General features: G+C 47.9%; 3 protein-coding genes across 5 annotated transcripts; all 3 read right to left on the reverse strand.

Moving 5' to 3' along the window:
• Nucleotides 1-2,963: 2,963 nt before the first annotated feature.
• HSPB6 (heat shock protein family B (small) member 6) lies at nucleotides 2,964-8,897 on the reverse strand. The gene is made up of 3 exons (XM_084815471.1): nucleotides 8,629-8,897; nucleotides 5,191-5,313; nucleotides 2,964-3,565 (listed from the first exon to the last, which is right to left on the reverse strand). The coding sequence occupies exons 1-3, from the start codon at nucleotides 8,830-8,832 to the stop codon at nucleotides 3,368-3,370; spliced, it is 525 nt and encodes a 174-aa protein (XP_084671597.1). The 5' UTR covers nucleotides 8,833-8,897; the 3' UTR covers nucleotides 2,964-3,367.
• A 23,664-nt stretch (nucleotides 8,898-32,561) lies between these two features.
• On the reverse strand, nucleotides 32,562-36,180 carry PSENEN (presenilin enhancer, gamma-secretase subunit). Its single transcript, XM_084815480.1, has 3 exons — nucleotides 35,902-36,180; nucleotides 33,182-33,286; nucleotides 32,562-32,944 (listed from the first exon to the last, which is right to left on the reverse strand). Exons 1-3 carry the CDS (start codon nucleotides 35,960-35,962, stop codon nucleotides 32,805-32,807), a joined length of 306 nt encoding a protein of 101 aa, XP_084671606.1. The 5' UTR covers nucleotides 35,963-36,180; the 3' UTR covers nucleotides 32,562-32,804.
• A 4,106-nt stretch (nucleotides 36,181-40,286) lies between these two features.
• On the reverse strand, nucleotides 40,287-117,945 carry KMT2B (lysine methyltransferase 2B). 3 transcript variants are annotated; one of them, XM_084815474.1, is made up of 38 exons: nucleotides 115,464-115,534; nucleotides 104,865-113,948; nucleotides 103,598-103,673; nucleotides 98,381-100,599; nucleotides 93,594-93,707; nucleotides 92,604-92,766; nucleotides 88,811-89,069; nucleotides 84,680-84,735; nucleotides 78,329-78,574; nucleotides 76,736-76,830; nucleotides 74,803-74,898; nucleotides 73,268-73,381; nucleotides 72,500-72,646; nucleotides 69,091-69,186; nucleotides 68,875-68,992; nucleotides 68,073-68,186; nucleotides 67,517-67,701; nucleotides 65,850-65,942; nucleotides 65,671-65,760; nucleotides 65,429-65,502; nucleotides 63,840-63,964; nucleotides 62,914-63,017; nucleotides 62,263-62,400; nucleotides 60,279-60,437; nucleotides 59,935-60,055; nucleotides 58,183-58,261; nucleotides 55,106-55,266; nucleotides 53,069-53,284; nucleotides 49,579-51,115; nucleotides 46,643-46,738; nucleotides 46,453-46,559; nucleotides 45,182-45,319; nucleotides 44,662-44,736; nucleotides 44,250-44,427; nucleotides 43,879-43,986; nucleotides 42,605-42,688; nucleotides 42,083-42,212; nucleotides 40,287-41,041 (listed from the first exon to the last, which is right to left on the reverse strand). In XM_084815474.1, exons 2-38 carry the CDS (start codon nucleotides 104,904-104,906, stop codon nucleotides 40,766-40,768), a joined length of 8,229 nt encoding a protein of 2,742 aa, XP_084671600.1. In that variant the 5' UTR covers nucleotides 104,907-113,948; nucleotides 115,464-115,534; the 3' UTR covers nucleotides 40,287-40,765. The 3 variants fall into 3 exon arrangements, with proteins under 3 accessions (XP_084671600.1, XP_084671601.1, XP_084671598.1); XM_084815475.1 differs by lacking the exon at nucleotides 115,464-115,534 and having other exon boundaries at nucleotides 104,865-111,431; nucleotides 112,876-115,455; XM_084815472.1 differs by lacking the exon at nucleotides 104,865-113,948 and having other exon boundaries at nucleotides 115,464-117,945.
• Between the last annotated feature and the right edge of the window lie 7,866 nt (nucleotides 117,946-125,811).

A 125,811-nucleotide genomic window follows, 5' to 3' on the forward strand; every position in this document is an offset into this window, starting at 1 on the left:
CCAGTGGAGGCTGGTGGCTCCAATGTCAGTGGGGTGGTGATTCCACTCCGGGTTTCAGTCAGAACTTTAAAGGAGCTACCCAAGGTGCTCTGCAGCTTGGGCCACTAGCCTCCACTGGTTGCAACATATCCAGAGGCACCAGGTTGCTTACCCTTGCCGTATATCTTTCCTCTGTAGGCTGTTCATCAAATGTGTATCCGATCTTCCTCCCAAGAAGCTCTGGGGCGCTTCCATGAGCTTCTCAGTTTACCCTCTGATGTTTGGCTGACAGCCTGCAAGCTTCGTGACTGAGCAAATATTTCAGCTTGGGTTTTCCCCAGATCCAGCGCCAACACACGGTGCTGTACGCTGGCTCTTTTATGTTATTGCCTTTCTTGAGCAGAGTGGAGAGAACTGCTTTTTAGGCTGTGTCACTACTCTCTCTCTCCCCCTTGTCATAGCAGCAGTGGGACAGGATACAGAAGGAAGATCCTAGTGAAGATTATGTGTACTTCAACAGGATGGGTCACAATGACCCCATGCAGCTGGTACATCAATTATAGCCATGACTCAAAGCTGCCCTTTGCAGGCCCCCCTGGGGACAGGCTGAAAATCCAACACCTAAAACCCTTCCCTGACATGGCCTCTCATGCCAGTGGCAGCCAGGAAATGTAGGACTAGGAGCAGGGCCTTTTTTGTTACAGCCCCAAGGCTCTAGAATACCTGCACAAGTAAGGCAGTGCTCTCCTCTGTCCATTTTCATAAAAGCCTGTATTTTCAGCTGATAGGAGACAGAGGATTCTGATAAGTCAAAGACTGATTTCTGTGACTGATTTTATGCTGGTCTCATTTAAAAGAGATCTTTAGCTTCCGTAAGTTGCTCTGAGTGTTTTAGAAAAGCAGCTTGGCAGTCCGTTTAAAAATTACAACCTGTAGGTTTTATCTTGGAAGCACCTCCTTTACAGAATGCTTCTATACATGTATACTCAGAAGTAAGTTCCATCGAGTGCAATGGGGCTTGCTGTCAGAGAAGTGAGTATAAGACTGCGTTGTTACTGTATGGTGACTTAAGTCTTTAGGAAAAGTACAGGCAGCCTCCACTTTTCTGTTTGGGTGGGGGAAGTGAGTTGGTTTTCACCTTGCCTTCTGCTCCGAAGCTCATTACGTTTAAGACAGGCAAGTACTGGCAACTCAAATAATGCTTCCTTTTTATCTTCTCTTAAGCATTGTTTACTGGTACATGATCCTTTGTGTTCAACTCACTGGTGGGCTACCCCTGGCTCCTGTTAAGCACTATTCTCTTTATTCCATGCTTTGTGGTCACTGCCTTCACTGAAAATGCTGTTTTTGTTTTTTCTTTCTACAGAGCAGAACTGGGGGGGAAAATCCCCCTTAGCTTGGCTAAGCTCTAGCTGACGCCTCCTTCTTCTGCCTTCCTTAACTGGCAAACACACTCCTAACAGCAGCTTCCAGTACCATACATGGGGCTTTTTGCACCTACATCAGCATCCTCCAACTTGGTGCTCTCCAGGTATGTTGGGCCACAACTCCCAGAATCCCCCAGCCAAACTGGAGGACACCCAGTTGCAGGAGGCTGATGTACAGTATCAACCAAATATACTACACTTGATCGGCTTTAGCAAAATCCAGCTTTTTTCCAGGGGTAGGCAACCAATATCTCTTCAGATATTTTAGACTACAACTCCTGTAATCTGCAACTGTTGGCCATGCTGGCTGGGGCTCATGGGAGGTGTAGTCCAAAACATTTGGAGGGTTGCCTAATTTGATCCGCCTACACAAAGTAAGAGGCAGCACACGTTGTGGAACGGATGTAGCATGTAACTGCAAGGGCTAGCGCCAAAGGCTGTTGACGGATGGTGTGCTTGCACATGTATAGGCAAGTGGCAAACATTAAACCAAAACCCAGGGAGGATTCAAGCATTAACCCTGCAGTATTTGAATGACAGCTGGTCTAGGGACCATATGCCAACAAGTGATACAGGCGTCAAGAGGTAGTTAGACTAGACTCATGTCTGACTTTATAGAGCTCAGATGGGTGTAATTGTACCAGAGTAAGAACTGCAGCATAACACACACTCAAGTCCTAGAGAAACTGCTTTTGCTGAAGTGTGTACTTCACCCACACTTCAGTTCTAAAACAAAAACGCCTGTAACCGACGCAGTTATTCTATTACCCAAAGGTAGCGGGTTGGATCCAGATGATTAGTTGCACTTAGCAGAGGTGGTTCTACATTGGGGGCAAGTGGGGCAGTGACAACCAGGTACATGGGCAGCTGCTGAGCACCACACATGATCTTCTCTCCTCCTCTGGCAATCTCTGTAGAATACTGAACATCTGCCCGTCCTCTGCCCTACCAGCCCCAATGGCCACTTCGGTACTTGGTCATTTCTCACACCAGTCCCAACGGGACCCAAGTGCAACTAACTGAAGCCTAAATCCAACATACTGTTAGTGGAAGAAATAATGGCTGTACTAGCAAAGCTCTGCTGCCTTTCCCCATTGGGCAAGCACTAGCAGACCGCTCTGTCAGCCTAAGATCTGCAAATGGAACTTTAGTTGGATCCTCCCCTTGCGCATAGTCCGGAACTTTGATTCCACTAGCGGAACGTCTTGTGCCTTAGTGGAACGACACCACTGGATGCTACACTTACTGTGGGTCCAATCCAATAGCTGGGTGAGATGCTTATGATAAGGGATTATATCATTGCCTACTGTGCAGCCCCTCACCCAAAGCTGCTTTCTTTCTGGTTTCTCCTGCGTTTCTAGAACCTCTCTGGTGTTCAGCTAGGCAAGCTTTTCCCATTCACATTAAAAACACACAACAGAACTCATCTGGAACACAGGATGCCCAGGACACCTCCCTGCCCCACGTAACGGCCAGTGATAGGGAATCTCATGACCACCTGAAAACTTGTTAACCTGCACCCCTGTCCACTCCATGCAATCTCACCACACACACCTAAAAAGGCAGTAACTTCATGTTTATTAGCAAGTCTCCATCAGATGGCATTTCGTTTTTAAGCAGATACATGGACACCAGGTCAGTTGTAGTCATACAAAGCAAGGAGGTCAGCCTGAACAGTGGTACAGAGGAAGCCTGCAACAGAGATACTGCTAGCCAGAAGAAAAGGCCTGATCTCTCCTCCTGGAAGATCCTACTCAAGTGCGGGGAAATAGCCCCGAAAGATCACCACCCGAAGGCAACAAGGTCTCCGCTATCAGACCCCGAGCAGGAAGTGTGGTGGGGAAAGAAACGTCCCGGAAGGCTTATGAGCGAACTGCCATTGCAGCTACAAGCGAGGGGAGAGCAGGCCCAAGATGCTGGCTCCTGGCGACAGCAAAAGCGAGCCCCGGCTGCTTGCCCTATTACTTCGCTGCAACAGCAGGCTTCTCCTGGCGGCAGATGGGGATGCTACGCTCCAGCGCGGGAGCGGCTGGGCTCGTGGGGGCAGTGATGGAGAGCACCCCATCCGGAGACAGTGCCGAGGTGATTGCCGCTGGATCGATCCCCTTGGGAATCGTGTAGCGGCGGTGGAACTCCCGGGAGATGTAGCCATGCTCATCCTGCAGGAGTGGGGAGAGAGAGGCAAACACGTGAGTGGCTAGTAAGTTCAGCAATTGGGTCTTGCCAGAAATTCAGACTGTAACACAGGGGTGGGCAACTTGTAGCCCTCCAGATGTTTTGGCCTATAATGCCAATCAGGCCTAGCAAGCATAGCCAATGGTGAGGGCTGATGGGAATTGTGGCCCTCCAGATGTTTTGGACTACAATTTGACCACCCCTGCAGTAGCTCATGCCTTGTCTATGCTGATAGCCTCTCTGCAAGAGGATGCTCTCTATTTACTTTGGCACATGGGAACACAGGTGTGCATATGGGGGCGCAGGTGGCAAGGTGTTTTCCAAGAAGCTTTAGCAACAGCCATTTCTAGATTGTTACATTTCAGTGCCTGCACTTTGCACCAAAAGGACTCATGGCTTACAGCCGAGGTAAGCAGAAGGTAGATCTCCAGATGTTTTGGCCTTTAACTCCTAGAAGGTCCAGCCAGCACAGCCAATGGTCAAGAATGCCGGGAGCTGCAGTCCAGAACATCTGGAGATCTACTGTCTGTCCACTCCTGCCTTACAAAACGTTTTAAAACACCACATCAGCCTTCCCCATTCTGGTGCCTACTAGACATATTGGACTACAGTCACCAGTCAGCATGGCCATGTTGGCTATGGTTGATGGGAGTCGTAGTCCAACACAATTACAGGGATAGGCAATGTGCAGCCCTCCAGATGTTTTGGCTTACAACTCAGCCTTAGCCAACATTGTCAATGGAGAGGGGTTGTGGGCAAAACGTGTTGCCCACCCTTGCAATACACTGCACACCATGGCAAACTGTGTTCCACCCTTAACGCTAGAAGCCCTGCAGTTCAGAAGACAACGTGGTGACTTGTCACCTGATGGGAGTGTGTTGTCAGGAGCACATTAAGCTTGTATCTATTCTGGCTCATTACAAAGTGCTGATGTAAAACTAAGCATAAACCTTAAACTAAACCTAAACCCTAAACCAAATAAAGCTTAGATCCAACATGCCAAGGATGAAACTCCCTCCCTGTATGGCAGCTGTCCCCAACCTGGTGCCCACCAGGTGTTTGGGACTGCAACTCCCATCATTCTCTGACCACGCTGGCTGGGGCAGATGGGAGTTGTAATCCAAAAGGCTTAGAGGGCGCCTCATCGGGGAAGGCTGCTGTAGAGCAACCCATCGGGACAAAGAGCAGAATTTTGCAGCCAAAACCCCTGAGAACCAAAACTCAAGTTCAATCATCTTCTGTTGAGGTTGCTTTTGGTAAGTCTGCAAATAGTGCTTTAAAGCAGGGGTGGGCAGAAGGTAGCTCTCCAGATGTTTTGGATGTCAACTCTCAGCATTCCTAACCATTGTCCATGCTAGCAGGGACTGATGAGAACTGAAGTCCAAAACATCTGGACCTCTAACTTCTGCCCGCCCCTGTTTTAAGGGGCCTTATTCCTTGTCTGAGCCTTGATACGTTTCACTAAAAGGAAGTACCTCCCAAATTCAAAACAATTTACTTCCAGGTTGAGCCGAGTTAGGAATGCGGCTTTAAACTTGCCGCGTTCGTTTCTACTGCCGTGTCAGGCTTTTGGGACAGGTCATGGCACACTCTCCAGGAAGCCACCTACCGGACGCTCCTCATGCTTGGCGTGCACCTCAATGTGGTCACCCACCACCTTCACGTTCAGCTCCTCGGGTGAAAAATGCTTCACATCCAGCAAGACAGAGAACTTGTCTTTGTCCATCTTCACCTGGGAACGGGGAGGAGAAAAAGATCACAATTCAACAGCCCTTCAGCTTCGCTGAGCCTGCCTGCAGCACTGCCGTGGACACGCCCAGCACCACCTCGTCTTGTTTTAAGCACAGGGTGGGTCCACAGGCCACTAACCAGCCACCATTGGCAGCTCCAATTCTATGGAGAGGCCATCTTGTGGCTGTACTCCACGATCGCAAGAACCAAACTTCAGTCTTTTATGAACTATTGTGAACTGCCCAGAGAGCTTCAGCTATGGGGCGGTACAGAAATGAAATAAATAATAATAACAAGAGGAATAGCAGTAAATATTCTGAAGGCTGCCGGGATAGGCCTGAAAGCAACCTTAGGTCACCAGGTTTTGGACTAAGATTCCTATCATCCCCAGCCAGCGGTCACGTACGTGGAGTGTTTTGAATGCTCAGAACCCCAAGATCAGCCTTTCCCACCCTTGGGGTCCCCAGATGTTGTTGGATCGCAACCCCCATCATCTCCAGGCCAGCAAGGGCAGTGGCTGGGGATGATGGGAGTTGCAGTGCATGACCATTTGGGGACCCAAGCTTGGGAAAGGATGCAAAATCTGTCTAGGCAATGTCTGGTAGGGCCATTGCTCTATGGTAAAGAGTATGCCTGTTCTCTCCCTCCACCTACCTTTTATCCTCACAACAGCCCTGCGAGGTAGGTTAAGCTGAGAAAGTGTGACCAGCTCAAGGTTGCCTAGTCAGCTTCCATGGTCAAGTGGGGATTTGAACCCAAGCCTCTCTCATCCTAGTCTGATACTAGCTGTTTTGCCAGCCTCCCCCAACACAGTGCCCTCCAGTTGCGCTGGACTGCAACTCCTATCATTTCCAACCATTGGTTCTGCTGACTTGGGCTGATGGCAGTTGGCATCCAAAACATCTGGAGGACTACTAGGATCTCTGCTCAACGTAGGAAGTTGATTGGTCCATCTAGCCCAGTACTGTTGACACTGGCTGGCAGCAATGGCTTTCCAGGTTCCAGGCATGGGCTTTCCTGCCCTACCTGGAGATGCTGGGGATTGAACCTGGGACCTTCTGCATGCAAGGTGGGTGCTCTACCACTGAGCTACAGTCCCTCTCCTCAAGACACTGGAGAGTTGCTGCCAGTCAGAGTAGTGGACAATCCTGGGCTGTTGACTTGATAGAAAGGCAGCGGCTTCTGCTCAGGCCTCAGAAAGCAGAGGCCATCTCAGGTTGGATTTCAAAGGGTGGGGCTTCAGGGCCTTGCATCGACTCGGGGCAGGTTAAGCAAAGCAGGTCAGATGTATTTGAATCTGGGGTCATTCTATGAAGCTGATTGGTGGGGAGCTTCAGGACAAGTAACAAGGAAATACTTCTTCACACGCCACATAGTTCAACTATGGAATTCACTATGACGAGATGTAGCGATGACCACCAATCTGGATGGCTTTAAAAGGGGGATTGGACAAATTCATGCAGGAGAAGGCTAACAATGGCTACTAGTCCTGATGGCCACATGCTACCTCCAGTAACGGAGGCAGTATGCTTATGGCCACAAGTTGCTGGGGAACACGGGTGGGAGGGTGCTGTTGCACTCGTGTCCTGCTTGTGCGGTTCCTGCAGGCAGCTGGTTGGCCACTGTGTGAACAGAATGCTGGACTAGATGGACCCTTGGTCTGATCCAGCATGGCTCATCTTATGTTCTTATGCCTTAAGGCTGCAATCCTACGCACACTTACTAAGGCAGGGTTCAGCCTCCTGGTGCCATCCAGGTGTGTGGGGACTGCAACTCCCATTATCCCCACCCAGCATGGCTAGTGCTGGCAGGGGGTGATGGGAGTTGCAGTCCAACAAACCTGGAGGGGGGAAGACTGTACTAAGGAGTGAAGTCCCATTTTCAGCAGTGGGACCTGTGTGCAGCTCAATGAGTTTGAGGGTTTTCTTTCTGCTGAACCATGTCTACAGCTGTGTGATAAACCCAAATGTCACCACGCTCCAACTTGGAAATCTAAAGCAGAAAACGCTGTGGAGACAAACACACACACACACAGCGGGAGGCTATGGATAGCCACTTTGCCAATGCAAGTTACAGCTGTTCTAGAGCAGTTCTCTGATCCTACCCCAAAACCCCAAGACCACCAACCCCCCTCTTTGATAACCTCCGTCATTAGTGCAGGAACATGCCGCTTTCGTTCCCACCTAGATACTGGTACTGCTCTATATTTAGAGCCTGTGTGCTTCAACACAGAAGCACTCTCCCGTGCCAAGGGGCGTGACGAGGCACATTGGAGAAAGCACTTGCAAGACAGAGGGAGACGAAAGAATGTACCAATTAGTCATAGGGGAGTCAAGTGGCAGCACAAGAAGGCCAGACTACACAGATCTCATCCTTGGGTAAGTTGCCTGTCAAAGGGGTTTGGGCTATCAGCCGTTAATGTTAAGCAAAAACCCCGTCGTTTCCCTGATCCGAAATAAGATCAGTCGTATTATTTATGGTTTGATTTCATAGGATTTGGGAAGGGACCACAGCTCAGTAGTAAAGGACATAGTAAAGGTTTTGTGTTTTTTTTTTAAAGGATCAGGTAGGGTGATAGGAAAGAGAATAGGCAAGACGGACAGATATCCTGATCCAAAACAAGGCAGCTTCCTACGTTCCCATGATGGCACAAGTTGGTCAAAATAAGGCAGCTACAGGCAGAGATCCAAATGAGATCTTCTCTCTCCAGCAAGTGTCTGTGGGTTTAGGAGTCCTGCATGCCAGCCCCTTCCCAAAAGGACAAGGCAACCCAGCTGGCATTGTCTCCCCATAGGACCAGCTCAGACTGGCTGAAGAATGTTACCATAATAGGTAGCACAGCCTCCCACTCCCCTTGGCACCCTTTCGGACTTGAATCGCTCACCTTCACCGACTGGCACCACCACTTTCTAGCCTTTTCCAAAGGCTGGAAACACACCCGTGATGCATTAGACACCAAGGATGCCAAGGATCTTCAGCACTTTTCGGAAGTCTAATGCTAAGCTGTCCTCCCCGCAATGCCCAAAGGCCAGGGTCCCACTGCAGTGTCTGTCACGAGCACTCTGCACACGCTCAAGTCCTCCCCGCAATGCCCAAAGGCCAGGGTCCCACTGCAGTGTCTGTCACGAGCACTCTGCACACGCTCAAGTCCTCCCCACAATCCCTGACAGATGGGGCCCCGCTGCAGCGATTCAGGCACAAGCACTGTACCCATGCTCAAAGGCCGCACGTTATAGATGCGCATCCCCCCGCCCCACCCCCCACCCCATTAGAATCGGCCCTTCGACAGCCCCGGATCGGGGGCCAAGACGCCTACCTCCGACAGCCCCGTGTCTGGCATGTTCGGCATGCTCGGCATCTGCATGCTGGGCACACGCATGTAGTACGGGCAGAGCGTGGCTGACATCAAGTCGGTCTCCAGCAGCCCCTCGCCGAACCTCTGGTCGAAAAGGCGAGGAGGGAAGAGCGACGGGAAGCCCATGGGGCGGCGCAGCCAGGGGTGGTGAATTGCGATGTCCATGTCGCAGGCGAGCGAAGCGGCCGCGGAACCAGCGAGCGGAGACCAAGCACAGACGCGCCGACGCCGCGCCCGTCCCGCCGCAGCCCTTCTTATAGCCGGCGCCGGCCCGCCCCCTGGAACTCGCTAGAAGCGCTTGGAGCCGTCGGGACGGGGCCCCAGACGCCGAGAAGGGGGCGTGGGGGGGCGGGGCCGCGGCGGCTCGGGGCGGGGCTTCTCGCCCGTTTCTCTTCCCGCTCACAGACGGGGGAGGCGGGCGGCTGGACGCGAGAGGGCGGAGGCGCGGCCGAGCGTCTCTCGGGATGCGGAGGACGGGGAAGGGCCGGTGCCAGCGCCGCTGTCGTGATTCTGTTCGCAAGCGCGGGGATGGGCCGGGAAGGGAAGGATCCCGGGGTGGGATCTCTCGCGCGTGGGTTTCGGTTGTGTCGAAGAGCTGGGCGGTCTCACCCCGCGTGCCCACGTTCTTCCAGCAGGCTAAGCCCTGCATGGCGCGGATTGGATACTCGCGAGAGCAGTGTAACGTCTGAATGCGGCGCCTGTCGTTGGGGGGGGGGGAAACATCGCAAGATGACTTTTCCCCTCCCTCTAGGACGTCTGCGCTAGCTCAGCGTGCGGACGGGTTTCCACGCCTTTTTGTCAACCCGCCTCTGCAACCTTCGTGTTTCAAAACGGCCCATCGGCGTTGTCTCTCTCGCTCGCGCTGTCGCAGAACTGCAGAGTCGAAAGGGACCGTGGAGCTGACCGCACAATCCCTGTCCCGCTTGGCAGGTTCTGCTTGCCTGCCCTGCCGGTGTGCTTGAGGCAGGAGGACCCCGAACTCACTCATCGGACCGGCCCCGCAGGAGCAGGGCGCTTGGCAAAAGAGGACTCGCGCCCAGCAGTCTCGCTCTGCACTTCTGTAGGGCTGTTTGCAAAAGGCCTCGGAGGGAGCGTCATAAAGCAGGATAACAGGAACACAAGAAGGTGCCTTATAGTGGAGGCTGGTGGCTCCGCTGCCAGGGCGGCGGTGAATCCGCTCCGGGTTCCAGTCAGAACTCTAAAGGGGCCATCCAAGGTGCGAAGCACCTTGGATGGCCCCTTTAGAGTTCTGACTGGAACCCGGAGCGGATTCACCGCCGCCCTGGCAGCGGAGCCACCAGCCTCCACGGCATAGGAAGCTGCCTTATACTGAGTGAGGCCATTACTTCATCTAGCCCACTACTGTTGACGCTGACTGGCTCTCCAGGGGTGCAGGCATGCAGATTCCCCCACCCTACTTAGAGATGCCGGGGATCGAACCTGGGACCCCCTGTGCGCTGAGCATGCAGGCACTCTACCACGGAGCTATGGCCCCTCCCCAAGAACATAGGAAGTGGCCTTCTATCCAGAGATGGCTCTGCATTGGTGGCAAATGGGGCAGTGACCCCCTGCCTATCCCCCACCCACTTGCGGCAGAGATCCCCCCCCCCCACAACTAGCTACATTTGCTCCACTGCTCCCAAGGGCCGCACATGGCCTTCTCCTGTATTCCTCCAGCGATCTCAGTGGAATACTGAGCAGCTGCCTGGCTCTCAGCCCCACCAGGCACCAGCTGCCACTGCTTATACCAAGTCATACCGTTGGCTTATCTGGTTCAGTCTTGTGGAGGCCGCCTGGCAGGATCTCTCCAGGATTTCAGATGGGGTCTTCCCCAGTCCTATCTGGAGATGCCAGGGACCGTCTGCATGTAAAATGTGTGCTCTGCCACTGAGCCATGACACTTCCTCTGCTAATCCTCAATGCCAGCTGGGGAAAGAACCTGGGGGGCCCACTCCCCAAACCCAAGCGTGCTTAACCCATTGACTGAATGGGACACCGCAGGCTTTAAAGGGCTGGTCTGCATACGCTCCAACTGTAGAGGGCCTGGGGTCACCGCCTGCTCAAACTCTGTCTTTGAGGGAGAGCTCAGTAACTGAGCAAATACCACATCTTTCTAACCAAAGTTAGCTGGAAAGGGGGAAAACGCTCCAAGAGGAAATTGGATTACTTTGCTATTAAGGGTCCAATATTACCCCTGGGGAGACAGGGCCGAGGCTGGGCTGTCAAGGGGAAATTGGTGAAGCTTCCAAAGCCATTAGGAAGCACTTAGCATGCTAGAGAACTAAGGACAGGATTTGGAGAGGTGTCAAGACTGAAAGTTTACAAAGGGGCAGGTACCTGACCAAGGCTGCAATCCGAGATACATGCTTACATGGGTACAAGTTCCATTGCGCTCAATGTGGCTTACTTTGGAATAGACACCTTTAGGATTGCACTGTAAATGTATTCACGGCTGAGCAACGACATGCTTGAAACGATGCCTTCCAAACTGGAGTCTTTTTGGTCCAGGTTTTTAAAGATACAACTTGGATTCGCTACACCTTCGTTGCCCAGTTAGTCAACGTGTGGCTCACACTTGTGAAATAACATGGTCATAAAATGTGGTTGAGCTTCTGTCGCTGGGGTTTGATCAGTGATGAGTCACACATATAGGAGCCAGTTCAAAGATTCGCTGACTTGCATCCTACAGGGCTTCCTTCCTGTGAACACTTTGCAGTTTATTCTCAGTACTGAACTTTAAAAAAAAAATCCCAGAGGGGTAGCTGCAGCACAGTGCCAGCTCCATCTTTTTGAGGGTCCTTGGGCAAGACGCTCTCAGTGCCCCGCCCCTCAGTGAGTCTGCTTTCTCATCACCACTATCATCAGCTGCTCTTGCTGTCATCCTCTTTCTCATCGCTGCTACCACTTGCTTGCTTGCTTGACAGAGAGCCTGTAACAAAAAGGCGGCAGCACCCACTGCTCCTTCTTTCACACCACCACTGTATTCTGGGCCAGAGCAAGAGACAGGTGAACAAGCAGCTTGAGATGGTAAAGAGAGGAGCAAGTCTAGGGGGCTCTTCTCAGTGGGCCCTATTGGGGTGTGGAGCCTCAGGAGGTGCCCAGGCATGCCTGCCCTTGATACTGGCCCTGGGTAGCTGTGTGAGACCGTTGCAGCAAAACCAACAAAGAGTCTTGTGGCCTAACACGTTTACTATGGCATAAGCCCAGTTCATGAAAGCTTATGACAGTTGTCCACTAACCTGGTGCCCCCCAGATGTTTTTGGACTACAACTCCCATCAGCACCAGCAAGTAGGGCCAATGGTCAGGGATGATGGGAGTTGTCCAATACATCTGGAGGGCTCCAGGCTGGGGAAGGCTGGCTTATGTCATAATTGTCTTTATGGTGCCACAAGACTCTTTCTCCTCCTTTTGCAGAGGACCAGTGGAATGTCAGGTATCAAGCAGTGGGACCGGGTTTGGGACACTCAAGTTTCCAATCCCAAATCACCTGTGAAGCATAGCGGATAGCAGGCCAGCCTCCCTCACAAGGCCATTATTAGGATACTGATATTAGAATAGCAAAGCCCTTTGTATGCCAAAAAGTTATCATTGTTATTTTTAATTGTGATGTAACAAACACAGTCAAAGTTTAGCACTTTTGGTCCCATCAGTTTCAATCAGACAAACTTAAGTATATGCTTGATGTTTCTGTTGCAAACGTTATAACAAGCTACATTACCCTAAGCATAAGAACATAAGAGGAGCCCAGAGTTTAACCCATGGTTGAAACAGCAAACCCGTGACTACAAAGCTTGTGTACGGTTTTCTTCAATGAGACCAGCATTTTGCAGCAGATCTTTAAGAGCTATAAGCCCTGTGTGAGAACGGCTTGTTCAGCTGCCCTGGATAGCAGCTGCCTCTTGGGCAGTGGTGGGCAAAAGGCCAATCTGAATCTACTGGTAGATCTCTGGATAATTTGCAGCAGATCATTCCGATATCCAATTATTTAATGATACAACAGCCGCAACAAAATTACTTCACACTCCCCTAAATTATACTGTTGAAATGAAGAGAGCTTGGGGGACCCAGGAGTGGATTTGTGCATGGACGGATTGTGAACTCCACTCAGTTCTGGTACTCAAAACAAATTCCAGGGCTTAGAAAATCCTAACTATTATTGTTCTTTGATGAGCTTCCACCGAGCTTTAAAAACCTGGCTGTTCAGGTGGGCATTTGGGGTGGGTTAGGGTTTTTTTTAAGCAGTGTTGTTTTGTTCAGTTGATTATGTAAATTTGTTGTATTTCGTGTTGTTATTAGTATTGTATGCCGCCTAGAGTGGCCGGGTAGCCAGCTAGATGGGTGGCTAATCAATCAAACAAACAAATAAATAACTGTGTGCAGCTCTTGCACCAGGCTCCAGATAGTGGATCGGGGGGGGCTGTAGCTCAGTGGCAGACCACATGCTTTGCTTGCAGAAGGTGCTAAATTCAGTTCCTGGCTTCTCCTGGTAGGGCTGGAAAAATTCCTGCCCAAAACCTTGGAGAACTGCTGCCAGTCAGTGCTGCCAGTACTGGGCTAGATGGACCAAGGGTCTGACGGAGTTTAGAATAAGGCAGCTTCTTATGTTCCTAAGGTAAAAAAACAACCACCACAAAGTAGATCCAACAAGATTGAAGTCTGCCCAACTCTGCTCTAGGGCTAGGCAGGGAAGTTAACAGCCCCATGAGGTCGACAGGCTGGAAATAACTTCACAGTGACGCTCCGGTAGGAGGGCAATAGACTTGGGGAGGGTGTATTCAGACTATTCAATTTGGAAAAGGGTGTGGGCCATTACAGAATTTCTTCCCCATTACATCAAAAGGCTGGAATAATGTTCTCATCTCCATTGTGTTACAGGTGTGCTGTTGTGCCAGGTACAGGCTGAACAACTCTTCTTCCATCCCCAAAGAAAAAACAGAATTTTCCTTGATTTATTAATTTCTTGAAAGTATTTTATACTGCCCTTTAATCATATTCCCAGGGCAACTTTTTTCAAATTACAAAAAAGAAGCTAAAAGCCACAAAATCATAAAAGCAGCATCAAACAGCCATAAACAAGATTAAAACTGCATCGAAAAAGCTTGGAAAAGTAACAAAAACTTGGCCTGGCAAATGCGCCCCTCTTCCTGCCCAAGAAAACTTTTCTGAGGTTCTTTGGGGGGTGGGGGACAGTCCTCTAAATAATGGAAATTACTTTCATTTGTATTTTGTAGTTTTGCTGCTGCGAGATGCAGTGATAGCTGCGACCTCAGATGGTTTTCAAGCAGGCTCTGGCGGACAGGCCTATCTATGGGGATTAAGTATAATAACTCAGTAGGAATTTCCAGGTTCAGAAGCTGCATATCTCTAAATACCAGTTGTGCAACATGGGGAAGGAACAGCGGGGGGGGGGGGTTGTCTTCCTGACTAGCTGATGGATTTCCCCAAGAGCTCATGGCTGACCACCACTGGAAACAGGATACTGGGCTAGATCGGGGATTGGAAACCTGTGGCCGTCCAGATGTTGTTGGACTCCAGCTCCTATCAGCCTCAGCCAGCATGGCCAGTGGTTAGGGATATGGGAGTTGTAGTTCAACAACATTTAGGAGGGCGCAGGTTCCCCACCATTGGACTAGACGGACCCTTGGTAGGGTGGCTGCTTGCACATCACCAAAAAAAGAGGAAATGCATCATGAAAAAAAGGGAATATAGAGTTGCATGAAATTTGCTTATCGAGAGATATGCAAATTTTGGAAAGAATTACTAGTGTATCACAAGGCTAAAAGATACGATGCCGGAAGATGAGCCCCTCAGGTCAGCAGGTGTCCAATATGAACTTGAGCACACTCCAGGAGAAAGCAGAGGACAGGAAGGCCTGGCATGCTATGGTCCATGGGGTCACGAAGAGTTGGACACGACTTAATGACTGAACAACAACAAAGAGAAATGCAGTACATCTCACTCCAGTGGAGAAGATGGTTCCTGTGTGTCTGCCTGCTTGGTCTGCTATCTGGGTGCTTTAACGAGCAATTTCAAGGCGCTTTCCTGCTCTCCTTTTCTTAGGGTTTTCATATTTAAAGTGGATTTGAATGGGACAGCCCTTCAATTATGGGGCACCTTCAAAACAGAGAACTATCCTCTGTAGAGTAGGACACATGCCTGCACTGTTTTGACCTGGCAGGGCTTATCTCATGTTGTGTGTGGCCACCTACAGAAGGGACTGGAGATCAATTTGTTTCAATATCTACATCCCTTCCCCCCTCCACCATGCACACAAGGTAGTCGGGATGACTATGGCCGTGTTCTTCCCACTCAAGTCCCAACATTGGGGTGGGGGAGGGGGGAACGGAGGGGAGAATGTATCAAAGATAGGAACAGTCTCAACACATAGCAAGTTATACCCGAGGGGTCTAAAAATATGTCTAGTAGTAATAAAGCTGAATATCACAAAAGATGGGGATGACCTTCAACTCCCTAAAGCAGCAATGGGAATCCTCTGTCCCAGCCTGGCCTCTCTGTCTGGGCCTTCACCTCTCACCCCAGACCATACGCCCCTCACTGATGCCTTTTCCACAGCGAAACCAGAAAGTTTCAGGGAAATAAATGTGGCCCTCTGGCTGAAAAATGATCCCCACCCAAGACTGGATTAAGACATGCTGAGGCCATAAAAAATAAAAGAGAAAAAAGGTATTACATTATAATAGAAAGCTAAATCTTTATATTTGCATATATACATAGGCAAAGATGCACTGAGAAATAACCCAATTTAAAAAGATACTTCTTGGAAAAAGCTTTATTTGAATTATCAAATACCCTATGATTTCTTAATTACCATATATGAAACTGAAGTCTTTTATAGAAACACAAGAGCAACTGCAGAGATCAGAACTATTTAATGGAAGTAGCAATGTAACTTGTAATGAAAAATTAATACTGGTATTCTCAACAAAACATATACAGACTTGCAGTAATCCTAGCTCCCAAGTTCTGAGGTAAGGTCGGGCAACCTGTGGATGATGCGAGCTGTCCAGCAGTCCTGGAAAGGACATTGATCGGACTGGGTGTGGATTGGGATGGGGAGGCCAGCATTCAGAATTTGGGTGGTGGTTTTTGTATGAAAAGTTTAAGCCAAAGTGATTTCAATTATAATAAATCTTAGTTATCTCCAAAATATTTAGAGGCCCCTCATAATACGAGGCCCTAAGCTTGTTCCTAAATCCAGCACTGTCCCCACCCCTGCCCTAAAGTCTTAGCTTTCATTTAAAAAACAAAGGAAGTTTCTAGCCCCTATGGTAACAGAGCAAGATGTTTGGGAATTTGGAGTTAACAGCTCAGGATCCTGAGGGCATCTGGGTGTGGTTTCAGGAGCCAAGTTAATCCTCCCTAATGGCTTCTAGCCTCTGTTCCCACACATATAAATGTCAGCTCCACATCTCCCACACATGGCTTCCCTCTAATACTCCCAGGTCCTTTACAGGTCCATTTTTGCCAGTACACAAATGAAAGCCTTGCAAACAAGTAACATTTTCAGAATAGAGCTTCTTATAAATCCCTATTTGCTTTAAGGATATAAGTAGCAGAAACACAAACTAAATTTGCCTAACCCCATATGATGTTTTTTTTGAAAAAAAATATTGCTTAAAAAAAAATTAAATGAGAGCAGAAGCTAAGAATTAGAGCTGAACTACAACTACATCAGCCTTTACCAGCTGGGTGCTGGCTGGGGATGATGGAAGTTGTAGTCCAACACATCTGGACGACACCCAGGTTGGGAAAGGCTGAATTACATGTTGAACAAAACCATTCAGTGAGCAGTGATTCTGGGACTGTACTACTTAAAACAGTCTTTGTGTGTGGGGTACTTCATTGAACCTACCTCAAAAAATATCTGGGTAAAAAAAAAACAGCAATCAGGGAGAGCTGTTCTAGCCTAGCCCTGGGCCAATCTGCCAGTTTTCTGTTTGAATACTTCATAGAATAGTAGGGTTGGAAGGGGCCTACAAGGCCATTGAGTCCAACCCCCTGCTCAATGCAGGAATCCACCTGAGAGCATCCCTGACAGATGGCTGTCCAGCCTCATCTTGAACACCTCCAGTGTGGAAGAGCCCCCCACCTCCCTAGGTAATTGGTTCCATTGTCGTATTGCTCCAACAGTCAGGAATTTTTTCCTGATGTTCAGCCGGAATCTGGCTTCCTGTCACTTGAGCCCATGATTCCGTGTCCTGCACTCTGGGATGATTGAGAAGAGATCCTGGCCTTCCTCTCTGTGACAACCTTTCAAGGACTTGAAGAGCGCTATAATATCTCCCCTCAGTCTTCTCTTCTCAAGGCTCAACATGCCCAGTTCTTTCAGTCTCTCTTCATAGGGCTTTGTTTCCAGTCCCCTGATCATCTTTGTTGCCCTCCTCTGAACCCTCTCCACTTTGTCTGCATCCTTCTTAAAAGTGCGGTACCCAGAACTGGACACAGTACTCCAGATGAGGCCTAACCAGTGCTGAGTAGAGGGGAACTAATACTTCCCGGGATTTGGAACCTATGCTTCTATTAATGCAGCCCAAAATAGCATTAGCCTTTTTTGCAGCCACATCACATTGTTGGCTCATACTCAGCTTGTGATCGACAACAATTCCAAGATCCTTCTCGCTTGTAGTGTTGTTGAGCCATGTATCCCCCATCTTGTAACTGTGCATTTGGTTTCTTTTTCCTAGGTGCAGAACTTGGCATTTAACCCTATTCAATGTCATTCTGTTGTTTTCTGCCCAGCGCTCCAGTCTGTCCAGATCACGTTGAATTTTGTTTCTGTCTTCCAAAGTATTAGCTATCCCTCCCAATTTTGTGTCATCTGCAAATTTGATCAGCATTCCCTGCAGCTCCTCCTCCAAGTCATTAATAAAAATGTGGAAGAGCACTGGACCCAGGAATGAGCCCTGCGGTACCCCACTCGTTACCTCTCCCCAGTTTGAGAGGGTCCCATTGATGAGAACTCTTTGAGTCCGATTCTGTAGCCAACTGTGGATCCACCGGATCGTTGTTTCATCTAGCCCACTTTGAGCTAGTTTGCTCATCAGGATATCATGGGGCACTTTGTCGACAGCTTTGCTGAAGTCGAGGTATATGATGTCTACAGCATTCCCACGGTCCACAAGGGAGGTTACTTGATCAAAAAATGAGATCAGATTCGTCTGGCAGGACTTGTTTTTGACAAATCCATGTTTGGATCTAGGGTCAGGAGTGGGAATAGACTCCCAATACCCCTGAATTTCTGCTGTGTTGCTTCTATCCTCCTCCTCCTCTTCCTTTGCCAAAGAAATAGAATTCAGTGGAGGTTGGTGGCTCTGATGTCAGTAGGGTGGTGAATCCACTCCGGGTTTCAGCTAGAGCTCTAAAGGAGCTATCCAAAGTGCAAGGCATGCACTTCTTCACATGGAGGAAGTATTGAAACAGCAACATCTCTCGTTGCTGCATGAAATGGTTCAGTCCTAGAAGGATGCTCTCCTGGGCAACCTTCTCCAACCTGGTACCCCCCAGATGCTTTGACTACAACTCCCAGCATCCTTGAGCATTGGGCATGTTGGCTGGGGCTACTGGGAGTGGAAGTCCAAAATATCTTGAGGGCACCAGGTTGGGGAAGGCTGAACTAGGTCAAGGCCAGAAAGACTTCAGGCTTGGGGGAATCTACTAGTTCTTCTTCTTGTTGTTTACCAGAACTCTGAGGTCCACAAAGTGCAAAACAGTCTCTGTGGACAGTGGTGGGTGGGAGGCACAATGGATATGCAGTTGGAATTAAGGAACAGGGTGCCTCTGAGCACATGCTTGGTCCAAGAATCTGGTTTAGTTCCATAACAGAGTTAGTAGCCCTGGCACACCCAAATCCACTCTGAGTTTTAGACTACACATTCTCCATTTCAGCTGCCTAATTTAGGGCATGTGGGGGGTGCTGGTCAGGGGGGAACCTACCTTTATGTTGTTACTATTCTTAAAACACAGAGAATCAGAAATGTTGGACAATCTACTTCAAATCACCCAGAGATCCACCAGTAGATCCTGATTTACCTTCTGCCCACCTCCTGGACTAGATGAACTCCAAGGTCTCTTCTGACTCTGTGAAGGTCAGCAGCCCCCCGTTATTTATGGAAGGCCAGGGATTCTAAGGCTGACCTTATATCTCCCAACCCAATTCTGGGGCAAATAACCCTGAAATAACACTACTCATTCTAGGCAGGTTGTGGCATCCCTTGTGATAGATTACAGAGAGGTTAGCCCCTTGGAAAACATCTTCTCAGTCTGACCCTTCATTTAGAGCCATATCCATATCAATTTGATTTAGTTTCTAATTGTATCAGTGGAGGCTGGTGGCTCCGACGTCACTGGCATGGTGAATCCACTCTGGATTTCAATCAAAACCAGTCAGAGCTCTAGCTGAAACTAGAGTGGATTCACCACTCTACTGACATCAGAGCCACCAACCTCCACTTAATTCTATTTCTTTGGCAGAGAAAGAGGAGGAGGAGGAGAGAAGCAACACGGCAGAAATTCAGGGGTATTGGGAGTCTATTCCCACTCCTGACCCTAGTTTATTTTCCTTCTCCATACCTTTATAGTTCTTCCTGTTTTGAGAGTATCATTCAGCAAAATTTGCAGATGGTACAAAACTGGGGTGGTCAGTTACGCATGGCCAAAACAAGAAGAAACACATGACACACAAAAAGAGGACAAAAAGGGATTCCATGATGTGTAAAATTTGAATGTGCTAATTTATATGCATATATGCAAATTTAAATGAATTACATTTAAATGGAAATACAATACATCTCACCGTAATGGGGAAGACTGTAAGCGGGTGAGCTGTGTACCAGCTCATTCTCCTGTCCAAGTGCTAACTGTTGATGGGCAAGTTCAAGCCCCCTGCTCTCCCTTAGGGTTTTTTTTTTAATCTTTAAACCGGACTTGGACTGGACAGCCCATCAAATAGAGGACTGTCCTCTGTAAAGTAGGGCCCCCTGTTCTGCACAATCTCCCAGGATCAGTTAATTCTAAAAGCAAACAGAGAGACATTGCAGACGGATCATCTTACAACTGGGAGAGCAGGCAGTGAAGTCGCTGATTAAAAAATAAATCAGGGCTGGCATGTGCAAAGTGATGCAAACTGGAAAAAATAACCACCACTATTATTTATATCCTGCTAGTAAAGCGTCCATCATCATGATGGGTGGGCTGTGTGCCGAGGAACAGTTTGTTATTGCAGAGAGCTGGTGCTGAGGTGCGGGATGCAGTGCACCTTTATGCGAGCTGTGTGCAGAAATGAACTGACAACCCCACCCAACAGTGTCCACAGGTGGGAACATGCGCTTCGCTAAAGGACTGAATGGCATGCATTCATTTATTGGGGCCGGGGGGGGGGGGGGGGAGACTGTTAGGAAGACTGGCATGTGGAATCATAGAAGCAACTTCAGTAAGCCATAGAGACATTGAGGGTCCGACTTCACCACAACAAATATGTCTACTTTGAAGTGCCATATAATAAGGCATCATTCGCGGGAGTGCCAGGCACTGCAGCTAACAGAGCAGTGCAATCAATGTTCCCTTTGTTGAAACACGTGCAGCCACCCTCCTTCCCTAAATCTAATGAAAATGTGCAAGTGACCAGTCCTATAACTCTGGACATTGTAGCAGACTGTGCTGAGGGAGATGAGAGGGGAAGCAGGGCCATTCCACCAGCCCTGCTGAAAGACTTGATTTCTTTTCCTCTTCCCTCCCCATTCCTTTTTCCTTGTGTGTTGTGTCTTTTTAGATGGTAAGCCTGTGGACAGGGGTTGCCTTGTTTTACTGACTATGACTCAGTTTGCACATAACAGCCAACCATAGGCAATTGTTGGGTTAACTCTGGTTGTTTAACCCCTAAACAGCCGAGAGTTCCTGGGTTCGGACGTCACATTCAGACAAAACGTTAGGTCATTGACTGATAACAGAAGTGACACGCCTGTGCGAAGCACTGCACTAGCTCACTCCCCTTCGGCCATAGCAACTCCTGGGTTAAACAACCAAGGAATTGCCATTATGCAGGGCTGGCCCAAGTCAAGGTGCATAGTATCCAAAGCCAGCCACGTTATTTTGGTAGATGAGGCAGAAAAGCCCATGAGCACCTCTCCCCATCCCAGGCAACAGAAATACAAGAATGACAAAGTAAATAACAATTTGCTGTTGTTATGATACCCAAAATCTGCTGCCTGAGGCAACTGCCTCACTCTGCCTCATTGTAGGGCTGGCCCTGCCATTACATGTAAACTGGGTTTATATGTAAGTTGCTTCAGATCTCTGACAAAACTGATCTTTTGCTCTCCCAGCAGCTGCTGGGTAGAGAGAGAAAAAGGGGGTGGCAGAGAGAGACAAAGAAAGGGCGTGCCCCCCCCCACTTTTGGTTCAGCCTCTCCCTCTAGCATGCATCTCCTGACAGATTACACCTGAAGGGATGTACCCTTGAGCCAAAAAGTTTGCTGACCCCTGCCCTAGAAGAATTGGGCTTGGGGCTGGCTGCCAGCCTTAAATCTTTTATAGCTATGTGGTAGGGAGGATAGTCTAAAGAGTAGGAAATGGAACATGGAAAAGATGTCCTTTTTCATTTTCTTCATTTAAAATATCCCTGTATAATACAGGGAGGAAAGCTTTTTAACTTCACAGCAGGCATCTTCCCAACCCTAAGCCCCCTCCCTTTTCCAGGTTATTCCCAATAAGAGGTTGGCGGTTGATCAGGTCAATTTCACCTCCCTCCCACTCCCAGTTTCTTTTATTTGCTCAGCTGTTGCCTCAATATCCCCTACATCCTGGAGGCTCACAAGTTATTGTCCAAAGTTTTTATACCCTCCCACAACACCCCCCCCTTTACAATTTACAAACCTATAGGTTTCTGTGTACTAGGCGTCCTCCAAGTACGTAGATGCCACTACCTTATTTTTAGTCAGCTCTGTTCTGCTTCCAGCTGATAGGCACTCAACCATCTGAGTTTGCTACATGAGGGAGTGATGATGAAAGGGTAGGCAACATTTTTTTGGAGTCCAAGGGTGCTGCCCCTTGGGGGAAATGGTCTGGGAGGCACACGGTGGTGGTGATTGAAGCCAAAGCCGAAGCCAAAAGTGGTTGGGGTCACCCCTTTTCTCTCCCCTACCCCCTTTATCCCTTTATCCATCCATCCATCCATCCATCCATCCATCCATCCATCCATCCTCTCTCTGTCTCTCTCTCTCTCACACACAGATGTGTTCATCTATCATCTCAGGAACCCTACACATCCAGCCTTCCTGCCCACCTCTAGGTCCCCCACTCTCTAGTAACTCAATGGATGAGGAGTCAGGATGCCATTTCCAAAGAGGGGTTAGGCCAGGGATGGGATCCCCAACCTTTTGGGACAGGTGCATATTTTGAGTGCTCTCATATAATGGCTGCCATGAGGGGGAGGCAGGACTCACCCCTCTATAAAATGGCTGCCATGGTGGACATGCCCCGTGACAAAACACTTATTTCCCAGAATGCAAACTAGTGACACTAAAGGAAAAGTAACTTGCCCAAGAACCTAAGTACAAGCCCAGAGGTGGGGTCTGAACTCCAAAACCACTCTTTTGAAGCCAAATAAAGGTGGTGTTGGAGGGTAGCCCTTTGCTTTGTAGTATGCCAGCTTCCAAGTTAAAAATTAATTCAATCATCCTAAGCAATAAACTAAAATCAGAAGGGGCAAGGAGCCTGGCCGGCACCAAGAGAGGTGTTGGCAGGCACATTGGTGCCCATGGGCACCATGTTGTCCAGGGCTAGCTGATAAAATCTGGGAGACTCATGGAGCTTCAGGGAGGGAAGAACCACATAAAGCAGGAGTGTAACTATATGTGCAGCTAGAGAGTTAAGAGGTGGAGAGATCCCTGGAAAGGGCGGTCAGCAGCTAAGAGGGGATGGGATGACTCAAAGGTTTTACCCCCAGGGACAAGGGTTGCTGAAACATGTACTGGCTGCAGGATCAAGTGTCAGAGGAGAGGGAAGACAACAAGGAGCTGGTGCAGTAAGGAGATGGAATCTTCTGGGCCAGAAGGAAACTAGTTAGGGGATTGAGAGCATTGCTGGGAAAATTCAGAGCACAGACACTTGCAGCCAAATCCTATGAATACTGCGAAGTCAGTCCTGTTGGACCGTACAGGGTTTGTTCCTAATATGCATACACAGGCTTGTCGCCTTAGAATACATGTTGACGATCATTATCCCTTAATGTGGCAAAAGGCAACCTCCAAATGTTTTGGACTGCAACATGGCCAGTGGCAAGGCACTGTGGGAGTTGTAGTCCAAAACATCTGGACAGCAGCAGGTTTCTACCCCAGCCTTAATATGGTGATTGCATAAATATTAGATATTTGAGTCATCTTTACAGCAACCGTGCAGGGCAAGCCCGTATTATCTCGACATCACAAATGAGGCTGAGAGCGATGGCAGTTTGCCAAAGACCACCCAGTGAGAGCATGGCTGAGCAGCAATTGCCGGCTCATGTCCTTCTTTGCCATCTGTTCTCCATCCGCTTTACGAGGCCTGTCACGCACAGATACGTGGTAGTTCAAATGTCGACCCCCCACAATTCTTTAGACGGGGTATGCCAATTTCAATCTGTATTAGCAACTGGATCCTCAGGAAGCGGTAATTAATCCAGAATTCAAATGTGTGTTATTGTAATTGTAGTCTTAGACACTGAAGCAACAGCCCCAGCAAGCTGAAGGGAAAGACTAGAAAATTAAAAGAGGCAGGAAGGTAATACCGAGGAAGAAGGCAAAGCCCTCCCACAGGAGCCGCATAAAAATTGGAGAGGCTGTAATTTTGTGTCAGACCGGACAAGATGCCTCCAGGAGCTTTCACCTACCGTGGGTGGCATGCCAGTCTCTGCTCCTCTTTTACCAACTTTTCTTTGCCGGAGACAGGAAGAGGGTGATACGCAGTGTCCGTGGGCACCCAGTAACTACACCTGTGGTGGGTGTATTTCTGTGTCAGCTGGACTAGAGATGGTGGAACATGTTGAGTCAAAGTAAAAGAAGAATTAGAGTAGCAATGATAAGAGTTGACATTTTGGAAGAGAAGAGAAAGACGCAAGTCAAATGGCTGCAGTGCCAAATATTTGAAGACGCACCTTTTTGTATGGGGAGCCAGTGTGGTGCAGCCGTTAGAGTGCTGGACTGGGACTCGGGAGACCTGCGTTCTAGTCCCCACTTGGCTATGAAACTCACTGGATGCCTTTGGGCCAGTCACTGATTCTCGGCCTAATCTACCTCACAGGGTTGTTGTGAGGATGAAATGGAGCGGAGGAGGACCATGCAAGCCACCTTGGGTTCCTTGCAAGAGGAAAGAAGGTGGGATATAAATGTAATAATAAATAAAATATATCAGCCTGCCCATGCCTCCAGATGTTCGGCTGAGGCCTCCTACTTCAAGTGCCTTTTGTCTTCCAGAGCTTTCTCTGTGGTGCACCCCAGCTTAGGAATGCCCTCCCTAAAAAGGGCCATCTGGTGCCTAATTTGAGATCCTTTCAGTGCCAAGATGTATCTTCTTACCCAAGTATCTGAATTTGTATAACCTCATGGTCTTCCTCTGTAGCTGAAACGTTGATTGCCGTCTTTTATTATGGCTGTGGATATCAGTTTTATTGCACTGTGTTCATTTTTGAAATAAGTTATTATTTATATCGAACGGTGCCCTGGAATCTCGTGTGATGAAGTGGGGTATAGAAATATTTTCAAGCAAACTGTACAGAGTGGCACTGCTTTTACATACAATGGCTATTTAGCAGTTGCCAGCGCTAAAGATTTTTTTGTCCCAAGAGCTGACCTGTTGGGCTCTGGTGCTTCCTACCTGTCTGTTTGTCCCAGCTGACAAAAATTTACAGTCAAAAGCTGAGCAGACAAGAATGCATAAACACATGGCTACCTCACTTCTAGGCACAGCCTTGTCTATCAGAGCTTCTGTAGCATCATTTCTTAAAGTTTGCCTTCACCTAGAACAGGGGTGTTGAACCTCCAAACCACAGGCCAAGTCCAGCCCACCATAAGAACTTAAGAGCAGCCCTGCTGGATCAGACAAAGGGTCCATCTAGTCCAGCATTCTGTTCACACAGTGGCCAACCAGCTGTCGACCAGGAACTCACAAGCAGGACATGGGCACAACAGCACCCTCCCACCCATGTTCCCCAGGAACTGGTGTATGCCTCTGGTACTGGAGGTCACATATAGTCATCAAGACCAGTAGCCACTAATAGCCTTCTCCTCCAGGAATTTGTCCAACCCCCCTTTAAAGCCATTCAAATTGGTGGTCATCACTACATCTTATGGTAGCGAATTCCATAGTTTGAATTCTGTAAAAATAAAACATAATAACATAAGAAGAGCCATCCTGGATCAGACCAAGGGTCCATCTAGTCCAGCATTCTGTTCACACAGTGGCTAACCAGCTGTCGACCAGGAACCCACAAGCAGGGCATGAGCACAACAGCACCCTCCCACCCATGTTCCACAGCAACTGGTGCAGATAGGCTCACTGCCTCTGGTATTGGTAGCACCGTAGTTCTCCCAATGACCACACCCCTTTCCCCCCAGCCAAAGAAAATTTGGTGGCTTCTTGGCTTTTGCAAGGGTTTTCCCCCCATTCTAAAAGGCTGAATCACCTCTCCTAAGACTTAATTCCTGGCAGTAAGAGCTTTAAGTTAAATACGCTAGTATTTTTGGCCCCGCCCTTTTTGCCTTCAGCGAACATCCCAGAATGTGCCCCCACCCACCCAAAGAGTTTTCCCAAAATGGAATTCTGCCCTTGGGCTGAAAGATGTTCAACACCCCTGCTCTAGAAATATGGCTACTGCTCTATGGTTACTAGTGGTGGGAAAGGTAGAAGCCACGAGGAACGACCGTAGCTCAGCAGCAGAGCACCTGTTTTGCACGCAAAAAGGTCCCAGGCTCAATCTCCGAAATCTTCAGGTGGGGTTGGGAAAGACTCTCATCTGAACCCCTGGAGAGCGCCCATAGCCCGTACTGACCTAGACAGACCACGTGTCTGAATGGGGATATGGCAGTTTCCTATGTTCTTCCATCCACTCCCCTTCTGTAGTGAGCTGCAGCAATATTAAAGAAGCTCATGGCTGGGAGCAAGGCAAGCAGGTCCCCTTTTCGCACTGGAAAAAGCCAGCTCATCATATCACCATAGCAGGGGCCCTCCGCTGTACGCTACATCCTGCTGAATATGCCCCAACCCTCTTAATTGCTCTGTTGACATCACCGCTCTTTTGTTCACACTGCCTTCCCTACCCAGGCTGTGCAGGAGGGAGTGGATAAAACAGGGAGCCATTGCCTAGCAAACAACGCTTTTCCCCACCCCGTTCTGAGATGCCATCAAAGGCTGGGAACAGATTTGGCAGTAACCAGCATCCTGAACTGACATGATTTAAACTGCAAGCCGAGACAAGTGGCTCAGGGGAACATTACACTCATTGTCTGCCCCAGTGTTTGTCATATCCTCATCCTACATGCCAATCAGCTGACCGAGGTATAAAAGACATCTCTCCCAGTAGCACTGCCAGCTTTCCCCTGTTCTCTTCCTGGGCCTGCTCCTGGGCCTTTAAACAGCAGCTCAGCATGCAGATCTTAAGTCATTCTTGCCATGCCAGGAAGCCTTTATTAAGTTTAAAGTTTATATTGCATTCCAAGAGCCTGGCACAGGCTTCAGCTGCTTACTTTTCTGCAGATCAGGGGATCTCGTTAAAAAGACACAAGAAAGGACTTTTGAGCAAGGATCGCAGTGCCCCACCAAAAGAGGGCCTGGGCAGAAATTTAAAACAGCATTTGAGTATTCATTAAAGGCTACAAAAGGGAAGTTGGGACTGGGCGAAAAGTAACCCGAGGCTGCTGAATTATGTTCAAGGGAGGAGGAAGTGGGTAGCACAAGGCTTCAGAATTGTGTGTAGGCTCCAGTCTTAAGATTCCTGAAAATGCCAGCACTGGAGTAAACATGCGTAATTACGGCTTCTAGCCTTCGCTGAAATTAATAGGACTTTAAAATAGGCGGCCTATTTGCTACCAAGCCATATTCAAGATTCTCTTGTTGACATGCAAAGTCCTAAACAGGGCCAGGTTACATAAGCAGAGTTTTTGTTGTTCAGTCGTAAAGTCGTGTCCAACTCTTCGTGACCCCATGGACCATAGCACACCAGGCCTTCTTGTCCTCCGCTCTCTCCCGGAGTGTGCTCAAGTTCATATTAATTGCATCGGTGATGCTATCTAGCTATCTCATCCTCTGCTGTCCCCTTCTCCTTTTGCCTTCAATCTTTCCCAGCATCAGGGTCTTTTCCAGGGAGTTTTCTCTTCACATTAAGTGGCCAAAATATTTGAGCTTCAGCTTCAGTATCTGTCCTTCCAATGAGCAGTCAGGGTTGATTTCCTTTAGGATTGATTGACTTCTTTGCAGTCCAGGGGACTTGTAAGAGTCTTCTCCAGCACCACAGTTCGAAAGCGTCAATTCTTCGGCACTCAGCTTTCCTTATAGTCCAGCTCTCACAGCCATACGTTGCTACTGGGAAAACCATAGCTTTGTTTATACGAACCTTTGTCGGCAAGGTGATGTCTCTGCTTCTTACTATGCTGTCTAGGTTTGCCATAGCTTTCCTCCCAAGGAGCAAGCGTCTTTTAATTTCATGGCTACAGTCACCGTCTGCGGTGATCTTGGAGCCCAAGAAAATAAAATCTGTCACTGCTGCCATTTCTTCCCCTTCTATATGCCAGGAAGTGATGGGGCCAGATGCCATGATCTTCGTTTTTTTAATGTTGGAGTTTCAAACCAGCTTTTGCACTCTCCACTTTCACCCTCAACAAGAGGATCTTTAGATCCTCTTCACTTTCTGCCATTAGGGTGGTATCGTCTGTGTATCTGAGGTTGTTGATAATTCTCCCGGCAATCTTAATTCTGTCCTGTGATTCATCCAACCCAGCGTTTCTCATGATGTACTCTGCATATAAATTAAATAAGCAGGGTGACAATATGCAGGCTTGTCGTACTCCTTTCCCAATTTTGAACCAATTGGTTGTTCCATGTCTGGTTCTTACTGTTGCTTCTTGACCCTCAGACAGGTTTCTCAGGAGACAGGTAAGGTGGTCTGGTACTCCCATCTCTTTCAGAATTTGCCACAGTTTGTTGTGATCCACACAATCAAAGGCTTTAGCGTAGTCAATGAAGCAGAAATAGACGTTTTTCTGGAATTCTCTTGCTTTCTCCATGATGCAGCGAATGTTGGCAATTTGATCTCTAGTTCCTCTGCCTCTTTGAAACCCAGCTTGTACTTCTGGTAGTTCTCAGTTCACATGCTGCTGAAGCCTAGCTTGTAGGATTTTGAGCATAACCTTGCTGGCATGTGAAATGAGTGCAATTGTACGGTAGTCTGAACACCCTTTGGCATTGCCCTTCTTTGGAATTGGAATGTAAACTGACCTTTTCCAGTCTTGTGGCCACTGTTGAGTGTTCCAAATTTGTTGGCATATTGAGTGCAGCACTTTAACAGCATCATCTTTTAGGATTTTAAATAGCTCAGCTGGAATACAGTCATCTCCGCTAGCTTTGCTGTTAGTAATGCTTCCTAGGCCAACTTGACTTCACTCTCTAGGATGTCTGGCTCAAGTTCAGTGACCACACTATCATGGCTATCTGGTACATTAAGATCTTTCCTGTATAGTTCTTCTGTGTATTCTTTCCACCTCTTCTTAAAGATCTCTAGTCTTTCCCATTCTATTGTTTTCCTCGATTTCTTTGCATTGTTCATTAAAGAAGGTCTTCATGTCTCTCCTTGCTATTCTCTGGAACTCTGCATTCAATTGAATATATCTTCCCCTTTCTCCCTTGCTTTTCGCTTCCCTTCTTTCCTCAGCTACTTGTAAAGCCTCATCAGACAGCCACTTGGCTTTCTTGCATTTCTTTTTCTTTGGGATGGATTGAGTTGCTGCCTCCTGAACAATGTTACGGACCTCCGTCCATAGTTCCTCAGGCACTCTGTCTATCAGGTCTAATCCCTTACATCTATTCCTCACCTCCACTGTATATTCATAAGGGAGATGATTGAGGTCATACCTGAATAGTTTAGTGGTTTTCCCTACGTTCGTCAATTTCAGCTGAAATTTTGCAAGAAGCAGCTCATGATCTGAGCCACAGTCAGCTCCAGGTCTTGTTTTTACTGACTGTATGGAGCTTCTCCATCTTTGGCTACAAAGGACATAATCAATCTGATTTCGATATTGACCATCTGGTGATGTCCATGTGTCGAGTCGCCTCTTGTGCTGTTGGAAAAGAGTGCTTGCTATGATCAGCATGTTCTCTTGGCAAAACTCTATTAGCCTTTGTCCTGCTTCATTTTGTACACCAAGGCCATGCTTACCTGTTATCCCGGTGATTTCTTGACTTCCTACTTTAGCATTCTAATCCCCTATGATGAAGAGGACATCTTTTTTTGGTGTTAGTTCTAGAAGGTGTTGTAGGTCTTCATAGAACCGATCAACCTCAGCTTCTTTGGCATCAGTTGTTGGGGCATAGACTTGAATTACTGTGATGTTGAATGGTTTGCCTTGGATTCGTACTGAGATCATTCTATCGTTTTTGAGATTGTACCCCAGTACTGCTTTTCCCACCCTTTTGTTGACTATGAGTGCTACTTCATTTCTTCTAAGGGATTCTTGCCCACGGTAGTAGATATGATGGTCACCTGAATTAAATTCACCCATGCTTGTCTATTTTAGTTCGCTGATTCCCAAGATGTCCATGTTCAATCTTGCCATCTCATATTTGACCACCTCCAGCTTACCTTGATTCATTGATCTTACATTCCAGGTTCCTAAACAATACTGTTCTTTACAGCATCCGACTTCCTTTTCACCACCAGACACATCCACAGCTGAGTGTCCTTTCGGCTTTGGCCCAGCCGCTTCACTCTTTCTGGCGCTACTTGGAAATTCCCTCTGCTCTTCCCCAGTAGTATATTGGACACCTTCCGACCTGAGGGGCTCATCTTCTGGCGTCATCTCTTTTAGCCTTGTGATACGTTCCATGGGGTTTTCTTGGCCAGAATACTGGAGTGGGTTGCCATTTCCTTCTCCAGTGGACCACATTTTGTCAGAACTCTCTGCCATGACCTGTCCGTCTTGGGTGGCCCTGCACGGCATAGCTTATGGCTTCACTGAGTTACGCAAGCCCCTTCGCCACAACAAGGCAGTGATCCATGAAGGGGACATAAGCAGAGTGCCTTCCCCTATATCAGGGTGGGAAGCCTCAGGCCCAGGGTTCCCCAGAAAGCCCCACCCTCCCCTAGCCCCAACCCTCATTACACCCAACTACCGATCATTGGGCGGTTTCCTGGCTTTTGTACCATTTTCTCCCCATTCTAAATGGTTGAAATGCCTCTCCTAAGGGTTAGTTACTGGCAATAAGACCTTTAAGCTGAAACAGGCCCCAGCCCTTTTTGCCTGTAGCACTGGCCCCTTGCCTTTCACCCCCCCCCCCATCAACCACTGGAACGTGGCCCTTGGGCATGTCTCTGAAATTGAATTCAACCCTTGGGCTGAAAGAGATTCCCTAGTCATGTCCTATATATACACCCAGCCAGCCTTTAAGATCCTCAGGGGAGGCTTTGCTGACTGCTCCACGTCCAACAAAATTCCGCCACGTAACATCTCAATAGTGGGCCTTCTCGGTAGTGGCACCCGCCCTCGGGAACACCCTCACCCCTGCAGTTCGGGAGGCGGAAAATATGATGTGTTTTAAGCACACCTGGGAACATACTTGCTTATGCAAGCTTTCTCTGGCTTGTAACTGATCATCATTACCTTGCTCTGTTTTACTGCTTCTTTTCATTTAGCTTTGCTGTCGTTGTTATAGTTGTTTATTAACAGTGTTTTAACAGGGGTTTCAGTGTTTTAACGGGGGTTTAACGGTTTTTCTGTATGTCACTACTCAGAGATATTATATTAAGTGGTAAATAAATACACATTGTTAAGCACTCAAGCCCCATTAACTCTAGTGGGATTAAAGCACATCCGATTTTTCTCTAGAGCTAACCTGCAGAAGACAACTGCATGCAAGGGTCAGCCCCAGTATGCTACAGCAACTGAAACAAATAGACAATGCTAGGGCTTATGTGCAGTGGGAGAAAGAGGTAAGAAATGGAAGTTGACACAGGAACACAGAGAAACCACTGAATGGATTAGTGATGTTTGAATGGGTTCCCTTGAGGCAGAAAGCTCAATGGTAACTTTGCTACTGATAGTTCCCTGGGCTTTGCAGAGAATTCTGGAGCATGTTCTTCATGCAGGATGCTGCCCAGGCATGTTGAGTTTTATCAGCATCTGGACCAAACGGAGAGCATTTTCTGAACACACACACATATGTCTTATGCTACTCTAAAGATTAACAAATTATGCCAGAAGTCTGTCCCAAAGGATAAACCAGGGGTAGGCAACCTAGTGCCCTTCAGATGTTTAGGACTACAACTCCCATCAGCACTAGCTAGCATGGCCAATTATCAAGAATTATGGGAGGGCACCAGGTTGTCTACCCCTGGGCTAAGCAATGCAAGAAATAGCACTGGATATGTCACGTACAAAGTGCAAATGAATAAAAGATCCCCCTGCTGAAAAAACTCTCTCTTTGGGGGGCATTTTCTGGCTGCTGGCTTAGGTTTCTGAATACACATTAAGATGACACATCAGAAGCAGCCGTTGGAAACTGACATGCCTACCATAGCACCTCTATCTCTTTTGTGTTGGATGACAGCATGGGCTTGCCAAGGGACATGATATAAGAATATGCAAGAGAGATTTGATTGAGGTGGGGCAGGAGCTGGGCACACAGTACAGGTTACATAATTAGGGAGATCAGCACAGACATAATTTTCTTTTAAAATTGCACCCATTGGTTTTACTTAAAACCGCATGCACACGCGGCTGCCTTCTAGTGGAAAAGTGTTAGTATTGCACAGGATGCCACAGCACAAAACTGAAGTTTTTCTGGGTAGAATCACTGAGGACTAACCATTTTAGTCTGTTGCAGCCATGAAGCCAAGAGTCCTGCAAATCCACATGGTTAAGTAATTCTTTTTCTCCTCTTCCCTTTATTTACTTTTCCCCTTCAAATTCTGAATGTCTTATCTTTTTTTCACACGTTTTAAAACTTGTTTTACAATGATCTTACTTAAATCAGAATGTCTCTCTAATTCAGGGGTGGGGAACCTCTTTCAGCTGAAGGGCCAACATTTAATTCTGGAGAAGCTCTCAGGAACTACATTCCAGTGGTGGGCAGGGCCAGAACCCCTAAAAATACCAGCATATTTTTTCCTTAAAGCTCTTATGGCCAATAACTAAGTCTTAGGAGAGATATTTCAACCTTTTAGAATGGGACAAAACCCTGGAAACCTCCAAACAATTGGCAGGCAATCAGTGGTCGGGGGAAAAAGGGAAGGGGGCTACCTGAAGAACTGAGAAGGCCAGAGTGAGTCCCCAGGAGGGCCAAATTTGGCCCACAGGCTTGAGGTTCCCTACCCCCGATGTAAACTCCGCTTGTCTTGTTTTCAAGCATTATTGGCCAAGTAGTCTGAGAAAGCTAAGCATACAGGTCTCAACTAGTTTTGTCTTTCCTCCCATCTTGCCTGACATTTTGGTCCCAGGTCGGTCCCTTGGAGCCACCACTGATCCACGTTGCTGGGTGCAAACCCTGGGGGGAAAAGGTACTGCCGCCTGAGAAGCACATTCAGAGCAAGCAAGCAAGTGGCTGAAGGGTCACATGAGCCAGATGTTTGACTTGAGCAAAGGAATTTTCTCCCCCACCCCACTTTCTCCCGATACCATCACACAGTAGGCACATCAGAAGTAGATAAGCCCAGATTTATTGATCACCTTCAGGAGGGGCTGTAGTCAGGGCACAACGAATGGAGGATTCTGGGGAGCACAGGAAGGCAGCAGCCCTCACAACAGTTCACCACGGCACAGTCCCTCCCTGGTTCCATAAGTGGGGAGATCGGGAAAACAGCCAGGAGGCTGCTCAGGGAGTCCACTGGGGAGAAACTTAAAGCTCCATGCCAGTGCAATGAAGAGATGAGAGAGATCCGTCAGGGGATGCCCAGGGGGATGGTGAAGGAGAGGTAGTCACCAAGCTCGCCCCATTGTGCCCGGCGTGCCTGGAAGATGCAGATCCACGTGGTGAGCACAATCACCCAGAAGAGAAGACCCACGGCCGAACGCTGGACATCTGGGATGAGAAGAGGTCGAAACAATGGACCAGGAAACTTGCAAGAACTTGTTTCCTTCCCAGCAACGCAATGCCCTCTTTCCCCTTAGGAAATGTGTACAGTTCCCTTCCCGATGTGGCACTGCCCAAGCCAGAGACCTGTGGCCTCCCACTAGCAAACAGCCTTCCACTTGCTAGGTCTCCCTTGTCTCATCCCCCTGCCCCCCGGACGTACACACCCCACAATCAAAAACTCACAGCGCTTGATCTGAAGTTGCTCGGTGTATGCTGGTGCAAGAAAGGCCTCTCGGAAAAACCAAAAAACATTCACCAGCCAGAGGAAAGGGAGCAGAGCAAAGCCACCTGGAGAGATGGGAGAAAGAGATTACTCATTGCCCCATCAACATTTCCTTCAGGTAAGAATGTCCTGCCTTTTTTGGTATTTTAAGAGGGTCTGCAACAACAGCAAAAGTCTGCAGCACCCAAGGATCCACTTGTCCTGATTAGTTTTCCTATGAAAAAGTGTTTACCGTATAAGAGAGTAGGCAGAAGTACATTTCCAACTCTAGGTTTCCAGCCCCCAAATATTCATTCTCTCTCTCCCTCTCCCTCTCACACACACACACACGTCCTCACTGCTGTAGAAATTCACAAGTTCTATGCATTTGGGAAAAGTAGTGCTGTAAAACCACATCGATTACATTTTCATCCCGCCTGTCTAACCGAAACGTACATCACTCTGTCCTACTATGCAAATAGTGCATAGTCTTTTTTTTTTTAATCTAACGTACCTTTCAGTGCAAATTGGATCCTGAAAGCAGCTTACAACAAAATAAACATTAGCAACTCTCTCAGACACCAGGATGTGTGTGTAGCAGTTAGAGCACAGCAAGGAACCTGTGGCCCTCCAGATGTTGCTGGATTCCAATCCCATCAACCTTACCCAGTAAGGCCAAAGGTGAGGGATGATGGGAGCTGTAGTCCACCAAACATGTGGAGGGCTACAGGTTTCCCACGCCTAGATTAGTGTGTCAGATTGGGATCATGGAGACTCAGGTTCGAATCCCCACATAGTCATGAGATCATTAGGTGATCCTGGGCCAGTTACGTTTTCTCAGCCTAACTTACCTCATGGGGTTGATTTCTCCTTCAAGAAATGATGGACTAATAATTACAAATAAGATCTCTCTTTAACAATGAAAAAGAAAGAAAATAGGAAACTCCCAGCCACAGATACGGACTTTTTATTACCAGTATTATACAGAGGGTACTTTCTAAAATATAGCATGCATTGAGACATTAAGATTATCTAGCCTGAGTAGAAATGTGATAGCCTGAAACAAACAAAAAAAACCCTAGAAAAAATGGGGGGGGGGGAACAGATATTTAAAAAAGTTTTTTCCAGTCCCCCCTCCCCCCAGCCCTTTCCCCCAAGCCTTCACATCTCTAGGCCAGAACAGCCACACTTCCTAAGATATAAATACTAAGGGCACAATCCTATGCAAGTTTAGACACACAGAAGTCCTACAACTCCCAGCATTCCCCAGCTAGCATGGCTGGCTGGGGAATGCTGGGAGTTATAGGACTTTTTTCTGTCTAAACATGCATAGGATTGCACCCTAAATCTAATTATCTGTCCAAGAAGCTCAACACAGGCTCCTGTCCTGTTTACCTCCAATTCTCCCAAAATGGCTTTCCCCCTCTCAGCCTCTACCATCGAAGTTTCTTGCAGCTCCTCCACCAAGTTTGTCCCCCCTCCTCCTGATGTGCACTCAGCTGGGGATGCCCCATCAAGGGACCCTCCAAGTCATGCTCTTACTACTATAGTTTCCAATGCTAGGTTTTCACATCTTTCTCCCAATCTAGTGCCATCAACCCTAACCACACCCCTCTTCACATGATGGTTGTAAATCAGGGATGGGCAACTTGTGGCCCTCTAGATGTTTTGGCCTACAACTTTCATGATCCCTCCCCATTGGCTATGCTGGCTATGGCTGATGGGACTTGTGGGCCAAAACATCTGCAGTGCCACAAGTTGGCTGTCCCTGTAGTTCTGTTGATTGTTTAATTATTATAACGTTTATATCCCACTTTTTTTTCCTCTTCCAGGAAACCCAAGGTGACTTACATTATCCTCCTCCTCTCCATTTTCTCCTCACAACAAACCTGTGAGGTAGGTTACACTGAGAGTCAGTGACTGGCCCAAAGTCACCCAGTGAGCTTCATGGCTGAGTAGGGACTAGAAACCGGATCTCCTGAGTCTTAGTCCAACACCCTAACCACTACACCACACTGGCTCTGGTTATCTAACCCTCTAACAACCGTGGCCACCTGGGTTTGCACGACACGACAACCCACAGCAAGCCTGGCACCTGTGGGTGCCATGCAAAAATGGTGCCCATGGGTGCTCCGCACAATGCAACAGGCCTGGTGGTTAGTTAAGAGGGTTGGCCAGTCCCAGTCCAGCCCTCTAACCACTACACCACAACACCGCTGGACAAATACACTCACCATTTTGGCAGTTTTTACAATGCAATTCTGGGGTCGGCCACCTCTTGGGACCCCACCCCAGCCCAGGGAAACATGCAGGGCTGAAGGATGGGTTGGGGCCGACACATAAACACCCACATATTCCCCTCACACTCCTCTTGGTGTACAGGGGCGGGGAGGTTTAAATTGCCCCTCCCTGCCTACTGAGACGAGGGGGTGAGAATCCTGGGTTGGGGGATTTTAAAGCCCCCTCCTCCGCCCCTACCCTCTGAGTGTAGAGCCCCCTCCTCTCCCCCGAGTTTGAAGCCCCCTCCTCCCCCCCCTCCCCACCAGTTAGAGCAGACTGAAAGAGCGCATGGCTGCCCAGGGTCACGCAGCGAGCCCCGTGGCCGCGCGGGGATGCGAACGCAGGTTCCCCCAGCACAAGTCCAACGCTCTAACCACTACACGCGGCTGCCTCGCCTTGAAAAACGCCACCGACCGCTCACCCAGGTAGTACTTCCTGCAGAGGTTGAGCTTCTCCTCGTTGGAAACCCGCTCTAGGTTCATGGTGCTCGCTGCTGCCGTGCCCCAGGCCGGGGGCAGGAGGACGAGAGGAGCCTCCCGCCGACCGGCGCGCTAGGCCAGGCAAGAGAACGTGTGAACGCGGAAGGTGGCCACGCTCCGGAGTCGGGCCGTCCCCTCGCAGAAGGCAGGCGGCCCTCAGCCGCCGAGCGGAGGGGACCCGCTGAAGGTTTCCCTCACCCACAAAACACTCACCCCCCCCCACCGCTCCTGAGGCGCTACTTCCGCAACCGGAGCCCCTCCCCCGCAACCCACGGAACTGTGGGAAATGTAGTCCGCACCTCGCCCGCGGGTTGCTGGGAAACGCGGCGCTGCCCGAAGCCTGGAGACACAAAATTGCCCGAGCGAACGCTGCTGCTGCTGCAGCAAAGACAGCGAACGGCCTGGTGGCGCCTTGCAGACGAGCCCGTTTCTTTTGGCATCAAAAGCTTTCGCGGATCATGCCCGCTGCATCAGAGGCGCGCAGCGTTCACCTTACGCCGGCGGATTTACATACGCATCCCGGGGGGGGGGGGATCGTCACCTCTTGCTCGAGACAGCTGAAATGCGAATATTGCAGACGGACAGGAATACAGAAACCTCAAGACGGAACCTCTCGGCGCTATTTTGTCCCTTCCCCAGACCCCGCAGAAGGAAGCGCTGCCCATAGAAAGCAACGGTGTGTGTGTGTGTGGGGGGGGGGAGCCAGGATTTTAGAATTAACTGCGATGGGGCAGGAGCCCACCGCAAAAAGGCTGTAGCTGCAAAGGCAGGAAGGACTTCCTGCTCTCAGTTCTGATTTCGTGTCAGAAATTATTTTTTAAATTAACTTTGAAAAATCTAAAGCTTGCCAGTACCTATGCAGTTGTTGTTGTTCAGTCGTTCAGTCGTGTCCGACGCTTCGTGACCCCATGGACCGCAGCACGCCAGGCCTCCCTGTCCTGCGCTCTCTCCCGGAGCGTGCTCAAGTCCATATTCATTGCGTCGGAGATGCTATCTAGCCATCTCATCCTCCGCCGTCCCCTTCTCCTTTTGCCTTCAGTCTTTCCCAGCATCAGGGTCTTTTCCAGGGAGTTTTCCCTTCGCATTAGGCGGCCAAAATATTTGAGCTTCAGCTTCAGGATCTGTCCTTCCAATGAGCAGTCAGGGTTGATTGCCTTTAGGATGGACTGATTTGACCTCCTTGCAGTCCAGGGGACTCGTAAGAGTCTTCTCCAGCACCACAGTTCGAAAGCATCAATTCTTCGGCGCTCAGCCTTCCTTATAGTCCAGCTCTCACAGCCATACATTACTACTGGGAAAACCATAGCTTTGATTAGACGGACCTTTGTCGGCAAGGTGATGTCTCTGCTTCTTACTATGCTGTCTAGGTTTGCCATAGCTTTCCTCCCAAGGAGCAAGCGTCTTTTAATTTCATGGCTGCAGTCACCGTCTGCGGTGATCTTGGAGCCCAAGAAAGTAAAATCTGTCACTGCTTCCATTTCTTCCCCTTCTGTATGCCAGGAAGTGATGGGGCCAGATGCCATGATCTTCGTACATTATCCCCATTTTGCAGGCCGGAGGTGGGGCGGAACTGTGAGGGAGCGGCTTACGCGACAGCCCTGCGGTGTAGTCCATCGTTAAAATTGCAGGTTATTTGGCTTTCCAGCCCGAAAATCCCCATGCGAAACGCCCCTTCTCCCTCAGATTGCAGCAGACTACTTCAGTTGCCCCCCCCGAGCCCCTCCTAGCCCCAGTCCTACACTCAATTGCATGCAGAAGCCTCGAACTCTATTGACTTGCCCTCAGATGCCTTGCACTTCTAAGAGCGCAATCCTCTTGTTTAGACAGAAAAATCCCTACAATGCTCAGCATTCCCGTTTAATAGTATTTAAAAAATCGGGGGGGGGGAGAGGGACGTTTGACAATATACAAGACAGTGAGACCTGAGTTAGAAAGAACTCCTGCCTTTGCTGCTACTTTTGTTGCAGGGGGGACACACGGGCTGCTCAGTTGCAAAGACACACAAAAAGAAAAATCCTGAATTTCCCCATTGTTTACTAGGGGCAGCCGTGGCTGATGGAAACGCTCTCAGTCAACCCAGAATCCTGAGACTGTGTGAGAGTCTAACATTTAAAACTCTACACCCCGAAGCCAGCGCCCTACCACAGTGCATGCTGGGATCTATATTTCTCGTTGTGAAGAGCAAGGCGAGAGAAAAGCATGCCGGGAGTTGTAGTTGTAGCAATTTTAATGTTAAAATCTTAAGCGCCCCAACTCGTCCCGCCGAGTAGAGGCATCTGTAGTCGGCACAAGCCGCTCTTGCGTTCTGTGTCCGTTTGTAGAGGATGAAATTAAGAGATTTTGAAAAATAAAACGCTAGTCTGAACCAGTTACTTCCCACCATGTCTCTCAATGGCTTCAGAGAGACGAAATTGGGAAACCTGGATTTTCTTTGCAGCATCGATGACACCAGCAAAGCCATCACCGAATGGTGAAAACAGAGAAAACCTGTACATGGACCAGATCCTATGGTCTTTTATTAATTTCAGCCTCGTCCTACACGAAGCGTTGTTTAATTTTAGCCTGGCATCCTATTTTCAACTGGAGCAGAATGGGAGTAGGTCTATTGAGCATATGTAGAGTACATTCCTCTTCGGCCCACCACGTGTTTTTTTTTTTTATTTCAAGGAATAGTTCCTTATTTGTGACAAAATCGTTGGATTGGTTACAGTTTGTATGTTCTTGCAAGTTTAAAATCAATAAAATATCTCATTTAAAAAAGCAACCTTTAATACACTACAATGGTAGCATATACCCTGCCTTGGGAGGTGGTGACTTTTCCTTCAGTAGAGGTATTTAAGCAGATGGCTACCTGTCAGGGTTGTAGCTTCACCCTGCATTACAAGGGCTGCATTGAGCATGGGGTTGGACTAGATGATCTCTAAGGCACCTTCCAACTCTATGATTCTATGACATTCTAATAAAGGACTGTTAACATTCCAATAATCAATAATTTATTTATTTTTTTAGTCTTACAAATGTGTTCCTCATTCGGAAGCTCTTCAGGTGCTGACATATTTCCCTCCCATGAGCAGTGACAGCCTTCCCAGTCATTAGGTGTTTGCTGTGACTAGCCATCCATTCCATAACACTGCTTGTATTTTAGCAAAACTCATCTAAAATGGACACCAAAGCTCCTTGGGTGTCATCTGAGCATCACATCAGTTAGAACATAGGGTTCTTTTTATTGTAAGGGTCATCAGGCCTTCCAGTTACACCAATTCAGTATTCGGTTGGAATTTTTGACATATGCTTGAAGGGCAAAATGTTCTGTGACTAGTATTGTTCTTTATCCTGCTTTGACAGAATACCCTATGGGCCCAGTTCACACATCACACTATCCCATGATTATTTTTTTAAGTGGGTTATTGTGAATGAGCTGCAAGCGGGAGTGACTAAACAAACCACTGATCTTCTGGTTTGTTGCTGGGTTATGACTCTGGCTTGTCAGGGGAGTGACAAGTCAAGAGTTCCTGGTTCGTGTGTCAAACTAAACAAATCACAGATGGAAAGCCTCGTTCACGATGACTTATAAATTAAAAGAACTGTGGGTTATCGTGATGAGCAAACCATGTATGTGCATGAATATGGAGGGATCATAGCTCAGGGATGAAGCATATGCTTTGCCCGCTGAAGAACTAGGGCTCAATCCCTGACATCTCCAAGTAAGAGGAAGGTAGCAAGTGATGGGAAAGATCTCTGCTAGAGACCTTGAAAAGCCAGTGCAAGTCACAGGACACAATACTGGGCAGTCTATCTGGCGATAAGGCATCCTTTTATGCTCCTAATGTGAACATAAAACACGGGGTATAATATTTAGGCTAGTACGTTTGACAACTTCAAGACCAGAAAGGTATTACATGCAGTTGTTTTCAAGGAAGAGGTCTGTACCCACCTTAATAAATAGTGGGATTCACAATTTCCTGGTTTGAGAACAAACTGAGCAAGCAGTTTCTTTTAAACTTTCTATCTGCAGCCGGAAAGGGCCAGAAAGTTAAGGGAGGAACTGCAACCAATAATAAAAAAAACCACTCCCAAAAGGCACGGGCAGTATATAACAAGGCCAGAAGAATAGCTAACACCTGTGCATGTACACAATCTCATGGAAGATAATTTTTCCTTCAGTCTGAAGTTACTGCATGGAAGCCGTGTGACAGTCTCGTGTCAAAATTGCGTTTTATTTAAAATTATACCAACAAGAATCCAACCCTTTACCGTCTGAGTTGACTGAGAATCTTAAATAAAAAAGTGCATAGAAAATAAACAGGTTTAGAAATTTGTACAAATATTTACATCCTCCTGGGTTTGATGTTTTTTTTTTTTTTCCTTTAAACAGAGAATCTAAGCGGGAGGGTCATGGGAGAACACAAAATTGAAAAGTACAAAATTAAAGAAAACGCTGTTCTCACCCTACAGAGGGGGAGAGGAAAAATCAGGACTGCAAAGCAGATGGGCACAAATTAGGGGTTCAGGGGAGTCACCCTTCCCACACTTGCCCCATATCTCTGCTTGTCATAATTTCAAGCCACAGATTCAAAAATGACAGGGCCACTGCCAAGAGCTTCTCCCTCTTCCCACGCAAAATGGGCATCACTGATGTTCCTTGGAGATGAGTCAGCGCCGCACCTCAAGGAACTGAGTCAGTCCTGCAGCAACCCACTTAGAAAGGTATGGTGAGGTTAAGCTCCATCTGTGCCACTTGGCATGATACCAGGGAGGGGCTGGGATAGGGTATGGATCTGAGAAATCCAGGTTAGGGGCACGTCTTTAGTTGAGGAAACGGCGGCAGCGCTTGGCCCCACAGTTGCACGGTAGCTTGCTGCCGGCATCCTCAATGGGGAACTTGTAGTCATAGGTGAGCTCCTCGCCGCGGAAGATTCGCCGCAGGGCAAAGATAACAATGTGTTTCTGGCCCTCGACGTGGATGACACGTGAGTAGCAGTTGGGCTCACAGGAGTGGTTGATGAAGCGGGCAGCATTTCCGTGCATTGTGGCGTCCACCACATCAAAATCATCAATGCGGAACATGTAGCAGCCAATGCCCTGCAAGGATAGAAAGAAGAGTTTGAAATGTCCCAGACATTCTAGGAAATGGTTTTGAGCACTTTTACGTCTCTATGGATGTATGGAAGGAGCTCCCCACTGGTGCCAACACAAAGGCAACCTTTTCGGTGCCAGGTTAAGACTACCTTCTACCCCCAGGCAGGTCTGTTTACTGAAATGGTTTTTAGCTATTTAAGGGCACAATCCTACCTGTAAAGGCAACTGCCTATCCAATGCAGGGCAGGAGAATCACGGAGGGGATCATGCATTTGCGGCTAGACAGCTGATTTCAGCTGTCTAGCTACAGGAGGTCGGAGTGGGGAAGGAGGCTGCCGGACGACACATAGGACACATTTCCGGAACACCCCGTTTTGGCCACTCTGCACTCCTCTTGCAAGCAAGGAGGATGGGGCTGTTCCACACTGCCTTCCGAGGCAGCGCGGAAGTGAGGGGAAGGTCAGATCTTCAGGAACTGACCTCGGAGTGCGGCCTCCAAGGTCGGTTCCTGGAAAACTACATATCCTACGGCCAATTAGCTGCTGACTAGCGACCAGAGGATTGCTCCCCTCTTTTTAAAAATTCTGTATGGTTTTTTTTTTAGTTTTCTTATAATGTCGTTTTATATAATGGTTTTATAATGCTGTAGGTTGTATTTTTTTGTGAATTGCTGTGAACTGCCCATAGAGCCTTGGCTATTGGACGATACAGAAATGAAATAAATAATACGTCATCGTCTCTGGACTGTTTTACCCATGTTGCTGGCTTTTATATTTGTTTATCATGTTCTGCTGCAGTTTTTATATGACTTATGTTAATATAATTGTTTCATTTCGTATTTTATGTTTTTAATTTGTATGCTGCTCAGAGAACTTTGGTTATTGGGCAGCTATAAGATGTAATAAATAAAATAAATAAACCCAATACAATCAATAAGTAAGAGCAAAGAGTAAAATGATCTGGGGACCTCAGCTCCTCCTCCAGCAAGCTCCCATGTCACTTCCCAAAACATGACCAGGCCCCTCCTTCCTTGATTGTCAGTACCTTGCTGTCATAGTACTTTTCACGCTTGTCTGTAAGCACTGAACGGATGACGATGCCTGAGTATTCAATCACCATCTCGCCTGCATCGATATTACGCTTGCAGAACAGACCCCGGCCGTGGATGGCCGATCTGGGATGGAAAGAAATTCACGCACATCAGGGTTAATGACAGGACAAGACATGGCAGGCCAGCCATAGATGAGCCAGGGGGTGCTCCTGGTTTCTGAGATCTATCCTGGAGCCAAGTATGGAGCAGGAAGTTGCCTCTTTAGGAAGCCTTGGGTGGTGGTTCAAGGACCCACACAAAGGAGGGACTGTGGCTCAGTGGTAGAGAACCTGCTCTGCATGCAGAAGGTCCCAGGTTCAATCCCTGGCATCTCCAGGTACGCCTAGGAAAGAATCCGGCCTGAAACCCTGCAGAGCTGCTGCCAGTCAGTGTTGACAATATTGGGCTAGATGGGCCAAGGGTCTGACTCAGTATAAGGGGGCTTCCTATGTTCCTATGACTCTGGACCCCGTTACCTATAGACGCCCACAGCCTCCTTGGAGGTTTTCTTTAGGTGCCGAAACCTCATGGCCATGGGTAGCTCCAGGCTGGTGGCTCGCCTAAAGGAGAAAAATGGGCCAGGTTAGACCGAGAAACTGGTGGCACAGGGCCAGGTTCAGGATTGGCTATTTGACAGTCAAAACAAACTCAAGAGAAGTTCTGGGATATATTCCCAGCAAGAATTGCAGGGACAAAAAACACATCATTTTTAGGATGGAGCTTGACAGTTTTAAAAGTAGTAACACAGAGAAAGAACAGAGTAGCAGAGCAGTACATCACACAACATGGGATCATAGAGTAATAATTCCTTCTGAGTGAAGAATTCCAGTATATCTCGTTGGTAGCATGAATGGTCTGTGAACTGCCTTTGGCCAATGTGATTTTGGACTATTTGTTGCCTGTATGAGTGGCTCTCTGATGCACACAAGGCCTGGTTTCACTGGGATCCCCTGACAGCCAAAGACATTATGCTATGCTGTGGAAAGCAGCTTATTGCCCTTTAATAAAGACCTGGTTAGAGGGACTGATAAGAAAACTGGCTACAAGGGAAGCATTGCTTTTTAATTAAACAGAAATGAGATCTTGGCAAGGAAATATGGACTCCCTTTTTGAGTCCTTTGGAGAAAATGAATCCCTTTCCAATCCCCTTTGCCCTTAGTCCAAACTCCAGCAAGGCTATTGTACTGATGTGATACAAGAGGGTGCATGGTTATTGAGAATCATGCAAACCTAAGACCCAGGGTGCAGAACCTCTTTCAGCCTGAAGGCCAACTTCTATTTTGGAGAAACTCTCCAGAGTTGCATTCCATTCGTAGGCGGGGCCAAAGGCAAAGGGGGCTGGGCCAAAATACCAACATATTGCAGAATGACGCTCTTCCCGCCAGTAACTAAGCCTTAGAAGAGACATTTCAACCTTTTAGAATTGGGGAAAAACTGCACAAATGCTGGGAAACCACCAAATGATTGGTGGTCCGGGGAAAAGGGAAGTGGCCAGCTGAGGAACTCTGGAGAGCCGGATTTGGCCCCCAGGCCTGAAATGCTGCACCCCATCCGAAGATCCATTGCCTGAAGAGGAGAGGGTGCCACTTTTTAAACCCTGCATGGCTCATATCCCATCAACTTCAAGTTACCATGAAGCCTCCAAATCCTGGATTTTCCCAGGCTATGTATACAAAGGGACAAAGAGTCAAGATGGACAATGTGGAGACTCCAACTCCAGAACCATGAAAGCCACGAGTGCCCTTCCTACCTGGTGGATTTGAGCTGCACTTCATCCTCCTCTTCATCATAGGGGCCTCCCTCAGGAAGGACCCGATGTTGGGATGCCAGGAAGTTGAACATGTCGAAGGTGCACTTCCTGGTGAAGAAGGAGAAGGCCATCCACTTTAGAACACAACTGGATCCCTGCCCATCCCTCTTTCAAACACTCTCTGTAACCTACATAGGCTCCTGCTTTCCCATCACCTTGCTGAAGGATCCCTTTCCACTGCAATGTTACCCCAAGCCAGGATGCGTCTTAGGACTAGAACTTTCCCACACTTTAACCAAGAGACGGTGTGGCCTTCACCACCTGCCGCCCAGCCCAAGATTGAAAACAAAAAAGCAAAGCCATTCTCCCACCTGACGTAGACTTCGGCTCGGGCGCAGCCGTGAGGGTTGAGGGGCAGCTCCTCCTCCTCGCCTTCGTGCTGGTGGTATCGGAACTTGTACTTGTGGCAGGCCTTGGCGCCATACAGCTGTTCCACCAGGAAGATGACGGCATCGTGATGCATCCCCAGCATGCGCACTCCATTCATTCCTGCCAGAAAAGTAGGTGCTGAAGATTCAGCACCCAGCCAAGCTGTCCTGCTTTCATACAAGAGACTCCAGTCCCACCCCAAAGCCTGGAAACAGAATCCAGAGATCCACTGGAGCAGTTTTCTTCTCTCCGCTCTACTAGCTGTTTTCGTCTGCAACTGAGAAGCCAGTAGAGGCTGGCCTGGGGATCATCAAGTGTCCCCAGCCCCTCTGCCACCAACAGTGCTTTCATTACCTGCGAAGGACAGGTGCTTCAGCCGGGCGTTGGTGCGGGCCTCCTGAACCTTCTCAATCACTGCTTTCCAGGCACCTGGATGTGGAGAGGGAACAGGTGATTGACTCCGAAAGAGTCAGATATCCAACTCCAAACACAAAAATCATCATCACTGGGGCAAAGGGAGATCCACAGTGCTGCTGCTGCTCTCCAGAGACCCTTTCAGGGGTCCCTGAGAAAGGCATAGCTCAGCCTTCCCCAATCTGGTGCCCTCCAGATGTTTTGGACTTCCACTCCCATCAGACCCAGCCAGCATAGCCAATGGCCAGGAGTGCTGGGACTTGTAATCCCAAAATTCTGGAAGGCACCAGGCTGGGGAAGGCTAGCATAGCATGATTACAGCTGGTACCCAAGAGAGAGAAAAGAACAGTCCCCCGGTATTGATGGAGTGTGTGTCACTCCTTCCACCAGAAGCACCACAGCAGACAATTGGGAGGTGACCGGACTGAAGGAATGCCACCGACGCTCGTCTCCTCCTCACCATCGATGCTGTCAGCCTGCACGTTGAAGCCGTCCTCGCTGGTGATCTCAAAGCACAGGTGGGGCTGTGTTTTGCGGGGCATTTCATTCTCTTTGTCCTCCTGGTTCAGGTTGTCCTCGTCTGAGCTGGTGAGATCCCCTGGGGGCAAAAAGAGCAGGGGGCCCAAAGCCTTGCAATTTCTGCTGTTTGGTTACTGGCTGTGCGAAGGGGCCTGATTTCAGGAAAAAGCAGCTGAACTACCAGTGATATGGAGAGGGGGTTCACTTTGGAGAAATGGGATCGAGCCATAGATACAGGAAGCCCATGGGAGACAACCATGTTGAGGCAGGAAGAGAAATGTAAAGGGGAACGCTCGATGACCTTTTAAGAGAGTAATGCTTGTACAAAACCCATGTCCTGCCTACAACAGGGAGTTGCAAAAATCAAATATCTCAAACCAGAGCCCTTAAGCTAGGGGAAAGATACCTTCTCAGGGCCAGGCCTCACTTAAGTTTCTGGACTCTGGTATGTGTACAATACACCCACACCCACATATGTAGATGTATGCCCCGCCAAATGTTAAGGTAGTCTGTATGCAGAATTAGGCACACACATCTCTAGAAGAAATTGGAAAGGACACCCTTTTTTTAAAAAAAAAAAGGTACCCCCCCTTTTTAAAGGGAAATGTGCTTTGTTTATTTATTATATCTGTATCCTGCCCTTTCTCCAAGGAACTCCAAGCTGCCTAGTCTTAATAAATAATCAAAAGGATTTCAGTCACATGATTGGACCGGACAGATAGAACAACCATTTTGGCAGTTTTAAAGGTGCAGAGGAAGTCCTATGAAAGACCTCAGGACCAATTACTTTTAATTTATTACAGTGACATTGTCACTCTTCAGTCAAAGAGCTCAGGGCAAGATACATAGTTCTTCCCCCCTCCTCACCAATTTTATCCACACAACAACCCTGTGAAATAGATTAGGCTGAGAGAGAACGATCAACCCAAAGTCATCCAGTAAGCTTCGTGTTTCAGTGGGGATTTGAACGCAGCTCTCACTGGTCCTAGCCCAACACTGTAGCCACTACACTGCACTGGTTCTCAATTCTACACGCACACCCTTTCACCCTGGAGAGGGCAAATATGGACATTTCATCCTTACCCCAGATAGGGCAGGTATGGACATTTTATCATGGCACATATGACCCAGGAGCCGGCCCATACCCTCCCAGCTTAACACTGACCACCCTATCTCCAACACGGAGGTGGGACAGGCAGAGATTCTAGTTACCTGCATATCTGTGCCAGACCGGTTCAAGTACCGGCTCCTGGTTCTGCTCTGGGGTTCCAGGATGGGAGTGCAATGCTATCAAGGAGGGGGAGTGCTCCATCGGAGACCTGCAGAGGCACAGAAGGGGAGGGTTGAGAGCCTGCGACAGGCAAGACCTGGGCTCCCAGGCCAGCCCCAAGCTGACACTCACAGCTCATTCTCGCCGACAGCACCTGCCTCCTCTTTGAGTGCATCCAGGTCTAGGACACCCTTCGTTGTGGGAGTCTTCATCCGCACCCTCCCAATGCTGCGGGACAAAACGGCCATGTTAAGGCACATGCAGAAACACAGAGCCACTCTGGCTACGGGACACAGCTGTGGGTGACACCAGAGGATATGAGAACAAAGCTGCTTTTGCAAGGAGGGAGCCAGTACAGAAGCTCACCATACACAGCCCAGAGTAGTCATTCTTGGCCTATCGTGGTTGCAAGAGACTAAGGTTAAAGACAGTAGTTGATTCAGAGCAGTCTTCCCTTATCTGCTGCCCTCCAGATGTGTTGGATTGCAATTCCCATCATTCCCAGCTGGCACGGCCAATCGCACGACGTTGGGGAAGGCTGCACTAGTGACAAAGCTGGATTCAGGAGAACACCTAAGCTGCAAATCTGATCCTTCATGGGCATGCAACCCCATCCAGAACGGGTTGAATGTCATCACCCCTACAGCACCCCATCTTATCAGGATTGAGCTTCGGTTTATTGGTCCTCATCCAGCCCATCAATGATTCCAGCCCATCCACAGCTTCACCAGACTCAGATGACAAGGAGAAAGAGAGCCAAGCATCATTGGCATACCGATGGCATTTCACTCCAAATCCTTAATTACTTTAACCAGTGGGGGACCCCATGGTGCAAATGCCAAGGGGTCAAGAAGAAGCCTCCCAAGACAATCCTCTGGAAGTAGGAGATGAACCACCATAGCACTGTATCTCCCACTCCTAATGCACAGAGCTAGTCCAGAAGTGTAGCATGGATGGTGGTAAAAACCACGGAGAAGTCAAGGAGAGCCCCAAGGTTTACACTCCCCTACCTTTCTCCTGGCAAAGGTCAACCATCAAAGCAACCAAAGCAATTTCTGTGCCATAAGCAGGCCTGAACCCAGACTGAAATATATCTAGATTGGCAACCACCAGCTCAAGCATCAGCTTCTTGCCTAAGAAGGGGTATTAGCAACTAGACAATAGTTATCTGGGTCCAAGGAAGCCTTTTTAAGGAACAGGGATGCCACTGCCTTCTTTGAAGCCTACAGGGATTGCCAGCTCTCTTAATGAGGCGTTAATTACTTCCAGGACCCAGGCAGTCAATCCCCTTTTGCTAGATGTAATTTGCCATGACAAGGAACAAGCACACAAGAGATTGGCCAGACTGTTCCGAGTGCCTTGCCTACATCCTCAGGCTGCAACAACTGGAACTCAAGTCCTTCAAATTGGACCAAATAATGCTCTACTAACATCCTTGACACTGTTACAAATGAGGCATCAAGGTCTGAGCAAGCAAGAGCAATGCTATCCCTGAAATGTCTAGCAAACTTGTCACAACAAGCAACTCCAAGGGAAGCTGGACCTCTTCCTGTTGTAACAAGCCTCAAACCACTCCAGAAAAGCTCTGTTGGATAACTTTCCCAGGGTGTAGTGGTGGCGGAGAAGTTTTGCTTCTTCTTTAGGCTCAATAATGAACTCTTATTTGTGCTCAACCGTGTCTGCCATAAGCCTGACACCACTTGCATTCTAGCTGTCTTCTAGCTTGTTCCTTTGCTCCCAGCTCCCTGGTATACCATGGAGCAAAACGGGCTCTACATTGCAGGAGAGGATGTCTGGGAATGATTTGTGTCAACTGCCTGCTCCATCTCACCATTCTACAGAGACACTAGGGCTTCAACAGGAGCACCAGTTGTGGCAACTAAAAACTTGCCAGGAGCATGTGATTGTGACAGTAGCCAGATCACAAGACATGCCAGGATTTATCCAGCAGAGGAGTGGACTGGAAATCTGGAAGCATAGACTTCATTGGTTTGCTGCAGTCCAATGGCATATTGGCAGTGGCGGGATATGCCAGTGGACCAGAAACGAGGAGGAGCTTTTTCGAGAATGCTCCACAGAAAACATGACATGGTCTCCTGAGTGTTATGGAGGGCAGCCGTCTTAAAGTGGCTCCTACTGAGCCTGAACTGCTGATCACAAGCCCCATGAGCTGCTGCCAACCACACACTCATTGCACAACCTCTGGCTCCAAGATCTGGCCAACCCATAGCTATCCTGGTGCCCCAATCCTTCAGATAACATTTACCCAAGAGGATGCCCCATGAGGCATTACACTTTGACCAGCAAGATCCTGCCTCCAGAAGATCAGCACGGTCAGGAGCAGCAAGAGGATCTTCTTAGCGCAGTGCAAAGTTTTACTCACAGAATCGTATGGAGGGGGGCTTGTAGGCCAAGGGTGGGCAGAAGGGAGATCTCCAGTTGTTTTTAACTCCCACTCCCAGTGTTCCTGACCACTGGCAATGCTGGCAGGGGCTTCTGCGAGTTCAAGTTCCAAACATCTGGAGACTGACCTTCTGCCCACCTCTGTTGTAAGCCATCCAGTCCAAAGTCTGGCTCAATGCAAGAAATCTAGAGCGAGGTTACCCCTAACAGATGGCTGTCCAGACTCTGCTTGAAATTCTCCGGGGGGGGGGGGGGGAGTCTACCCTTCTTCCCCATCCCAAGCCCATGCAATTGGTTCCATTGTTGAACTGCTCTGACCGTTAAAAAGTCTTGGCTCCCTATACCCCATCCCACCCCCAGAGTTTCCACAGGCTCTGCCTACATTCCACAGTGTTTTTTAAAAAAAATCATACACATATGGGGAGTGGCAGCTGGGCCCTCCTCAAGCCACACACACATGTACATTCCCTCTGCTGGTCTGCCAACAGCACTGCCCAATAAGCCAATGAAGAGTTCCAATCACAGTTAGTTGGGAATTTAAACCACAAAAGAATAATTTTAGAACAATGGGGGTTTGTTTTTGTGCTTAAAAATGAGCGCCGCATTATAAACATGGGAGGAACCGGGGGTGGGGCGGAGACACGACACACACAACCTGTACCTACCCAGAGCCCACTGTACTGCCCGAAATGCAATTATTAGCCACGTGGTCAGGAGTCATTGTGGGCGAAACAGGCAACGCCTCCTCCTCAGTAACCCCGTCCAGCTTCACCTTCTTGACAGGCATGTTTCCGACGAAGGTGGAGACTCTCTTGACACGGATGGCCGGCCGGGGACCAGGCAAGGACATCAAACCAGGAATGCTGAGCACCCCAGAATTCACTGCCATGGGCTGAAGGAGGCAGGTCTGTTGGAGCCCCAACGAGGGGGTCACCAGAGCTGGGGCCCCCAACGCCAACTGCCCACTGCCCACAGTCTGAGGAGAGGCGCCCATAACGTTCATCATGGGCACCATGCTGAGCACTGGGCCCCGGATGGTCCAGGTGGGCAACGGGTTAGGACCCAAGCCCAGGGGTGCCCGCAAAATGACCGTGCCGAGGCCGGGGGCGGCAGGTGGTGGCGCCGGACTAGGTTTGGCCTTGTAGCTAGAGGCCTGCTCCCCATCTTGAGTGTTCAACCCGCCGTCCTCACCCTGTACTTTCACACACACCTGCCCCAGCTTGTTCACGAGGATAATCCTGGAGCTGGGCTTTTGGCCCTCAGGGCCCAGCACCTTCACCTCGGGGGTACCTGGCAGCTGGGCGCAACCGAGGGTTAGAGCGGGGGCCAGCTCTGGAGCAGGGCTGGGCTGCGCCGACTCCGTGCCGTTGAGGCTGGCAGAGGTAGGGGGTGCCGGGGGAAGCGGCATCTGCCCGAGGCAGGAAGGAGGCAGTGGGGCCTTGCTCTCCGGCACGTCCATGTTCTTCAGCACAAAGTCCACGATGTCAGAAGGCAAGTCCTCGGGAGCAGGAGCGGGGCCCGCCAGCTCTCGCTCTCCCCTTGGCTCAGCCTGCTTGCCCTTGGCGGAAGGGTGACCCCCTGCTGCGTCGGCCTCGCTGTCAGTGCCGTCGTCGATGCCGTCCAGCTGGTTAATGTGGGGCAGGGGAAGGTCCAGTGGGTAAGGTGGCAGGGGCGGCTCCCGCGTCACCACCGTGCGTGGGAAGCGAAAGTAGCGGCCTGCCTCCCCTTCCTCCTCGCTCTCGCCATCCCCCAGCCCGTCCAACTGGGGCAGGCCCAGGCTGGGCGAGGGGGGCCCCGTCCGTGGCATCCCCAGCTCCTCCTCCTGGAAGGGCTCATCCAGGAGGCTGTCATCGAATTCCAGGTCAGAGACGTTGAGCTCAAACGCCAGCTCTGGTGGCACCGGCGGGGGAGAGGGAGGAGGGGGTGAGGTAGCTAGGGGCTGCTGCCCTTCGGTCCCGGCTGAGGTAGAAGGATGCCTGAAGCCGCTCCCAGCCGGGGGGTTGTCTGGGAGAGGTGGCATTGCCCTGAGAGAGGTGCTGGAGGGACTAGTCCTATTAGCCGTGGTTTGGGGCAGGAGGGGGGACCGGCGGGTGCGGGGGGCACTGCTAGGCGACAGGGGGCTGAGGCGTTGAGTGCGGCGTGGAGGGGGGAAGTCTGGGTCGCCCACAGTCAAGATGTGATGGGACATGGATGATGTGCTTCCTGCAGGAAGGAGGGGGTGGGGAGAAAAAGATAATAAGAATTAGAATATGTCGGGGGGGGGGAGAGAGAGAGAGAGAGAGAGAGAGAAAGATGGAAGTAGCTACATGGGGATCCCTTCTCACCAGAAGTCTTCAATGATTTATTTATGTATTCATACATACTACTTTTATACCACTAAGGAAACAATCCTGTCAAGATGGCCCTAAGCCTCCAAACTCGGAGGCTTACAGCCATCCAGTGCAGAGCGGAGGAGTGGCAGAGGCAATCTTTACCTCCACGCTCCCCCTGCTCTACATTTCAGCTAGACAGGCTTTTTCACCCATCTAGCTGGGGCTCCGCAGAGCGGGAGGTAAGGAGGCTGGGTAGGCCTGGGGATGCAGCGTAAGCCGGCCTCCCCAGTCCCCTCCCCTCCCCACCCACAGAACCATCCCTTTTCCCTCCTCTTCAAAGTCGCCTTTGCAACCTTGGAGAGGCAGCGGGCAATGATCTCTCCACGCAGGCCGCAAGGGGGAGGTGGCAGGGCGTTCAGATTCCTGGCTCTGAGGCTGGAGCGCTGTCTCCAACCTCAGATCCAGGAATCCAAACTATTCTATGCCCCGCCCCCTGACTCTGTCTATGCTCTCTTATATATAGGATATGCTCTCTTAATATCCCAAATTTCCCTCTTAATATCCTAAATTTCTAAGTGGTTCACAATACAAGGTTATGGATGCACCACCTCCTCTATTCCATCACTGCAGTTTACAACCTTGAGCGCCAGTTTTGATAGAAAGGCAGGTACCCGTCAAATAAAAAAAACAAAATAATAAACATTGTCCGCCAAAATGTCTCACACAAAACCTGCTGCAGATGTACGTATGTTTCATTATTGATTTATAGCAGTATTTATAGGCCACCTTTTAAGATGTAGTCCTATCAAGGCAGCTCACAACAATAAATAAAAACATAAAACACAACCTAGTTCAATAAAAAGGGAATTATAAAATTCCATTATAAAACATAGGTCTGTTTAAAAGAAAACCAACAACGAAAAAAGAGCATTCTTCAGCCCAGAACCATCAGGAAGCTTTCCTAGCGGCCAGCTTCAATGTGAAGAGCGGTCACACTGAATCAGAACAAAGGCCTGTATTTAGTCCAGCATCCTGTTTCCCCATGCTGATGGGAAGCCCCACAAGCAGGGCATGAGTGCAATAGCCCCCTCCTGTGGGTGTTGCCCAGAGACCAGTATTTATGAACGGAATCCCCCTCTTCCATGAATCCATCTAATCCCCTTTGACAAGGATCTAAGATAGGGATCCATCCATTTAATTAGACTCTGTGTGGGGAAGTACTTCCCTTTTGTCTACCCTGAATTTGCTCTTAATCCAATCCATTGGCTGCGTCTGCACATAACATTAAGCCATAGCTTATGTTCATTGTGGTTTGTTGCTTTAGCCATAAACTGTCTTGCAAATGAGCAAACAAACAAATGGTGGGAAACAGGATCCTGGACTCAATAGATAATCTCTGGCATGATCCCATAGGGTTCCTCTTCCGTTCACTTCCTGCACACCACGCATAATTTTTAAAATTGTTATCATGCTCTCCCCTCACTTATTCTGTCAACTGTTCACTGCTGGGTCATAAGGAATCCCTTTTTCTGGTCAGCAGTTAAGTTTTGTTAGAGGTCGACTTTAAAAAGGCATGGGGGGCAGGGTTACATGCCAAGACTACAACCCCATTCTCCCCTCTCCCCACATCTCCTAATGTGGGGAGAGGAGAGAATGGGAAAATATCCCTTACTTCTCAGGAATATCCCTCCCTCGAGCTGTTACTTTTCCATTAACCCTCTTTTACCCCAGGAGTCGGGCAGACTTGGGGACTTGGCTTTGGCCCCGGAGCATCCTGTGGCTGACCTCCATTTCAGACTCTGTGTGCCACACACCCCGCAGGTGTCCACTTGAAGGTACTCACCAGGAGAAGGCAGTGGGCGAGATGACACCCCACTGATGGGGCGCCGGGTCGGGGAGTAGTTGGGCACTTTGATGCGAGCCCCAGAGAGAGATTTGGGCTTCGAGGCAGCCAGCTCTGGAGGTGGCAGAGGCCCTGGGTTCTGTGCAGGAGAGTGACGCTCCAGGGGCAGCAGGGGAGGGGGCGGATCCTGAAGGTGCTTATCTCCGAGGTTAGGATCTGAAAACAGCAGTTAATGCGTCAGAGACAGAACATGGCCTGCAACCCCCATCATCAAGAAAGGAGGAAATGGAGGAAGCTGCCTGATACCAGGTCAGGCCATTTGTCCTTCTAGTCCAGTGGGGGACAACTAGAGGCCCTCCAGATGTTTCGGCCTATAAAACATCAGCCCTTGCCAGTAGAGCCAATGGTGAGGGATGATGGGCATTGTAGGCCAAACATTTGGAGGTGTACAAGCTGCCCAGCCTGATCTAGTCCATTATTGCAGCCTCCCCCAACCTGGTGCCCTCCAAATGTGTTGGACTACAGCTCCCCTGCTGGCTGGGGCATCCTGGGAGCTGTAGTCCAACACATCTGGAGGGCACCAGGTTGGGGGAGGCTGCAATACTGTCGATCTCTAACTAGCACTGGCTCTCCAGGGTCTCAGACAAGGAGGTCTTTCCCCATCCATCATGACTAACACTGGATGCGCCCAATCTCAGAAGCTAAGCCAGGTCAGCCCTGGTTAGTACTTGGATGAGAGACTGCCTGGGAATCAGGCTTCCTGCACTGAGCAGGGGGTTGGACTCGATGGTCTTGTAGGCCCCTTCCAGCCCTATGATTCTATGACCACACCTGCTCCACAGCCCTTTTAATTGGGACTGAACCGAAGGTCGTCTGCACGGAAGGCACGTGCTCTACTACTGAGCTGTAGTCCCTGCCCTGAATCACAGGACAACTGTTTTAACACTAAGAGAAATTCCTAGAGGCAGCAGGACAAACAAATGTTACCCATCAACCTCATCCACAAAGCCCCCCAAATTCTCCAGCAGGCAAAGTAGAATCCCATGACATGTAAACATTACGCAAACTCAAACGAATGTACACTGGCTTCATTATGCATCACTGCTTCTGCAAGTTATGAGGAAGAGGCAAGGAGCGGAGCAGGTCACTAAAGCCCCACTCCCTGGCCACTGGAAACCCTGCTTAGCCCCTCCCACCCTACTCCGCCTTTTGAGTTTTCACCACGCATCACCCACACAATTCAAGCATGTCTTTCCAGTCATAAGGGCTAGAATTATTACGAATATTGTACCAACAACGTGTGTGGCACGTTACAGAGCATAAGAGGACAGTTCCTGCCCAGAGGATGTTACAGTATATAGAAATTCACTTCTCGGTCACGCACACACACAAAAACACACAGCTAAATTCTACTCTCAGGATTAAATTTTTTATGTGGTAACACAGTACCCTAAACTTGAGTAGGGAAAGGTGGCTGGCTGGTAATCTACTGACCAGAAAAGGATTGGAATTTGACGTGAATGGGGTATCTTATTATTAAGTCGCTGAACATGAATGGTCTAGTGAATTGTTTAACGGGAGTATAATGTTGATATTGTTGGTACCAGATAATGTTTCCTGACTTATCGGTATGTCTTGTGCTTATTTAAATTGTAGACATATTTTAAATGAACTGTAATTGAGTAAATATTGTATTATAAATATGGCAATTGCATTTGGTTTTGTTTGCATGGACCGCTTTGAGTGCAATGTGTTGTGGAAAATGCAGTATACAAATAAATGGAATGTGGCCACGATTATGAAGCAGTGGTTACTTGCCCTGGGTAAGTCGATAACTGCTAAACTGGCCTAAAAGGTTTGGTGATCTCCCTACATGGCAAGTCTACAAAACAATCCCCCACCCCCACCCCGCAATACCAGGTGACCTAGAGAATTTAGCATCCTAGTCACCTCACAGCATTTCCACACTAGATGGAGGAGGGATGAGATGACGCTATCTAAAACCAGACCTCATTAAAAGTCCCAGACCAGACTCACCTGCAGGGGCGGCAGGGCTGTGCACGATTGTGTGGTTCTCTTCCTGCACTCCCAATGCATCCGGCTCCTCTTGGCTCAGCTTTGGCCGGTACTCCAGGATGCGGCATTTATACCAGCACCACTTGCGGGCGTCCACTGTGCTCCAATAAATCCGAGAACACCTGGGGGAGTGGGGGAGACAAACAACATTGGCCTGTGAGAATATCCTCTTGGCAGTTCTGTAGTCATTTGCTCTAAGCAGCCTGAGAGCTAGGAAACATGCCCTCATCTGAGAGAGCAAATGGCTAGGCAGTAGTGCATGGAAATCAGGGGTGCAGAACCTCAGCCCTGTGGGCCAAATCCAGCCAGCCCAGGTTCCCTAAATGGTCACATGCCCTTTTCTTCTGGCCCCAACCTCTCCCTGGACAGCTGATCATTTGGTGGTTTCTCAGCTTTTGCACCTTTTTTTCACCCTTCCAAAAGGTTGAAATGCCTCTCGTAATGTTTAGTTACTGGCAGTAAAGGTGTTAAGCTAAAATACGTTGGCATTTCCTGTAGTTTTGGCCCTGCCCCATTTTACCTTTGACACCTGGAATGCAGCCAAGAGCTTCTCTGAAACGGAACTTGGCCCTTGAGCTGAAAGAGGTTCAACACCACTGTTTTAGATGGTGTGCTGCCCTGGAGCAAAGTGCCTTCCTTGCCAGCCAGTTATCATGGATGAGGCAGCATCTCCGTAACAGATACTAAGCCCTGGCTCCACTGTTTGCAAAAACGATTTGTTCGTGTTCGACACGTCTCAGTGGATAGAAAGATTCCCGCAACTTCAGAAAAGTAACTCTGATCATTTCCACCGCCTGCCTGAACACTGCTGAGCAATGGTGGACCAGCAAGGCCCACAGCTCCACAGCCAAGCCACTGGGCTACGTTTTAGTTCTCTTTGCCAGATGGAATGCATGGGGAAAATGTCAAAGAAAGCAAGCATTAGGAGAGAGGAATGAAAAGGGACACAACCAGGAAAGTATTCTGAGGTCGGGTAAAGAGCGAAGTGTCTTCACCCACCACAGTGGCTAATTACACAGCAGGGTACTGGTATAATACGAACGACTGCCAACCCTCCCGTGAATACCATGCACGCAGAAGTGGTAGTAGACATTTTGGCACCAACGCCCTGTGATAGAGACATGCCCGCACTCAGAAAGAAATGCAGGTGGCATCTGCTGAAGAACAGGTTTCCCCAGGGCAACGACAGATGCTCATATGGATCTGTTGCTTTTCAAATAGAGGAGGCTTCTTCACAGTCTGGCAAAGTTCAGCAACGTTAAAAGGGAGTGAAGGTGATAAAGAGATTTTGAGAGGGAAGAGGAAAGGAAAGAGACAGACAGGTATTTCTTGGCTCTGTGTAATCAGGTTGTCATGGGGCTTTTAAAAAAAATCTGCAGGGCGGCTGATGAAGCCAAGACCAATCCATCCTTCTGCATGGATACTGACAGCTGGGAAACATGTTAGCTCCATAGAACAGGGGTGGGGAACCTGTGACCTTTTAGATGTTGTTGGACTCCAAAAAAGTGGCAACGTCTTAATTGGTATTAAGCACTTTAAAAACATGCACTATTTCATTCACTCCTTATGCTTGCTTGGTAGGTCATGTGTCAGCCTTGCTTTTCCATACAGAGAAACAGAGGCCAAGGACTGTTTCCCACCCACACGTGACATTTTTAGGTGATTTCCCGAAGACTCATTTGCATCTAAACACATCACGCATGAATGCAATGAACGTGAATTTGCAAATAGGTATCACGCAGGAAAAAACCAAGGAGCCAGGATTGATTGCTGTTCCCTGGCGAACGTATGCTTAGTGGGGACTGTGTGAACTGCCCTAAGACAGCAGCTTGTTAAAAGGCCCCTCGGTGAATCTGAGGTTAGGATCTGACACCTGAGCCTTTTTCACATCTCTGCCCATGGAAAGGGCAGTGGGATCACCTTCCGTGTGTTGAGGATGCCTGGATTTTGACTGTGCGGAAAAGACTCAGGGTCACTCAACTTCAGCACCTAATACAACATACAATATTAGTATTTGCTTACTGAATAAAACCTGCAGCTTAGTTGGAACGTGATCTGGCTTTGCAAGATCGTAATGTAAGAAGAGCCATGCTGGATCAGACCAAAGGTCCATTTAGTCTGACGTTTTGTTCACAAAGTGGCCAACCAAGTGCCTGTTGGCCTACTTGGAAACCCCCAAGTAGGACATGGGCCCAACAGCACCCTCCCGCTCATATTCCCCACTGACTAGTATACAGCATCTCATACCTGAGGAAACATATAGACATCATGACCAGTAGTCACCTAATCTTCCATGAATTTGCCTAGTCCCCTTTTAAAGCCATCCAAATTGGTGGTCATCACCATCTTGTGATAGCGAATTCTATACTTTAACTATGCACTCTGTGAAGGACTTCCTTTAATCTGTCCTGAAGCTCCCACCAATCAGCTTCATGGGATCATCCCACTAGGTGGGATTATGATTATGTATTATGAGAGAGGGAGAAAAATATCTCCCTATCCACTTTCTCTAAACCATGTCTAATTGTGTGCACCTCTATCATGTCTCCCCTTATTTATCTTACCATGGCTCCAGAGGAAAGCTCCTCCTCATTAATCTTTGTAAACCGCCCAGACAGCTTTGGCTATTGGGTGCTACAGAAATGTAATGAAGAAGAAGAAGAAGAAGAAGAAGAAGAAGAAGCAGCAGCAGCAGCAGCAGCACCACCACCACCACCGCCACCGCCGCCACCAGCTCCACCTAGGGACTGGGTCTCACCCTTCAACTTGAACAAATCAGAGTTAAAGGAACGGTTGTAAATGCTTTCAAGGACTCCCCAAAATAGCAAAAGAATTTTGAAGTAGCCTGGTACAGAAGGAGTTAAGCAGTTCCACCCACACACTCTCTGGACATTCTTGCCAAATGCCATCCCACATGCATATACCCGCCCCCCCCAATCCTGGCTCGCCTGGTGAAAATCCCCCATGACAATACTACATGATAATTTTTGCCACAGAAATGGGCAACAGGCTACAGCATCTTTGAAGTGAGTACTCACTGGTAGCCTACAGGGAAGAGGCGTCCTTCGCACTCTGACAAATCCGTCAGCATCCCCAAACTGTCAATCTTCATAGAGCCTGAAAGTGGAAACAGAGTGAGCAGAGGTGTTCCTGCTGAGGCCAACAGGGAGGTAACTGCATCAGACGGTGTATTTGGGGTGTCATTAAAGATGGCAGAGCAGGAGAGAAACAGATGTGTTTCACCATTCCATTGGGGAGTTCTGCTGTGGAAGCCTCTGTTTCAATGGGGTTTGTCTGTGAGAATGTGCCAGTGGATGGTGTCTCATGAGTATTACTGTGTACGGTGGTGGGGAAAGAGTCATTTGGATTTTCTGCCTTGGGAAACTAAATCTCTTTGCTAGACCTGTTGGCAGCTGTTACAGAATGTTTATGAACATAGGAAGCTGCCTCACAGATTCAAACTATTGGTCCATCTACCTTAGTATTGTCTACACCAGCCTTCCCAAACCCAGTGCCCTCCCAGCATCCCCGATGCTGGCTGAGGGACGCTGGGATCTGTTGTCCAACACATCTGGAGACTCCCAGGTTGGGGAAAGCTGGTCTACCGACTGGCAGTGGCTCTCCAAGGTCTGAGGCAGGGGACTTCCTCAGCATTACCTGGAAATGCCAGGGAGTGAATGTAGGATGCCCTGCTTGCAAATCGGGGGCCCTACCACTGAGCTACAGCCCTGGCTCGAAAAAGAACATAAGAAGCTGTCTTCTGTTGGTGGAGGCTGGTGGCTCCAATGTCAGTGGGGCAGTGAATCCACTCTGGGTTTCCGTCAGAACCAGTCAGAACTCTAAAGGATCTGGACCCTTGGACAGCTCCTTTAGAGTTCTGATGGAAACTCATAGCAGATTCACCGCCCCACTGACAGCAGAGCCACCAGCCTCCACTACTTCTACTAAGTCAACTCAATTCGTCTGTCTAGCTCAGTGCTGCCTACACCGATTGGCAACAGCTCTCTAGGGTTTCTTCATCTCATCTGGGCCTGTTTAGCCTTGAGAAGAGAAGACTGAGGGGAGGTAGGATAGCGCTCTTCAAGGCTGTCTTGAAAGGCTGTCACGGAGAGGAAAACCAGGATTTCTTCTCGATCATCCCAGAACGCACAACACGGAATAACGGGCTCAAGTTACAGGAAGCCATAGTCTAGCTGAACATCAGGAAAAACTTCCTGACTGTGAGAGCAATATGACAATGGAACCAATTACCTAGGGAGGTAGTGGGTTCTCCCACACTGGAGGCATTCAAGACGAGGCTGGACAGCCATCTGTCGGGGATGCTCTCACTTGGGTTCCTGCACTGAGCAGGAGGTTGGACCCGATAGTCTTATAGGCCCCTCCCAGCCCTACTATTCTATGATTCTATTTGGAGATTCCAGGGTTTAACCCCAGGACCTTTTGCATAGAAAGCATGTGTTCTACTGCTGAGCCACAGCCATGGCCCATTCATGAGCCACGTGACTCAGGCAGTGGATTGGAAGGGATGGCAGATTCCACACACAGCCATTTGCGGGCCAAAGGGTCACCTGCCACATTTGCCTGGCTGGCTGCGGTGACGGCTGCCTGTGTGCCCATGCACAGCCGCCACCACTTGCTGCTGTGCCAGGTCCAACACTTTCTACCTCAGAGTGAAGCACTGTGGGTGAGGCGGCCACAGGGACTGTGTGCGTTGCCATCGCATTTTGGTAGCAAGCAACTGCTTTTCTCACACCACCTTGACCCCCACTGCAACCCACCCAAGCAATTACCTATCATCATGTTGACTGTGTCCGGCTCCAGGCCCACCATGAATTTCCTCTTAAAGCTGATGCCCTCAAAGTCAACATAGACGCGGCGCAAGACGTCGAAGCCATCTTCAGCGACTATCACCTAACGGGAAGGTAACAGGGCTAAGCACTTCACTCATAGCAGCCACCAGACCCTCTAGCTTTCAAAGACAAACCTCTGCGAAAGCTGTTTGCAGATCAAAACTAGAGGGGGAAGGGAGAACGAGTCATAGCTCCAGCTCCCAAGATGCCAGGCCTAATACACTGTCCCAGCCATGATCCACTCATCCCGACGTTATCATCCCCTCGTGAACACAGTCCCTTACCGTCCCATCCAGGAGGTCAACGTGCTTCTGGCAGAAGACTTTCTTGTCATCCTGGAAGGTGCAGTGGCGGAGGCGGGCACACATGAAGTGGTAGTTGCTGAGGCAGGCAGAGAGACAGCAGCCGACAGTGGCACCTGTGCGTTGACAGTGTTCGCAGCGCTAAAGAGAGCAGACGGGCATGTCAAGAGCATGACGACGATGCCACTACACCAGAATGATGAATGATTGCAGGTTACTGTACTGCAGTAAGCAAAGATGCCAATCAGAGAGCCGCAACTTCCCCGAGAAACAAATCCATTAGTCTGTACTGATTCAGTAGTTACCTAATCAAGATGAACCTTTTGTGGCATGTGATCACATGCGTGCGGACACACACACACTCACACACTGAGCTGTGTATCCCTAAAACAAGCCATGGGTTATTTATTTATTTCATTTATCCCTCCATTTTTCCTCCAAGGAACCCAAGATGGCTTTCATGGTCCTTCTCTCCATATTATCTTCACAACAACCCTGTGAGGTAGGTTAGGCTGAGAGTCAGTGACTGGCCCAAAGTCACTCAGTGAGCTTCATGGCTGAGTAGGAACTAGAACCCGGATCTCCTGAGTCCTAGTCCAACACCCTAACCACTATGCCACACTGGCTCTGGTTATCTAACCCTCTAACAACCCTGGCCGCCTGGGTTTGCACAACATGACAACCCACAGCAAGCCAGGCACCTATGGGTGCCATGCAAAAATGGTGCCCATGGTTGCTATGCACAACGCAACAGGCCTGGTGGTTAAATTAACCCATGGTGGGGTGTTGTGCGAACCAGGTCAGAGACTTCTTGTCTCTGTCAAATACTCCATTCCTTCCTTTCTTTTGCTCATTACCAAGCTCAGCCTACAAGCTGATGCAATCAGCCATGGAAAGCCGCTATGCCTACACTGTAGTCTGCTTAAATTTCTAGTTGCTGTGGGATTATGAACCTTAACAAGCATTGCTCTCAGCACAGGAAATACTCTGAATACTTTTTTCAGTGCCATCCCACAGGAAGAACGCTTTGTTCCGGTTTATTTTTTTAGAAATTCAAGCTGAGGTTCTGGATAGGAAGCTCATCCAGGGGACAGAGGCTCCAACTCCACATTTGAGACTGGACAGCTGCACAACCATGTCTGCAGGGCAACACACATGCCATGCTTCAGGTACCAGATTTTTAAATTATTATTACTTCATTATTGTGCAAGGACATTCAAGTATTGTTTAACTATATTCCCATGGTTTGGAAGCTATCCCTCGGCCAGTGGCAGTGGACTATGCAAGCTCTCATGGTGGCCAAGAGACTCAGGCTCAAGGATGGAAGGACAAAGTATCTCCCTCAGTCGTGCAGTGGTCTGAAGACCTCGCAACATGGCCTCTTTTGAGAGAATACATTACTGGCAACAGCTCTGCCTCAACAAGCATTCTGACATTTGGCCACCTCAATCTATATGACTGACTTGGAACAGAGTGTTATTGTTATCATTATTATTTTAATGTGTTTTTAAAAGTTATTTTGCAATTATTTTTATTGTATGTTATGTTCTGTCTCTGCTTTGTATTTCATACGAGTGTGAGTAGATATATTTGAAAAAATTGTAAAAGTTAAATAAAAATTGTGAAATGTAGTATGGGATTTAATAACTGGAGCAGAATTCAGCACACCCAGAACCTCAGCAATCCAAAGGGTTTGAGCCCTTACAACTGCAAAAGCTAGCTTAAAATATGGGCAGCATCTGTTGAAGCCACAGTGGAGCTCAGCAGGACCTTCCCATAGTCAGGGTGGGCTAGTTTAGTGCTCTACCACAGTGTCTTTTGGGTGCCAGGTTTTCATAATCCTGCCTCTCCACTATGTATGCTGGAAAGAAGATTTTTCAACGCAGTTACAGCAGCCAGTAGGGAGGACTTAGCCCTGCCCCCTCCCGACGTACTTGGCAGAGCTGAACAGAGAGACCCTACTCACCATTTGCCTGCCCCGGGCCACAGCAGCATGCACGTTCTTCAGGGAGCCATCGTTCTCCTCAAAGACCTCGGCTGACCAGATGGCACAGTTGACGTGCGTCCACTCATTCTGGCCGATGTACAGCAGCCTCCCTGCATCCTGGAGGGTACAGTAAAGCATTCGTGATAAGAGGGAGCGGGGGAAGGACCTACCCATCATGAGGGGATCTGCGTGGGATGCAAATGGTCACCTCCCTGAGGCTGGCCCTGTTCAAACTCTCTATTTAATTTACCTTCCTCAAGTCCAAAAGCACAAAGGTCAGAAACTTTGTAATTTCCAGCTTCCTCCCATGCCTCTCTCCCTATCCTGGAGGCCATTAAGCCAGCCTCAAGGAGGGACAGGTGAATATCCAGTGGTTAGGACACTTCCTACCCTCCATCAATGGCTACTAGTTATGGTGGCTACATGCTACCTCCATAATCAGAGGCAGCATGCCTCTGAATACTAGTTGTTGGGGGACAAGAGCAGGAGAGGCCTATTGCTCTCATGTCCTGCTTGTTAGTTTCCCAAGAGGCATCTGGTTGGCCATTGTGGGGAACAGGGTACTGGATAGGCCTTTGGGTCTGAATCCAGCAGAGCTCTTCTTATCCGAGCAGGAGGATCGACTCTTACCTTGGAGGGAGCGTCACCATACTGGAGGCATAGGGCACACTGTCTCTTGTCCTCAGGGTCAGCCAGTGGCTTCTGTGGCAAGGCATGCTCTGCGTCTTTCCCTGCTACAGGGAGAGAAAGAGAGTGGGGCACTGAATTCCAGCAGCTGGAGAGCAAGAAGCTTCCAGAAAGGACTGCGAGATCTTTCATACAGAGGGAACCCTATATGGTTCTGGCCCAGCCTATCCCCAGCGCCTTCAGCAACACCAGATAGGCCGCTTAACAAGATCAGCGTTGGATGGCCTTTTCTCTGTCCCATCAGCCAGGACAGCTAGGGTGGTGAGGAAGAGAGAGAGGGCCTTCTCTGTGGTGGCCCCCACTCTGTGGAACTCCCTCCCTAGGGAACTCCGCCATGCCCCCTCTTTAATGAGCTTCCACCATGCATTAAAAACGTGGTTGTTCAGGCAGGCATTTGGGGTGGGTTAGGGTATTTTTAGAAATATGATGTTTTTAATGAATAATTTTATTGTTTTAAACTATTTTTATTATTGTACATCGCCCAGAGTGGTTGGGTGACCAGCTAGATGGGCGATTAATAAATTTAATAAAATAAATAAATAAATAAACCAGAGAAGCAAAGAGGCGGCACAGAGCAACATGCCCCAGCTACAGAGCACCTGCTTTGCGTGCAGAAGGTGCCAGGTTCTATCCCTGGCCATCTCTAAGCAGGGCTGTTAGAGACCCTGGCATCAAACCCCAGAGAGCTACTGCTGGTGAGTATAGACAATACTGGGCTGTATAGGTCAGTGGTTGGAGCTGGTCCAAGGCAGCTTCATATCTTCAGAAATCTTACAACCATAAACCGCTGGGCCAGTAAAAAAAAGCCCGAGGGAGTTGCACAGATGCAGCTCCTGCCCACCTTGAGGCTTTTTAAAAACCAGTCTTACCCATCTTTTCAAGGCCAGAGGAAGTCAGATGACTGTTGGCAGCCGGGTTGACTTCCTCAGGCTGCCTCCACTGAGCATAGATGTGGTCGGAGGAGGGAGGCAGGACAGCATTGGGAAGCATGCCACTGTCAGCAGGAAAAAGAAGAGGCACCCATTAGAGTCTGCAGAGAGAGTGTCATTCTAAGAGCACGGCTAATTCTGCTGTCAGAAAAACACAAGGTTCTGCACTTGAAACTTTTCTTCATATCTGTGCCTTGCTGTATCATCATCATCATCATTTCTATACTGCCCCAAAGCTGAAGCTCTCTGGGCAATTCACAACAATTCAACACAGAAAAAAAACATACTACAACATTAAAACATTACACAACATAATAAAACATAGTCTAAAAATTGTTAAAGACACAAAATTTAAAAACAATTTAAATAGCTAGAAACAATTTCAATAAATCTCAGTAACAGACCTGTTCAAGACAGCTGATATACGTACCCCCATCATATGCCATTAAATGCTATCCTGCCCCCACCGCTCATATGCTATCCCACCCCAGCCCTCAAATTGGGGTTTTCGGTTGCTGTTTTTGTTGTTGGGGACTGAAAAAAGATAGGCCAAGGCAACTGGTGCAAGAAGGGCTTGAAGACAGGGAGTGAAACTAGAAAGGACCAAGCCTACCCCTCTGAAATGGATTCACTGGGCTGTAGCTCAATAGCAGAGCCCCTGCTTTGCATGCAGAAGGTCCCAGGTTCGATCCTTGGCATTTCCAAGTAGGGATGGAAATATTCCTGCCTGAAATCCTGGCGAGCCGCTGCCAATCATGGTAAATAATACTGGGCTAGACAAACCAAGGGTTCTGACTCAGTATAAGGCAGCTTCCTATGTTTCTACTGTTTTGGACTTGGCCTCTCATCTGTTGGCCTCAGTTCCCCACATCTATAAAATCGAAATAGCAACTCACTGTTAAGAGTCACTTTACAAATTTAAGAAGGGCTACAAGAATAATCGGCAGGCATGTGTTGTGCCCTTCTCTTGACACACCCAAGTCCTGCACAATTCCCTCATAGTAGCGGACATTAAAAAAAAAAACACAGCCCACGTTGCTGCTTTTCAGCATTTCTTCTCAGCCACAAAGCATAGAAAAAAGTCTTTTCTTAACCCTCACACCCCTCTGTAGAAATGCTCAGCATTCTCTGGGAAGTTCCATACTCTAAATTACAGATAAAATGTTCTAGACAATTTATGGTAAGGGGAAAAAAGTGACAAAGTCACATCTCCTATTTATTGTGTGCTATGCCTGCTCGATGCTTCAGAGAAAATTCTGCTTTTTCAGAGGCTGCCTGCAGCATAATAACATACGTAAGTTGAAAAACAGTCTTAAGTAAAAGCAATACAGCATACAGCACAACAACCCATGGACAGTAAATCGGCACTGTTGTGACTCTGTCACTTGTTTTTCTTTCTGTGATTGGAATGCCTCCTTGTTGCTGTTTTAGACAATTCATGGCACACCTGAAGCTTCAACCTCCTCCAAACTTTACTGATTTGAACAGGCACCACCAGCACCAGGGTGCCTGTGGGTAGGACCACTCACTTGGGGAGGGTGTTATTGCGAGTCCAGTGCTTTACATCCTGAGCATCAAACCAGCTGAAGAACTTTCCCATCAGCTGTAAAGACAAGAAGTGGACATTCACAAGGTTACTATGCAGGGGAGGATGTACTCTAGGCTGGGCAGAGCATGTGTGCGCACACACGTTTGTATTTCTCGGATCAGGTAAACCCAGGCCAGCATCACCCTCCCTCCCACCCACCCCAATCCAAACCCTACAGAGTACCTCGATGTAGAGTGCCTTTGCAGTAAAGCCGGTCTGCTCCTCCTCCGTTTGCCCCAACAGGACACCCACCATGTCCTCATTGAAGCTGTGCTGCAGAGAGAGAAAGCAGCTCAGCACAGGTCAGAGGCCAAGCTCCCAGGAGCCAACTCCAGCCCAGCATCCCTGGTCCCAGGACTCACCACGGATGAGTAGTGACCCTGTTCAAAGAGCTTGTTGACAGTGCGCAGGTCACAGGGCCGCAGGTGAACCTTCACGCCATCATCCGGACAACACTGGTGAGAGCAAAGGACTGAGAACAATGGGGCACTGCCATCTATTCCACAGCCTCCACCACCCCGCACCCAGGTTAGCAACGAGTCCCCTGTTGCGATAATATATTATTTTATTTATTACATTTATATCCTGTCTTTCCTCCTCCTAAGGAACCCAAGGCAGCATACATAATTCTCCTCCCCATTTTATCCTTACAACAACAATCCTGTGAGGTAGGTTAGGCTGAGAGTCAGTGACTGGCCCAAATCACCCAGTGAGCTTCATGGCTGAGTGGGCACTAGAACCCGGATCGCCCGACTTCCAGTCCAACACTCTAACCACTACACCACACTGGCTTTCCGTGACAGCTCTCTCTCTCTGGTAACTCTGACATTCCCAGAAGCCCCTTTCATGGCTAGACTTTTTTTTTTTTAATCATAGCACGCACCCTTCAGACCAAGAAGTAATAGCAAGTCATCCAGCAGTGTCCCCACCTGCCCGCAGAACAGGCAAGTAGATCAAATGAGAAACTTCCTAATGATAAGAGTGGTTTCACATTGGAACAGGCTGCCTTGGGAGCAGGGTGGGCTGTTCTTTGCAAGAGGTCTTTGAAACAGCAGCTGGATGGCCACCTAACAGGGATGCTGTAATGGCTTCTTGCACTACAGGTCCTGCACTGAGCAGGGGGTTGAACTAGACACCCCACATGGTCCCTTTCAATACAATGACCCAGTTTGAAGGAGCAAAACAAGCCCCTTTGGCTTTAATCCCCGGTGTGTGCCGGCTGCCATTTCCCTAATTACCCACTTGGCACGTGGGAGGCATGGCTTGTTTGAGGGGGAAACAACCCTCAAATAACCCTCTGCACTGGGGATTGAAACAAGCCACCGTGGCTTGTTTGATCATGTGAACTGGCCCAATGATTCAAAGGACTAAGGAAGGTGCAGGACAGCATGAGCAGGGGTGGGTGTGTGGGGAGAGATCTCAGGGCAGGGAAGACTTGGACAATAGAGCCTTGCTCCATTGGCTTCCTGCCCTATCAACATTGGGTGGGAGAAGACTGCATACAGGGACAGCATCATTTCTTTATAATGCAATGAGTAGGAAAGGATGGGTTGTACAAACACGCACAGCCTAGGGAAGGATCAGAGGCTGGCTGTTGCTAAGCTTGGGCTCATGGGGGCCCCGCCCTGAGTCTATTCCCCAGGGCCCTGGATCTATTCCCCAGAGCCCTATGGAAGGGTTTTTCTCAGCCTAGTTGCTATTCAGGGGGCAATTTTCAGGGGGGTTGCAGCTGGGGAGAGAACATCCTGCAACAGAACCCCAAGAAATCCCCCCTGCATGGCAAATCAACTTAGAAACCCATTGGTGCCAATGGGAGAGCTTTTCCCTAAGCTTAGCGTCTGCAGGACTGCATTCAGCCCAAACAGACCTACAGGGAGCCAGGTAACTGCTCTCAACCAGCTGTAGCTGGGCCAAGGGCATCTCCTTCAGTATGACTACTAGGTGTCTTTGCCAAATCAGAGAGACAGAGAGAATGAACTGAATATAACAGGACAGTCTACTACTCCTGCACATGCCCCGCAGACCATACCTGTGCACATTGCAGCAGTGGGATGGTGCACTTGGTGCTCAGCAGCCCCTGAAGCACCTGCCGCAGACCCTTGCGTAGCTCTGAGCTGAGGACCTCGCGCCACTTGGTCTTGTCACTGCCACAGCAGGGCCGGCAAGCATATACGACACTCTCAGGTAAGTTGGACAAGATCTCGTAGCCCTCATCTAGAGGAGAGAGGGTGGAGCACATCAGACACACCCAACCCTAGCCCAAAGACGATCATACTCTTCCTAGGTCGCCATGTTTGTGGCCTGCACTAGCAAGCTGGGCTTACACCACCAAGTGCAAGACCTGTCCAGGAGATTAAAAAAGGAGACAATATCACAGAGGGCAGGTAACTGAATAAAAAAGCTAAAAGCCTGCACCTCTCTACCACTTTGTCTTTTCTTAATCCTGCCACAACTCTTCCATCTGCACTATCATTTTCCCCATACAAGATAAAGCCAGCCAGATAGATTGGGGGGGTGGGGGTGGAAACGGGGGGATTCATTGTGCAGCGGCAGCTAGACCATATTGCTCTGGGCACAGAACAAACCTGAAAGTCCCTCACACTTGGCATGAACCCAGTGGTCACATTTGGCACACTGCATCATCTTGCTCTCATAGTCATTATCTTCATAGCAGTGCAAGCAGATCGGGCAGTAGTTACCTGGACGGGGAAGGGAAGAAAAGAAAAAACCAATGGAACCCCTTCTTCTGGGGGCCAGATGATATTTGATGCCTGTCATCAGAAGGGAAAAAAAGGAAGCGTATTCATTCCCCCCATTATTTATTTGCTACATTTATATCCGGCACTTTCAGTGTCTAAGCAGTATTCAGCAAACAAAAACACAATATCAATCAAATATAAAAAATGAAACAGAAGAGCAGCAAAGATCATAAAGTAAAACAGCAACCTTTGCCTCAAGTGCTTCAACGTAAAAAAAACAAACCCCACATTTCTAAAATGTTCTTTAAAAGCCTGGGAAAATAAAAATGTATTTTCCTGGCACCTAAACAACATCAGGTGCCAGGCAAGATTCCTCGGGGAGGGAATTCCTAAGGTGAGGGGCCACCATGAACAAGGTTCTCTCTCTCCAGTCACTACCCGCAGCACCTCAGAAGGCAGAGCATCTGGAGGAGAACTCAGATGATGATCACAGTGAACAGGCAGCCTGGTATGGGAGATGGCAGTCTAACAAATGTCTGGGTCCCAAGATGTGTAGGGTTTTCCCATCTAGGGACCCTCCAAAAAAGATACACTGAACCAGTTTGGCCTCTCCCCCAAGCCCAGTACCCTACCTGGCAAGTTCAAACTGAAACGCATGACATTTTTCAGATGATTCTGCTACACTCACCTTTATCATACAGCACAGAGCAGGCAGAGCACAGGCTGTAGTCACTAGACCACTCAGTGTCCCAGTTCTTCCCTGGAGCCGTCCCACAACTCTTGCAACGGATGCAGGCCGAACAGATCTGGAGAGGGAAGAAGATCAACAGCTGTAATACAGGGATGACTGAGTCTGCAGAGAAGAGTCACCCTCACTGGTCCACTGCAATCTACAGTCACTTACCCAGCCCTTCCTCTTGCGGAAGGGTTTAGTAGGGTAGTTGGGCCCAAGACAAGCCAGGTGATAGCAGTTCCTGCAGCGCTCACACTCCAACAGTTGCTGCAATAGGTGGGAGGAAGAGAAAAAAAAAACAAGCCATTATGCATAGGTTTTGGGATGGGAATTCATCACAGCTCCTCACCAACAGGTGCCACAAAGCCCTAATGAAAAATCCAGAGATGGAGTTGGGGGCGGGGAGAGAAAAACAACAACAGATAAGCACAATGTAATCACAGTGCAGAAAGCAGAATGTAGCTTTTGGCATCACATGCAGAAGCTACCGAGGAAAATCAGGTTCTCAGGATTCCTGTAAACAGAAGTGCCAAGTCTCTAGTTCTCATGAAAAAAGATGCTTCTCCTTAATATTCTATCCAAACTTCACCCCAGGCTATTCTCCATCATGCTGTGGATATTATTTTCTCTAACTACATGCACACAAACTTGGGCTCATCAGTTCTTCACTTTCCTATTCCTCGCACTACCAGGACACGGCAAAATCTTCCTTGTTCCTCTTTTAACGTCCCGTAGACTTGCCTTCTCCTTGCTATGCATATACTAAAAACTCTTGCTGAGATGCCCTCCTACACCTCTCACTCAGTCAGAACAATCTGTATTGTATTGTGCTTCTGGCATTGAAGCCTCTGACACTGGCAAAGCTGGAGTGACAGTTCAGAATGTTCTGTCGCTCAGGGAAGCAAGCAGTTTGCAGGGAGGGATAGGAAAGTGACACACAAAGGCAGGCTGAGGACAGGGAAGAGGTCTCAAGAGATAGCAAAGCAAAGGGCCAGGGAGACAAGACACAAGGAGGCAGACTGGGGTTGAATGAGGCTCACTGAAAAAGGCAGACAAGACAGGGAATCAAAGGAGAAGGGGCTATATACTGTGGGAGGGAAGGAGATAGAGGAGTGCTAGGGGGCTGGTCAAGAGTCAAGTTGGCTAAAGGAAGTGAGGTAATGTGGCCCAAAAATGGAGACCCGAGGAACAGAATTGGTGATGGAGATATGGAATTAAGAAAGGAAGAGCCAAAGAGAAAGGAGGACTGGGAGGAAACTACATGGCCTAGAGGTGGGAGGGGCTATGCACTATTGGCGGGAAGGAAGTGGGGGAGGCAAAAGAGGAAGCCAAAGTAGCATAGGATAGCTAGATCTCAACATTAGTTGTTGCTTGTACTGTTGCTAGGACAGTGGCTGTAAGACAGACCCTCTGGGACCTTCCTTGTGAACCTGTGTGGCGCTTTTTGTTAACATCTCCTCAATCTGGGCTTAGGAAGGGATGCAGCCTTCCAAGGTTTTTCAGACAGCAATAATTTTGCAAATTGGCAAGGGAGAGGTGGAGTGTCACACACTGATTTGAACTAATCTGGCATTGTCAAACTCATCCCCCTTCTTCTGCCACTACCCACCCCCTCCCCCCGAACTGTGTCTTCCCTTTTAGCATTTGTATGCCTGAGGACAGGGCACCGTGACTTTTTAGAAAAATTATTGGTGCGAGTTGCGTTGGGAGACTTGTGTTGGATAAGTGTGAAACACAAAATAAAAATAAATCATTTTTTGGCTGCAAGTTTGTGCCTTTATGAACAAGGATCCTTAGATGCTTAATGGAGGTCCCCCCTCATTTGCAGCATCTGATTTCAACCTCATTGCCCTTGCATGTAAAATTCACTAGTCCTAATGAAGCCTTCCCCCACCTGGTTCTTTCTGGATGTGTTGAACTGCAGCCCCCATCATCCCCAGCCAGCATGGCAAATGGCCATACTGACTGGAGATAATGGGAGCTGTGGTCCAATACATCTGGAGGGCACCAGGTCAGGGAAAGTGGTCTCAATGGATAACCAGTATGGTGTACTGGCTCGAACAGCTTCCTCCAATCTGGTACCCTCCAGAAGTTTGGACTACAGCTCCCATCATCACTGACCATTGTCCATGCTGGCAGGACATGATGGGAAATGCAGTCTAAAAGATCTGGAGGACACCAGATTTGAGAAGACTACAGTCTTAGACTTCAACCGGGGAGACCTGGGTTCAAATCCTCACTCAGCCACAAAGCTCACTGGGTGACCTTGGGTCAGTTACCATCTGTCAGCTTAACCTACCTCACAGGGTTGTTGTGAGGATGGGTGGTGGTGCAGAGACAGACAGACCAGGAGCTCCTTGGAGGAAGAGTGGGATAAAAATGTAATAAATAAATTAATAATAGAGCCAACTCCTGCTCTGACCTCCCTCTTTTTGCACTAACTGCTTCATCAGTGTCATTTTGGCTCATCTTGTTTTCTTCTCCTGCCTTTTCCGTTGCTTTCAGCCCTGCTGCTCCTGGTGAATGCACCTGCATGCCCCCAACTCTCAAGGCACCTACCCCTACACCTTCAAATTCCTCCTCAAGCAAAAGCTACTAGATGGCAAAGCAATTCCTGAACTAACATTCCCTGCAGCTTCTACTCCCAAGTTCATCCTCCCCACACACAGCTGCTTTTATCAAGTCATCTCTTGTGTCTCCACCTCTGCCCTACCTACTTTAAAACTGTAAATCTAATTTTTAAAACATATATTTATAAAGCATAGCTTAGAATAGGGACTAAGTTAGCCCTGTATTTAACCACTTACCTGGTCACCCTAGGTGACCAGGAATTTCATGCAGGCAAGTGAACAGACTGGTGTAAGAGAGACAGTTTGCTCCATCCATCCCTCCTCTGCCAGCCCATTGTTTCCATCCAGCTGTGAAGGAAGGAAAGTCTTTTCCTCCATGACCAGAAATGGAGCAGGCTGGCAGAGGTAAGGTGGATTGCTCTGTGCCTCCTCCTCTAGTTCATATGGTATAAGGCAATGGTTTTTACTATGCTGCAGAGGAGGTGGAGCCCCTCCTCTGCAGCAAGCATGGAAAACACAGGCTACTGGCCTCTTAGCAGGCTAGTAACTTTTGTGGGCTTATTTACAAGGCTGCACTAAGCGTAGCAGTAAATAACCAGGGCGGTGAGTGCAGAGCTCTTTGTTCCCCTTTTATTTCTGCATCAAGAAAATCAATTATGCAACCTGTAGAAAGTATGAAAACTAAACACATTTGCACATATTTGCTCATGCCTCATTACTACTGCTAGACATGAGAACAGGCAAAGAGCAATGGATGGCACGTCAGGCCCTCTCCCCACGAGAAATTCTGCTCACCCCAAGGTATCATCAAGCATGATGTTTGCAGGTGGGGGTGGTTGTTTTTTAACTGAGAACTCTGAAATACCAACACATGCAGAATTCTGCATCCTTCCTCATTTCTGTACTTGGGTGGTGCAGTCAAGGAATGCGCGCAGCCCTGGTAGCAGCAGCGGTGTAGTCCCAGTACACTCCCTGCACAGAATCCCAACACTGAGTAAACACTCCCTTGCCTTGGATGCCTTGTTTTTGCGGCCACACACATGACAGAATTTGCAGCGGCGACAACACCAGCTTTCCTCCTGCTCGGGCGGTGGCTGTTCATCCTCGTCCAGGCAGAAGACATGGAAGGGGTCACAACACACCTGGCAGAACACAAGCTGCAAAGCACACAGCAGGAAGTCATGTTAGATACACATTCTAAATGGAAGCTGGAAACCATGAACTTCGAAGCCTCCTTTTTTAAAGCCCTATGTCCCACCTGGAGGGATGTATGAGAAATGTGCTCTGACAATGTATGAATTTACCCAATTCGCACCTCTCGGACCCCCATGCAGACCTGAATGGAATTTGCAGCTAGAAATCCAGACATTTCTGAGCTTGCAACGCGCTCCGCAAAACAAAAAGCATTTAAACAACATGTGCACATTTTAAAAATGCGCAAAGGAAAAATCCATACATGTCAATGAGTGTGTGTGTCCAAAGCTGTGCACAGAAATGTGTACATTACAAAAAATGTAATTATTTTTTTAAAAAAAAATCAAGCTCATACAGAAACAGGATGGAATGAGCTTGACCTCAAAACCTGACAATCTCAGTGAGACCGAGATCGACAGATCCATCCATCCCTAGTCCTGCCCCGTTCCAGATACAACCCCCCTCCCTTGGTCTGCAACACCTCCCCATCCATTCCACATGGGTCCCCTAATCTCTCCCTCCACCCAACCCATCAGCCCAGGTGGGAGAATCCAGGTATCCTAACCCCAATTCCTCAGACACACCTGATGGAAGCCCTTGCTAGCACAGAGTAGGCACACCACCTGCGTGGTGACTGGCACCGAGGTGAGGATGCTGAGGCCACCCATCAGCCAGACGTTCTCCAGGTCACAGTCTTCCTACAAGATACCCAAGTGGGAAAAGGTTGTGGTGAAAGCCTCAGAGCCAGAGACACTGAGCCTGAAAAGGAGGGAAGGGTTCTAGCTCAGTGGAACAGAACAAATGCTTTACAACTGGAAAGGCCTAAATTCAACTGCCAGTATCTCCAGTTTAAAGGAGATCAGACAGCAGGGCTACGGCCAGTCACAGGAATCTGTGGCTACTAGGCTAGCCTCCTATGTTCCATACAGTTTAATTTTCATCCAAAGGGAGGAATGTGCACCCATCTGCCATCTCCTCTGCTCCCACCATCCCACAATATCAAACTACATTAGTATAACACAAGCGGAGAGCAAGTGAATTGCAGGAGGAGGAACATACGTGACAAAGTGACCTGGTTCTCATGACACGAGGGTGGTTATTAACCACCCCCACGAGTGTCGGTCGCATGCTGTCCAATGTATGTAATTACCCTTGCCAGCCGCACCTTGTTGTGACATTTGAACCCGGCCAGAGTGAGTGGCTGAGGTGGTTAACAAACCACCCAGCAATCCTACAATAGACAGTGGCTTATTCATTGCCCTGCAAGCGGAGAGCAGATGAATTGCAGGAGGAGGAACATACAGGACGAAGTATCTTGAGAGCCAAGCTGCAAGCTACAGGGGAAGGGAAATAACCCCAGGGTAGCTAGCCAAAGTTATTGTGAGGAAAATTTCTTCCTGAACCTCCTTTGACCCTTCCAGATCTCCCCATGCAAAAATAAAATAAAAGGGATGGCTATCACAGAGAACTTGACGGTGCACTATAAACAGACAGGGTCTCTGAATAAAGGGGCTGCACCATTACGAACAGAATTGGCAGGGTGCTTGCAAGGATATCATGGCCACTACATCTCTTTGTGCTCATTGCAACCTCCTCTCCCGCACCCTACACCTGTCCAAAGCAGCTAGAAAAGCCAATAACCTCCACCCACCCACCCCAAAATGTGCACCTCCATCTCCTTGACCAGAGTATTTCTGGCAAGACATCCAAGTTTGACAAAAGTGTGCTCTGCAAATTCCAAGGACAATTTGTATGGAGAGCTGATTAGTGAATGGGGAGTAGGATGGGGGCAGAGTTTAATCACCCAGGGGTGGGGAACGTATGGCCCTCCAGATGTTGTCAGACTCCAACTCCCATTAGCCCCAGCCAGCGCAGCCAATGGTCAGGGATGACGGGAGTTGGAGTCCGTCTAATGCATTTTGGTTAATGTGCACTCAGCTGATCAGCCTATCGTACACACCACAGATATGGGAAAAGGTGCCAATTCAGATTAAGGTGTGTGTGTGTGGGGGGGAGCTGCCCCCAAAGGGGACTGTGATCCATGAGTTGCCAAACACTTTGAGGCTTTAACGTCATTATTTCAATCAGATGTCTCTTATACAGACACTCCCTTCCTTACCTTGAAATCAACCCTGAGCCGGTGGATGCCATCCGTGGATTTCTGTTTCCCATTCCAGCCATTGGAAACGGATGGGAGCGTGCCAGTAGAGACATCCTGGAGAAAGAAAGGAAAGTTGACAGGTTAAGACTGATGGCCAATATCCTCAGACCAGGAGCACCATGGAGACACAATTTCTGGTTCATTTAAAACTCTATGTGCCAAGAGTGTATACCTCAGTCCCGGGGACCAAATTCAGCACTCCTTGGCACCCAATTTGGCCCTCCTGGGGTCTCCAGATGGCCACACACCATTAAGAACATAAGAAGAGCCATGCTGGATCAGACCACAGGTACATCTAGTCCAGCATTCTGTTCACACAGTGGCCAACCCATGGGAAACCCTCAAGCAGGCCACAACTGCAAGGCACCCCCCCCGCCCATGTTCCCCAGCAACTGGTGTACATAGGCATACTGCCTCTGATACTGGAAGTAGCTTACAGCCATCAGGGATAGTAGTCATTGATAGCCTTCTCCTCCTTTGTCTAACCCCCTTTTAATCCATCCAAATTGGTGGCCATCACTATGTCTTGTGGTAGCAAATTCCATAGTTTGACTCTGCACTGTGTGAAGAAGTCCTTCCTTTGATCTGTCCTGAATCTCCTACCAATCAGCTTCATGGGATGACCCCCCTGGGTTCTAGCATTATAAGAGAGGGAGAAATGTGTCTCCCTGTTCGCATTCTTCACACCATGCATAATTTTGTACACCTCTATCATATCTCCCCTTACTCACCATTTTTCAAAGCTAAACAATCCCAGCTGTTGTAACCTTCCCCCAGCCGCCAATCATTTGGTGTTTTCCTGGCTTCCGTGCAGTTTTTTTACTCATTCTAAAAGGTTGAAATGCCTCTCCTAAGGCCTGTATTTTTGACCTGCCCACCACTGGAATGTGGCCCCCAAGAGCTTCTCCGAAATAGAATTCAGCTCTCAGGCTGAAAGAAGTTCAGCACCTCTGCTATACACTGATAGCAAACTCATTCTCCCAGTGCCAGTCCAAAATAGCATCTCTCTCTCTCGCACACACGAGGGAGGGATCAGCAATCCTGGGGAAATCCAAAAGTTTTACAGAAATGTAAAACAAACACACACACTTTAGAGAAAACCTAAAGGGTGGGCTGGGGGGTGGGGATGACCCAAAACAGCCCAGGACTGAGCAAGCCCAATGGGCATGGAATGTTTCATGTCCACTGGGGGCTAAAGCAGAAAAATCGGGGTGGGGATGGGGGAGAGAATGGGATGGAGTCATCTGGAAGATGGTATGTCTGGCTGGCACACTGATCAGGAGCATTCCATACTGCAACATTTTGCAGCTGGTCCCACTTGTATTTATATTTTGCTTTTCCTATGATAGAAGCCGTTTACATGCAGTTTTTTAAAAACAGTAAATATGCACCCAAAAAAGGAAAAAATAACCTCATTAAAACTGAGCAACCCAACATCCTCAGAAATAAATCAGTTATGCAAGCCCTCTGAAAGACTGTAAGAGCTACTTTTGGGATTCTGCTTGGACCTTAGTGTATGGCACGGATAGGGAATGTCTGGCCCTCCCATCAGCGCTAGCCAACGTAACCAATAGCCAGGAATGATGGGAGTTGCAGCCCAACAACATCTGGAGGGCCGGACATTTGCCATTCGTGGTGTAGAACCAGCCACAGGCTTGTTCCAAAAAACAACCCCTTGGGCCTTTGCCCATCCGCAGAACGTGCTCAGTTGAGGGGTACAAGGCATGTTGGAGCCTTAACACTTAAGTCTTTGGGCTCTGTAATCCCCCATTCCAGACAGGGACAGCCCCATGTCAGGGACTCTGGGAGGGGTTACAATACTGAGTACAACTTTAAAACCCAGATAGGATGGGCCTTGCCAACTTCTACTCACCCCTTGTGGAAACCTCACCTTCTCTGGCTTCTTTCTGGCCTTCAGCTGCACCACAGGCTGGAGGGGGGTTCTGCGTGGTCGACTCTGCTCCTCCGAGTCCATAGGAAGCAGATCTGGAAACAGAGGAGGAGAGCGCAGGTCAACAAGGCATTTCCTTCCCAGTCAGTTTCTTTGATCAACGCTAAATAGGACGAAGACCTTATTTTTTACAGTTGATGTAGAGCTTCTGCTGTGTTTAAATCCTAAAGTAGCAAACCCTAAGGGTTACCCCAAATGGTATAAATTTGAAAAACGGGATGGAGAATGTATTGTGACACTGAGAGATGGGGAAAGGCGTAGAGTTCCAGCAGTAGCAGAGAGACCTGAATTGATACAAAAGGCATATCTTAGTGTGGGGCACATCTACCAGGGGCAGGGAGGACTCATTTGCAGTTACGCTGAGCAGAAAGTTTTGGTGGCCAGGCCTAATGGAAGGCCATTAAAAAGAGTGGGGGATTGATGACATCAGCCATCAGAAGTCTAGCTAAAATCTCAGATATCAACAATAAAGAATTGGAAAGAGGATTATATGCTCAGATGGCCTTCTCTCTGTCCCATCAGCCAGGACAGCTAGACTGGTGGGGATGAGGGAGAGGGCCTTTTCTGTGGTGGCCCCCACTCTGTGGAACTCCCTCCCTAGGGAACTCTGTCATGCCCCCTCTTTAATGAGCTTCTGTCGTGCATTAAAAACGTTGTTGTTCAGGCAGGCATTTGGGGTGGGTTAGGGTATTTTAGAAAATGTTTTTATTGTAGAATTTTATTGTTTTAAACTGTTATTATTGTATGTTGTACATTGCCCAGAGTGGCTGGGTGACCAGCCAGATGGGCGATTAATAAATTTAATAATAAATAAATAAAAATAAATTATTTTTCTCAAAAGCACAGCAACTCAGCTGGCCTCTACAGCATGCTTGGGAGTTAACATTTGCCTTGTTATGTGATAAAGGAAGTGCTTGAATGGGGGTGGGGAAGAATTCCTGCCAGACCTCATGCACAGGTCTCATCTAGGGCATGCCCTGGAAACATTTGTTCTTCAATGGGGTGGAGGAAGCAGGGCATACCAAGCCCACTAGGCTGCTGTAGGACAATAAAGGTCACTTCACACACAAAATAAGAATTGTATGGAAGAGTCAGTTCCATATATACCAGCCTTCCGTAACTTGGTGCCCTCCAAATGTTTTGGACTTCAGTTCCCTTCAGTCCCACCAGGACAGCTAATACGTAGGAATTCTAGGAGTTGCAGTCCAAAACATCTGGAAGGCACCAGGTCAGGAAAGGCTGATATTTATTTTTTATTGGTATTATTTTTATGCTGCTCCTCAGCCAAAAAGGCTCCCAGCGAGGCTTCTATATGATCAATTAAACAATACATATACACATTAGCGCATATACATATTAACAAGACATGCAAGCTGATCCTACGTACACACTGGCAAGCTGCAGCTGGCCACAGGTTCCCAGCTGCACAGGCATGGATGCGAATGATTTGTTGGTAGGATTGGCACACGTGGAACCCGCACGAATGCCTATGGGGCAGTCTCAGGCAAAGCAGCCCCAAACCTCGTGTCTCACCTGAGTCCCGGGAGGATTTCCGGCGATGCGTGGCTGAGCCAGACACCAGCTCTGTGTCTGAGTCGGAAGATTCGAATATGTCATAGGAGGGCCTCTGCTTGACGCAGCGCCGGGCCGACTTGCGCTGCAGCAAGGAGTCTTGCTCGGCCGTCTCCGTGGCCCCCAGCATGACCTCCCAGGGGGCTGGGAACTCCTCTTGAGAATCCTCCGAATCCCAGGGAACGATGGGCTTCACTACTGTACGGCCTGAAGACAAAGGCACGGGGTGAACAGAGTCTCACAGTTGGACTCCAACAGCGGGGGGACGCTGACCAGGAGAGACCAGTTTCTCCCACTCATCTCCAGCCCCATCACACACTCTACAAGGGTCACTGTGATTTCAAGGGGTGTGTGTGTGTGTGTGTGTGTAGTGTGAAGAGGGAGAGAAAGAATGAGAACGGTCAGTATTAAGTGCATTATCCAGGGCAGACTGATGCTATGCCAGCATGGCATAGCCTGGTTCAAGCAATGAACTAGGACTGGGGAGATGCAGGTTCAAATCCCCACTCAGTCCTGAAGCTCATGGGGTGACCATGGATCAGACACCATCTCTCAGCCTAACCTATCTCACAGGGTTGTTAGGAGGATAAAAGGGGTGGGAGGTGGGGAAGAACCATGGACGTCGCCTTGAGCTCCTTGGAGGAGGAGGCAGGATATAGATGTAATAAGAGACAAACACAGTTTGTAGCAGCTCTTACTGTACTTAGCTAGCTGGAGTTCAGAACAAGTGACCCAATTTCACCTGTGGCAAAGTCTCCATCAGCTCACTTACCTTAGACAAATCTGATCTTCAGCCCCTTGCAATAACTGCTCCATTCTTCCCCCCCATCCCTCCAGTAATCTGATGCATTCAATCTCTGGCGATCCCTGACCTAATGGCTCTGGTGGGGCCCACTCTGCCTCTCTCAATAGGCTGGCAGATCGCTCAGAGAGAATGTTCCCATCCTCCTTAACTATCTCATTTCCAATACAAAAGAGATTCGAAGAGATGGGGGAATGTTAGACCTCGGCAACTGTTCACATCACACTGACCTTGGTCCATGATAAACAAGGCTTTTGGCCAGGGAGCAAAACTGGGCTACATTAAATTCCAGACAGGCGGCTAGGCTATATTTCCTCAGATGTTAAAGTTCCCAGTTAAATGGGCGGCATTAAATGGGCAGCATCACAGCCCTAGTTTGATACAGCAAACCCGAAAGGGAGACTGCTGACAAGGAGTTTCCAGTCTCCCGACAAAGACTATTGTCCTCTTTGTCATATGCAGATGAAGTAGCCTCTAGTCCACGAAGGCTTGAAATCTCTAGCCTTTAAGGAGTCTTGGGGGAGGGGGATGTTTGCTAGGCAAGTAATCGCCTCCATGTCTTCCCTTTTGATAACTGCAGCCCTTCCCTCTATGTTGGATCTGTGTCTCATTAAAAACTCAAAGTAAGATTGGGGGGGGGGATCCCTGACTCACTTCCCATAGTAAAGCTGAAAAAGCAATGAAGAGGCAGGCAGGCAAAAACTCAAAACCTCAGAGGAAAAAGGGGGACCCAGAGTTCAAGACTGTAACTTCTAGCTATCCTCCCTTCCTATCCACCCCCATCCTCACCCCACCCCAATACACAACTGAGTAGAGAGAAGTCAGGAGTCTTGGCTCCAACTGTAGCTACTTGACCCATCTCTGCCCAGAGCAGATTCAACAAAATCTAGCCCACCTCCTTGCTTTCATGCCCCCCACCCCACACTCAGCCTCTTTCCCTGGATTATCTGCTCACATAATCAATGTTTCTTCAATCTGCAGGCAAGCAATGCCATTCTCACACACACCAGGCAGGCTCTGCTCTTGTTCAAGCCCGCTCAGGGCACAATGGCTGCCCCTGCAGAACCCAGCCCCACCCCTTCCTGATTTGTGCCCATTTCCTTCCACCCCTCCCCATCCCAAACCAGGCAGAGATCCTATCCCTTCCCCCGCTTCATTGCATCCTCAACAGAGCTACCTGTGATGTTCCACAACTCCACCCAGCAGAGGCCAGTCTCTTCCTCCTACATACTTTAAAAAACCAGCAGCCTCCATGGCCCCCAGCATCACTGCAGTTTCTCACCAAATGGGAGGCCAGAGGGGAAAGCAAAGAGGCAAGTTCCTGTTACTTCCTCCAATGACCCCTTCCCTGCAGCAATCGATGAGCTGGTTTAAGGCAAGCTCATCGATTTCTCAAGCTGTTTGAAGGATGGGATAGTGCATGGCGTTTTACCGAGGGTAAGAGAACAGGATCCCTGCCCCGAAGAGCTTTCACTCTAAAAATCAACACAGGAGAAAACAACAGAAGGAAGGAAAGGGAGGTGGGAGGCAGAGCTAAATGGAAAGACTGTGATCGTTCCAGCTAGACTTGGTTATAGGGTAAGTAATGGCTATGTTTCAGACTACAACTCTCATCAGCCCCAGCCAACATGGGCAAAGGTCAGGGTGATGGGAGTTGTAGTTTAAAATATTTGGGGGACACCCAGTTGGGAAGGCTGGAGTACAGTATAGGAAGCGAAGTGGGGGGCATGTCCACACCATAACTTGGCGCGGTTACTTTCCTCGAAAAACAACAGAATTTGGGTTTAACCCAAACCCTTATGTACAGATAGCCTAATTATGGCTATGAATCAGGAAGCTCTCAGTTCAGATCTCACCATTCTTGCTTTAGGGAAGCCACCCACTCTCAGCCCCCTCCCATCTTAACCCGAGATAATATATATAAAGCGCTTAGAACACTTGAAAGCAGTATACAAACGCTAGATAATAATAATAATATTTTAATAGTTACTTTCAGAGGATTAAAATGTGCACATGACAGGATCCTACAGAATCTGCCCTTGGAAGGGGTAGGGAAGGGTCAGAAAGAGTGCGTGGCTAAACAGAGTGGACAGAAGATCTGCACCGTTTGGAGATTTGATAGCAGTGGATTTCCTCACCAGCGTTGAAGGCTAAAAGTCAGAGCAGATCAGGTTCCATGACCCCCACTGGTGGCACAGAAGTATAAAAGCCCCAGAGGATGACAAGTGTTAGGTCTGGTTTGGTTTTAAATCCCTCCTTTGAGAAAACAAAAAGGTCAGGAATGTAGTATCACCTTTGTCTTTACCTTGGGGACCAATACAAAGCAGTGCAGAGCCCAGTGACTGAAGAAACAAATGGTGCTTAAAGAAAAATGCCCTATGGCTACAGCGTCCCTCATCTCAGCAGTGGTAGCTCACTCTTAAATCCAATTTAGTTGCCATATTCTGTAGCAGCTCTGAGCATCCTGAGGAACTGGTATTCAAGGGGGTGGGGGTAACGAACAGTAAGGAGCAGGTAGCTCCAGGTTTCAAGGCATGGCCTGAGGGGTTGAGATGCAGCAACCTTGCTGAAACTTAAGCAGGACTGCATCTGGTCCTGCAACACTCACACACACCACCATAACTTCCACAGAGGTGGGGACATAGATGAAAGGTACACTCCCCAAGAGGAACAGCTGGGTGGAACAGCCTTTTAAAATGTGACTGGCACCACACTTCATTATTCAACACAAGAGTGAATGGGACAGGTACGTTTTCCGCAGCATGCAATGAGGGGATTGCGGGAACAGTGTAACCTAGGGCAGGCTTCCCCAACCTAGTGCCCTCTAGATGTGTTGAATGGCAGCTTCCATCATCCCCCAACCAACACAGCCTGTTTAACTACAACTCCCGCCGTCAGGATGGGAGTTGTGGTCCAACACATCTGAGGGGCACCAAGTCAGGGAAGTCCGATCCAAGGAAAAACAGGCACAAATCAATCTCAGTGGAATACACATAAGAATCAATTGAAACAATGCCAGAAGTAAGTTAAGCCAGGTCACTGGACCGGTTCATGTTCACCTGAGAGCGGGTGATAGCTCAGTGGTAGAACACATGCTGTGCAGAGGTCTCTGGTTCAATCCCTGCCATCTCCAGTTAAAAGGAGCAAGTGATGGGGAAGAAGACCTCTGCCTGAGACCCTGAAGAGCTGATGCCAGTATACAAAACCAGGCTAGATAGGAAAATGGACAGACCTGGTATAAGGCGGCTTCCTTTGTTAGGTACTCAGTTGTTGATCTGCAGGAACAGCAACTGTTTATAGAAGTACAGAACGTATTAACATTCCATTACAGATTTTGGACCCTTTAAAAAAACAAAAGGATCCAAGAACTGCAAATCAGTCTTGCACTTCTGTTAACTGCCCTCAGCTCTTGGGGATAGACAGGCTACAAATCTAAACTAACCAAATGAAAAGCAACACCCATAAAGGGAGAATAAGCGCAGTGATTAAAGGTCAAGTTACTAAGAGCCCAGTTCCCACCAGAGTTGGATGCCATCTGCAATGCCTTTCCCTGAGCACAGAAGGCAGCCAAGCTGGGCAAGGAGCCCCAATCGACTGCCGTGGTCACAGAAGTGCTCACTGGCGCGCGCACATGCTCTTGACATTCTCGAGGCAAACTGCATTAGGGCACAATCCTATTCATGCTTAGACAGAAAAAAGTCCTCCGACTGCCAGCACTCCCCAACTAGCCATGCTGGGAGTTGTAGGACTTTTTTCTGTCTAAATATACATAGGACTGCACCCTTAGAATTTTACTCGAGGATCTTTTGGAACCCGCTCCATGCTCCAACAAGGATGCTGGTTCTGCTCCAGGCAACATGGGAAATGCCCCAGAGAGAGATTAACACAGGGGTGTTGAACCTCTCTCAGCCAGAAGGCTGAATCCCACTTTGAAGAAGCTGGGGGGGGGGGCTGCATTCCAGCAGTGGGTGGGGCTGAAGGCAAAGGTGGCAGACTAAAGGCAAAAGGGGCCAAAATACCAGAACATTTTAGCTTAAAGCTCTTATTTCCAGTAACTTGGCCTGCACAAAAGCTGGGAAACCACCAAATGATCTGCGGTTGACAGGGCATGACCATCTGGGGAACTTCAGAGGACCAGATTAGGAGCTCAGGAGGGCTGGGTTTGGCCCCCAGCCTAAGGTTCTGCAGCTCTAGATTTTTTAAAAATGGCTATAGCGTATGACAGTATCCAGTGGTAGCAACTGAGATTTGAGCCATCTGACATTCTGCATAACCATATTCAAGCCATAAAATACAGAATTTGGCTGCCAACACATCTTGCACATAGTTTCCTGGGGATTCTCATCTTTCACTTAAGACACCAGCATTATATGTAACAACTCGCCTACAATGACCAGGAATTCCATGCAGCTGAGTGAGCAGACTGGTAGAAGACAGACAGACCTTTCCATTCCCCATCCACCAGTTTGCTTAGTTTCCCTGCTGGCTTCCCCTCCCTCTGCAGCCAGAATGGAAACACAGGCTACCAGGCTCTTAGCGGGCTAGTAAAAAATAATAATTGCAAGCTAGTAACTTTTGTGGGCTTATTTACAAGGCTGCCATAGATGCACAAGCCATATTTCTTGCTTTCAGGATATAGTTTAAAAGTATATTGGCAATTGCTGCCTGAAAACACAAGAAAATAGGAATTTCCCACCACCACCATCACCCCCCCGAAAAAAGGCAGAGTATCCTGCGCTCAAGAGAGTGGGACCTCCTCCAGGGTAGATACTATCTCTACCCATGTACACTACATACTCCATTCTCCCCTCATCTCCCCATGACTTTCAGCTCTTCTCCCCAATCCCTGACATGAGGTTTAGATTCTGAATTCCAACTTCACAAAATAGTACTGCATAACAACATGTAACAATTTAATATGTAAATTCACACAATTTGTAAAATGTAACCGACCAATATACAATGTGAAGATTAGTAGCAGTATTAATTCCATTTGTACCCCGCTTTTCCACAAAAAGTTATGCCCAAAGCGGCTTACAGGAAGATAAACAAATAAAACCAATAATCAATAGAACAGTTGAAATGTATTAAACACACAATTTCAAGATCTACAATTAAGACAGTTAAAAACAGCAGTCTCAGACTTATACAAAACTTTAAACAACAAACTACCGAACATTAAAAGCCCATCTAAACAAATATGTTTTCAGAGCCTGCCTAAATGCAGGCAATTTGGATGTTAAGCGCCAAACGTATAATCCTTTCCAGTATAACGTAGAAATCAGTGCTTGTGATTCAAGTTTGAATATTCAGTGCAGGATTCCAGTATCCCCCGGGACTGGGCCCAACATGGCTACACAAATATATCTAACAATGCCCTTGACCAGAAGGTCATATAATATATAACGGAAAAATTGAAGACACACAAAAAAAGAGACCACACGTAATCACACAGTCAACTCACAGTAGCACATTATCAGTCCACCCATGGACAGCCACTCAACTGTTACCTTTCTTAGACAGCCGTTCCACTCGTCGAGCCTCAATCTTGTCGCACTTCCGATACCTGTCAGTTAGCCAGACATATAGTGTCAGAGCAGAGAAATGATCCAAAAACAGACTCTTCAGGCCCAGTGACTTGGGAAATAGAGGGAAATCAGACCTGTGCCCTCCAACCAACATCAGACAATGGTGTGTAGACTTTGTTACACAGACAAAACTACTCACTGGCAAAGTTGGCTAGCAAGGTGCTGAAGTACTCCTCAAAGGGGAAGAAAGGCCTATCCGGGACGAAATGGAAGGCCATTCTTTCCCCAAGAAACCTATGAGGGGGAAAGGCACACTTCATGTAAAAAAAAAAAAAAAAATTAGGAGAGAAGATATTCTCAGGCACCTGAAAAATGCTTTAATAAGCCTGATGTGTTTCAGAAACATATTTCCTTCCTTTGGGGCTGCAAATAAAATATCATTGTAAAATATTGACATTTTAAAACCATACGAAAACCTGTAAAAAATATATACAAAGTTCCAACAATTAATTTTCACAACTGCAACCAAAGTTCCTATCAGGGATAATCCATAACCATTAAAAATGTATCTATTATACATACATTCTTATTTTTGCATCCACCTACTCCTATATACCAAGAACTCACCCATATGTTCATATGGAGGTTTACCATTAGTAGAACTGCTTACAAAGTCATCAAAGTTAAATACAATCGACTCCCTTGGCTATTAAAACAAACTGCTCCATTAATGTAAAATCTTTACAGCGTCATTATCACATTCCTGTACAAAAACATTTTCACCAGTTGTTTATATCCTGTTACTTGCCCACTCACCTTTCTCCGCATACATTTTGAAATATCTTACTGATACCTGCTCTGTTTCAAACTATTTGAAAAACAGGGAAGACTCACCCTAGTATTATATTTTTTAAATTGGCCGCAGGTTTCATTCCATTTCATCGCAGGGGAGATTTCTCTTTGCTTTTTCCTCCTCTTCCCAGGAGTAGACCTACAGAATTCCCACCCACAACTTACAGCAAAGGTATATATTCCTCATCTTCAGTCAGACCCTTTCGAACAAGGCTTTCTGACTGCAGAACATCTCTCTCCTAAGAAGTTTGACATCTGGTTTGTGTAATTTTTCTATCCCTGCAAAAGATATTTCTTCAATAGAATGAGTTTGCTGTAAATAACAGTTTATTAAAAAATTTCAGGATCTTTTATTCCGTATACTGCTGAAATGCTCGCTCGTGCATGTCTTGAGTGATCTTTGGGTCTGGCCACCATATATTTTATGGTGTGGACATCTGATTTCATATTTGTTGATCAGATCCAAAGAACACTCAAGGAACCCGTGAGCGAGCCATTAGAAAGCTTTGTTCCAAGGGGTCTGAAGGAAGATCTAGAATACTTACCATTGTTTTAAGAGAATATTATGTAGGGCTACTCATAAGTAGAGGAAGAAAAAAAACAACAAAAAGAACTCTCCCTTGCAACGACATGGTATTGCCCCCATTCACCTGCAGCCAATTTAGGAGTATAGGACTAGGGTGACTCTTCCCTGTTTTTCAAATAGTTCAAACCAGAGAAGGCATCAGTAAATACACACACACACGCACGCACGCACACATAGACAGAGTATATGCAGAGAAAGACCAGTGGATGAGTAAAAAGATGTAGACGACTGGTGAAAATGTTTTTTGTGGAGCTACGCAATAACGAGGCTATACACTTTTTATGTTAACTGTCAAGTTTGCTTTAGTAGCCAAGGGAGACGATTATACTCGATTTAACTTTGATATGTTTGTAAGCAGTTTTTGTTAATGGTAAGCCTTCATATGAATGTTTGGGTGAGTTCTTTGTTTATTCTAGTAGGTGGATGCAAAAATAATGTTTTATATTTTATTTATTTAATAGTTATGGGTTATCACTGATAGGAACTTTGGATACAGTTGTGAAAATTAATTGTTCAACTTCACATTTTTACAGTGTTTATATGGTTTTAATAATGTTTAACAATGACATTTCATCTGTAGCCCTGGAGGAAGGAAATATCTTTCTGAAACGGATCAGGCTCATTTAAGCCTTTTTCAGGCGCTTGAGAGCATCTTCAATTTTTTTTTTTTTTTTGGCATTCCTTCCCCAAGACACAAGGCAACAGTCAGGAGGGGCATCCATTTCACAAGAGGCAGTGTAGTGCAGGAGTAGGCAATCTGGCTCCCTCCAAACCCTTTGGACTACAGCTCTCATCAGCCCCAGCCATCATAGCAATGGTCAGGAATTGTAAGAGTTGTAATCCAAAGCACCTGGAAGCACCAGGTTGCTTACCCTGGGACCAGAGTGTAAGACATATTACAAAAGGGGATGGGGAATTACATACACTACCCCAAGCTCCTTGGAGGAAGGGAAGGATAGTTTTTAGGGGTATTATTATTAGGAAATCCACATGTACAAGCATATGCCAGGTAAGCATTTGGAACTCCACTTCTGTTTGGAATAAAATGTTTCTAACCTCCAGTGCTATAGCAAACAGTGTCCGTGAGCTGGAAAACCAGCTTCCCTCCCACTTGCATGACAACACTGACGGCGTTCAGATGATCATAGGGGCAAAAGAACCCATTGTAAGTTCTTTCCCCGCATGTGCCAGTGGCATGACCACAATTTACATAATTACCTGCGATGCAGCACGGGTTGCCGTGTCATCCAAACCCGGTGCACAGCACGTGCAGGGTGGCTTCTTACCCATCCTACAACCCACAGCTTCCAGCAGGGTTTGGACAACACGGCAACCCACACTGCATCGCGGGGGCGGGGAAAAAACGCACAATGTGTTCTTCTAACTCTGCAATCATCTGAACTCAGCCACTGCCTCGGCCCAGAGTCTTTCTTCTGCACAGCTACTAAAGACACAGAAATCCCATCCTCCCTGGAAACCGTATACCCTTCTGATGGAGACTCTAACCAGGAAGGGGAACACAGCTCCAGAGATTCCCCACAAGAGTGCTATTCCTTGCCCTTCTACCGCTACTATTCAGTTACCTCAATTTACTTGCTGCTTCATTCTGGGATGCCCATGCATCTGGTAGCCAAAGGAGATAAAAACCACGTTGCTCCCCGTACCCACCCACCAGGACTAACTGCAAACAAGGTAAAACTACTACTGAGCTTGCTTCTTCACAAAAGATGGGCCAACGATCAATGGCTGCACCAGGACAGGGATGAGGAGCCAAGTCCCCTTTCCCTCCATATCGCTAGCATGCTCCTAACTAGTTACTAAGACCAAAAGATGCACACGAGGCCTGGAAGATAATGGGAAACGTCTGGAAACATATGGGTGAGATTCTAACTTTGAGGTGGTGGCTGGGTGGGGTTCTATGGTTCCAGTAACCAGCACTGAAGAGTGATGGTCTGACTGGTAGCTGACCCTGCCAACTGCCTGCAGTCAAATGCTGAAAGCAAAAGAGATGCTGGGGAGGGAAATACGTTGGTACACCCAAGCTGCTCTGGCTGTTGAGTGTTTATAATGTTCTTGGGCAGAACTGGAAACTTACATCGAGGAGTACATACTGATGTCTATACGAACGACCACCAAATCACATCTGGATCTCACTAAACCACTGCTCTGTTCCAACTCTAGCTGTGTTTTTACAAGGTATTTAGGCATGGCTAGTTGCACCAGAATGTGGAAGGCACTGAGCATTGGACTGTGCATCCCACTAAAAGCAAGCAGTGGTGAGACACAGAACTGGCACCTGGATGCTGAGATATATGCCTCTGGTTCCTGATCCAGCAAGGGAGAGACTGCTCAGGTGCATGGATCTTCTTAGCTGGAATGTGACGAGTGTCTACACACTTTCAGGACTACCTTCCCAGCGTTGCGGACTGGAACAGGGATGGGGAAATGTGGCCCTCCAGATGCTGTTGCACTGTAACTCCTATCAGCCCTAGCCAGCATAGCCAATGTTGAGGGGTGATGGGCATTGCAGTCCAACACCACCTGAAGAGCCACACGTTCCCCGTAAATGGACTAGAAACTTGCTTTTTAAGAAGCAACCTCTGAGACACCCAGGATGCCAAATTCTGCACCCAAAGTGACAGGACTAGAAGTGAGAACCCCTCAGACACACTCACACACAGCACTGCTTCTTGGTGTTTGGCCCGCCAAACTTTGGCTTGTCTAGGCAGTTGATGCACTCCCCGCAGTCCTGCAGCTTCAGGCAGCCCTTGCACTTCCCACAGCGTGTCATCCGGTTCTTCTTGCCGTGGTGGTGGTGGTGGTGGTGGTGGTGGGAGACATGGCGGCGCACAGGGGGTGGGGCAGCCTTGACAGCAGTATCTGCCTTCACTTGCTTCTGATGGCCGCTCTCACTCTCGGAGGCCGAGGAAGTCTCTGTGGAAGATAAAGGTCAGAAAGATGACCAGCCCGCAAACCTGAAGCCCTAATCCAGCAGCTGGGGAGCCTTTTTCATCCCAAGCGTCGAATTCCATTTCAGAGAAGCTCTCGGGGGCAATGTTCCAGTGGTGGGAGGGGCCAAAGGCAAAAGAGGTGGGGCCAAAAATACAAAATTATCTCAATATGTCATCATGTAAAGCTCTTGCTGTGAGGAACTAAGCCTTAGGAGAGGCATTTCAACCCTTTAGAATGGGAGAGAAGCTGCAAAAAAGCTGGCAAACTATCAGTGGGTGGGGAAAGGGGTGGGGGTGGGGAAAGTGGCCCTCTGAGAAATCCTGGAGGGCTGGATCAAGCTTCCAAACCTGGGGTTCCTCACCCCTGCCAAAATCTTTAGTTCTGCATGCATCTTTAAACTTCACCCCAATATTTCTATGTGCGTGAGTAAAGCTACGTTCAGTCAATGTAAAATGAATTAGTTCACATAAGGATTTAATTCACTAGTTAGGTCAGGGAAAAGCCCTATTTCAATCAACTTTTACTTCTAAAAAAAGCTTGGCTATCTGTGTCTTAGCGGTTCTCTCCCTGCCACTGGCTGACCTGCTATAATGTCATCGAAGCTTCTATCTGCTACTGGACATACACTTTTGATTAAAAATTGCAGCTATTGTGGGAGAGGCCAAAAAGCTAGTTGCTTGGAGAGAAAACTTAACAGTGGACCTGTGGATTGGGTGGGTAGCCTGCTGTTAGCACAAGGAGAACTCTGTCCAAACCACTTTAGGAGACACTGATATGGAGGATTCCCACACTTCTACTTTGGTGTTTTAGTACTAAAGCAGGAGTGCGAAGTTGCACTTCCATGAGCAGGGAAAGTGCACCATGAGGGAACTCTGTGCCAACATTCCTCCTCAGAACATCAGAACAGCCCTGCTGAATCAGACCAAGGGTCCATCTAGTCCAGCATTCTGTTCACACAGTGGCCAACCAGCTGTCCACCGGAAACTCTCAATCAGGGCATGAGTGCAACAGCACCCTCCAAGTCGATGTTCCCCAGAAACTGGTGTACATAGGCATAGTGCCTCTAATACTCTTGCTACTGTGTGAGCTGCAGCACCCCCTCTTGTTCAGACTCTCTCACACACACACACACACACACACACACACACACCCTGCTTTCCCATCTGAAGGAGAACTGCCTAAGAGTGCGGACTATGAGTTAGATATGCACCTGACTTTTTAAAACAGCCTGACTCTTTAAAAACAGGGTCTCCTCCTCTCAAGCCTAGCCAAAATGTGTTCCCCTACCCAAATATGATATTCTAGCAGCACCTTCTCAATGTTCTGTGTCAATCCAACACAAACTTTCCAGTCCTCCTTACAGCTCTCCTGTGGATCAAAGCTCATCTTCTTTGCCACATCTCCACATGGGGTGATGTCAAATATTAATGTGCACAGACTTCTGGTTGAAACCGATGTTGCTCTGGCAGCTTCCCACGGGTTCTCCCGTGGGAGCTTTCTCAAACAGCTTTTAAAAGGTTGAAAACCCTTTTCATCTCCCCCCTGGAATTAAAGTGGGGGGGGCAAGGCGGCATCTGGACAACATCTTGGAGAAAAGTACCCCCTTCGAGATAGTGGGGGGGGGCTGGATTCCAGGATTATCTCCCCAGAGCTTTACCAATGCAAAAAGCTGTGATGCGACTCCTATTTCATAGAAGAAAACAGGGCTGATGTGTTCCATAATAATATATGCTTCAAGAAATATCAACAACTCCTGTGGGATGATTTAAGAAATATTAACAACATCTGAGAACATCTGAGGACCTGTAAGATCTGTTTGAGAGAAACATGAATGCACCGAGGAGAAGAAAGGGGATGGCTTCACCGCCAGCTCCCCCCATACCTCTTGTGTCAAAAGTTTCGAAAACAGAAGATATAGGGGAATTAGTTACTCTGATAAAGACTTTATCTTTGCTATTTACGGAGCAAGCCAAAAGGTTGGATTTAATTCAAAATTCCATCACCACCTTGCAAGAAGCCGTCAATTTAATTAATGTGTCATAGCAAAAAATGGAGATGAGAATTAACTAGCTAGAAGACCGAGTAGCAGGGAATGAAACTTCGACACAAATTTGTTTTAAAAATACCTCTGACAGAATTTCTCAACTGGAGGCCTTCATGAGAAGATCCAATGTACGTATTATTGGGATTAAAAATCTGTCTAATGATGTAAAATTGCCTATTTTTGTGGATAAACTTTTGCATGAGATACTCCCTATCCCATCTGATTATTTACTTGATATTGAGCAGGCATTTCGTGTGCCAAATGCGAAAGGGACTGACTATACCATCATAGTCCAATTTGCAAAAGTCTCCACAAAGAATTATATCCTGCGTTTGGCCAGAGAGGGTGGAAGCCTTTCCTGGAAACAAGATGTTATGTTATTTCCAGATTACATCAAAGAGGTGGCAAATGAAAGAACGCAATTTATCAAAGCAAAAAATATGGCAAAACAAATGAACTTACAGTATTACTTAAAATATCCTGCTACACTTTGTATGGTGTCCGAAGGTCAGATGAAGAAGTTTCTAAATCATGAAATGGTGGAGGCATGACTGAACGTAAAAATGCGTGAGATTCCTGTTACAACCCCATGAACTGGAATCTTTAAACTAGCTTTGTTAACTGTTCGTGTTTAGACTATATGATCCAGGCTAGGTCAGAAGATAAATGATTATATATATATATATTCATTTATTCTCTTTCATCTTTTGTTTTTTCTTGCTTTTCTTTATATTTTTTATTTCAAAATAGATATGGTATGCTGTATTTAAATTAATTGTTTGAGGGTACAATGTGTACTTATATATCTAGTATAAAATATATTACTGACTGTTGAAGGTTTATTTTAAGTTTTATTATTATATAACACTATATTCCTTTTTTAAATTAGTGGTAGTAGTAGTAGTAGTAATAATCTAGGCTACTGGGAATGAACTGTAGACCTGTTTCTTGGATATAAGATTGATGATATGATATTGAAATGTAAGGTTGTTTATTAATCTGTAAGACTGTTAAGGTTATAGATATAGTTTGTAAAACAGAATGGCATTGGAGACTGGGGGTATTGGAGTTTAAATTTAATTAGTTAAGGGGGAGGGAGAGGGAGAGCTGGGGGGAGGGGAAAGAATCTTCTTGCTTTGTCTTCACCTCCTTTCCTCCTCCCTTTGCCTTTTTTCCTTTTTTTTCTTTCTTTTTCCTTCTCTTTTTGTTATTATGGTGTCCTCATCAGAATATTGTATTGTTGGGAAATTCTAGTATTGATCAGGATGTTGGTATGTTTGGTATTGTATATTTCATTTATAAAGATAAATAAATAAAAATATATTCAAAAAAATATTAATGTGCACAGAACAACCAGTGAGCTTGTGACACAAGATCGTAAGGTTATCACACCCACCCTTGGGGGTGGGGGTGGAGGCCCAGGGCAAAGAGGAAGCAGAGCTTTTGGTTATCCTCCTCACACAACCACTCACCCTCTACAGTGGGCGATGCGGCGATCTCCTCCCTCTCCCGCAGTGGCAGGGCACTGAGGCGTGGCACATCCTCTGGCACCATGGCACGGGACTGCCCCAGGGCCACTGAGGCATGCCGACACACGTGCTTGATCCGAGGGCCCTGGACTGGGGACTCCTGGCCCTGTAAGGGAAGAGGGTCGGCCATTAGCATGAGTAACTGGCCCTTAGTCTTCTCAGTAGACCTGTGCCACCTAGTACTTGCTAGGAAAACAGAGAAGGACTGCCGTGCTCAAAGCCTCTTGCAGCACAGGCTGAGTGAGCCAACACACACATGGATTTCCCATGCCTCTACATTCGGATCTACAGCTCCAGGCACCACCAGCCAATGATGTGGGTCCTCCTGGAAAAATTTTGAACTGGAAAATTTTCCAACACAAATTAAGCTAATTTGCACAGGGTAATTTGCATCAAAAAAAGTTTCAGTTTGTATTGGAAAATCGCTAGAGAGTTATTTACTCTCATGTTCACTAAATACAAGTCAAACAAACAAGCAGCTAAAAAAATACCCCATGTTAATTTTTTGTCTCAAGACACTACAGGTTTGACCTGAAATATTTGAGGGGGAAAATTAAAGCACGCTTAGGGCCTGTTCACACAAACATTTATTCCCTCCACCACGTGCGCCATCACGTGCTGGGCAGATCTGCATAATTACCTTCACCCACGTGGCTTGCCGTGTCATGTGAACCTAGCAAGGGTGGCTTGTTGCCACGGTTAATAAGCCACCCAGAACCCATGGGCTGTTTTGGGGTTCTGGGGTGGCTTCCCTAATAGTGAATATGCAATTGGCATCTATTCATTGTTACTAATGAACTTATGAAACGGAAGATTTTCTGCGGAACAATAAAGCACTGGAAAAATCTCCGTCCCACATCACTGCCATCAGCACCATCGTTACTTGAGGTTCGGCTATAGTCTACACATCCATGCTAACAGAGCACTGGTTACCTGCTTCCTGGCCTCTTTTCCATCTTCTCCAGCCACTTTGAGTTCAGAAGTTGCCTCTTGCTTGGCTGGGACCTTTGGAGCCTCAAATGCCTCTGCCTTGATGCTCTGGCACCCCTGAAGGAAAGAGACGTCAGCATGAAGGCTTTGGGGATTTGGGGCCCACTGTGTGAATATGGAATGCTCCAAGGAACACTGGCCTCCTCGCATCTTTATGGCAACTCTCCAGGCCCAACCCAAGACATTTTGCTACCTGAAGTGGAGCAGCAAGTGGAGGCCCCACCCGCTGAAGTCAAGATGCACAGCACCCGAGACTAGTCAAGTTATTTTGGCCGCTAAGCCAGAGAATCGTATAAGCACCTCTCCCACACCCTGGTCATAAAAGTACAACAAGAACTTAAATTACTGTTTGCTGGCTGTTTGGGACAAACAAAATCAGCTGCCCGAGACAGCCATCTCACTCTGCCCAATAGTAGGGTAGGCCCTGTGGCTCTTGCTCCAGAGAGCTGTATGTGAAACAGACCACAGACCTGGTTTGCACATAACACTAACCCATAGTTTATTTAACCCATGGATTGTTGAATTCTGGGTTGTCATGAGGTGCGAATCCAGCCATGCTTAGAAACCATGGTTTATTAGTTCTGAACAATCCAGAAAGAGAACTCATGTGCTGGGTTCACACAACCCATACTTAAGGTATGTTCAAGGTTGAGTATGGGTTGAGAGTGGGTTGTCATTGAAGCATGGGTTGTTGTGTAGTGTGAACCCAGTCGCACTAACAAACCATGCTTCATTAACCATGAATGACCTATAAAGAGAACCCATGGTTTGTTGTTGGGTTGTGAATTGTGAGTTGTTTGTGGTTAACAGACCATGGTTTGTTAACATGGCTGGGTTCACACAACACATCAACCCATGGTTCAACAACAACCCATGGTTCAACGGCCACCCACACTCAATCCATACTCACCCTTGAGAATGGGTTGCCATGTTGTGTGAACCCAGCCCATGGCAGTATTACATGCCACTACTATAGTGCTGCAAAAGCATTTGGGATACAGAGAGCAAGTGGGCAAAGGAACAAACCGTGGTTTGTTCGATCATCTGCCAGACAAACCCTGGATTCACCATGGGTTAAATAAACCATGGGTTAGCATTACGCATGAACCAGGTCGATAAGTGAGGATCTGCATGGGCTTATATACTTACAGGGCCACTAGTGAATTGCAAAGCAAAGAAGGCCAGATCCAAACAGTTCAAATTGCTGATACCAAGGATCTAGGCTCTCTAGTATTTTTTTAAAGACAGTAAAAGTCAGCCCCCCTCCCCCACGCAAAGCTTTGGATCCTATGTATGTGAAGGAAAAACTGAAGGCAGTTTGCGTGTAACTCTTGCCAACGAGAGGTGCTTTGGCTGGGGCTTCCAGTAGGCGGGAAATCTTACTTCTACTCTTAAAATGGCTACTGAATCCTAACCATGGCATCCAGCATCTTTCTCCTGCCCCCTTCCTCCCACGTACACTTATCATTCTGAGTGTTTCAGGAACCTCAGCTTTTCTCCCCCAATCGATCCCACACACACAGGCAAATCAAAACCTGAAGGAGGGCTGGGGGGAAAAGAATGCCATTAAATTATACAACCAGAAATAAATATGCAAAATAAACACATACATTTCTGTACATTTGCTTGTTATGCATAACGTAATGCAAATCCAGCTACAGAATGGAGAGTCTGGCTTATCTATAAACTCTACTTGTTCAGTGAACTCAATATTTTTTTCAAGCACACAACTTTAGATTCTTTAGAAATAGTTTTATGGAAACAAAGTAGTGCCAAGTAAGAGACAAGTGCGAGATTCTGCATCCTGAACCTCTCTGGTTTCATTGCTTTAGCAGTTAAGTGCCTAGCTCTTAAGATTATAATCAGAGGCCTGAAGGTGTGTAGATAATGCCTGGCCAGATCGCAGAAGTCTCTGTCTCTATATAAGGGGGTGGGGGCATGGGGAAAGCAGATTTTGCAGTGGTCAGGGAATTCGGCTTCAGTGCCCTGCATCGCTTTCAGCCCCATCCCTGACAAGCGGGAGTGGAGTTATGCAAAACAAGCAGATGCAGCCAAACATCCTTACATTAGCATAATCTAAACAGGTCACCGTTCTTCCTGGCTAAGGACCTTGATCACTTGAATACGTGGCTCTGGATAGGACCACACCACCTGTCGGCCACTTTGGGAAGGGTTGGGCAGGTTTTCTATTTTGTTTACCAAGATCTTGCCTCCCCTGACCTAAAGGGTTCCGAGTGGGTTTGATCCGGTGCAACTTCAGCCTAGTTCTCACCAAGATGAGAAACCTGTACCCAGGGTCACTTCAGACCACAGGTGAGGGGCTCGCAAGATACAGTGCTCCTCCATAAGGCCATTCTCTGAGTGTGAAAACTATCGTATCAGAGAGAAGCCCTGACTACAAGCCTTTTCATGCTACTTTTCTTTGTGGAGTGAATTGTTCTGTGTATGCATCTATTGAGAAGCATTCGATCATGTGAGTCCAAACAAAGGTTTACCACCTCACTGAGAACTAGGCCACAGTTAAAGCAACAATGTGAGATTTATGTAACACAGTTCAAATTGGATCAGTAAAGTTAATACAGTAACCATGGACTGCCTGCTCTTTGGATTAGCAATTGGCTTCATAGCATTTTAAGCATGAAATGCTGCAATGCGCTCTATATACTACTCTCTGTGATCTCCAGTGAAAATGATCGAGAGGTTGTTTGGGATGTTGCAACTTCTCTACTAGTGAAGGGTCCTTAATTTAATGGAACGGATGATCTGTGTAGACACGTATACTAGGCTAACATTTGTTTACTCTCAATGAACAGTGCTCTACAGTACCACTACGGGCCACAGGTGTCAGGAAAAGAAAAGAAAAAAACAACTCAATCAAACTCGTCATTTCAGGTTCCCAAAGGCCACCTACAGTCAGGGCCAGAAATATTGGAACAAGGATAACTGTTTTGTTAGTAGGCCTCTGTACACCACAACATTGAAGTTGAAAGGAAACACACCCAGATGGGAGCGAAGTCAGGACTTTCAGCTGTAATTCAAGGGGTTTGACAAAAGTGGGGCACTAACCATTCAGGAAGGATAGTCAGTGGCATACACACACACACATCATTGGTGGCTCATAAGTAATGGAACGAATGGCTGACAAGCAGCTGCATGACCAGGTGTGGCCTGTTTCCTGCATACCCCATACCCAATCAAGCAGAGAAAAGGCCTGGAGGTGGTTCTGAGTGTTACATTTGCATTTGGTAACTGTTCACTGGAACTCCCAACATGAGGCCCAAAGAGGTGTCCATGTGAGTGAAGGAGGCCATCAGTAGGCTGAGGAAACAAAATAAACCCATCAGAGAGATAGCAAAAACAGTGGGAGTGGCCAACACAACAGTTTGGAACATCCTGGCTCAGCAACAGCAACAGGCCTGGGAGACCACGGAAGACAACTAAAGTGGATGACCTCAGAATTCTGCTCATGGTGAAGAGGAACCCTTTCGCAATATCTAGCCAGGTCAAGAACACTCTTGAGGAGGTAGGCATGTCACTGTCAACATCTACAGTCAAGAGACGGCTTTATGAATGTAAATACAGAGGCTTCACAACAAGGTGCAAACCACTGCTAACGCTCAAGAACAGACAGGCCAGATTAGCCTTTGCCAGCAAACACCTAAAAAAAGCCTGCCCAGTTCTAGAATAAAATTCTTTGGACTGATGAAACCAAGATTAACTTGTACCAGAATGATGGGAAGAGAAAAGTAGGGAGAAGAAAAGGAACAGCTCACGATCCAAAGCATACCATATCATCTGTCAAACATGGTGGAGGCAGTGTTATGGCATGGGCATGTATGGCTGCCAATGGAACCGGGTCACTGGTGTTTATTGATGACCTGACTGCTGATAAAAGCAGCAGGATGAATTCTGAAGAGTCTAGGGCTATACTTTCTGCTCACAGTCAGCCGAATGCTGCCAAACTGGTAGGACAACGCTTCATATTGCAGATGGATAACGACCCAAACATATAGCAAAAGCTACCCAAGAGTTTCTCAAGGCAAAGAAGTGGGATGTTCTTCAATGGCCATTTCTGTCACCTGATCAGCCCAACAGAGCATGCTTTTCACTTACTGAAGACAAGACTGAAGGCAGAAAGACCCACAAACAAGCAGCAGCTGAAGGCAGCTGCAGTAAAGGCCTGGCAAAGCATCTCAAGGGAGGACACTCAGCATTTGGTCATGTCCATGGGTTCCAGACTTCAGGCAGTCATTGACTGCAAAGGATTTTCATCCAGGTATTAAAGGCGATCCTTAAGTTTGAAGTGAAGTTGGTTTGTTCCATTATTTATGAGCCACCAACGATGGGTGTGGGTGTATGCCACTGGCTGTACTTCCTGAATGGTTAGTGCCCCACTTTTGCCAAACCCCCTGAATTACAGCTGAAAGTCCTGACTTCGCTCCCATCTGGGTGTGTTTCCTTTCAACTTCAATGTGGTGGTGTACAGAGGCCAACTGCCAAAACAGTTTTCCTTGTTCCAATATTTCTGGCCCTGACTGTACATTCCCTACCCTGGTGCCCTCCAGGTATTTTGGACAAACTCCCATCTGCTCCAGCCAGTGTGGCCAATGGTTAGGAATGGTGGGAGTTGTAGTACAGGACACCTGGAAGGCACCAGGTTGGAAGAAAGGCTGGTTTAGAGTCTTGCTATTTCCAAAGCCTCGCCGCCCGATCCCTGGGGCTTTTCTTACCGGAATAAATTTGAACTGCTTCTGCTGGTCGATCTTGTAGAGCTGCACCTTGGCACGAGTGAGTAGGCTGTATACTTTATCCATGCTTGACAGTTGTGTTATAATGGGCTTTGGCTCCTGCAGAGGGGGCTTCCGTTCATCTGAGCACAGGCTAGTTGGCTCCACCTCGCTCTCTGAACTATCAGCTTCCTCCTCCTCCTCCACTCGGACAGATGGAGGTAGAACCCTTCGGATGGCCACCTTGTGCACTACACCAGGAGAATTGACGTCCTCCATGGTGATCAGCTCTTTGTCCTGGGCCTCACACGGTCTAGGAACCTCCGTGAAGAGAGGCAAAGCAAGGTGGTTCGTCCTTCCCAATAGCCTCTTCCCGCTGCGGGTCACCACGGGCTCATATGGGAGCACGGGGACCTCTTGCTGCGGTGCCGGGGGGTCCCTCCTGACCTCAGGGGAAGCTGGCACCAGTTCGGATTCCTCAGGAGACACTGTCAGCGATTCATAGATTTTAAGGTGTGCCTCGCTGGGTGTGAACTGAGGCGCTCGCAGCAGAGGGGTTCGCTTGGCTGGGAGAGAAGGGATTAGAGCTGGAGCACTGGACAAAGGAGATGACTCTTCGCAAGGAAGCTGAAAGAGGGCCTTGCCCATATCCTTGGGGGACAAAGTGGGGCTCAGTGAGGTCCATCGGAATGTGGGCTCTCGGAGGATGGAGCGGCGCTTCTCGGGCAGGGCAGGAGCAGAGGTGATGTGGGGCGCGCTAGGGGAAGGTGGGGGTGAGAGAGCCCTAGAGGAGCCTGTCTCAGGAGAGCCAGGGGCTGGGGAAGTCAGCTGCAGGGGAGCCACCTGCAATGGCACTCCTGGGGCCTCCTGCTTGTCTAGACAAGGCCCTTCAGCTGCAGGGCTCTCCACGGGCTTGGCTGTCTTCTGCGGGATCTCATCCATAAAGCGGCGCGGGGTGCGAATGAGGCGCGACGAACGGGCACTCACCACAGGCATGATGAACTGACGAATGTTCTTCAGGAAGGTGGCCTTGTGAGCTGGCACCTCATCGGGGCCAGGGATGCCCAGCGGCTGGGCCAGAGTTGCCTCCTCCCTGGTTTTGGCCGGCAGCTGCTGAATAGCCGCCCTCTGGGCCCGCTGGGTAGGGGTGAGGGGTGGCCGGCCACGGCCCCGTTTCAAGCACTGTGCCCGTGTGGAATGGGCAATGCTAGCAGGCCCCTCCTCAGAACGGGCTCCTGTCCCATCGCTCTGTGGGCCGGGCTGTTGGAGCCCTTGTTTACAGGATACCCTGCTGGGTGAAGCGGGAATGCCACCGCTTGGCGCCGGAGCCTCTGGTTCCAGCTCAGAGGCCTCTGGCTCCAGAGCCGGAGCTTCTAGTGGTTCTTGGGCAATCACCTCTGGCTTTGGGACAGAAAGCTGCAGCTCTGGCTTTGGGAGAGAAAGTTCTGGTTGTGGCTCTGGATCTGGAGCAAGAACCTCCGGCTGCGACTCTGGAGTAGCTGACTCCTCTTTTTGTTCTGGTTCTGGGGCAGATGCATCTGACTCCGATAAAGGGGCCTCTGATTCAGAGACAGACTGGGAGGGAAGGGGGGAAGCTTTCTTCCTTGGCACTACACTCCATTTCCTCTTGCGTCCCCTCCTATGACCAGGGGTCTTTAGCCGGACGTGGGTCACCACCAACTGGCCAGACTTGTGCCGCCTGGCCTTTGAGAAGAATTTCAGGATAAGTGGTGGTTTCTTCAAAGGTTCGGGGGCCGGCGAGGGTGACCTGACCACTTGGCATGGCGAGGGCGACCAAGTGCTGCTGTTAGGTTCGGGGAGGGAACATGGAGCTTTGGTGCTTGGGCAAGGAGGCCCAGGTCGCATGACAGTTCTCTTTGTAAAGGAGCCCCGTGGCCGGCCTCGTGGCCTGGGCGACACAAGGGAGTTGAAGGGCTTCTCCATTTGTGGTGGGAGGGTGGGAGAGATGGTGGGTTTTAGGGAATCGGCAGGCTCTGGGCCTGGTTTAGACTGTTCAGGAAGCATCCTGCCAACTTTGGGTCCAGAAGCCGGCAGCCGGCCCATGCTTCCTGGAGGCCTCTTGTTCCTCTGAAGCAGCTCAGCCAAGGCCTTCACCATACGCTCCCGCTGGGATTCCACAGCCTTCTGCTTGGCCAGCCTCTTGGAAAGGGAGTCCTCAGCAAGTGCCCTCTTCTTCCTGCCACGTGCTGGCAGAGCTGCACCTGAAGGAAGAGAAGGAAACCTTAGCTGCGGAAGTGCTTCCACCAGAGGATCAAAAGAACTTGTTGGCTAGCTGCGGTTTTCAACCTAAAACTGGGAGTTTATAGGGCACCCACACGTCTATAACATGGTGGGAAATGCTCCTCCACACAGCTGAAGACCACTTAACACTTTCATTTACAGATCATTTTGTTAATACAGTCTTGTGAGTAAGAACTTGGCCTGGTCACCTACGACAAGTTAGCAACTGCCTCTAGGTGACCACGTGCCACCCCACCAACAGCGTGCACCCTGACGCAGTCAGCACCCACAGTGCCCTACTAGCCTGGAAAACAGAGAACATTAAAGACGGCCTTTCCTTCTAACAATCTATGGTAACGTTTATTATGTTTTAGTTCTCTCGAATCCCCTTCGGTATCCTCAAAAGGCAACTATGCCGAGCCTGTGATAAAATGCATATTTATTTAAACCTAATTAACTGGTTAGAAGGCAGGGAATGAATCAATTAAAAATTATTTCATCAGCTGACAGCCCTCGGAACAACAGAAGCCAAGAAGGCAGAATGAGCCAGGAACAGAAGCAAAGGTGAAACTCCAGATCTGGTCGAGAACCATGTAATCTCTAAGCAAGCCAAATGAGCTATGCCAAATGACTTGTAAAAAAGGAATAAAAGAGGTGGGAGTCATATCAAATTAGAGATTCTTAGGTACAAGGAGAAAGAACATGAGAAATGGGTTGGGTGGGGGAGAACTGAACAAACAGCAATGCTCTATTACCTTTGGAGGAATCCAGGAGACCACACATTAAAGCAGTTTCTAATCCATCCTCACCAGAGAAGCTACTTATTCAAGGGTGGCTCGGCAACAGTAAACTGGGTGGTGGCTATAATGACTAAGTACCATGCATGGGTGTAGCTGCTGAGAACAACAGCGCTTATAGAATTGTCCTTAATGATATCCCTCCTGTGTTGCAATGTACAAATTTTCAAGAAAACGAAACATTGCGTGCACATTTGAAGGCCCTTTTTAAAAATTGTTCTTTAAAGCAATTAAAGAGTGGTTTTTGAAAAATCCCAACCCAGCATACACTTTCCAGGATTAGACAGACCCTTGCCTTGAAGAGTCAAAGATGGAGCTACAGCATCTTTGAAAAGCACTATTTGGGCTGGCTTCTGTAAGTCACCAAACTATACAGTGTCCTGGTTTGCACAGAACAATAACCCATTGTAGAGGTTGTTGAATTGTTGGTTGTTCTGTGTGAACCAAGCACTATAGGTTAACTATGAGTTGTTAACCAAGAACAACCCACAAAGAGAACCCAAGGTTTGTTGCTGGGCTGTGAAGTGCGGGTTGTTTAAACCATGGGCGTCGTTATGTGTAAACTTGATTGCGGGTTATGCATGGGTGTGTCGCAAGGCTACAGAGTTGGTTGGAAAGAGCAGCAAGAGCCTGACTGCTCCACATGCTGCCTTGCAATCTCACTAGCCATTTCCCCTTCCTTCCTTCCTTCCTTCCTTCCTTATTTATTTCTATACTGCCCAATAGCCGAAGCCCTTATTTGCAGGGATGCCGAAGTCTGCCCAACAACAGCAATGAGGACACTCCTGCCTCCTCCCTCCTGCAGTTCACCAATTCCCATGGCAGTGGTGGGTTGTTTTTGCATTTGGCTTTTTGTTGTAACAACTGACTGGGACTTATCTCCACTGAATGACCTTGGAGAAATGTGATAGCATGTTTATATATGCCCTGAAGGACATGCCCTCATTTTAGCTCCTCAGTAAGTGCTCAGTAAGTGAGCATGAGACACAAGGTCTTAGCAGGGGCCATTCCATCTTGCTGAGAGAGAGAAAAGAGAAGAACCTTTGGGTCTTCTCCTTCATCCCATCAGATTACCCAAACTGTTCCATCCCAGCTGTTCATTAAGAACTGTAAGTTTAAGAAATGATACTTGAGTTTGCTGTTTTCCCTCTTCTCTCCCTATCTCTTTCTTCTTTTGTATCATGTTTTTTAGTTTGTATGCTTGAAGGCTGGGACCGTCTTTATATTTTATTGATCTGTAAGCTCCTTTGGGAGCCTTTTTGGTTGAAGAGCAGAGAAAAAATACTACTACTACTAACAATAATAAAATAATGGTGGCATCACAGCTCTGGAATACTCTTGAGTGGAGAGCTGACATGCTTCCTCTTTTGATTTCTTTTGGACAGTTTGAAACCCTTTTAATATTTCAAGAGACTTTTGATGTATATAATTTTGCTGCACTTTTAGTTTAACCTGCATTTTGATTTCTGCTTTTTTTCCCTGCAAATGTTCATTTTGCCAACTTGTATTTTGATATTGATATTTATTTTGTTGTTGGGTATTTTTACGTTGTAAAGCCAATCTGGGTTCTCGATTGGAAAAAGATCAGGATACAAATTAATAATTATTAGAATGAATAGCATGATTAGGACTGACCACACCTCTCCTAACAAAAAGCAGCTTCAGGGAGGCCTGAGGCTGTTTTTTGTTAAGAAATTGGTGGGGGGCAGCACACTAACCCATGGTTTGTTGTTGGGTTAACTGTTGGGTTGTTTAGCCCCTAAACAACCCAGCGATCTGGGTTTGCATGTCATGCTCCACAACCTACAACTTGTGGATTGTGTAGTAAAAGCAGAAGGGCCAGGCAGGTTGCAGGGAGCATGCCCGCTTGTCCTATAACCTATCAGTTTTTTTAATCGATGGGTTGTTGTTGCGTGCGAATGGGCCCTATGTAAACACACTGTTAATGCAAAGTGTAGTTTGGCCCCCTGGCACAACAGCACTGAGTTTTCAGGGTGGTTTAAAAGAAGTTTTACTTTAGTCCAGCTAAATTATTTTCTGTTCAATACGATTTCTTAATGGGATTTTTATATGCTATTTTTCAGCGTTTCCATTGCTGGGTCTTAAGAGCTTCAGTGGCTTCAGGCCACTAACAGATTTGCTAGGCAGGCTCCAACCAACCACCAAATGATAACACTCTTACCTCTTTTAGACCGCAGAGCAGCACGGAGCGAGCTCTGAGACGCGTCATCCTCCAAATGGAAGCCTAGGAACTCCTCCTGTGAGGTGACAGAAAAGGAACCGTGGTCATAAAAAAAGAGAGAACACCACTCTCATCTCAAACAGCACCCACCACCCAGAGCAGATCACAGATGTGGCCATGGTTAAACCCCTCTCCTCCAGCACCACTGCACCTGGGACAACTCTGGGATGTCCCTCACATGATCCTTGGGGAAGGAAGGAAGGATACCAGGGTACACCTGTAAATAAATGTGTTAACAGTAGAGGATCAAGACTCTTGATCCAAAAAAGCCCTCCAGAGTTACTCAGTGTTGTTCAGGTTCACCTGAATGCAGCTCCAGATGCCAAGGACCTCAGTGTGACAGAACTGAGTCACACACACCACTGAGATGCGGGCAGCAAAGCATACATGCATCTATTGTGAATGGCACACAGACATTCCAAGGGCTTCCCCTGCAACACCGAAAGAAGTGGGAACCAACATTTCCCACAAATGTCACTCCTGTGAATATTGCAGAGGAAGCCAGCCATTTCGACAAATGTGCTCCATTCACAACCAGCACACTGTGCATAACGTAAGGAGCAAATTGCCCAACAGTTGCATAGAATCACTGCGAGGCATGCACCATTTTGTACAAGGAATGTTGAGTCTGCCCTCAGCTCAGACGTGGAAGGGCCACGTCTCGTGGGTGGTTGAAGATCTGAGCATGCCAAGCACATTGTGACTTCATCTTTAGTTATGAAAAGAACAGCCCCAGGCATGCTGTCCCTCTCTTCTGAAAGATGAGGATGACGTTAGACTGACCCTCATCAAATACAAGGAACCCCCAAATTCATTTTTTCCTGGCCAGCCCTGATGATCCAAATGAAATGGTCACATGTAAAGAGGGAACTGTAAGGCACTGCTGGCCAGCCTCAAGGTAAAGGCAGTTGTGTAACACATGGCAAGCAAAAGCACACTGAAATAAGTTGCACATCAGAGTAAGGACATAATGACTTCTACAGAAGATCAACAAGGACGCACTAGAGCAGAGGTGGGAACCTTTGTTCTGTCGAGGGCCACATTCTCTCAGGGGTAATCTGCCATCGGCTGCATGCCAGTGGTGGGTGGGGCCACTCATTTTCTCCTCCGCTTCTGCTCCCTGCTCACATTTCTCTTTCTTCTCCCTTCCTGCCCAGTAGGCTGCTAAGAGAAGAACAGATTGCCCTTGCCAGGGGTCTGAACTCACCACTTGCAGAGGGCTTTTGAAATTAGGCCAAGGGCCACACATTGCCCATCCCAGCCACTGTTCACATTTGCCTGTTCTCCGTGGATCCTCGCATTCTCTTACACTTAAAGCTGTACGGCGGGCAGCTACACCAGGGTTTCCAAACTCACACTCGATCCCTTCTACATTCCCATGCAGCTCTTTCTGAAAAGTATGTGGCAAAGGGGAAGCATTACTGGTGCTGCATAGTCATTGCTAGCTGTGCATATGCTGAGCATCCTCTAAATGTGTAAGTCTAGGACACGGTAGACAACTCAATGCCCTCTAGATGTTTTGGACTGCAACTCCCACAATCCCTGACCATTGTCCATGCTAGCTGGGACTGATAGGAGTTGTAGTTCAAAACATCTGGGGGGGGCACCTGGTTGCCTACACCCCAGTCTACTGCAAGGGTGTCAAACCTCTTTCAGCCCGAGGACCAAATTCACTTTTGGAGAAGCTCTCAGGAGCCACATTCCAGTGGTGGGTGGGGTGAAGGCAAAAAGGGCAAAAGAGGTGGGACCAAAAACACCTGCATATTTTAGCTTAAGGCTCTTACTGCTAATCACTAAAGCTTAGGAGAGGCAATTAGACGTATTAGGACAAAACCTGTGCAAAAGCCAGGAAACCTCCAAACTATCAACAGTCAGGGGAAAGGGGGCATGGTTGTCTGGAGAACCCCTGAGGTTCAACACCCCTGGTCTAAAGGATGCCACCACTGAGGGATGATTTGGACATGGGAGTATGGGCAAACCTAGCAACATCAAGCTAGCAAATGCTTCCCTTTTCTCCTTCACCTTCAGCATCCAGTACAGCTATATCAGAGTGCAGAAGAGTTTATAATTCAACACTGGACAGAAAGAACTGTCAGCATTTTCCTCTAAGAGAGGTCACTGGGATCACCTGAAAAAGCACCACAAACCATGTGCGCTGCTATTGCAGTCAAGCACAACTCTCAAGAAATGAAAATCTCACAATTTTTAAGAGAGACTTCCATTTCCTGGCTATTGTTCTCTACAATGATGCAAGAGAGAACACTGGGGTTCACAGCAAAACTCTCAGAACATTTCAGCTGACACACCACAGGCTTGGAGCTGAGACCAAACTTGTCTCTGTCTAGGGACTCACTAGGTGAGCCGCGGTGCCTCTCAGTCTTTCTTTCTATTTTACATATATGGAGTAACAGTGTGATTGTGAGAATAGGACTGTAAAGTACTTTGATCATTACATTACATCTCTCTTTTTCTATTAAAATCAGTTGCCAATATACCAGCCTTCCCCAACCAAGTGACCTCCAGATGTGTTGCACTGCAACTCCCATAATTCCCAGCCAGCCATTGGCCATGCTGTTGGGGAATTATGGGAACTGCAGTCCAACGCATCTGGAGGGTACCAGGTTGGGGAACACTGCAATATGCCATCACACTTGGTTTGTTCAAGTAAGAGAAACTAGGGTGGGACTCTGTAGTTAGGTGTAAGCTTTATTCTTAGTTGCCAGGATCACAGGGGCAGGTTTAGCCCACTTCCCAGTCTTTCCATCCCCAACATACCCCTTTACTTTCTTCCATATAAGCGAGTGGTTGCCATTCATTCCAACGGGGAGAACGCTTCATTTCAGGACAAAACTTGACTTCCACCCCAATACAGAGTGGCTCCGGCCTCACCAACAGACACAAAATACGGTTCCTTCTCATTCCTGAAGGGAGCTCCTGCACTGATACAGGAGGGGATGCAATGTATTTTGATTCCTTCCACCACCACCACCACAAAAAGAGGAGTGTGGGGTGCAGAGGGGACAACAGAACTCCCCCACATCTGCACCTGGTCCATCCTGCTTGGGGACTGAAGGTGGTGAATAGGGTTAGGGGGAAGAGACTGAAACTCAACCCACTGTTCCCAAACCTGATGGCCCTTTAGCTCAGGTTTGCAAAAATCCTGGGGTTCTAATCCGGCCCTCCAACCTTCTCCAGATGGCCTTCACTTGAGTTCACCCTCTTTTCCCAACCACTAATCATTTGATTTGCTTCCCAGTTTTTGTTCAGTTTCCCCCTGATTGTAAATGGCTGAAATGCCTCTCCTAAGGCTGGGTTATCAGCACTAACAGCTTTAAGCTAACATATGCTGGCCTTTTTAGTATTTTAGCCCCACCCACCACTGGAATGCAGCCCCTGAAAGCTGCTCTGAAACAGAATTCGGCCCTCAGGCTAAAAGAGGTTCTGCACCCCTGCTTCAGCTAGTAGCATCACTCCCTCCAATAGCAATCTCCGGTGGCTGAGTGCCTATTGGTTTGGAAGAAAAACAGGGCCGCTCAAAAATAAGGCAGTGGCTTCTACTCATTTGGGGGATGCAGTGCCCTAGGTACAGAAGGACATACGTAATTAAAATGAAACTCTAAGAGGGGGGAAAGTGCCTGACAGGAATCTGCGAGCTTACAGTATTTTGATGATAGTTGAGCCCTACACACACGCACGGAGGGGGTGGGGAGTGGAGAAAAAAAGCAGAAGTTAGGAAGACTGTTCAAGACTACCACCCAGTCTATATGGCAGAGAACAGCTTGGCACATGTGACAGTTCCAGACAACCTCCCCAAGAGGAAGATGGATGGCAGAAGTAGAGAACTGACCTGCTCAAGCCTTGACAGATCATATCCTAGAGGGCTATTGCACCTTCCTCTGCCCACCCCCTTACATATTTTTAAAAATCAGGTTTGCGGCTGGCAGCCTTCAGGTACCATACAGCCATGCAGGAGAAGGCCTCAGGGGCGGGGCTAGAAGAAGGAATCCTGGCTTATTAAACCATTACATGCATGAGATGGGTGCTAGTACATGCAGCTCTCACTTTGCTCCTTGTACAAGTGGATAAACAAACCAGAGATTGATAGTTTAGCATTAGATCTGAAACCAGGATTATATTTTACTGAGTCTGAACAAGGCAGGATCATAAGCCAGCTTTGAATCAGGGCTTGTTGTTGGTTTATGAATCACAGCTTGTTTGGATATAGTACACCAGAATCCCAAGTCTGGACAGGTCATTAAGCTATCCATGTCTGGTTTGTTTACTTGCCCTCATAAGTGGGAAGAACAAAGTGAGAGTAGATGGGCTGTGCTGTACATTCTGGTTTTAATAAGTCGGAGTTCCTGGATTATCGTTACATGCGAAAGCAGCCATTATTTTGTTCTTATGTGTAAATGAATGCAGTCTGCATTAATTTAATTACATTTATATTTTTCTATCATGAAACTCAAGGTCGGGCACATGGGATTCCCAGGCAGTTTCCCATCCAGGCACTAACCAGACCCAGACCTGTTTAGTTTTAGCAAGGTGGCTGTACTGGCCTCTCCCCGCGATTGATTTTAATTGTTTAGCCAACTAAAACTTACATAATTAATCAGCCAACATCTCTATACCTGGGTGATCATTAGTGTGGGGCAGCTGGTGTGAAGGTCACATTGGATTGTTTATAGGTCATGCAGGGCAGTGCTCATAAGACTCAACCACCACAGAAACAGGGATGGTGCATATTATCAGGAGGGAGGGAGACAGAAGCAGGCAAGGGGAACGCAAGGGGAACGCAAGGGGAACACCAGGGCCTGTCCCAGTCGGACTAACCCCCCGCCAGGGCTAATTGACATTAACTGCCCTGTGGGAAGGAACATCAGATGCTGGCTCCTGCTCCAGCAGAGCTGGTTGTGTTGCCTGCGGGGTATGTGTGTAGCATGTGATTCTTGCTGCATGTGTTGTATTTTATACATACTGTAAGCCACTTTGAGGACTCTAGTTGAAAGTGGGATAAAAATATACAAAATAAATAATATATTTGAATGCACCAATATTCAGGCGCCTCCTTGTACATGTGCAACTGGCGCACCAGGGAGAAAGCTCCACCCTTGAGGCAAGAGCAATAGTAGGCGGCAGCAGTGGGATGTCAAGATGCTTCCAAACAGGCTATCACCCATGTGCATGCCCGAGCCGGTACAGACTGCACAGCGCCTGCTGCTGAACATTTGAGCCAGAGATGTGAAGGGCTGGTGGGGGGGTGGGGGGAGAACCCCCAAAACAAGGGTGGGGAAAACAGAAACATTCAGGGGGAGACATTTTACCAAATTTTCAAAAACTCCCTGTCGGAAAAATGGAAAAGACTGTTTTTTAAAAAAAAAATCTGGCTCCGCCCACCCGTTTTTCTTGGGGTGGTCTGTCCCTTCACATCTCTAGTTTAAGCCCATTCTCAAAAACAACAGAATGAATCTACTACCTTTATACTTTGCGGCAGCCTTTCTCAACCTGGTGTCCTCCAGATAGGTTCGCGCTAGACTACAAATCCACGCTGCACTGGGGGGGGGGGTTGTACTGCAACACATCTGGAGACCACTAAGTTGGGGAAGGCTGCTTTGAGGGGTGATCCTAGAGTAGTGTTCCCCTGACCACCACCCTAATTTGTGATTTTTAAAAATTCATTTTCAACCATTATGTATTGGGCCAACAACTGACCTGCAGAGTGCCCTTCACCCACCCCTGCCCTCCCTAAACAACGATTACGCATTACAGGAAGCCAGAGATAATATGGTAGAAATAAGGAGAAAAGGGTGTGGGGGAACACAGAAGCAAAAGAGGGTCCGGCTGGGTGTGTTACTGTTACACTGTTGGTACAGGTTAGTGAATGGCTTCCAGATGACCCTAGTTTTTTACCATCTTTTATTTCAGCACAGTAATGGAAACAAACAGAAAGGGGAAGGTTTCCTTCCATTTTCCAGGTGTCTCTCTGATACAAAGCTCATCAAAGAGCAAGTAACCAGAGCTAACTCTTACCTGGCCAGAAAAAGCTTGCACTCCTTGAAAGGAAAAATGCCATTCAGACAGCCTTTATCCTCACATACTCAACCGTTTTTTTAACTGGTCATATACTGTCCGGTATACGAGCATATTAACTCGTATTAATATGGAAATTTACTGGAAAATAAGGAAATTTTCAAAAAGAAGTAAATCTTCTTACTAGAAAATTCACACTACTAAGCACCACAGTGTTTGCTACCAGTAGCTACACGCAAAGCTGAGACTAAAAATGCCGGACAAATTCTGTTCCAAGGACACCTCGATAGAACAGGCTTGTAGGATAGCCACTTGCCTGGTTGTGGTGAATATTAATTTTCCCCAGGTAACCAGGCAGGAAAACTCTGTAAATTGCAGAAGAAGTGTTTTGTTTTTCTTTGCTTGAGGTTTTTCCTTTTAAGCTTGATGGGCCACAAATGTGGCATGTACGTATAAGGTCAGCTGGTAAACATTTTTGTTGGGCTTGCAACTTTTGTGGAGATGTTGTTATGGTTCCAGATAGAACCAGACCCAATTACATGTTTGTAACGGCCATAATTAACCCTACTTCCAAGAGTTGGCTTTTTTTATTTAAGTCAGCCTTCCCCAACCTAGTGCTTTCCAGATATTTTGGACTACAACTTCCAGCATTCCTGACTGTTAGCCATACATCACCACAAACACAGTCCCAGCAGTGTAAGTTATGTGTTTTAATAAGATATCATCATCGTCAGCCTGATCCCAAGACATCAGACTAATGGATCCATCCATCCATCCATCCATCCATCCAAGATGTATCTGGTAGAGTTGCTCCACAGGTAACACTGTTCAATAATAACAAAGAGTCTTATGATCCATGAAAAGCTTCTGCCAGCTTTCCCTAACCCGGTACTCCCCAGATGTTTTGAACTTCAACTCCCAGTATTCCTGACCTTTGGCCATGCTGGCTGGGGCTGATGGGAGTTGAAGTTCCAAAACATCTGGAAGGCACCAGGTTGGGGAACACTGATATAAGGCGTTTGCGAGGATTCTGGTGGCAAAGACAAGAGCTGTGAAAGGTGATGAGGCGCAGAGAGTCTGTGGGTAGCTAGACAGTCAGATCGGAACACAGGCAGTGCTAGTAGTGAACTATGCAGGACACAACAGCTCTAACTTCTTGATGAAAATCCTGCCCAAAGCTCCATTTCGATTTGCGCCTCCAACAGGCGCCACTAACATTCTGGAACTTTTCTCAGCAGCCACAAGTGTTGCAAAACAAAAAAGCCCTACCATCTCTTGGATGTTCCCAGCGCCCACCCATGTATAACCATCCTGTGGAAATGTGAAATACATATGGCCTGGCCATCGGTCACACAACTGTTCTTGCATGCTTCAGAGAAGCGGGGATTCTCACATATCACCAGTGGTAAGGGAACAGCATGGTATAAATACAGGGCTCACCTGCTATTGGCACTACACCACTGATGGTATTAAATCCTTTGAGTTCTGAGAGATTAGTTATTTCCCCACTGTGGAAGCGGAACATAGCATCTCTTTATGTGCTTCCATGCTCAGCAAGGGGGAAATATACATGCAGACAGATGCCACCAATGCTATTCCTTTCCCATGAGTATCTGGTTTTCAGGGGGAAGGGGCCCATATTGTAGTGCTCATATTGTAGGGATTACCTATACTTGCAGGAGAAGCAGGTGATTTTATGCCCAGCTGTAGACACGATGAAGGGATCTGCTCTTCTCTGCACTGCCTGTAAATTAGAGCGTGTTTTAAAAGCAACCTCAGCTGTTATTCCCAGTTCATATCTCCTCTGCCATCAGGAAGCATACAAAATCCCCTGTATCCTGAACACTGTGACCGGATCAAACTTTCTTTCCACATTAATTGGTCTGTCCAGGATCACCTGCACATTGCAAAGGATTCTGGAGTGCATTCTATGGTGTACTTTATCTCCAAGCTACCTGATGGACCTCACAGTTGCCCTAAATCAGGAGTGAGCAATGTCACACATTGCTGGGGCACACTGCTCCTCCAGAACCCAAGGGCCACATTTGCCACCACCACAATTGCTGCCAAATTTGATGCTGCAGTGGTAGCAAAAAGTGGAGATTTTGCAGTAAAATAAAGCTTGCATGTGCATGTGGGGTGGGGGTGGAATCATGCGCCTTGCTTGCAAGCAGAAGCACGCTCCCGGGAAGTGTCGTGCATTCTGCATGACAATCTGTAGTGGTGGGAAAGCTGCCTTTCAGGAAAACTTACACACCATTACTGACCTTCCTATTCAAGAACCCTGATCAAGGTTCCTTGGCATGCTGATCAAAAACCACATAGTCCAACAGGTACTGGAGACTATGGAGCCTGCTAGTTGCCAGGGTCTCTGTACTTGTGGACACATAGCAACAGCCATCAGCAAGGGATAGAGGCTGGTCTTCAATTTAATCACCTAAAGGAGCAATCCTATGCATGTTTGGATAGAAAAAATGTCCTACAACTCCCAGTATTCCCCAGCCAGCATTTTTTTTTCTATCTACACATGAATAAGACTGCCCCCTAAGTGATTTGATTTTCACCAAACTCTATTCCAGAGGATGAAGCCACTCCCGACCAAGGCAATGGTCTTCCAGTATACTCAGCCCACTTGACAAGATTCTCTGAGATTACACCCCTGGTCACTATTTGCTCTTTTGCACTTTTCCAGGCAGGTTTCTAGTGCTATGTGTCAATCAAGTAGATGCTTTTTCCCCTTGAGTTTTCTCCCATTCCTCCTCCCCCAGCCCCTGCCCGCAGCCTCATGGGCATGCCAGGTACTCCTAGAAAAGAAAGCATAAGAACATAAGAACCATGCTGGATCAGACCAAAGGTCTATTTAGTCCAGCATTTTGTTCACACAGTGGCCAATCAGTTGTCAACTGGGAACCCACAAGCAGGACATGAGAGAAACAGCACCCTCCCACCCATGCTCCCCAGCAACTGGTATATATAAGCATACTGCCTTTGATACTAGAGGTAGCACGCAGTAGCCATTGATAGCCTTCTCCTCCAGGAATTTATCTAACCCCCTTTTAAGGCCATCCAAATTGGTGGCCATCGCTACATCATGTGGTAGCGAATTCCATAGTTTAACGATGCGCTGTATGAAGCATCCTATTGGAAGGAAACTCTGATTTGGGCTAAATAGTTCTCAAACCTCTTACTTAGGGCCTTGGTTTCAAAACCAATTTGTCTTCAGTCAGGTCCTTTTAGCTTCTTCTAGAAGGCCAGGTCCTTGGCACGTCTAGGCTTTTGTCACCCGCCAGCTGACTAAAATGCACTGTTTGGCAATCATTATCCTGGGCCAGTCCCTGAACCTGAAAGGAGACAACCTGTAAAGACCTACTCTAATATGATCCCTAGAAAACAAAAGTGATGATAAACTTCTTCCCAGGATGGACTATTTCAGACTACAGGTCGGGGCTCCCATGGCAGAATGCTCCTCTATTCCAAAAAAAAGAAAAAAAGAAAGCGTACTCTCCATGTAGAAAACTAGCATCAGGAAGAAACCAAGGGTAGAACCCTTTCCCCAAACACCCTAGTTTTCTACAGGGGTGTTTATATTATTGCATTCTAATATGGACCTAGGCCGAAATAACACTACCTTGAAGCTACCACAAAGGATAGGTTGTTTTTTTCCTTTTCCATTATGCCATTCTGTAAACTGTAGACTACAAACTCAGCCTGTCAATTTGTTTGACTGTCACTTTGTTTGCACAGTGCTTGAAATGGGGCAAACCCATCAGCCCTGTCTAGACAAGCAACAACATAAAGGAATAGGGATACAGATTCAGCAGCACTAAAAAGGCCCCCTGATTGCAATACTAATACTTTTCTAGAAAGGACCACCCCTATGTTAGCAACATACATATACATGCTGCTGCTTTTCTGGTTACAAAAGAGGTAGCCTATGGTAATTCCCCACAGGCAGGGAAAATATGTTTTCTGAGGATATGCTGAATTTTGAAGCTAGGCTTCTGCAACTAATAACAGAAACAATGAGATCTACAGGACACAGATCTTCCAAAACAGAAAGGAAAATCCCGAGGAGAAAACTTGGGTCTGAAATGTGGTTAACTTCTATTTAAAGGGAAGAACAAAAAACACAACTCATAACGGGCAGATTTATTAAAATAAAGCTCAGTCACAGTGTGGCCGCTGGCCGGTCAGTTGAAAGGATGTCTCTTACCTCAGTTCCACTCTCAGCCTCTGCTAAATGTTCATGTCCCATGCTGCACTGCATCAAGATATCAGAAACTTAACTTGCTCATTTGCAAGCAGCTAAGATAGGCATATGATAGTGAAAGACAAAACACAGTCCTGCCGTAAGTGGCTCCTCTCTTAACATTTCCAGTCTTCACACCCCCAGCTATTCCTTCTAGTATATTTCTCCCAGGACTGGAGAGCCATCAGAATGCCCATCCTTACCACCTATGAAAACCCAAGCCAATCATCACAATTGCCCTGTTTTCCCATTTCCTAATGAACAGCAATTACAATTTCAGTTACGCTCTAAACTTTCCAGGAATAAAGTTATTTGCCCTAAGTGCTGGAAGGAACCATTAAGTGGCTTTGTAGGAAGCTGTATGAGGGCTCTCTCTGGTTATGCTAGTTTCTCCAAGGTGTTTAATGTTACACATAGGCAGGATTAGAATACACAATTTGAGGATGAAGAAGGAGACACTCGGGCAGGTGACTAAGTGCTGTCAGAAGATCAGCTTTCGAGGGCCAAGATAGGAACAAAAGTGCCATATGTTTGCTCACACCACACCCCCACCTATCCAGGGACTGCTCTCCCAAACAACCACCTTACATACCATGTAAAAAACACCTCCAACAACAAGAGGAACAGCTGTCCACAAACAACAGGGCAGCTCACAGGCAAACCCCTCCCCTGTCTCTCCCCCAAGGAGACCGGCATCTGTTCACCATGGCTACCCCACCACACCTGAAAGACTTGGATGCGCAATTCAGTGTCAAGCACAGACTGCACAAAGGAGAGGCGGGTTTGACAGCACCCCTGGCCTAAGTCAGTTGATGCCCCTTGTGAACTGCAACCCCAGGTGCGTTTACTCAGAAGTCCCTCGTGTGCTCAGTGATATTTACTCCAAGGCAAGCATGCCTAGGACTGCAGCCTGACATTCTCTATCGTGAGTGGGCCTCTCGGGATCACCATGTGCCATCCAAGCAGCCCTATTAACTCATCTCCCTACTGACACGGTGCAGGAAAGCCCAGCTCACTGCGAGCCAGTCGGATCCCCACCCCAACAACGCGATTTCCTATTAGATAAAAGCACCTAAGCTGAAGCCCAGGAACCGGAACATGGGTTTCAAGGCCAGCTCAACTCCAGGCCTTGGGGACGAGGAAGGAGAAGGATTAGAGCGATGATCCGGCCTTACTGGCAGCCCAGCCCTCTCACAAGGACCGCATTCGGCCACAAGAACCCACCATGAACCTGCTGAATCCAACCCCCGCCCCTCCGCCCCCCAACCTGTTGGGCAAAGGCATCAGGCCTCGGCCCAGGAACCAAAGCACGGGCCCCAAGACTAGCCCGACTCCAGGTCCGGAAGAGGAGGAAGAGGGTGACTGCAGTGCTCCGGCCCCACTTGCAGCGCAGCCCAGGCCAGACCCACAAAGACACCTTCCCCCAAGGACACCCACCCCGCCCCGCGGGCGGGCTCCCGCCGCGCCGCAGCCGCCCCGCCGCTTGTCAAAGGGGCCAAGCCCCAGCACCAGCTGCGGGAATCTCACCGGCTCCTCCTCGCCGCCGCTGCTGCTGCCGCTGTCACCCAGCAGGCCCTGCAGGCGGCGCCAGCTCCGGCTGAGGCCCAGGAGGCTCCCCAGGGTGGTGTCCCCCGCCGCCGCGGCCCGCTCGCCGTCCCCCGAGGCGGCCCAGAGCAGCAGCTGAGGCGCCAGCAGCGAGACTCGCGCGCGACTCCCGGCCCCGGCGCCCCGTGCGCGGCAGCCGCCGGGCCGCCCGGGGAAGCGGCCCCGCGGCACCGAGGCCCAGGAGGAGCCGCCGCCGCCTCCCGCCGCAGCAGCCGCCGCCGCAGCCGCCATCTTTAAACACTGAGAGGAGTCTAGGGGGGCCGGGCCGCCACAATAACAATCCTCCACAAGAGCCTTCAGCCTCGGGCGCGGAGCAGCTTGGGAGTCCGAGTCTCTCGGCGGGAGCCTTTGCATTGCCAGCAGAGACGGGGCGCGAGGGAAGGGGACTACAACGCCCGTCGGGCCTCGCGGCCCAGAAACGGCGCGCCGCCGTCGCTGTGCACGGTGGGAAGAAGAGTCCTCCGAGGCGCGTGGCTCTCGTAATATAGAACGAAGGCGGCAAAACATAGGAACTACGTCTCCCAAGAGGCGCCGCGGCCACACCCTGGCTCAGCAGCCCTCAGGCATGGTGGGCGATTGAGTCGGCTGTAATGGTCGCTTCCCGAAAGAGTCCAGAATGTGTCGGAGGATCTGCTAGGACGTCTGAGGAATAAGACTCGGGTTTAGTCAGGGCTTTAAGAGAAGAGGCGGCTGTTGCAACAGGAACCGTGAACGGTTTTGAGAAGGACCCTGAAACAGCGAACGGGGGAGCGAATCCCTTTCCCGTTCAGGTTGAGAAGGAAGGCGCGGCAGCAAAACTACCACTCCCGGCATGCAATGCGAGGCCTGGTCCCATTTAAATGCATTCTGGGAATTGTAGTCTGGGATTTTTCTAACCGCTGGACGGCGCGGCCCATGCAGTATTCTCGCATGCATAAATCCCGGAAGGAGAAGAAAGAGGCTGCGCTGCATTAGGCAGACAGACGCCTCTGCCTGAGCAACCGCTATTTAGAAATGCTGTTCTGCAAAGCACCAAGGGGACACTGCAGTCGCGCCTGTGCGGGGCGTGGAGGGAAGAATTTCTAGCCCTTCCCCGCCCGTCCACCCCTCGACAGGGTGATCCTTGAAAGCGACGTCAGCCTACAAGTCCCATCCGGCCCCGCGCTTAGAAGTTGCCAAAGTTTGGCAAGAATGAATGAAGATCGCACGGATGCAATGCTACTGCGACGTACAAAAAAAGTCCCCCGAAAGAAGATGCGCTCCTGTGCATTTCTGCGATTTGATTCCCCACCACCACCCAAAAAGTGTGTGAGAGAAAACGCATGCAGATATGCCTAGCTTGAAGATGTAGCGAGAATTTAGAACGAAGCTATCGTAGGATCAGCAACAGCTTTTCCGACTCCCAGACAAGTAGATAATATATCGGGACGAAGAGCTTGATCACAATCGAACCAGGCACGGAAATATATACCGGGGGGGGGGGGGGGATTTTAAGCTTGTTCATACTCCTCAGATAATTCATGTAGTCGATGAAAAAGCCATATCTTGACCAATTTAGTCTTCAAGCTGATATTTACATGTGCTTTTCATTTTCGAATGATCAGTCCCCAAACCGGCAGAACCCTCACGTAGAAATGTATCTCCGTGGCCTGATGAACACAGGGCTGCAGAATAAGCAACGGACCCCACCACTTGAGGCTGCAGAGCGGGGTCGATATTCTCCCGTGTTAAAAAATTAGCTGCTAGTTAACAACAACAAGAACCAAGTATCTATAGGGAATAAAAGTTCTCTACCTGTTCCATTGGTATGGGGAGCTTTACAAAATAAACATTCAAAAATAACATCTGTATCACCTACTGCCTCAAATGGTACAGTTCATTCGAACACCCTAGGACTCTGCCACCTCTTTCCCACACCTTAGGACTCTATCACCCCTTTCCCAACTCTCTGCTGGGTGTGTGATTCAGACTCACACGGCATCATCCTATATAGAGCTTTACCAGGCGGTAACCCTACAGAATACTTTGACTGATTACATTTATATCCTGCCTTTTTTCCTCTGTAAGGAACTCAAGGCGGCGTACATAATCCTCCTCCTCTCCATTTTATCCCCACAACAACAACCCTGTGAGGTACGTTGGGCTGAAAGACTGTGACTGGCCCAAAGTCACCCAGTGAACTTCCATGGCCGAGCGGGGACTAGAACCCGGATCTCCAGACTCCCAGTCCAACACTCTAGCCGCTACACCACATTGGCTCTACTTCCTGTTGACCACAGGCTTGCAGCCTCAATGGAGGGCCAGTTTATAGTTTCTACTGAATCATATCAGATTCGGCTGCCCAGAGTCCAGTCCACTGTCTCTTTGAATAGAAAATAAGTCTTTTAGAGCGCAATGCTATGGATGTTTAGACGGAGGAAAGGCCTACAACTCCCAGCATGCCCCAGCCAGGGGCATGCTGGGAGTTGTAGGTCTTTGTCTAAACATGCATAGGATTGCACCCTTAAGCATTTTAGGGTGCAACCCTATACATGTTGAAACAGAAAAAAAAAAAATCCTACAGCTCCCAACATTCCAAAGCCAGCATAGCTAGGAGTTGTAAGATTTTTTCTTCTGTCTAAACATCCATAGGATTGCGCCCTTAGTCTTTCTTAATGTTTGTTTGTTTAAAGCCAGGCTTGTCAGGCATACCTACATTACAGGCTAATCAGTTTGACAGTAATTCCTTCTTTGGAGAACCTTGAAAATTATAGTTTGCATGAGGGTAGAATCCACCAAAAAATTCTCAGCACCAGACTACAAATCCCAAGATAGTTTGGAGGAAGCCAAGCCAGATAAACTGATATAAACGCAATAGATATATGTTTATAGTGGAGCTATGCCTAAGAGGCAGAGCACTAGGGACGGCAGAGAATTCCGCCACGGATTCCAGTGAGGCCGGATTCTTTAGAATCTGGCCCCACGGAATCTGTGGCGGAACGGCCTCCTGCCCCCCCGCCAGGTAAGGACGGAACTTGCCTGGGGCGCCAGGTAAGGACGGAACTTGCCTGGGGCGCCAGGTAAGGACGGAACTTGCCTGGGGCAGATGCAGTGGATGCAGCAGCAATGGTTCCAGCAGCGGCAGCTCCGCTGGCGGCTGGTCTCCTGGCCGGCCATGGCCGGGCTGCTGCAGCCGCCATTGGTGTCCTTGCAGCTGTGATAGGCTACGTAAGTATTTACATAGCCTATCACAGCTACCCCCCCCCAAAAAAAACCAGGGTACGCAAATGGCAGCGGCTACAGTGGCTGCCATTTGCATTCCCTATTTTTCGCCATTCTAGCCTACGTAAATATTTACGCAGGCTGTTACGGCGGGGAAAAAAGGAATGCAAATAGCGCCCACTACACTATTTGCATTCCCCTTTTTTTCACCGTAATAGCCTACGTAAATATTTACGTAGGCTAGAACGGCGGGAAAAAAAGGAACGCAAATAGCACCCACTACGCTATTTGCGTTCCCCTTTTTTTCGCCGTAATAGCCTACGTAAATATTTACGTAGGCTAGAATGGCAAAAAATAGGGAACGCAAATGGCAGCCGCCGTAGCTGCCGCCATTTGCGTACGCTGTTTCTTTGGGGGGGTTGCCGTGATAGGCTACGTAAATACCTACGTAGCCTATCACGGCAGCCTGGCTGGATGAAAATGGCGGCCGCTACAGTGGCCGCCATTTGTGTCCACAGCAGCCCGTCCGTGGCCGGAAATTTGGCTGCGGACGGCCCTGGCTGGCTGCTCCGTGGAGCCGCTGCAGACCGGAGCCAGCCAGGCAGGATTCCGGGGGGGAGGACTGGATCGCCTTCCCCCCATCGAGGATTCCAGGGGGAGGGACGGAGTGCCTCCCCCCCACTGCAAAAAATTCCGCGAAAAGGTAAGTGAGTTTCGTACATCCCTACAGAGCGCACACGCCCCTTTCACTTCCCAATATAGTGTTTCAGAACTCTGCCAAATGTTACTACAACCCAGCCAGGAAAAGTAAACCAGTAATCTGGTTATGTAAAAACATCAATAACTCTTTAATCCTATACCCACTCAACTCAATAGGGCTTACGTCTGAGTAGATATGTATAGATTGCACTCTAAGGCTGCAATACTATGCATACCTACTTGGAAGTAAGCCCACTAAAGTCAGTTTACCGTTGAGTAAACATGCAGAGAATTAGGCTGCAAGTCACTAACCGACAATCCTATGCATGTCTATTCAGAAGTAAGCCCCAATGAATTCAATGGGATTTACTCCCAACTGTACATAGGATTGCTCCCTAAACCTTCTGAGGCTGCCACACAAACCTACATAAATATAATTCCAGTCTGATAGCCTTCCTTTGTTATTTTTACCCTGCTTTCCCCATAGGCCCAAGGTTGATAGTTAATGCAGTTACATTTTAATCTTTTTCTCTAGAAGCACAATGTCGCCACTAAGTTTTAAAACACACACTGACTGAGACACTTGAACTTGCCCTCTCAGATATCTTACTTCATTTTTATTTAAAGCAAAATATATCTCTTTTTTCTCCAGATGGCATCTGAGTGGCTAACCACATACAATGCAACTAAACAAGGTGGTGTAAATAATCAACAAACGCAACAATTTTGGGAGCAAATTCAACTGAGTAAAGAGGAGTTAGACCCAGGTAAGTGTACATAGGATTGCAGCCTTACAGAGAGTCCACAAATCATGGTCACCACTAAAATTATTCATTCTTTCATTGATATCACAGCATGTAGAAAATATTTTTTAAAACACGAGTAAAACAGTCATAATAAAACATAATCAACATATTTAAAACAAGCTGACAGCAGTAAAAATGAACTTGATGGGAGTCAGCATAATCATAATGCTTGAGGAAATTGGCTGTCTTAGAACCATATAGTTTTTAGAGTTGGAAGGAACCTTAGGTCATCTAAGCTCAGCCCCCTGCTCAGTGCAAGTTCTACAATACAGGATGCAACTGCAGCATCACTGACAGATTATCACTGAGTCTCTGCTTTAATATCTCCAGCCTTCCATCTCCTGAAGCAGACAGCTCCACCAATCAAACAGTTCTTACCATTAGGAAGTTTCTCCTAATGTTTAGACCAAATCTGCTTCCTTGCAATTTCCACCCATTAGTTCTGCTCATCAGCTGGTACCTCAAGGCAAGTATCAGAGGTGCAAGGCAGACCTCTTGCGTGTGTGTGTGCGCGTGCGTGCGCATGCATGCACACACATGTATGCAGTGGTGCACTCAGGGCAGAAATTTGGGGCAGATGTCCTGGGTCCTACTAAACAGAATGAGCAAGAGGGCATCAGAACAGGCTTACCACATTTGAAGTCAGAGAAATAATACACATTACCATCTAAAGAGCCTGCTCCCTCTCCACCATAATGCCATTAAGTTCAGTAGGGCTGGCCCAAGACATTTTGCTGCCTGAGGCAAAGAACAAAATGGCGCCCGCCCCCCCATTCCACGTACACAAGGAGATTGGACTGGCAGTTTCATCTTTCTTCAACACTGGCACTGAGGTAGCTTCCTCCACCACACCCAAAGGAAGCAGGCTAACTTAGTGATGGGGGGGGGGGCAGGCCATGGAGCACAGAGCTCTCTCCTCCAACACCCAGCTGCTGCCTCCCAGCATCTCTTGCCTGAGGCACCTACCTCACTCTGCCTAATGGTAGGGCTGGCCTTGAAGTCCAGAGTCTAAAATAGTCAAAGTTCACCACTGGGAGGCTGTTTGAAAAATAGAATGTCAGCAAGAGCTATAAGCAAAAATATGGTGCTATTTTTTTTAGTGTTTTGGCCTCTCAGATGTCTTACTATGCCTTTGGCCCTGTCCCTTTTACCTTTGGCATGCCCATCAGTGCAATGTGGCCCTCGAAAACTTCTCCAAAATAGAATTTAGCCCTTGAGCTGAAAGGTTCTGCATCCTTGCTCTAAAGACAGGAGCATTAAAACATGGCTTTTAAATAGCTATTTAGAAAAGGTCTATATTACCATTCAGTGCAGGATCCTCTGGCAGTGTACACAGTAAAAAGCAATAACCAAAATAAAAATAACAAATGATTGATGTTAGTCTCCCAATAATTGGGCTGGTTCCCACAGGAGAAGGCAATCCTATTACTAACATTTGTAAACCGCTTCTCAGTGATCCTGGTTAAGAACATAAGAAGAGCCCTGCTGGATCAGACCAAGGGTCCATCTAGTCCATCATTCTGTTCACAGTAGCCAACCAGCTGTTGACCAGGAACCCACAAGCAGGGCATGAGCGCAACAGCATCCTCCCACCCATGTTCCCCAGCAACTGGTGTACATAGGCTCAGTGCCTCTGGTACTGGAGGTAGCACATAGCCATCAGGACTTGTAGCTACTTAATTTCGACAAGCTGTGTAGCTTGTTAGGCTGAGAGTCAGTGGCTGGGTTCACACAACACATTAACCCATGGTGGTTTATTTTCCAGAACAACTCATAATGGGTTAGCGTGTTGTCTGTGGTATGTGTCGTCGTCCCCCCCTCCCCGGTTATTTCCTCCAAATAAGCCACCTTGAGAACCCACAACCTTCAGTAAGGGTTATTGGTGGGTTAGCATGTTGTCTGTTGTGCCAGTGCCGGTTATGGAGACTGACTACAGAACTGCTTGGCAACAGCAGCCAAAAATACTGCTGCCACTCTGCTCCTCTCAGGCAATCTCTATTCCCCTCACAAAGGAAGCTGGGATACCTGCCTGGCTGGGCAGGAGGCCTACAGGCGGAGGAGGAGCGAGGGGTGTGTGTGAAATAAACTACTCTGTGTAGCTTGTTTGCCTGGTTGTCTGACAGGGGCACAGTAGGTTGTTTGCATAACCACCTACCCAGCATAGCTTGCCACCCACCATGGGTTAGCGTAATGTGTGAACACTGCCAGTGACTGGCCCAAAGCCACCCAGTGAGCTTCATGGCCAAGTGAGGACTTGAACCTGGGTTTCCTCGGTCCCAGTCCAACACTCTAACCAGTACACCGTGCTGGCTCTTATCATCATATCACAACAAAATCAACAATATAAAACTAATAAGGGTGTCAACACAGCATAAAGTACAATGTCAGGTATAAGAGGTAAACCAGGTTTTCCCACACCTCTGCAGAACACTAGAGTTATTACTCCACATTCGCTTCTAGCAGCAGATAGAAGGGCAAAGGATTTGAAACTGATCGTCTTTGATCTTAAGGAACAACGTACTGGTATTCCATGTATAGCATTGCATTAAGCAACACTCGCTCTTCTACTTACCAGAAAGGGAAGTTTGTTTTGGAGGAGGTTGGGCTACTGAGTGTCAGCCATATGTGATTTAGGAAGTGAGTGTGGTACTTTTTCCTCCCTGGAAGAAGCAGCTAAGAGGGAGGGGCCTCTCTTCTATAAAAAGGATTAGTCCAGGAAGGGAGGGAAAGGAGAGAGAAAGATCAGAGCTAGCAGTATAAGCCTTCTCTACAATCTTATGTCAATATTAGCAAAATGTATCCTGCATCTATTAATGTTTCCTTGGAAGCGAATCCAACCAAGTTGAATAGAAGTCACTCTGAAGCATAGAGAGGAGTACAGCCATGTTACAAATGCAAACTAGTTTGAGATCTGTTTGACTATTGTTTTTTTTGTGAACCGCCCAGAGCGCTTCTGCTATGGGGCTGTATAGAAACGGAATGAATGAATAGCTGTGCTGTCATCCCACCCCACTCCAATAGTTAAGCTACTGCAATCTGTAACTACAAAATGTGGTGACTTGACAGATGAAGGGTGCAATCCTATGCATGTTGAGACAGAAAAACATCCTACAACTCCCAGCATTCCCCAGCCAGTATGGCCTTTTTTTCTGTCTAAACATGCATAGGATTGTACCCTAATAGAGGATAAGCTACTGGTCATGATGATGGCTTTATTAGTATTATCATCATTGTTTAGTAATGTTTATATCTCACCTTATTTCTTAAAAAGCCTTCAAGGTGGTGTACAACATAAAACAATAAAACCTAAACACAATTAAAAAAAAACACAAGAACATTATAAACAGTAAAACATTACAATTACAAATTTAAAAGACCAACCATGCAATCTTATGTGTGTCTACTTAGAAGAAAGCCCCATTGAGTTCAATAGGACTTACAGGGAAGTGGTTTAGGATTGCAGTCTAAATTAAAAAGATGTGTCTGTATGTTCCCTGGAGGATCAGAGGCACCAAGTTGCTAGGGAATAACAGTGGGAGATGGCTATTGCCCTCATGTCTTGCTCATGGGCTTCCCATAGGCATCTGGTTGGACACTTTGGGAAACAGGATAGTGAAGTAGGAATGCTTTTGAGATCCCTCATCCTTTTACACAATTCCCAGTGTTCCTTGGCAGGGAAAGAGCCACCGACATTGAAACTAGCTTATGTTTACGGAGCAGAAATACCTTTAGGATATGTATCAGGGTGGAGCAGCAAAGGAGAAAGGTAAATCCCAACAGGTGGATTATGTTGTGAAAAGGTAACTGTACAGCTGATGCTCATCCGTGATGTCAGAGAACAGGTAGAGCTTGTGGAGGGAAAATTATTCTCATTTTAAACAGGATTTAAGTGTGCCCAGGACCACAATCATATGCAGATAAAGTAAACCCCCTACCCTAACTTCAGCAATAAAAACAAGCATATACCAGGTGGCCCAAAAGTAGGTATACAGTTGTTTAGAATGTTGATGGGAGAGGGAGAGAATGTGTGAGTAGAAGATGTGTGGGTGGAGTCAGAATGACAGTTGGGAAGAGTGAGTGACAGTTAAATCAGGTAAGTGTACAGAGCGAGGGGAGTGAGGCCCTTAAGTAGGTATACAGTTGTTTAGTTATTTTTTTTTTACTGATATTGTGAATGATGGCAGCGAACTTGAGTCAAGAACAAAGAAAGTGGATTCTAAAGCAGTACTGGAAGACTGAAAATGCCAAGCAGGTGCGCACAGCATGGCAAGAAGCATCTGACATGCCTCCACCAACACGTGTGACAATTTATTGTCTTAGAGATAAACTTGGAGCAATAGCTGCAGTGGCTATTGCACCGAAATCTGGATGTCCTAGGATGTCTGTGACAGAGGAAAATGAGATGAGAGTCACTCTGACATTTGTGAACAGTCCAAAAAAGTCCACACATCGTGCATCTAAGCAGCTAAGCAGCTATCCATACCTAGAACATCCTTGCAACGCTTAATGCATAAATTGAAACTGAAGCCGTACCATCCAAGACTGTTACATGGTCTTCTGGAGGACAACCCAGACCATCTGTTGCAATTCAGTGAGATGATGCGTAACCAAATCTCTAATGAAGCAGACCTTCTTGATAAGAACATCTGGTCAGATGAGGCTTCTTTCAAGTTGTCAGGCCACATGAACAGGCATAACTGTGTGTATTGGGCAGATAAAAATCCTCCTTTTGACTATCACATCTCAACTGAACCAGCCAAGACGTCACAGTGTGGGGTGCACTGTCCAGCGAAGGTGTTGTAGGACATGTTGTAGGAATGTTGCAATGTTGATGACATTTCGAGCACTTACGAGATTAAACAGTGTTAAACAAATGTAAATGTAATAAACAATGTAATAAAATGCAAATAAACTATACCGTATACCTACTTTTGGGCCACTCTGTAGTTCAGGGTTGGGCAACTTATGACTTACAACACCCATCATCCCTCACAACTGTCTAGGCTAGCTAGGGCTGCTGGGAGTTGCAGGCCAAAACATCTGGAGGGCCACAAGTTACTCACCCCTGAATTATACCTTAGAGGTGCTGGGGGCTCATGGGCCTGCATATTACAGTCTCTAACCAGGAAACCCTTCTCTGTAATATCAACATGTGTGTGGGGGGGGGACTGGATGTAGCCAATCAGCTGTGAGGGGAAACCTCTCTGCACATGCCCTGAGGCTCTTTGGGGTTGAAGACTGCATCACATGTTCAGGGAATGATCCCTGCATTAAAGAGAGATTTCAGGGTTGAATTCAGATACAGATTAAGCCCTGAACTAGGGGAGGAAGATGAAGAGCAACTAGGCACTGGCATCTACTGCTCTATTTTCTTACACCACCATTGTCTGGGCCAGAGCGAAAGGCAAGCTAACAAGCAGGCTGCAGCACTGAGGAGGAGAAGCAGCTTCTGGGGGTTCTTGTCAGTGGGCCCCTGCTGGAGTATGGGCCCTCAGCAGGTGCCCACCCATGCCTACCCTTAGTGCTGGCCCTGAACAGGATCAGGGAGCAGGTGAAGATGGGAACGACCTTTGCCTGAGACCCCC

Source organism: Heloderma suspectum, chromosome 10, assembly GCF_057233095.1.
Source record: "Heloderma suspectum isolate Gila_16-S chromosome 10, 16-S_ref, whole genome shotgun sequence".
Lineage (NCBI taxonomy): Eukaryota > Metazoa > Chordata > Lepidosauria > Squamata > Helodermatidae > Heloderma > Heloderma suspectum.

Bases quoted from the DNA above. Each gene is read 5' to 3' on its own strand.
- PSENEN (XM_084815480.1), bottom strand. From the start codon at position 35,962: ATGAACCTAGAGCGGGTTTCCAACGAGGAGAAGCTCAACCTCTGCAGG. The intron at 33,287-35,901 runs GTGAGCGGTCGG...CCATCTCTCCAG, and splicing joins CTGCAGGAAGTACTACCTGG to GTGGCTTTGCTCTGCTCCCT. The intron at 32,945-33,181 runs GTGAGTTTTTGA...TTCTCATCCCAG, and splicing joins GCAACTTCAGATCAAGCGCT to ATGTCCAGCGTTCGGCCGTG.
- HSPB6 (XM_084815471.1), bottom strand. From the start codon at position 8,832: ATGGACATCGCAATTCACCACCCCTGGCTGCGCCGCCCCATGGGCTTC. The intron at 5,314-8,628 runs GTAGGCGTCTTG...CCCCGTTCCCAG, and splicing joins CAGACACGGGGCTGTCGGAG to GTGAAGATGGACAAAGACAA. The intron at 3,566-5,190 runs GTAGGTGGCTTC...CCACTCCTGCAG, and splicing joins CCAAGCATGAGGAGCGTCCG to GATGAGCATGGCTACATCTC.
- KMT2B (XM_084815472.1), bottom strand. From the start codon at position 116,048: ATGTTTTGCCGCCTTCGTTCTATATTACGAGAGCCACGCGCCTCGGAG. The intron at 93,708-98,380 runs GTAAGAAAAGCC...TCTTTCCTTCAG, and splicing joins AGCAGTTCAAATTTATTCCG to GGGTGCCAGAGCATCAAGGC. The intron at 84,736-88,810 runs GTGAGTGTGTCT...GCTAACTGACAG, and splicing joins ACCAAGAAGCAGTGCTGTGT to GTATCGGAAGTGCGACAAGA.